The 139,642-nt window shown below is 47.2% G+C and overlaps 1 protein-coding gene across 1 annotated transcript; it reads right to left on the reverse strand.

Annotated features, from left to right (window-relative positions):
- Positions 1 to 6,435: 6,435 nt before the first annotated feature.
- Hey (Hairy/E(spl)-related with YRPW motif) lies at positions 6,436 to 118,351 on the reverse strand. The gene is made up of 5 exons (XM_050169847.2): positions 118,107 to 118,351; positions 26,028 to 26,368; positions 25,085 to 25,168; positions 23,470 to 23,542; positions 6,436 to 7,701 (listed from the first exon to the last, which is right to left on the reverse strand). Exons 2-5 carry the CDS (start codon positions 26,103 to 26,105, stop codon positions 7,100 to 7,102), a joined length of 837 nt encoding a protein of 278 aa, XP_050025804.1. The 5' UTR covers positions 26,106 to 26,368; positions 118,107 to 118,351; the 3' UTR covers positions 6,436 to 7,099.
- Between the last annotated feature and the right edge of the window lie 21,291 nt (positions 118,352 to 139,642).

Raw genomic sequence — 139,642 nt, forward strand, 5'->3', positions numbered from 1 at the left:
GCGAGCCAAAATGCTCAGTCGAAACACATTTCTCCGAGTCGCGCACATGTCACTTCGGCTGGCGACCGTTCGGTTCTTTGGCTGCGGTTTGGGGCCCTAAGATAGGCTGCGACAATTAAACATAAGGGACGTCCTCCGATATATATCCTAACTGTGATGTGGACTCCCTTTGCGTTCCCGGGGTTGGGCACGGTTGCTGGGTGGTGATTCGGGTATACCGCGAGCAGAAAGTATTCTGCGCGAACAACGTCGTTCGGCTGGTCGATTTTGACTGGCCGGAGGTTCCTCGGAGCATTGCGTGCCTAAAAATGACATCGGCGCCGCGGTACCGTTCTAATTGTGCAAACGAGCTGCCGCACTGCCGCGCTTCCTTCTTCGAGGCTTCGACGGGGCGGCGTCCGTGCGCGGAAGTTTGCCGCTCCGCTCGCATCGCGACCGTCTCCATTGTGGCCGCGCTTCATTGTCAGAGAGTGTGGGAAAGCCGAAATCACTGCCTGGCCATTATTTTGGAGGCGAGAGAGAACGCCCGAAAGAGCCTCCTCGGCGAACTGTCCCACGTCCCGGTAGAACGCGCCCTCAAACTCGTTGCGCTCATGCACCGCCAACGAGCGCGGCGTTCGCGCGAGGCTTGTCTAGCGCCAAGGCGCAGGCCCCGTTGTGCAGTCTGTGTTGGAGATCACTTCCCGGCTCATCGCAACGTCGTTTTAAACCTGGTATGCAGTCGAGCACGGATATAACGAACACCTTCTTTGAACGAAATATGTTCACTGTATAAGCAGTTTATAATGACTAGATCCTTCCAACCGACTGATCAATAATAAGATCACGCGCAGAAAAAAACATTTACTTTTGAAACCGCGCACTTTAAAACACTGCCTGAATATAACGTTTTCGAATCTGGCTTAATGAGTTATTAGCAATAGCTGTACTTCACCGACATACTTAACTTCCCATGTATATCAGCCATAATGTCTCCCCCTATTTTCATCGAATTTGATCTAAGTGGCTGTTGATGAAAGGAAAATGAGACATCCACCCAAACGTAGCTAAATGCTACAAAGCGCAGTGGCTGTTACACTTCTTGCGTTGCAGCTAGCTAAACTCTACGCCGTTCTTAAAACGCCATTACAAGACTCTGGAGCGCTTGCATGTAGCTATAGCTATTTGAAAAGTCCATATATTTACCTTTGAAGTCTGCCTACAATCGCTCACAATCTGCCCTCTATTTCCACGAAATATAAGCAAAGTGACTCGTTTAGTTCAGCAAGGGCACAACGGGCGTAACACACGAAAACAGAGGTTATTTTTGGAAAGCTCATAATCAGGCTAAAAGCATTAGTTTCGCGACACTTAACACTCGATGTCCATGAGGAAATCCCCCCTCCCCCGCTTCACCCGTTTATTGGGCCACGATTACTTTTAGCGCATAAAAGTGTTAAAACGACTGAAAATTAAGGGTCTCTCCGCTTATCTTGTTGCGCTGATCATCGAGACAATTACGCTATGGTATATCAATGAGCCCAAACCTAGACCCTTCGACACATTAAATTCCGTTGGACTGGTAGGGAATAGTCTTTTAAAACACAGTTTTCATCAATTGGCAGAAAAAAGAAAGGATTGTTTACTACAGTGAAAGAAAAAGTGGGTCAAATTTCTCTTTCGTTTTAATTTTTGGATACTTCAGCGCCTGCAGGTCACTCGCCGATTTTGGCGCTCACTTTCTTGTGTTCGAGCCGTCCTGGCGCAGATAGTTCTAGTGAAACCCGATTGGTTGAGTCTGGTTCACTAAGAACGCGCCTTCCTTGCCAAATAACAATTCCCTGGACCTGACCAGATGCTGTCAACATGCACTTCGGTGCGACGTCGCCGGGCGTCTCTCGTGTTTCCAGCCTCCGCTCGCAGTTTCGCTGCTGCGGACGCGTGATTTACTCGTGCACATAGGGTTTAACGCGTCGGCATCCCTTCCCCGGTGTCCTTTGAAATGATGCGAGCCTATGCCGCCGAATGGACGGCTATGCGGCAAACACCAATATAAATGGCAGCGAATAAGAGGCGCAAAAATAAAAGAACAAGCAGGTAGCGAGAATCGACCGAAGTAAAACACGTCATGTAATGCAAAAGCATAGTCAGTTGGGCGAGTTGGTACGGTAACAGGATTTTGGCTTCTAGCGCGAAGTGAAACACGGACACAGAAAGGAGCAGACAGGACGAGCGCTAACTCTCAACTAAACGTTTATTAAAACGAAGAACATATATATAGGTGATTGCAAAAACCGTAGCATAAGAACATGACAAGGTGAAAAGCATCAGTTAAACATATCAGGGGGTATGGAAGTCAAAGAACAAAAATTACTTCAGATTAGTACACGTATTGCGAAGGTACTGAAGTTCGCAATCTAACAGAGACAACGAAGCATGACTGACGCAAGTGTCTCCTAATCTTTGTATGTGGAATGCCTCGATAATTTCCCGCGTGGTTTGGCATCTGCGTCTAGAAAGAATTTTTTTTTTTTTAGTGCCTTGCAACACGGGTATAGTTTATCAGATTCCACTCGAGTGTGGGAAAGCTTACATTGGACAAAGTGGCAGGTGCTTTAACATTAGACTAAAAGAACATAAACATTCACTAAACAACCCTAATGCATCACATTTAGCGGCACATTGTTTCGATTGTGGTTGCAAACCTTTCTTTGAAGACACAAAACTTCTTTCTAGACACAGATGCCAAACCACGCGGGAAATTATCGAGGCATTCCACAAAAAAAGATTAGGAGACACTTGCGTCAGTCATGCTTCGTTGTCTCTGTTAGATTGCGAATTTCAGTACCTTCGCAATACGTGTACTAATCTGAAGTAATTTTTGTTCTTTGACTTCCATACCCCCTGATATGTTTAACTGATGCTTTTTACCTTGTCATGTTCTTATGCTACGGTTTTTGCAATACCCTATATATATGTTCTTCGTTTTAATAAAAATTTAGTTGAGAGTTAGCGCTCGTCCTGTCTGCTCCTTTCTGTGTCCGTGTTTCACTTCACGCTAGAAGCCAAAATCATAAAACACGTCACACGAGTCAAGCGCGGCAGCTGCAAAAGCGGGCACCATACTCTACACGTATACGCGCACGACTGCTGTCTATTCTTGCCTTGCCTTCGACCTCGCAATTCATAGGCTCACGAGTGTGTGTGAAGGCGCTACTGCGCTTTTTATTATTATTATTATTATTGTTATTATTATTATTATTGTTATTATTATTATATATTTTTGCGGACTTTGTGCGCCCATGCCTTCAGGGAGCTATTCTTCAGGGAGCTATGCCTTCAGGGAACTATTCTCCATCGGAGCCTTCTCCATTTCACACTTCTATCCCCTCCTCCTCCCTCTGCACCCTTAAAAGTGAACGACGGTGTAAAGACACACCCTTACACCCACGAAGAGTGTACGGGTTTGAGTTATTGACCAATTCACACCCTTATTCACTTCTAAGGTCGTAAATTATCTCGCGATGTGCGTAGCCAACCGTGTGGATGACTCTTGTTCCGGCTTACCTTCCGCTCTTCACATTCCCTCTTCCTCGTCTACTCTCCAACAGAACAGACTCTCGTGCGCGCGCGCGTTGCGCAGCGTCCATCCGGTCATGGTGCGCCGTGTACTGCGGGAACACGGCATGCCGAGCAGACGTCGGTGTGCTTGCGGCAAGGTCAAAGACAAACGACAGAGACAGGCGTGCATAGAAGAAGACTAGATTTGTTTATTCCTTTCGAACATGCGCAGTGTGTGCTTTATTTTATTTCAGAAAACATCCCTGCTTTGTTTCTTCAAAGCGCTTCAATGTTGAACACGCCGATGATAGGGTGCACGATGAAAACACGTCAGTGCAGCTTCGAGGAAGAAAGCATATTTTTGTTTTTTACAATTGGAATGCTCATTATTCGAGACATACGACGATTGCAGAGGTATTAAAACACATTTCTTCGGTGACTGCTCTTTTGGGGCAGAATTCACCAAATGCTTTTCGTTCGTTCGTGCCATCTGCTTGGCTGGCCACCTTCGCTAATAATATTTAGTACTAGGATTGGCTGCAATTTGCTCTAGGGAACGAGTGCAGCGCAAGAGAAAACTTCATCCAATCATGATGGTGGACATATTACTTAGCGAAGGCGGTCAACCATTGACAAAAAGCACTTACGAACGAAAATCTGAATTCGGCTACTGTTTCGTAAGTCGCACCACACTGTACAGACATACTGCATGTTTTCAAACAAATGAGCATGTATTTCAGGCAAGAACTGAAGAAGACTACGTTGGCACTTCCCTGTTCGCCACTTTGAACAATATTTGCGACGTACCTTCCGAAAACTTGGCCGCGTATTAACCTTGCATTCTGAGAAAGTTCGGGCCAGAAAAATTCATGCTTTTTTTTAACTGTGCTCAAAGAGACGGCAGCGCACCAACGCCTCTTCGTGACGTCGCGCTATGCAGCTTGTTTCGGTACAGGTACACGAAACAGCCAGGAAACACCCCTGCACGATTTCACTGAACTACAAGAGAAATTCGTATTCTATAGAGGCCACGCCGCGTACTGCATCAACCTCCCATTGCGCACCCCATCCATGTAAATGGCGACTCTCCACACGACGCCAACTGTGGCTGGAGGGGCCGGCGTGTCGCTTCGAGGAAAGGCTGGCGACACGGCTCCCGGGCGGTCTTCGGTGGGACAGGACGAGCCCCGGAAAGATGCGACGAACGAAGCTGCCAGGCGTCGCCATACAGTTGAGGCGCAACGTGTTAACCGCGGAGTTTAAGTCATGCCCTAACAAATTCGACACGCTAGCGCTGCATTTATGTAAAGCCGGTGAAACGAAGGATGATACCAGCTTGTTTTTCGTAACGTGCACTGATTGTCAGATGTTATACCATTTAGAGCATACATATATTGCATAGCCGTTTTCAGTGCGTTACTAATATCATGCCGGCCGACGGCGTACTCTACTCGGGATCGGCTCGAGCTCAGCAAGGGAGCGAGGAAACACGCGGGCGTGCAGGTTGCCACGTTCGCTTGCGGAGGTCCTGGAGAATGCAGTGGCGCTGCCATTCCGCCAGCTTCCGAAATTACATCGCCGCGAAAAGTGGTTTGCCGTTATCTCCACGCCATTCGAACCGCCTTTAAACCCCATTGTTCATATAAGCAAGACAAAACTTGTTGCGACTACAGCGACGGCATTAAAACACAAATGAAATCGCACCACGCCGGTTTCGACAGTTGCAGTGAAATCTGGCGCCATGGATTGTATAAGGGGTGTTACCAGTGTACGGCAGTTCAACCAGAATGCGTGAATTGTGCCGCAAGCGTACGTGGTTCGCATAACAGGGGTGCCTGGCCGTCCTTTTGGTTTCGCACGTTAACAATCTTGAAAATGACCTGCTGCTGAATGTTCTTTCTGTGTTAATCACTACGTACTTAAGTTTACCCTCTGCGAGCTAAATTATTTTTCAGAGCGTTACTCGAGATTTTTAGTTTAGAAGAGCGAAACTGCCAGCACGTACGTAGTGCCAATATTACAATATTACTCAGACTTAGCGACATACATACGCAAAACGGTTCTTATTCGAACAAGTGCTGCAAGCGTCGCGGTAAAATAAACCAGCACTGAAGACGGAGCACGCAGCGGCTGTGAATGAAAGCTGTGCAAGGAAGGCGACAGGCGGCCGTTTATGAAGGTCCCGCAAAAATGAGCCACAAGCACATGCTCAAACAAGTCTGTGATCGAATCAAGCATTACTGGCACACTTAATTCTCATGACAGGCTGAACAATTTTAGCATCACATCGCACACACTGCACGCGTTGTATAGCTTAGCATGACTGTTGGAATCACCAAACTCTTACCGCATTGCTACTTATGTTTCCTTAAATCTCGAATATATTATGCTGGAGAAAATATTGGCTTTAACGCAATGATCTTACGCTGCAGCTTGTACACATTTGACTAGCAAGTTGCAGCTCTGTATTACACCCTGAATACTCCCTTAAGACAAATATGTTTTTCAGCACGAGTTCGTGTCTTCTTGAACATAAATATATCACAGGTATTAGAAGGACAAAAAAAAAAAAAAAAAAACGCTTGCATAGAGCTCCCACAATTCTGCTTCTTCCATTGCTCGTGTCAAAGAATGTCACCATACCAAGATTTTCGCACGCACTGCTGAAACACAGTACGTTGCTTTTTTCAACCTCTTCGCGCCATGAATGCGTAAGCACTCGCGCGACAACAGCTCGCCTTACTGCCTTCCCTTATCTGGCGACATTCAAACATTTTGTTCTCTCTCTCTCTCTCTCTCTATACACACACACACATATATATATATATATATATATATATATATATATATATATATATATATATATATATATATATATATATATATGCTCTTTTTTTGTTGGGAGTGGCGGACACTTGCCTATGGAGCGTTGCTGCCGCAAGGCACGAGTTCACATACACATGACATTCTGTGGACTAGCAGAACACAACGAACGATTTTCGCACGCGTGACGAAGTTTTGAGTCCGCACATCTCGGTGCACGAACTGGAGGACATGACCAAAGCCCTTGCAGTGACCTCCGCCTTACACTTACGGCACATAAGCTAGGAGTGGAGTGGTCAATTTCGAGGCTCTCGCTCGCCGCTCAGACTGTTGTGCCATACTCGACATTTCCGTCCGGCTAAACAGGAATGTGAACAAAGTCGTTCTGATGACTCTGCTGTACGCCAACACTTGAACTGCGAGGTTGCCCATGATAGTAAGAGCACGATTATCAAGTCCGAGGGAAGCGGTGTCACTGGAGACGTTGCATGGTGGTTTCATGGCAACGTTCTGCACGGCTCTTGTTTAGTTTCCAACGTCTGTCGTCACGAATAGGACGGTGGAGACGGACGTCCTACGAGCTTGCATTTCTTGACGAAGGTGCACTCGTCTCGGGCCACTCGCGTAAAGCCAAGTCGAGAGCTCGGTGCTCTCGGAGGCGCCACAAGATCCTTCGTGGAAAGCAATCGTGACAGCGTTTCCAGTCCAGCCGGATAAGCCGCGGAACTGATCGCGTTCAGTAGGCGATCTCGCTGCCCCACGGCCTGTACGGCTTGACTCCGCCGGAACCGGAGGAGAGCGGAGACAGGTCCGAGCCGTACGAGGGCGTCGTGGACGACGTCGGTGGCGTCATGGGCGAGAAGTGGGCGGCGGCGACGCCGTGGAAGTACTGGTTTCCCGGCGGACCTTGGACGTGCGGTGTCGCCGCGGGCAGCATGGCGTTCGCGGCGGCCGACGGGTGCGGCATGTGCGTCGCCCTGGCAGCCACCGGGAAGTGCTGCCGGAAGCCTTTCGTCTCGAGCCGCGGGGGCTCGTTTCCCGAGGCGTATGGCTCCGCGGCAACTACCGCGTTTGCCGGAGACGGCTGGGGTGAGCCGGACGTAGGGTAGTGAGGTGCCGCGGGACTCGCCGGACTCCAGCAGGACGACTTGGCGGCCAGCTCTCGCTGGGCCGAGTAGCACTGCAGGTGACTCATGAGGCGCAGCCGGAGCGGGTCCTGCAGGTCGATGCCTTCGATGGCCACCAGGTAGCGTGCCACCTCGCTGGCGCATTCGCGGAAGCCCATGGTGTGGTAGTCCATGGCGAACTTGTGCGGGTCGAACGTGAACGCGTCCACGCCTGCGGCCGCGTAAGAAAAGAGGAGATAATCAATGTGTCGCCTGCAGGCGAGCATGCACTGATCAATTCGTAAACGCTGACGTTATCCCTGTGCAGAGTAGCCGCTTAATCTGGTTAATCTCTCTGCCTTTCACCTCTTGTTTTCCTTCCTTCCTAACGGGAGTAACTTTACTTTCATATCGAATAGATGTCGAACGCATTGACACAATATGGACAACAGCGCGGTGTCTTGAGTCAGCGAATGCCCGCCTCTGTAGCAGTGGCTTTGTGCTGGCTTGGGCTATAGTTAGGGTCCTTCGTGTTCGGGTGAGACCCGATAATGCCAATTTTTTTTTTTTTGCAGCCCGAAAAGGAAGTGTGAATATCGCGTTAAATCCGATTTCTCCCTGAGAGAGAGAGAGAGAAACTTTATTGTAATTGTAAAGATTTGAAGGAGGGGTGGTCGGAGCCTCTCAGTCCAGGGCCCCACTGGCCTCTGCCGCCTGCCTGACCTGGCTAATTAAGGACTTTTGTCCTGCCAGGTCGGAGCGGGCGAGCTGTGCCTCCCACTGCTCCATTGTCCTACTGGTATTTGGCCTATGAGGGTGCTTAGTGCACTTCCAGGTTATGTGTATTAGGGTAGGTATGCCACCGCACCAAGGACAGTTGGCCCTATAACGAGTGGGATACATGGCGTTTAGCAATTTTAAATGGGGGAACACCCCGGTCTGTATTTTACGCCAATCGGCGGCCTCTTCCCCGTTAAGTTGTGGGTGGGGCGGCGGGTATTTTCTGCGGACTCCACGCTGATGAGCAAGGATATCTTTGGCATTTAAATTGGTGGAATTTTGTGAGGGATAGTGCGGGTGGTTGGGGTTAGAAGAGGACGCCGTCGCTCGGTTAGTGAACCCTCGAGCTAACGCGTTAGCCTTTTCGTTCCCCTGTACCCCCGCGTGGCCCGGGCACCAGAGTAGGCGATGATGGTGGTTGAAGGATTTGGGAATTATCGCGAGGCTAGCCGCAGTCACGTGCCCCTTGAGAAACATGCGACATGTCTCCTGGGAGTCCGTGACCACGACCGAGTCCCTTTGCGAACGCTCCGCGTGGGCGAGTGCGATCGCCACTGCTAATATTTCAGCCGAGGTGGGAGATCCTGCCGTGGCCGACGCGGTAATTTGCTGTTGGCTGATAGCGTTCACGACTGCCAGGGCGTACCTCCTTTGGTAGCGCTGCCTCCCTGAAGATCTCCCTTTTGTTAAGGTTAGTAATAAATGACGGTGCTCCAAAACTAATAAAGGCGCCTATATCTTGTGAGCAAATGACCAACATATATCGTAAACATTTGTAGGACGCTTAAGCTTCGCCTTTAAGAGTGGAACGTGACAGCATTCAAAGATCCCCGAGTGCTTCTCGCGTTTCCCGGCAATTGCAGCTTATGTGGCCGCAATGTTTACCGGGAAACGCTGGCGGCGAACGCTATGCACGAAGCTGAGCTTTGTGGTTCTTTTTTTTTATGGTGTGCAAAGAACCGAGCGCCGTTCCTACTAAGACAGACCTCAAACGGCAGCTGGAGAACGCTACCGCGCGATTTGTGTTCGAGTTTGCGCGTAACAGAATTATGTTTTGCAATATATTCAAATTACAATCCGACGTTATCATGTTTGTATGTATAGTGCGTAAGTCGTGCCTTAGAATTTTTATGACGTGTTTTACTTAGAGAAATTAAATTAGTTCAGTAACTTTGCGCTGCGCGGAGTGGCTGCATTGGTTGGGAATGCGTGATTGGGAATGATTGCTCCCGACACGACGGTCGACGCCGGATGTCGGCGCTGGATTTTCTGCGACACGGGGCCTTTAACGCTATCGCGTTAATATATAAGTCAGCGTCTGCCGGCCTTGAGTGAACGAAAGCTTGTTGCTTCTTAGTAGCGGCGTTTGCATGACTACGGCAATGATGCATTGCATCGCATTTCCCGCACGCCGCACACATGTGAGCGACGGATGCGCCGGGAAGCGAATTAACGCGGCGCTGACGTTGCTCTGCACAGCGAGCGGTAGCCGTGGAGTTGAGAGGATGTTTACTCAACTACTTTACCGTCAAAGGGTGACTGATTCGTCCAGTTGGTATTGCATTAATTTTGTTGCAAGAGCGTATATTGGAAACCAGGAAAACAGGACGATCACGGACAAGAACGAAAGGCCCCATAGATCCGAAAGCTGCAACAGGATACAGTAATGCTCCCAATGCATAATGCACATCAACAAGGACTTGCAAGATAAGGAAAAGCATCACATCTCTGGCGAAGGATGCACGTGGGCAGTACATTTTTACTTTTTTCTTTTGTTAGAAAAGTGCAGAGAATAAAGTAGAGAAGGGATCACCAAACCCTTCTCCAGTTGTTTTTATTACTATTCTTTCTTTTTACTGTAATAATAATTACTCACAACGACGATTTGTAGAGACGTGTTCGTCACATGATCTGTGTGAACAGCTTTGTTTGCTATTACATGATCTGGCGAGTGATTTCGCTTTTTTAAATAGAACGTTTGTGTCCAAGAGAAGTTATTGCTCGTGTTAATTGTTTGTAACTTTTACCAGAAAAATAATAAACTTTGGGTTCCCAGATAACAAAACCTCCGATATCTACCCAGTTTTCCTTTCTAAAAATAACACCCGATGACGAGAGGATGTTGAATACGCGGGCAAGGAATAAGACCGGGATCAAAAAGAGATGATTAGCGGATGTCTTGTTTGCGAACATGCACCGATAAACACAATCTTTTCAATAGTGTTGTACTGGTTAACATCGTTTTGAAACATCCTTTGTGTCACTGAAGTGTTTGTGTAAAACGAATAGTGAGCATGGCTGACACAAGAGGAAGAAAATTCCAAGCGTGAGTTAACAACTGTGGAAAGAAGTAATAATTTAGAAACTAACAAGGTATGTTGCTGTTGAAAATGGGCAAATGGGCAATCCTTGAGCGGAGGCTCCTTAATCAGATCTAAACCTTGACGCAACCATTTATTAACCAATAACCTTATACGGCTTGGTCGTCAGCAAACTTCCTCAGCCCGTCTGTCTATTATTTTTTTGATAAATAAGTCTATACCTGTAAGCTCCACGACGAGTAATTCTGGATTACACAACCGAAGGAACCACGGACTTCGGGATAATCGACAATTCCAAATTTGCACCTAACACTGAACCTATATAAAAGACCAGGTCTATACTACTTCCATATACGCATATATTTGAAGCTCACGAGCTTTGCTCGCATCATATTCAAGCGATTCAGACCTGGAGTCACCCAAATGGGGAGAACCACATTGCACCACATTCCGCGATGTGCGAACGTTCATGCGTTTTCCATTCAAAGCCAAAGCTCGTGCGTGCGACAAGCCAGCAACTCTTTTTCGCCCGTGTTCAGGCACTTTACGAAAGACAGAAAAACAAGGAGAGATGCATATACAGTTAAAATTCGATCTAACAAAACCCCATTTACGAAGTTCCCGATCTAACGAAGAAATTTCCATTCCGCGGCAAGTACCCATAAGGCTCAATGTTGTCATCAACCCGAATTAACGAAACTAGCTTGCATTAAACCCGATCTAAGGAAGCTTTTGCAGAAATAAATGGTTAGAAAAAGCTGTGATTTCTTTCTAATTTGGCGCAGATGGGTTTTTCTTTGAGCGTGTGCTCTAACGCTATCGCGTTAAGACATCTAGGCACCCTAGTCACGGCCGCAGCTTCATTTTGACGAGGCTGCACGCCGCGCCCATGCACGGAACAACGGATTCGGCAGTCGCTAGCGTTCTTACGTACCAGATGGCGCCAGGGGCGGTGGTATTTGGCCCCCCTCGCGGTATTTTTACACGCGCAGGCCCGAGTTAGCAGTAAATACAATGCCGCAGTACCTTTTGGGTGCCACTACGTTACAATTTTAGATTTCGAAGGACCGAAATATCCCTTACTCGATTTGCCAAACTTCCCGATTTAACGAAATAATTGGAGCCTGGTCATCACTACGTTGAACCGAGTTTCAACTGTAGTATTTTTAGGATCCGGTGATTTACTTGGCAACGCAATCCTACATTCGCGCGCTACGCAATACTGCCGTTATGAACTACGACCAAATCGCCCAGGCTTGTACTTTAATAAAATTAAGCCAAACGGGCCACCCTTTTTGCGTTCTGCTACGGACATGTGGATGGAAGTTTCGCTTTCATAAGAACTCCTCCTCTTTGCGGATTTACGCAAAACGCATCTGGATAAAGATGCTGTAGCTAACAGAAAGAAAAGACAGACAGACAGACAGACGGACGGACAGACAGACAGACACACAAAGACAGACAAAGACAGGCAGACAGACAGAAAGAAAGAAAGAAAGAAAGAAAGAAAGAAAGAAAGGAAGAAAGAAAGGAGATACTGAGCAGAGTTGGATTCTTGTGGACTCATGGTGCCCGCCATCACCAGGCAGAGGATTTGTTTCATACGCAGAGTTCCCCATTTGTAACACCACCAGAGCGTCGTCTTGGATATTTGCAACGCCATCTTGTGATGAACTATCAGCCGTACTGGCAACACATTCTGCATCGTGGCGCAGGCATTCGCAGCGTTCATACGTTGCTAAACTGCAAACATGTGCAATGACCCTACAAATTCATATCTTTAACAATGCAACATGTCACACGGCGTGTGAAACGTACCAAATACCCCGCCTCTGGTCTACCCCGCCTTTGGTTTAGGTAATTTGTGGTCTGGCGACCAAAACCCTTTTGCATGCCATGACGTGCGACTTAACCTTCACAGGGCCCTCTGCTACACGTCAGCAACTTGGAACACTAAACACCAGGCAGGAGGGCATCTGCACTAATGGGAAAGTGATGCAACCCACTCCACCAGTATTGCCGTGAATGCCTTTATCAACACAGCGATGCTGTTTGTATTCACATGAGACATGACATGACTACAGTGATGTCTCATGTGAATACAAACAGCGGGTCGTTTTTTCTTGCTGAGTTGTTGCTTCCCTTCTGTCATTTGTTTAGTCCCTTTCTTTCACCAATTGTCGGTGTGCATCAGTGTTTGCACGAGATAGTGCGCTCTTCTGTTGCATGCCCTTAATTTTGCAGATGAATCGATCGTGAAAAGGAGCAGTCGAAAGCATGCGGCTTCCAACGTCTCAGCATGCAACCTACGCCTGTCTATCAAAACCGAACATCCCGCGATAGAACTTGTGAGCTTGCTTAGTTGGTGAACATCGTTCTGGTGGCACTGCTTTTCTGAAAACATAAAGTTACTGTGTCCTGCCCTGAAGTCTGCCACGTAATGCGGGTGCTGCTCCCCTAGGAAAACGCTGCGGCGTAGACCAACTCGTTGGGCAAGCACATTGCGACACCTGGGAAGCCTTCACCGTTAGTTGGATAATGTCAGGACAAAGCCGAGGCTAACGATGATGATAACTACGATTTCTAACGAATCGGGGCGGGGACAAATAGTCACCTAGCCCGTGTTGGCTACTTTATCCGCACGCCACGTCGTGTACAGCGAGGGACGACCAGAAGACCCAATTAGACGCCGCCGAAAGGAGTCGCATCGAAAGGCGCCTTTATCTGCGCGACGACTCTGCCGGCGCGGTTGTGGCGGCGCTCTCAAGGAAGTGGTCGAGCACGCACGTTCGACGCAACCCGAAACTCGCACGCTATACAGCCGCTGCTGCTCGACGGACCGAGCGTGGGAAAGCGCTCCGCCGCCCCGACGAGCGCGCGCCGCCGGTGGCTCGGTCTGCGCTCGCCGATAGTAGCGGGATGTGCGGGGTCGCGATTCGGAGATTGGCTGGCTGCGAGATCGCGTCAAAACAGAGGGGCAGCCCACATACTGTACCATCAGTATCTTTGGTGAAGTAAGCCTTTTTAGCAACAGCCACTCACAAAAGTTTGGAAGCTGTTAAGCGAGTGGCAGCAGCAGCCGGTCACTGCATGTGACTCCAGCATTCCACGTATTTTAAAGTGCGTCCCTGCCCATCTTCGTAGCCTTGGAGCACAGGAAATCCGACAAGCGAGGCGATATCATGTCGTCAGGCGACAGTTCCGGTCAAGCGCCTAGCAACTCCAGAACTTTTGAAGAAGCAGTAAAATTGAAAACATTTTAAATTTTGGAGTGGACCTCTACACGAATATTTAAAGGGGCCCTAAAGTAAAACATTCAGACGAGCTAGATCAATATAATATTCGTCTAGGAGTTCATTATCGCTTTCGGGGTGCCAATATGGCACTTTGTTGGGTCAAAAATTCCTGCCCAAGGTCCCACTGCTGCTCAATTAGAACCACCCGCACCAGAAAGACGAGATGACGTGATCCCCCCGTGACTTCCCTCCATGGCGTTCTCTGTGAATAAACCTTAAATCAACCAACCCCCACGTCACAGGGCAGATACGATAGTCTAAGACAGGTGGCGCCACTTCAATTTTGCATTTTCCCTATTTTTTCTCGCTAACAAAAGTTCTGTTCTAGCTACGAATGACGAATTCGTTATTACAGATGCCGAATATTTCAATCTAGCTCGGCGTAACCTTTTCCTTTAGTCACCCTCTAAATTTGCAGAATGTGCCGCGTACTTGTGAGTGTGGTAGTTTGTTGTTGGGGAATAATTAATAAGTCAACCATTAAGCCATATAAATTGCAAGAGAACGTACATATAGATAATTTATAAAACAGGGCTCCACGATGACACCAGCGTATGGCAGTACAGGTTACACAGCGGTCTCGATAATTTGCGTTATCTTTTTGTTTTCAAATGTCTGTGATCAGAATTATCAGGTTGCCTTTTCCATTGTTTCTGTTGTTCTTCAACGACACACTGAAAAAGCATACAGGCATACTGAACGCCCGCTGCCAGTTACTAGTAAACATGACGTGCTCACTACTTTAGAATCGCGCATAATATTTCAATATTCTGATTTAGTTTTCTTGTTTCAGTATCCCTCCAAATACTGAAGCGCGAAACTTGTGGTGACCATTCACGGTACTCTTACAAGGAGTCCTGACCGTCACATTGAGGTGGAAAGACCAGATTTTAGGCAGCATTTCGAGGGGGGCATTAAAGCGCACATAACGGATGCCATATTACGATAACACAAATCGGAGTCGTGGAGCCAGCATACTGCTGACGGAACCCGCCGATTTCACCGATAAAGGCGAACAGGATAGAAGGAATTACGAAAACTCTCAACGGCTCAACCACAATTTTCTTGACAAGGCCTACTCTCATTGATAGTTTCGCAAGTAATTCGAGGCAGACCATGTGCTAAAGGATTTTTATTATACTATACTATACTATACTATACTATACTACACGAACCTGGCTAACAGACTTGAGAGGAAACAGATAACACTACAAGGAGTGAGGTAAATGAACATTCTAGACGTTACTAAATAAAAAGTACGGATAGATCTGGCAAGGGCAAGTGATATGTAGAATAAATAAAGGGATATACATCACATTAGTTCCGAGTGAATTGAAGCATTGACAAGGGTAGAGAAGTGATCAGCAAGTGACGCAGAAATATCAGTGCGGAGAGGGCTTCGACCCGCCATGACCAAGTTCAGCTGACGATGACCGCCTCAACTTGGGCTGCCATGCTTGTGCTCTGTATAGGAAGCATTCACACGACGTCACGTACGCCATTTTGTTGTATTCAAAGCTTCCCCCCGGCTGATGGAGATAAGCGGATCGAGATAGAGAGCAGCTTTTCACTGTGCTGGCTGTGTACACGGACAACCTTGAAGCCTAGTCATAGTAAGGTTAGAGGACTGGGATGATGGGAAACAGGCCTTCACGCGATATACAAGCGGTAGATTTAGTTGGCTCGCTTTGGTTATGTCTGCCGCGGAGGTTTCGGAATATGCGCACATAGTAGGCGTGGCAAACGTACGCCGACGTTGGTGAAGGAATTCAAGCGTGTGAAGACATCGAGTCTGTGTTATGCCAGTCAGGTAACGCACCGAACCACCACACATTACGCTGACGCGGCTCGCTTGTGACAGGTGCCAATGCTGTAGCGAACGAATGCGTCGGGTAACCGGCATTGTGCCCAAAAACCCGCGAGGACCACCTCGAGCACGACTGGTCGCGTTTTGGGGCGGTTTAGGGGAAACGAGGAAACCTTTCACCCTGCAAGCAACCAAGCCACCAAGCAGGTGGCTTGGTTGTTTGCAGGGTGAAAGGTTTCAATGGCGTATTTCGCCCCCCCCCGCAAACATGTGCAGGCGATCAAGCGAGCGTCCAGGATCCGCAGCGACTGCTTTCCCGGCCGTGGGAAAAAAATTCATCCTTTCTTGTGCCCAAGAATGGACTGGCGAGCCGGGGACCTCGAAGATATTTAAGGTTGTGCCGGCCCATTTTTGAAGGGCCCTTCACAAGGTCTGGACATTTTGAGCTAACAAGCGCAGAGCATACAATGCGCGATAACGATCGTGTCTGTAAAGTATTGTATCGCTACGCACCGCGGAAAGATCTGAAATTTCAAACCGAACGCCATTTTCCCTTCTACTCGCAGCCGCCGCGCTCCAAGCCGGAGGATGACGTAAACGTACTAGGGCGCCTATGTACGGGTGTTTGTGCTGTGACGTCGTTCGTGGTGACACGTGCCTTCGATAATTATTCAAGGCCACATCTATTATTTGTGTAATACGTTGCTTGAATAGACGACTAAAACTTATAGAAATAATAAAACACACAAACCGAATGTCTGCGTGTTTTTGTTTTACTTCGCACCGCAGCAAGAGAGATGTACTGCCGTTTCGTCTTATTGTTCCCACGTCGTGCAGTCGCGTGCGCAGACACCGAAACTATGTCATTTTCTATCGTGTTTCAGCGCGGGACCATGCTCTGTGATCCGTTTGTGTCTGTCTCAGTATTCGTGTAGCACTGATTTATACCGCTAGTCAGGTGTCCTTGTGCACAACGCGCAAAATCATGCGCTGCGCGAAATGAGACAATCACAACAGCTCGTGCGCGACGCCGTCAGCGAAAATGCACCGCGCCGCAAAAAAAAAAAAAAAAAAAAAAGAGACGAGCAGAAAAAACAAATGAAGGCGGGACCCGTGACATATGCGTCACGCGATCCTCAAGGTCCCGTATGGGAGAACACAGGGAAGAAATCTCACTTGCGGAGGCTAGACAGGGCGAGTGGAGAGAGTGTCTCGCTTGGCAGGCGAGCTTGCCTCCTGAAATCATGGGTTTGCGGCACTGAAATATTTCTATCTCGGTTCTTAATGAGCCGATTTGAAAAATTTTTGCCGCCGAACGCTCCCTTACAACGTAACAACTTCCAGCATATAACCGAAGACGGTCACAGCCGAGAGAGAGAGAGAGAGAGCAAACTTTATACAAAAGAGCACATGAGCGTAGGTAGCTCTGCAGTGGGTGGTCCCCTCAGTCCAGGAGTCCAGCGGCCTTGGCTGCCCTTCTCTCTCGGTTGACCAGGTTGAGCTGGTTCGTCGAGTCTGAGCTGGACAGCGCCGCCTCCAATTGCCGTGTGGTGGGTGTGAGCTGTGGTGTGCTTGCGCAAGCCCTAACCATGCGGTGTAAAGCGTTGCGCATTGATCGCAGTGTGGGCATTTATAGGAGTACAAAGCAGGGTGCATGGCATTGTAGAGACTCAAGTGAGAATATGTGTTTGTTTGGAGTTTTCGCCATATTACGGCTTCATCTCGCGTCAGAGCATTATGAGGCGACGGTAGTGTTCTTCGTGAAAGGCGATAGTGTTGTAGGATGCGCGTGCAGGTTAACAGTATGGGCTCGGGGTGGAACTGCTCGGCGTTACCCTCTCGCGGCTCCCGGTGTGCATCGCTCGGGCGTAGGTGTGCGCCTGCTGATTGCCCCGGAGACCCCACGACTTGTATGTATGGCGGGAGCTGGTGCACCCCAATCAGAATGCGATGTGCGGCTCTGGAAATCTTGGCCCTGGAAAAATTTCTGCATGCCGTCTGAGAGTCCGTCAGAATTATGACGCACTCCCGGTGCGGTCTCGTCGTGATGGCTAACGCTATGGCTAGTTCCTTTGCCTCCGCAGCGCTCACTCTGGAAACCGACGACGCATTTATTTAGGCCCCCGTGATTGTCGACTAAGCTGCTGACAAATGCAGTCTTTTGTGATGTGATGGCCCCGTGTACGTATAGCACATTGGAGTGGTTCTCATACTTCCTCGCGAGCGTCTGTGCGTATAGCACATTGGAGTGGTTCTCATACTTCCTCGCGAGCGTCTGTGCTCGGGCATGTCTCCGTCCGATGTGGAAGGTCGGGTGCATGTTTCCGGGTATTGGTGAGACGTGCATAGTTTCTTGTATTCGTGTTGGGATTTTTGTCAGTGCGCTGGTCTGCCGAACGGAATATCCAAGACGTTTCAAGACGCAGTGTCCCGCTGCCGTGCGTTGTAGCCTTTCCTTCTGGTTCACCAGGTGGGCCTTTATAATTTTCCGTGCGTTGTTGTACACCCCTGTCTCATCGAGAAGAAAAGTAGCCGTCCCGGTTGGCAGTCCGAGCGCTTGCTTATACGCCTTGCGTATCAGCCGGTCAAGTACCCCCACTTCCACATTGCTGAAATTTAAATATTGTGCCGAGTGCGCAATGCGGCTCACAACCAGAGCCTGCACTAGTTGGATCAGGTCCTGTTCCTTGAGCCCCCCCTTCCTGCTGGTAATTCGTTTCATCATGCGCAAGACCTTCGTGGTCGTGTATTGTAACTTCTGTAAGGCGTATCCACCGCCCTCGTCCTTTTGTAAGGGTAAGCCGAGGATACGAAGTCTGTCCACCTTGGGGATTTCTCTAGGACCTAATCGCAGGGGGGTGATTAATGCATGGGTTGTTGATCGTCCTCTTGAGCGCTTCTCAATTATAAGAAGCCCCGCTTCTCCAGCGCGCATTGCAGTCTGCATGTCTCCGCGTGTCTTGCTACGACGTCCACTTCCTCCTGCAGTGCCTCTTATTGTTCTCCTATGAAACCTCCGACCGTCCATATCTTGATGTCCTCTGCATACAAGGCATGTCTGATGCCCGGTATTTTCTCGAGTTGGGCTGGGAGTTTGATCATGGCCACGTTTAAAAGTATCGGCAACAGCACTGCTCCTTGTGGCGCCCCTCTATTAGGCGTTTCTACTCGCTGTGACCTCATATTTCACAGTCCTATTGTAGCTGTACGATCTGTGAGGAAAGCCCTCAAGTAGTTGTAAGTTCTTCGCCCGCAATTCATGTGACTGAGATTTGCTAGTACGGCTTCGTGCCCCACATTGTTAAAGGCCCCCTTTAGGTCTAGTGCAAGAATTGCTTTCGGGCAGCACGGTGTTGCTGCATTCAGCGCTTCCTCTTTGAGCTGCAGAAGCACGTCTTGCGTAGACAAGTTGGGCTGAAAACCAAACATCGTGTTGGGCATCAGTTGATGTTCTTCGATATGCGTCTGTAGCTTGTCTAAGATCACGCATCCGATCAGTTTGCCGAGGCAAGACGTGAGCGAAATGGGTCTTAGGTTCTCCAGGCAGGGCGTTTTTCCCGGCTTTGGTATCAGCGTAATCTCAGCATGCTTATATTCCGGGGGCAAGGTCCCTCTGCTTCGGTGTATATTCAGTAGTTCAAGTATTGCCTGCACGGTTGCATCGTCCAGGTTACGTAGCAACATGTTGGTGATTGCGTCCTTGCCCGGAGTGGTGTTTCGAGTGAGTCTTGCGATCGCTCGCGTCAGCTCGGAACGTGTCACGTCCCAGTCGGGCTCGCTGTTTTTCAATCCGGAGCAGTCAGCCGCAGGCTGTGCACCGAATATTGGCTTGCCAATGTATCGGAGGCACACAATAGCTGATCGTGTGTGCTTCCGAAGCTGTGTATTACTCGGCTCACCGTGTGCTTGCTTTCTATCTTGCTCTAGGTTGGATCTAGTAGATGTCTGAGTATGGCCCACGCCCTCGCAGTGCCCAGCGTTCCTTGGAGGGAGTTACAGAACTGGTCCCAGTTCTGTCGTGCAAGTTGCTCTGCGTTAGCTTCGCGATGCGAATTTTCAGCTTACGGTTGTCCCGCTGCCTTCGCCATCTTTGCAGCAGACTGTGGCGCGCTTCCCACATGTGTAAGAGGTCCACTGCCGGATTGTCCGCAGTAAGTGCAATCTCCCTGGAGTGTTTGGCCACCGATTCCTGCAGTTCTTTAGCTGTCGTTCTGCTCAATGTATTCGGCCTCTCTGCAGACCGGTGAGAACAGGAGCGCCTCAACAGCGCAACGGGGCCGCACCACACAATCTTACAAAATAGTGCACGTAAATCGGAAGGAAAGGCGACGACTTCGGCGTTAAGAGTGCAGGCTAATGCTATTTATTTCTCTCACAACGTAAGACGCACAGCAGAACCTTTTACTAAGCGGAAACAAGACAAAAAATATCCCTCAACACATCTCGTCTCTTCCTAGGTGCAAGAGAGCGGGACAAAAGTTGGCAAGAAAATACGCACCGCAGTTTAAGGTGCACAACAGCTGATTTGACGAAACAATAGACCACGCTCGGCCATTGTGTACGGGTTTCGAGGCGAGAGCGCTGGCAACTCCACTAACCGCCCTGGTAAGCGCAAGTGACGTTTTGATAATTCTGCCATAATGGGCCATGCACCCAAGTCTTTCTCCACGTTTCAAGGCAACGCATTTGAAGCAAACAGCGACATGCGCGGTAGCAGAAAACCACCACTTCCTACGTGCCTCCATACCTGTGACTGCAGGCGCCACTAATAGTTACCACGTACCAAACTATCTCGAATGGTCCGGCAACCATGTCGGCCAATTCCTACCCAAAAGGCACCGCGCACAAGGCCCCGGAGAGCGGGAGGGTCGGCGTCAGAGGAGGTTGGCTTGCCGAGGCTAGTAGAATTACGTGACGCTCCCTCCTAGTATTTTTTTTTCTCCATGTGGTTGCACAACAATATGGCAGCCTCAATGACGTCCGTGCATAACCAGTGTCGCGTACGGTGTCTTGAAGCAAGGACATGTTGTGTTGGTCTGTATGACAGTAGTGACATCGTACCGTCAGCAGGCCGCGCTTAAGGCAAGCTCGCGAACGATAGAAATGGATGGACACATCTGACATAGCAGAATGTATTCCGCTGACGCTGCCCCGTGATGCGTAAAAAAGCAAGAATTAATGAACACCTAACCGTTCATTTAGTGTATTCAGTTAAGAAATAATGCGATAGTTTAATTTATTGTTCCCACCTGTCTAAAGGTTGGTTTCATGCGTCTAAATTCTGCTTGCCATGTGACAGGGGGCCCAGACCTCTTCAAGCCTCTGTTGCTGTTTGCGTACGCCTCGAAGTCTCTCATACAAGAAAACCATGGAGATCCAATGCACATCTTGGAACCTATGTGCAGCAAATATTTCGTGAAGAGCTTAGTGAAATGTTATAAATATGCCCATTTCATTCCTGCGTCTCATGACGATATTGGAAATCATTATTATCACCAACACGCGACGATCACTTCAAAGAGCTACTTGGCGTTGGCACAGTACGCACCGTCCCTTTCTTGGCCAATCCCCCGTTGTGGGCATGTGCCATAGTATGAAGATCATCATCATGATCAACACGCAGACGTACTTCTTGGCCGACCCCCACTGTGGGTATACGTATGGCAATCATAATCGTCAACACGTAGCGATCATCTCCAAGCGCTACTTGGCGTTGGCACGATATGTACCGTCCGTTTCTTGGCTAATCCCCCTGCTGTGGGCATGTGCATAGTATGAAAATCCTCATCATAATCAACACGAGACGACGATCCGAAAGCACTAATTGGTGTTGGCAAGTGAGAAGTGCACATGCTGTTGTGGCCTAATGGTTGGAGCATCGGCGCTATGCGCACGGGAGCGGAGGTTCCAATCCTTTACCGGGCGCGCTTTATTTTTTTTTTTAGAGTGAATGCGAATTTACTCGGCGAGAACTCAACCAGTGACTGACAGATAGAGAGAACGACTGACCGACGCCCGCGAAACCATGAAATGATACGCAAAGAAAGGCTTGCTTTAAAATAAGCTTGAAACGTGACGCACAGAGAAGAACAAAATATGTTCCTGTGAAGCAAAAACCCGGTGCGCTCATGGTGGCATTAATGAAAACCAATATGTTTGGACGTTGCCTATACCCTAAGGATGAAAATAAAGACCCCTTAGATTCTACAAGACGACGCGGCTCATGGTATAATAGCCAAGAGCAGGAATACTTCTTTATTCGGTTAATGAATTAATGCTAAGCCATGCTGAGTCAGCGGAGAACATAAAAACTGGTCCGCGTGTTCTGTCGCCCCGTAAACATTGAACAGCGAAGTTAAAAGAGCATCGAAGTGTGTCGGCAAGTGTTTGGGACCTTCAATGCGGTGTGCATTAATGTAATTGCACTTGCTTGCATGCGAGATGATCGTGGGAGCGTGGTCTCATGTTTCGTCAACTCAAAAAGCTGCAGAAGCTTTGCCAGAACCTTGAAATAAACGGACTTTAGTAACCGTCCACAGACTCACTCTGGGGCAAGTGCCTCTGCTTTCGACAATCCATTCTATGCACAGACCATCGTGATGGATATTAAATGAACTATAGCATCCTGTAATTTCCTGTGTTTACTTCCATAGCCTTGCGTGCCTTTGTATTTTCACAAGGTTCAGGCTGGAGACCCTAGATATGGCTTGTTCGAATTAAGTAACAGTAACTTTTCTAGCCTTACGCCATGACGTCACTAGCTGGTATAAATTAAATTATGGGGTTTTACGTGCCAAAACCACGATTTGATTATGAGGCACGCCGTAGTGGGAGACTCCGGAATAATTTGGGCCACCAAGGGTTCTTTAGTGTGCGCCTAAATCTAAGTACCACGGGTGCTTTCGCATTTCGTCCCCATCGAAATGCAGCCGCGGTGGCCAGGATTCGATCCCGCGACCTTGTGCTTAGCAGCCCAACACCATAGCCACTAAGCAACCACGGCGGGTGGCTGTTCTAAATTAAACCCAGAATTAGTAAAACCTCTGCGCTTCTCATTTTGGCGCTGCTATTGTATTCTAGCGTTTGTGGTCCTGTCATGTATACGACTGGTAACTTTAAATGAAAACTTACTTGATCACAGTGTATATTTTCCTTTTCTATTATTCCTTTCTTTTCCAAAATAGTTCCTAAATTTGCTGATTTCTGCATCATACGCCACGGAATTTTTCCACAATATTATTCCAAGCTACATTGTCGGTTTCGTTATCATTGGTGTAAATATTGTGCAACTAAATGTACTTTGTAAGGCCATGAAATTATATATATATATATATATATATATATATATATATATATATATATATATATATATATATATATATATATATATATATATATATATATATAATTTGTGTGTGTGTGTGTGTGTGTCTTTGGGCCACGTCAAGAAACAAAGCACGTTTTATACCAATTATTCATTATGTATTTCATATTTCCGGGAAAATAAACCACTTGCTTGCTTGATTGAACGTCTCAATGTAGATACGGTTACACTGTACGTGATTTGCGTTATCTGTGCTACTTGAGCGAAATTACAAGGGACTATTTGCCGTCAAACGCCATTCGGGTGCTTGACGTACCTGCTGCTGAAGATTGAGGGGCGTCTACATTATTTCAAGTGCAGCATGCAGTTATTCTTATAAAAAAGTGCAGTTTAGCCGTCTAATCTAAGCTTTCAAACATAATCCGAAGAAGAATGCGACGCATAGAACTGGCAAGCTGACGACGATCCTCACCTTTGGAGTGCAGCATCTTAAGGTGGTCCACCGTCATCTGGAGGATTTCGGCTTTCTCGAGCTTGGCGGATCCCTGCGAGATTGTTAAGTTCGTGATGTGTGCTCTTAGCGTACCGGTCATGTCACTTCGCCCCGCGTACGACTAGAGCGTAATATACGTAATATAAATAATTGCGTGTCAGAGATACGCTGACAAACTGATTTAGAAAATGCGAAGGTTTATCGCGCAAATGTAATCGACCGCATGGCCCGACGTCTTCTCACATTCGGCATCCTGCGCTACTTTGGTCATTCAAGCAAGATTTTAATACGCAGAACTCACCCAGTTTCTGCAGAAACCAGGATGACTCTTAGTGTGATGAGCACGTTCGCCATCGCGCATGCTGCAGTTGTCGGTCAAAAGCATCGAACCGTTACGTGCTTCGTTCCGCGCGCGACGGTTAGTGAAATGTTTTCCTCGAAGGGCATTACTACCCGAGTTTAACTAGCTGCCCAAGCAGGCTCCAAAGAGCGCTTGACGATTTCACCATCTGTTTTTCCGACGTCCGTGTAGCGAACGTTAAAGACGCTGGCAGAGAGTCACAGGGGAGAGGACGAAAGTGCCACTTGTTCGCCACTACGCTATCCAGCAAGAAGACACGGGCTTCTGCACAGCCTGCAGCTGCTGCAGGCTGTACAAAGACTACATATTATAATACGTGCTGTGTGTAGATAGAATCAGGTCGGCGTTATCCGCTGGGTCATTTACTCTTCATTTTATATTACTTAAGCACTCAGATTCTTTTTTTTACATGTTTACATTTACGGTATTCTGAATCCTTCTTCGTCAAATACTGCATGCTGTCGAAACCGGATGTAATCTAGCTGAAATTAAGTAATGTCATCTACCTGTCAAACATTCCGTGGAACGAAAACAAAAACGAACTAGGGTTAACACATACCTTGTATATGTTTACCACATGAAAAAGAAGTTCTAGGCAGAAGTTCTAGATATAAAAAAGTTCAAGGTTCACCACATAAAAAGAAGATATTATTGCAGTTCGAAGTAGTGCGCACGAAAGCTTCGTGTTCAATTCGCGGTATGTTACTGTTCGCCATTCGTGTACAGTCGGCGTCAATAGTTTATGGGACGCCGGTGTGGCGACGTAGCTGAACTCCAATAGAACGGCTGAATGTTGGTCGCAAATCCAGGCATCGAAAATATTCAGTGGTCGAATAGGCGAAGCCCTTTAGCGCACGTTCTGTCGTCTTTCATGTCCCTGTCAATCCATCGCTACGACTTCAATTGATGCAACGAACCAACTAGCCCAAAAATCTGCACTCCTTTGTTCGTCTTTGTAATTGGTCGACCCCCTTCGCTAATATGTCCAGCATCAGGATTGCTTAGCATTTGCTTTTACGAACACTCTTTGCGTAATAAATGTTTGGATACGGACCCAGGTTCTCCCGAGATGTCGCGTACTGTCAACATTTACGATTACGAGCTTTGCATTTACTTGATTAGTGTTCAGAGCCAACACAACAATTTACCTCGATAGAGGAAATTTCTCGTCGCCCCACCTCCACAGTGAATTGAAATAATACGTGCACCGAGAAACTGTATGAGAACTCTTACCTGTTTTTCGAATGCCGTGGGTACGAGTCGACGAAGTTCGGTCAGCGAGGTGTTAATCCGATCACGCCGCCTCTTCTCGATTATCTGCGGAGAAGAACACCTTGTCAGCTCGGCTTGACTGAGTGTCACTGTAATGAAGCCAAGCTGACAGCTGCTTGAAGAACTATAGTCGTGATCGTGTCTGACTGCACGTGAGTGTGTTGCGGCTGCGTGGGGCATGACGAGGAGCAAAGATACTGAAACGTACGACGCTATCGAAGGATTGTGGTCGCAATCATCCTCCGAACGAAGTTACATGTCTGTTGCAATGCGAAAGCTCCTGCCGTAGCAGTGTTCTCTCTTGTTGCCGATTTCCAGCGCAGACTCTATGAACTGCAACCCCAACCTACATTACTGCGAACTCTGATATCACCACATATTGTGATTCTCTGCCGCTCAGGGCTGTTTCCGTTCCTTGACATCTAACGATAGGCACCCCTAGTCCATCATGACACAAAGCTGGGAGCCGGTTTGTATTGCGTACTCGGTGGTCACATGGCTCACCCTGTAGATTATACAACGTCTGGTGAGAAATATGCCTGGTGACCTTGCATAATTCGTCGCCATATCACACAAGCTCCTCACGCTTACAACATGATCATACTCTCTAGATTAACCCACGTTCTTATTGTCTTCTAAGCAAAGTGGGCGCTACCAACGCAAAGTGTTTGGGGCGGGTCGCCGTTGTACAAATAAGTTAACTCGTTCTCACCACGTGGAACAGTCAAGAAATTGGCAGTCCAACGTAGTAAAGATGGCAGCGCCCATCGACCGAAACTGAAGGGTAAATGAACGCTATCAGTACATAGCTTCAAGTGTGGCTTCGTGTAGTACATGATGTAGCCAATGTTTAGCGTCGCGAAGGACGCTTGTCCCGGCCCGTTATTAGGAGGAAGGAACTCACGCCTCGTCTTTTCTTCCTGGTCAGCAGCTGGCAACTGCCGGAACCGGAGCTGGTCCCGGAATGGCCGAACGAAAACATGTCGTCGGCGGCGGCACACGCGCACCAACAACGTTCAGGCGGGCGTCCGACGGCGGAGGAGAGGCAAGGCGCGCGCGCTGCACGTCCGCTCGGTCGCGTGCGCGACTCCCGAATGCAGCCCGGTTGCGGGCACGTGTCCGGGCGCCGGTCGCCTCCTCCTCCTCGCCACTCCGCGCCGCTTACCCTCGGGACGGCGAGGCGTCGTAGTCCGAGTCCATCATGTCGGCCATGCGTCGTCGCATGGCGCGCGTGCTGCCTGCCGACTGCGGGGAGACACGCGTTGCAAGCGGCCGCTGCAGAACGCTGACGCCCCCCCCACACACACACACTGCAGCCGGGAGGAGCCGCTTTCCCACGCGGCCCGTGTGTGAGGGGAAGGGCCGCTCACCGTGGGAAGAGTTTTCGGTAGCCGCGGCATAATGGCCGGGAGCGTGGCAGGCCGCCGCTTGGCCCCGCACTTGCTGATTTGGGAGAGGAGGGAGAGCGCACCGTTAGCGAGCGTGCCCTACGGATTACGCGGGGGCAACGCAAAAGGAGAAAAACAGAAGGCAGAATCCCGGCGACGGCGGCTTAGAGAGCGCGGTGCGCGCAATTTCGGTTTCTCACGGGCGTTGCTAGCGCTGCTGATGGTATCGCGCGCAGTTGGAGCACGCGGCGATAATTTCTGGGGGAAGGAGGCGTAAGAACGCGAGGATGCTTCAGGGGAGGGCGCCGCATGGCGTGTGTAGTGCGTAGTAGCGCTAGTGATTGTGGCGATTGCATGCCACTTGCAAGGTGATGCCGAGGAGAGGATGACGCAAAATAGAGGAGTGATTAGATCCCTCTGTAGTTTTGAAGTTTGTTTTATCTCTACGGGCGAGCCAATCAAAGGAATTCGCACTGCGAATTTAGCCGAAACGGTACCGTTGTCCCTTGTCCCATATTGGAACTCTAATGACCGACGTTCAGTGTCCAAAATCCAACCAGGATGGAATGGAGAAAGGATGTGACTGCCTTAATCGTGTTGGGAATGGTTTCGTTGGCCATGGATGATGCTGACAAAGTTAGTCTTTTATGTATATATAAAAATCAGAAGACGAAAGAACAGAAGTAAGACTGGAGGTGATAGCAAGGAGGCTGGTCGCGTGCATTGTTAACTGCAGTCGTGGTGGCTGCCACAGGACCTTCGCTGCGGGCTGCAGTACCAAGCACGCATTTGAAGCAGTGTTCCTTCTGTATAAGGCTCACCAATCATGGCGAAGTCAGTTTTCGTATATTAGGCCCTTCATTTATAGTTTTCGCTACGCACTTTAAGTATACTAGTACAGCACATGGTGAACTTAATTACGGTGCCGGTTGCTGTGACTTACCATGACTTGTTAGGGCATGACATGGTGCGACAAGAGCCGAAGGTCGAGTTGGTATTTGGAAGATTAAGACTTGCTAAGAAATATAGCGAAAAAAAGGGAAAGAGTGATTCCCGTGCCAACGCTTGGGCAAGAGCGCTGTCGTCGTTCATGAATTAAGTGACAAGAATTTCGTCATAGCAGTCGCAAGGTGCCTAGAATGTGATGCAGGCGCAGTTTGCTTCACCCGAACTGCACAAAACCGGTACAGGTATGCCGTTTAAGTATGCCGCTCGTTTTCTCGACAGGTGTTTGGGAGCAGAAGAGTCAGTCGTCAGACTCGTCTTTTGAACGAGCCATGTCTGTTGACAAACGCAGCATCTGACATCCGCGGGGTCTCATTGATGACGGGCTCCGCAACTCGAAGAATTGAAATAGGTTTAATGCTTAGAAAGGTAGAACGGCTGCGGTATTCCCGAGAATGGGTGTAATATATAACTACCGAATGGGTAAGTGTGTCTTAAGTGGGTGGCTCACACAGAAATCATAAACTAGGAGCTTTATGAAAACAGCGGAAGAGCAGTGGACGACGGTGCATGGCCGTCACGTGTGGGGCGAATGTCTGTTCGAACCCGTTCCGCTGTGCCCACTCACAGATCGAAGCGACCCAAGTAACCTCGGCAGCGCTGCGCCGAAACCGTGCGAGCGAGCGCAGTAGCGGGACAAGGCAGCGCTCGACCGACAGCGGCGGCGGGACGCGTCGACCGCATGCGGCGACGGCACCTGTGGCGTCGAGCAACGACGACACCTCGGCGGCTGCGATCGCGTCCTCCTCGCACCGCGAGCACGCGCGGAGGCCTGGCCGCCGAATTTTTCCCACGGCCAGGCGCGACTCTACCCGGCCGCGTGATTTGCGGCGTCACTGGGCGGAGGAGAGAGAGGGGGTGTGTGCGCGCGCGCGTGTGCTGAAGCAGCCACTGACAGCCACGCTCCGCAGGGACCGCGTGGACACAGGGAGCAGCGGCACTCGGTAAGTTGTGCGCTTTAAGCTGCACCAGCATAAGGCGTGGAGTTCCCCTACAAAAACTACTCGAGAGAATTCTGGCGCTGCGATCGTCACGGAAATTATGGGTAGTACTCGGATATGACCAATTTACGTGATTGTGGCTTCAGACGTTATGTGATTACGCTTTATCTTTTTAAAATTCTAGGAATCACACCCTTCTAAACGCATGAAGGCAATAAGTTTCCGCACACATTCATATACATTGCGGTTTGCGAATAACGCAATATTTTGTTGAAAATGATCAATTTGCAAAGCCACCAAGCCGTTTCAAACCAGAATGACAAAGTTTAAGCAAATCCATGTGCAACGCATCATTCTCACCCGCACTGAACAGCCATACTAGTAGCCCCCGCAGACACTAGAGTTACTGTGTATATACATAGGCTCCCTATATAAGGTAGCTCCAGTAAACACTAACGACAGAGCTTCCTCTAGTAACACCTAGCAACTAAGCAGGCGCCACAGAAAACCGAAGCAGAAGAGGACCGTGAAGAATCGTGGGGGTGGTGGTGGTAGAAACATTTTATTCAAGAAGTTAATAGTGGGAGGCGTAGATCGCAGCCTGGACAATCAGCTGGTGAACCTGGCACGCGAAGCAGCGATCGCCAAGGCTCTCTGGCCTAAGGGAGCCGCCCACCTTGGACGAAGAAAGAACTCTTTCACGCTGATTCTCGTAATAAATGTTTACTCTCCCTCTCTCTCTCTCTCTCATCATATTTGTTATAAATTATGTCATAAGTTGCCTTTTGGGTCCTTCTCTGGTAGTTTATATTTAAGACTTGGACTCTCTCATCCAAGTGGGGAGGAAGCGGGTTCTTCTACTCTTTGTCCGAGGATTCAGGGGCATGTCAGCTCGCTTTCACAAGCAAAAATTGTTGACAACAAAGCCTACACTCGTCCTTTATTAGACTAAACATACGTTATTTTCTCAATCAAGAAAATGACGTTCCAATGAAGAACTTGCAAGTTTCTGTATTCTTTTTTTTTTAATCTGCGTTTAAGAGGCTTATTACCACAGGATTCAGGTCGCCACTTTGGCCTGGGTGCCATTTTCACAAAGCTACTTCGTCGTAGTTGCCTTAAAATGAAGACACGTCCGCAACAACATCAAAATGACTCTCATATTTATCGAACCAATTGGCTAAGGTCAATCTAAGATATGCTTAAAACGGCTACCATTTTCCGAATTTTGAGTCAGTTGTCTTTGTAAGAGGCATGTCACAATATATTACGGTACCGCCCGAAGAGGAATCATACATATATATATATATATATATATATACTTTCAGCACAGGTATCATGATGTCATATCATTCGTTGATCTACAGCAGCGACAAAAGTGAATCAACTCGGGCGTTATCGCTTTTAATCAGTTGCTCAATGCCGATGGTGGTGTCGCAGACATCGCAACTATCTCGCCCAAGATCGACACGAGGACTATTCCGTTTGAGAAAAGGATTTTAGTGAAGCAGCGCACTTGGAAAAAAAAAGAAAAGACATTCGCGCAAATATTAATCACGAAGACGTACACGAGCGCTGTCATACACAAGCATGTCAGCGCCTGTGTAAGTCATCATCATTCATGTTTGTGTGAACGTCTTTTTTTCTATGTGCACTGCTTCATCAAAATAATGGATCACCAACTAACCCGTCAGTTCATATTAAGTAAGTTCAGAAAAGGGACAACCGTTTATCCAGAATGTTTGTTCCTTCTGCGGAGGGAGGACGCTAGAAAAATGTGGGCCGGAATAGTGCAATATTTCTACTCCAATTCTCTTGCTTCGGTAGTTGCCCGAACGGAGGTCCGTCCACATTACCACCAGAGTTGACCGATCGTGGACAGCGCATAACAAGGAAGGAACGGAACCAGCCGAGTCGCTGCATCGCACTGGCCTTTTTAACTAACGCCATCGCTTTATCGTTTTGCCTCTGCTGGGCATGCCTCCCAGCAATCTCCAATTACCCGTGTCTTGCGTTAGCCGACTCCATCCTGCAGTGCCCGCAATATTTTCTGAGCAGATGCGGTGCGCACTTGGGAGCCGGACGCGCTAAGCACTGGGACGTCGCACGTCATTCGCGCTTAGTAACCCGTACCTACCAGGTTATGCTGACAGTGACGGTGTCTGTGCGAGCGTCTTGGAGGCGACAACAGACAATACTGTGCAGCGAACGACGTTGCGTGCGGTGGTCGCTTCCGACGAACGTGTCCGGCTGACATGCCTGCTGCTGTGGCAGTAAACGAGTGCTGAGCTCGCGCACGAACTTCAGTCGACAAATGAGCGCAGATTGTTATTTCTTTTGTTCCGGCGGAATACATTGCATTTTCTCCAAGACGAGTCGTAAATTTCTGCGAGGGCTAATCTTCAAGGCCACCTACAGGTGCCGTTCCGTAAAGCTAGGAAGGAGAAAACTTCGGCTGGACTCGGCTATCAGTCGGAACTGCTCTTGCTTCGTGCTTCCCTCGCTGGCTGTTACTGTGTGACGCTGTTACGGCCCCTGCAAACTGCTTAAGTTCTGCAAATGCACGCCACACTAAGACTCACACACATGCTTGTTGGGCCAATGTGGCGGTAAACGTATGGCAAACAGTTGCGGCAAACAAGTTCTGCGGAAACCCGCAAGGTGCAGAAAGGTTCGTGAAAGGGAGAATTGTCGTCCACTCGACCTCAGCATAAAGACACAAAGGAAACCCACACGGATTTCTCTGAAAGAAAGCTTCGTAGTTGAAGAAAAGCTCATCCAAGTCCGGGGTCACCGTCGTGTGCCAGATGCCGCGTTGGCGGTCTGCTGTAATGCGGAGACGTCCGCTCCGTGCGTGATTGCCGCCGCGGGTGGCAAATGCCGCAGGAGCGCGCACGCGATGGGCGGCATGCGGCAGCCGCACGCTTTCCGTGGGAAACGCGGGCCGCTATTGTGGCCACTCCCGCCCGTCTCTCACCGCGCGCGCTCAAACGCGTGCAGCGAGGCCGAAGCCACTACGACGGGCTGGACGAGCGTAGAGAAACGGCCTACCACGCCTTGCCCCACACGTCGTGCATTTTATTTCACCGAAGAAATAGCCAAACTGACCTAAGAATTTTCTGCGCAAGCGTTTGCAATAACCGCTCCTTTAAAGCTGTCTTCGCGCCGCACTGTGCTTTGTGAAAAAAAGTAGGATGACTTCTCTACACGCTCAGCGTTCACAAGTATGCACGAAACTGAGCGTGGAAAGCTGCTTCTGTCTCAGTGCTGGTGCAGAACGGCCGCTTATAGTGGGGCCTCGCTAATATCGTGCAGCATTGCGGAGCCCCACAGATAGCTCTTGTCAGCGGGCCCGAATTCGCGGAGCTCCCTGAACGCACCACCAACGCCAGTGTGCTGACCAATCACTATGATCAATGACTTGAATGGCCGGACATCCAGTCAATCGGGAACCGTAGGTGCCCGAGGATGAATTGACGTCCTGCTTAGCTGACGACAGTCGTCGCTTTTAACAGCAGTGCACGCTATTATTAAGGCTGAGTGAAGTGCATTCGCTTCCCGCTAGCCACGAGGCCCCATCGGTGGAGAGAAGGGGAGAGGGGTGCGTTCGCGTGCGGGACGGTGCCTTTCGAGGCGAAAAGCGCTTTTTTTTTACTGCTGCTCGCGCCACCTATCGTTGTTTCCTTGCCGGTGTGCATGCTTTCCAGTCTTCTTCTTCCATTTATTTAGCTCGCATGCAGATAGACAAACACAGCATTCTACGCCCACATCGTTTATACCGTACTAATCACGTAAAACCTCTTAAGGGCGAGAGAGAAAATGGGCGTCCACCTGAAAGCAGCATGAAGCTACAGAGAAAGCTCCTAAGGCTTTTGCAGAAAGAAACCTTTCTAGAAAAAAACGAAAAAACAAAAGAAGGTCTGATTTTTTTTCCCATTTGACGGGGCGAAATGCAATAACGCTCTTCTACTTAAATTTGGGTGCACGTTACAGACTCCAGGTGGTCAAAATTATTCCAGAGCAACAAACTAGGTGTCGCTCATAACCGACTGTATGATTAATTAGTTTTAATTTTAATTAAGCGTCTGGTTAATATCTGTGGACAGGAAGGCCACAATTTAGGTCTGAAATGTAGCCTTGAAAAAATCTGGTGTTATGGTATTCAATGAACACAGTGAACAGACAGTGTCAATTCAGGGCCAGGAAATACCTCGGGTAAAATAATGTGAATACCTTGGTATATGGATCAACGAAGGCGATATATACCTGGAAACACAGGAAAGAACAATAACAGCAAAGGGGAAGGGAAATGCGGCCATAATGAAACAGAGAGCGCTATGGGCAATACCAACTGCAATACGAACTCGCCCAATCCTCAACCCTAGCTATGGGGATACAATAGGTGCGAGGTGCTCCGGGCTATGTGGAAAGGTGTAATGGTTCCAGGACTTACTTTTGGAAATGCGGTTGTTTGCTTGGAATCAGGCGTACGATCAGAACTCGATGGGAACTAAAGGTCAGTGGGTCGCCTCGCATTGGGCGCTCACGGGAAGACTACAAATGAAGCTGTGCAGGGTGATATGGGCTGGACTAGTTTTGAAGTGAGGGAAGCTCGCAGTAAAATAGATTATGAAGAACGACTGAGGGATATGGAAGTAAATGGGCTGGGAAAGTGTTCAGGTACTTGTACAGGAAAAACATTGATTCACAGTGGAGGAAAACAACTAGGAGGCTTACGAGCAAGTATGCGACCTGTGTGGTGACTCGAGTATTATTGCGCAACAAAAAACACATGGACGCAAGAGAAGAAGAACACACACGAAGCGCTTGGTGTGTGTTCTTATTCTCTTACGCCCGTGCCTTTTCTGCTGCGCAATAATACTTGAGTAATGGATTACCAATTTGGCCCGGAATTCTGCTCTCAATAAGCTGTATGGTGAGCAACACAGCAACAAAGAACGTCAAGTGGAAAGTCAAAGACAATCTCAAAAGATAATCTCATTGGTGGCGGCAATGGAAAAGAAACCTGCTATTAGTAACTATCATCATCATCATCATCATCATCAGCCTGGTTACGCCAGGCTGATGAAGTATGGGAGAGGGCAAAGGCCTCTCCCATAGTTCTCCAACTACCCCGGTTATGTACTAATTGTGGCCATGTTGACCCTGCAAACTTCTTAATGTCATCCACCCACCTAACTTTCTGCCGCCCCCTGCTACGCTTCCGTTCCCTTGGAACCCTTAATGTCCGTAAGCCTTAAGGGTTCGTAAACCTTAATGACCTTCCGTTATCTTCCCTCCTCATTACATGTCCTGCCCATGCGCATTTCTTTTTCTTGATTTCAACTAAGATGCCATTAACTCACGTTTGTTCCCGCACCCAATCTGCTCTTTTCTTATCCCTTAATGTTACACCCATCATTCTTCTTTCCATAGCTCGTTGCGTCGTCCTCAATTTAAGCAGATCCCTTCCCTAAGCCTCCAGGTTTCTGCCCCATACGTGAGTACTGGTAAGACACAGCTGTTATATACTTTTCTCTTGAGGGATAGTGGCAACCTGCTGTTCGTGATTTGAGAATGCCTGCCAAACGCACCTCAGCCCATTCTTATTTTTCGGATTATTATAGTCTCATTGTTTGAATCCGTGGTCACTACCTGCCCTAAGTAAGTGTATTGCCTTACCACTTCCAGGGCCTCACTACCTATCGTAAACTGCTGTTCTCTTCCGAGACTGTTGAACATTACTCTAGTTTTCTGCAGATTAATTTTAGACCCACCCTTCTGCTTTGCCTCTCCAGGTCAGTGAGCATGCATTGCAATTGGTCTCCTGAGTTACTAAGCAAGGCAATATCATCAGCGAATCGCAAGTTACTAAGGTATTCTCCATTAACTTTTATCCCCAATTCTTCCCACTCCAGGTCTCTGAATACCTCCTGTAAACACGCTGTGAATAGCATTGGAGAGATCGTATCTCCCTGCCTGACGCCTTTCTTTATTGGGATTTTGTTGCTTTCTTTACGGAGGACTACGGTGGCTGTGGAGCCGCTATAGATACCTTTCAGTATTTTTACATATGGCTCGTCTACACCCTGATTCTGTAATGCCTCCATGACTGCTGAGGTTTCGACTGAATCAAACGCTTTTTCGTAATCAATGAAAGCTATATATAAGGGTTGGTTATATTCTGCACATTTCCCTGTCACCTGATTGATAGTGTGAGTATGGTCTATTGTTGAGTAGCCTTTACGGGATCCTGCCTGGTCCTTTGGTTGACAGAAGTCTGAGGTGTTCCTGATTCTATTTGCGATTACTCTAGTAAATACTTTGTAAGCAACAGACAGTAAGCTGATCGGTCTATACTTTTTCAAGTCTTTGGTGTCCCCTTTCTTATGGATTAGGATTATGTTAGCGTTCTTCCAAGATTCCGGTACGCTCGAGGTCACGAGGCATAGTGTATATAGGGTGGCCAGTTTTTCTAGAACAATGTGCCTACCATCCTTCAACAAATCTGCTGTTACCTGATCCTCCACAGCTGCCTTTCCCCTTTGCATAGCTCCCAAGGCGTTCTTTACTTCTTCCGGCGTTACTTGTGGGATTTCAAATTCCTCTAGACTATTCTCTCTCACATTATCGTCGTGGGTGCTACTGGTACTGTATAAATATCTATAGAACTCCTCAGCCACTTGAACTATCTCATCCATATTAGTAATGATATTGCCGGCTTCGTCTCTTAACGCATACATCTTATTCTTGCCTATTCCTAGTTTCTTCTTCACTGCTTTCAGGCTTCCTCCGTTCCTGAGAGCATGTTCAATTCTATCCATGTTATAGTTCCGTATGTCAGCTGTCTTACGCTTGTTGATTAATTTAGAAAGTTCTGCCACTTCTATTCTAGCTGCAGGGTTAGAGGCTTTCATACATTGGCGTTTCTTGATCAGATCTTTCGTCTCCTGCGATAGCTTACTGGTATCCTGTCTAACGGAGTTACCACCGACTTCTATTGCATACTCCTTAATGATGCCCATAAGATTGTCGTTCATTGCTTCAACACTAAGTTCCTCTTCCTGTGTTAAAGCTTAATACCTGTTTTGTAGCTTGATCCGGAATTCCTCTATTTTCCCTCTTACCGCTAACTCATTGAGCAGCTTCTTATGTACCAGTTTCTTCCGTTCCCTCCTGAAGTCTAGGCTAATTCGAGTTCTTACCATCCTATGGTCACTGCTCAGCCTAGGCTTGAGGAGGGAACGGAAGAAACTGGTACATAAGACGTTAGGATGGATAGTTGGGCGTATTGGTTAAGCATGATCAGAAGTGAAGGCGCTAAAAATAGATCAGATCATGCTGATCACTTCAGATCATGCTTAACCAACACGCCCAACTATCCATCCTAACGTCGTATAAAAGGCGCCCTGTGTGTGTGAGTGTTTCTTCTTTGTCCTCCGTCATTTTAGCGCCTTCACTTCAGATCATGGTACATAAGAAGCTGATCAATGAGTTAGCGGTAAGAGGGAAAATAGAAGAATTCCGGATCAAGCTACAGAACAGGTATTCGGCTTTAACAGAGGAAGAGGAACTTAGTGTTTAAGCAATGAACGATAATCTTGTGGGCATCATTAAGGAGTCTGCAATAGAAGTCGGTGGCAACTCCATTAGACAGGATATCAGTAAGCTATCGCAGGAGACGAAAGATCTGATCAAGAAACGCCAATGTATGAAAGCCTCTAACCCTACAGCTAGAATAGAACTGGCAGAACTTTCGAAGTTAATCAACAAGCGTAAGACAGCTGACATAAGGAAGTATAATATGGATAGAATTGAACATGCTCTCAGGAACGGAGGAAGCCTAAAAGTAGTGAAGAAGAAACTAGGAATAGGCAAGAATCAGATGTATGCGTTAAGAGACAAAGCCGGCAATATCATTACTAATATGGATGAGATCGTTGAAGTGGCTGAGGAGTTCTATAGAGATTTATACAGTACCAGTGACACCCACGACGATAATGGAAGAGAGAATACTCTAGAGGAATTTGAAATCGCAGAAGTAACGCCGGAAGAAGTAAAGAAAGCCTTGGGAGCTATGCAAGGGGGGAAGGCAGCTGGGGAGGATCAGGTAACAGCAGATTTGTTGAAGAATGCTGGGCAGATTGTTCTAGAAAAACTGGCCACCCTGTATACGCAATGCCTCATGACTTCGAGCGTACCGGAATCTTGGAAAAACGCTAACATAATCCTAATCCATAAGAAAGGGGACGCCAATGACTTGAAAAATTATAGACCGATCAGCATACTGTCCGTTGCCTACAAAGTATTTACTCAGGTAATTGCAAATAGAATCAGGAACACCTTAGACTTCCATCAACCAAAGGACCAGTCAGGATTCCGTAAAGGCTACTCAATAGACCATATTCACACTATCAATCAGGTGATAGAGAAATGTGCGGAATATAACCAACCCTTATATATAGCTTTCATTGATTACGAGAAAGCGTTTGATTCAGTCGAAACCTCAGCAGTCATGGAGGCATTGCGGAATCAGGGTAAAAATACTGAAAGATATCTATAGCGGCTCCACAGCCACCGTAGTCCTCAATATAGAAAGCAACAAAATCCCAATAAAGAAAGGCGTCAGGCAGGGAGATGCGATCTCTCCAATGCTATTCACAGCGTGTTTACAGGAGGTATTCAGAGACCTGGAGTGGGAAGAATTGGGGATAAAAGTTAATGGAGAATACCTTAGTAACTTGCGATTCGCTGATGATATTGCCTTGCTTAGTAACTCAGGAGACCAATTGCAATGCATGCTCACTGACCTGGAGAGGCAAAGCAGAAGGGTGGGTCTAAAATTAATCTGGATTCCAAGGGAAAGGAAGCGTAGCAGAGGGCGGCAGAAAGTTAGGTGGGCGGATGAGATTAAGAAGTTTGCAGGGACAACATGGCCACAATTAGTACATGACCGGGGTAGTTGGAGAAGTATGGGAGAGGCCTTTGCCCTGCAGTGGACGTAACTAGGCTGACGATGATGATGATGATGATGATGATGATGATATTTCAGAGAAAAAAACGAAATCAGGAAAGAAACAATTTATAACTCAAAGGGAAGCTCATTACTTTTCGAAGCGAGAACAGGATGCCTTAGAACACGCACTTATATGGCAATATATCAGAAGAAAGAAGAAGCATGTACTTGCTGCGGTAAAGCTAGGGAAACGATGGAGCATGTTTTATTAGTATGTAAAGATATCTGCCCAGCGGTCGATTTTGGCATCTCTGGCCTCCTTGAAACCCTTAGGTTCTGCGAAAGCAGGGGAAAAGTAAACATGTTCGCAGTGGAGATTAGTAAGCGGCGATCGGAAGATTGGTGCAAGAAAAGTAGGGAAACGACAAACAATGGAGGCGTGCAAAAACAAAGTTCACGATAGAGGTTCAGAAAGTTTCGTTATGGGAATTAATCCTGCGATTTTTTTCCCTTTTCCTTTTTTCTTTTATTCTTTTATCTACGTTAACATAAGTAGGACATTAGGCAATATAATAACAAAAGCTCAGAAAGCTTGGTTATTGGAATTCATCGTGTTTTTTTTCCTTTCCTTTTTTTCTTTCTTTTTTTTCTTCGTTAACGTAGGTATACATCAGGCAATATATTAAGAGCTTGGTGGCGCAACCCACCACCCCGTTCTAAAGGGGACGCTTACAGCATCCATCCATCCATTCATCCTACCATGATTCGGGACGTCAAACTTCACAAGTTAATTAAACATTTTAAGTTTCCTTAAATGAGCGCGCTTCTCGCATTTTTTTCGCAGAAGCAAGCAAGCAAGCAAGCAAGCAAGCAAGCAAGCAAAAAATAAATAGTCAAAGTTTCAGGCGTAGGCGTAGCGCTTTCATATGTTTGCAGCTTTTCTGAGCTCCTGATATAATGCGCCGCTAGCACCGTGTGTACACGTAGTGACGTAGTAGAGCAGCTGAGAACAAACAAAGAACTCGAGTGCAGAGGCGCAGTCCTTCCGACGGTGTGGCGTCGCCGCTGAGAGTCCTGCGAACTGCGATCTTTGTCCGAGGTGGCGCAGCGCCCCCGTAGTTTGTTTTCCGTTCGACTACGCAGTTCGACATTGAAGCTTCTCCCGGAATGATCGGAAAAAGGCGCCGGAAGGAAGACACCGATTAAGCCTGTTCCGGTGGCACGTTCAAGTGTGCGGCACAATGAAGGCGAAAAAAAAAAGATTGCAGACAAGTGAGCACCAGAGCTTGAAATTAACAGAGCGGCAGCAGCGAGTTCCGGGAAGCCGCGAAGGAAAGCGGCAGCTGTCATTTTTCACCTCTGGCACGCGCGCCCATGGCGCGTAGAGAACTCTTCGCCGGATGTGGGCCGCACGCGCAGCAGGACGAGGGTAGACCGACCAGCGGCGCTTCCGCGTCAAGTTCTCAGTTTGTTCACCTGGTACGCGTCGGCTGCGTGATGACTGCTCATGGAAAGATTCTGTTGCGCGTGTGAACACCGGCGAACAAGACATGTCATGTTGCGTGCTGTTATAAGGGCTCATGTACCTCCACAACATCAGTTGTACTGCGCCCCAAGAAAGAGCCTCCGTTCAAGCACAGCGTAAAATGAATGCTAGTTATGCCATATTGGACAGACCACGAGTTCTTGAGAAAAGTGCTCAGCGGTGGAATCAACTGAACTTGTTCTGCTCGAAGGCGCACAGTGTGTACACGAAAGAGACAACTCGATACCGACTGAATAAGGAAAGGTTTTATCGTGGCTAGAAAGTCATAGCAGAGACAAAAACAAAGAAAACACTTCATTTATTAAATCATATATATGGAGTAAAGCTCTGAGACGCCACGCTGTTACTGCGCGCGGTGTCGCGTTAAGAGCTGCGTTGATTCAAGAGACAGTTCTGTCGAGGTGGTAGCGTGAACTATCGAACCGCGTGCTGACCCTGTTGTATGTGCCTTCCTTTGTTTCAAATATATTTTTTTTTATTAGGTAGCATGTATTAGGCTCATAAGCACAGCTTCATTCCCCTATATTCAAAGGCAATACAAGCATGCGTCGTGTTGTGAAACTATTATCGGTGATCAATCGTTGATTCCCTTTTGAAACTTATTGTTTAATAAATTTTTTGCGTGACCTTCCTGTCAGTGCAGATATGTTATTACGAAACCTATATTATCTTGTTGCACGGTGGAATTATTCCTGCATAATGATGTTACTGTACAAGTTCCTGATATTCTTCTTCTTCCTGTGTACAAATGGCACTTGATACTAAAGGGGCCTAGTTAAGGAACCCATGTCGTCACCTTGCGCCTCAGCACCATGACAATAATATATTTATGTATTGTCAAATAAACGCATCGTCATAATTTCACTTTCCATTCTCTCAGCCCTTCGGGTAGCACGAAGCTGCTATCACGGGGATTCCACTCGGCGGTACGGCTGACAAGAAATGAATTAATTCTCAGAAAAAAGAAATCCTTACAAAGTACGGCTTCCAGCGTTCGTTGCTGCTGTTGAAGCCGAATTAGAAAAAAATTATAGGTGTACTGGCAGCGGGATTCGAACTGTGCATACCTGGTGGTCCCCACCGGGGCTACTCCAGCGAGTGCGGGCTGCTAACAAACGAGCCCACGTTGCAGTCATGCCCCGTTGTCGTTAGCTTGTTTCGGGCGTTGTTGAGCTCATGTATAACTATGCCACTTCCGAAAAAAAAAAAACAAGTAGACTTAACTCCAGTTGACACTTGCGTAATGCGAAGAATTACGTAAATATCACTACGTAAGCATTGTTTGTTTTTGCTGTGATATCCACTGACCGAAGTTGGCATCAAAGAGGTTCAGAAGAACTTCAGTTTGGCCTAGTTGGTGTTTACTGCATATCATATATAAGTTTCCTATCCGTTCTCTTCCGCTGTCCCCGTCTTTATTTGCGGTCAATATGATATGTCAAAGAGGTTCCCTGAAGGGAGGAACATGCCCAGTTGCAGTTGCATATGCCCAGTGGAGCATTAGCTAGTGGCGTAAGCGGCACATACGCAGGGGCACACATTTTTAGACTGCACTAACTTCGGGATCGTCCAACAAAAACGGCCAGATGCACGACAAAAACTGGGTCAACTCGGAATTTCGAATGCTTCGGTTAAACCTCACTTGAAAGTGCGCCGTCGTTGCCTGTCTGTATGTTGGCGTCGCTTAAGCGATCTCTGACTCCAGTACACGGGTGGCACACAGTACAGAGGATGAGTCCCCGAGGTGGATGCGCCAGTATGTTGCAAGGATGCTAGCATCATAATTCTAAGCGCATTTACAGTATAGCAATTTGGTATGTGGTCGGAAAACCTCCGTTTCCTTCTCATTTTTTTCTTGCTTAGCAGCGGTCCTTCTTCCTTTTCGATCGATGCTTGCTATATCGCATCAACCAAAACATTCTTTTGGTGACTCCGGAGATGCTTGTTAACTATATGAGGTGAAGCTTTATTTAGTTCTTTTGTTGGATAGCCGTCATACCAAACAGTGAGTGGACGTGCGCATGGAATAAAGAAAGTTATGCAGGTTCCACGCAGCTTGGAGATTAATGTTACGATGCATGTTGCTGGTTAATTATTTGTATAGCCTCGTTCGAGGTTCCTCAAAGTCTTAGCGGTGCAGCGTGTCCGTGTAGCGATCGCGTGTTTGCGCGATGACAACGGAGGATGCATAGAAGGAACAGGACACGGCCGCTGTGTGTGCACGTCTTGTTTCGTCTATGCGTCCTTGTGCTGATTGCGCTATGCACTGAAAAACTTTCAAGATGACGTACCAACAATCACAAATCTCTACACCGATCTTACTTCATGTAATATTCTGACTTGTTTCTCGTGTAGTGTTTCTCGTTCGCTTGCGTGAGATGCTGACCTGCCCCACGTCTGCCGGCCCCCAACGCAACGTTAAGAAGCGCCGTTTCGCTGCCCGCAAGTGAACAATGTAGGGACACATTGTATCGAAGGACGGTATGCTTCCGGACCCAGCCAAGCTTCGCGCGGTCGCAGAGTTTCCGATGCCCACCACTCTTAAAGCGCTCCGATGACTCTGCTCTTATTTTCGGCGCTTTGTGCGCAATTTTGCAACTATCATGGCACCACTGACCAATTCGCTTACCACTAGCAATTGACGGCATCTCCGCGTGGTCAACTTCGTGTGATGAAGCCTTCAAGCAACTACGCCGCCTACTTCACTACCGATTCTTCGACACTGCGATCACACAGCGCCTACAGAGGAACACACAGACGCCAGCGGCTTCAAACTTGGTACAGTCCTCGCACAATGGAAAGACGGCTACGACGAGTACGTCGTCGCGATTGTTGCGACACCTATTTCTCGAACCTCGACCGGCGTTACTACTCGGTAGCATGACGTTGTCGGCAGGCTGCAGGCGTCCTGTAGACCATGGCGATCAGCCAAGGACGAGACGATTTGTCGTGCGAAACTTGCACTGTTTATTCAATGGTTGGTGAAGGAAATAGAAGAAGAGAATGAATGAATTGTAAAAGTACATTGCGGGGCTGCTCAAGTAGGCCCACTAAAATCGTAGGCGGGATCTTGCTCACGTCAACGTCAAGTGACATCCCTTCGCTGCTTGGCGGCTGCTCCCACTTTCCTAGACGACGTTGCACTTGCTTGCCTCCGCTGGCGGCAACCCGCGGGTCGGGGATCGTAGGCCGCTGATGTTTTCTTCAAGGCGACGTTGCCCGGTTTTGCCTTCTCTGGTGGCAACCCGCAGGTCCGGGATGGACGGCTGATCCATTCTTCTACGCGACGTTGGTTCGCGGAAATGGCCTCCCCTAGAGTCGGACAGTTTGCGGAAAGAGTCTCTCCTAGAGTCCCACAGTTTCTGAAAACGGTTCTCCATTGGTCGCGCACACACAAAGGGGACTGTAAACACTGCGGGGCGCCCGCCAGACCGGCAAAAAACTTGGAAAGAAACCATTTATGATAACTCAAAGGGAAGCTCATTACTTTTCGAAGCGAGATCGGGATGCCTTAGAACACGCACCTATAAAGCGAGATATAAGAAGGAAGAAGAAGCATGTGCTTGCTGCGGTAAAGCTAGGGAAACGACGGAGCATACTTTATTAGAATGTGAGGACGTCTACCCCGCGGTCGATTTAGGCACCACTGGCCTCCTTGAAGCCCTTGCGTTCAGCGGGAGCAGTGGTAAAGCAAAGAGGTCCGCAATAGACATTAGTAAGAGGCGATTGGAGGATTGGTGGAAGAAAAGTAGGGAAACGACAAAAGACGGAGACGTACGAAAGCACAATTCGCAATAGGGGATCAGAAAGTTTGGACGCGGTAGTTCATAGTGTTTTTTTTTCTTTTTTCATTGGTTAACCTAGGTAGGATATTAGGCAGCATAGTAGCAAGAGCTTGGTGGCGCAACCCACCGCCCCGTTCCAAAGGGGACGCTCATAACATTCATCCATCCATCCACCACTCGAGACAACCATAACAAATTAGGAATCCATTCTCTATTTCGGTCGAGCAGGGTCTTTCGGGCGTCCTTTTTGCCCGGGGTGTTACACGCGAACCGTAACAGTATGCGAGCCGCACTTTAAAGAAGACAGAAGCCAACTACTCTGTAACAGAAAAGGAGTGCTTGGCCATTCTTTGGGCTCTCGTCCAATTTCGTCCATACCTATATGGTCGCCTTCTTGACATTGTCACCGAACACCCCGCCCTTTGCTGGCTGTCCTCGATGAAAGATCCGCCAGGTCGCCTAGGCCGATGGCTACTTCGCTTACAAGAGTACGAGATCCACGCTGTCTACCGATCGGGCAGGAAGCACTCTGGCGCCAATGCGCTTTCCGGATCGCCGATACCTTCCGATGTGGCTTCAGTGTCTGCGCATTTCGCATCGATATATGTCACCTATCGACGTCCCTGATATGCCGGACGAGCAGCGTAAGGATCCCCTGCTTTCAACTATGCTGAATTTCCTCCGCGATCCGTCACACCCTCTTCTCGAGCACTTCGTCGTCAAGTCGTTCACTTTGCTGTACGCGACAACGCCATCCTTTACCGCAGGAATTATTTGCCTGATTGTCGCAAATGGCTGCTTGTGATAACGCGACACATGCGTTCTGACATATGCGCTTATTTTCATGCTGCTCCTCATAACGGTCACGCCGGCGTTCTGAAAACGTATACTCGGCTGAGGCAGCATTTCTACTGTCACGGCATGTATCACTTCTTGCGCCAATACGTATGCGCTTGCACGGCGTGCCAACGGCGTAAAATTCAACAGCGCCCTCCTGGTGAGCTACAGCCACTGCCATGTCCAGCTCGGCCCTTCGATGGCGTCGGCATAGACCTATACGGACCCCTTCTCTGCAGCTCCTCGGGTAACCGATGGATAATTGTAGGTGTCGACCACCTGACGCGCTACGTCGAGACTGCCGCACTACCGGCAGCCTCTGCGCACGAAGTTGCGTTTTTTATCTTGCGGAACTTCGTTCTTCGATATGGCACACCATGCGAACTGCTCAGCGACAAAGGGCGTGTCTTCCTGTCCGAAGTAATGCAAGCCCTTCTCGCTGCACGCAGCATGTTCACTGCAAGTCTACACAGTCTATCCACCTGCAAACGAACGGCTTGACCGGAGAGGTTCAACCGCACATTCGGTGAATGTTGACTATGTACGCCGTCTCGGACCACAATAACCGGGACACTGTTTTGCCGTTCGTAAAGTATGCCCATAATACGGCCACACAAGATACCACTGGCTTTTCGCCATTTTTTTTCCTGCTGTATGGACGAGAGCCCTCGTGCACTACGGACACACTGCGCCATACCGACCCAACGCTTCTGAATGCACGCGTCTGAAGCCGCCATATACGCAGAGGACTGTAGGCAGCTCGCTCGTGCCCTTACGACCGCCGCTCAAGGTCGCCAAAAGCTCCGGCATGACAGTGGCGTGCCTACACCACGTTTTCCGACTGGTTCCGTTGTTTGATTCTAGGTCCCACCTCACAGCCCTGGCCTTTCAACCAAACTTCTTGCACGCTACGATGGCCCCTACTGCGTCATAGACCGTGCCTCCGCTGTCAACTACGTTGTCGAACCTGTGACACCATCACACGACCTTATAGATCGTGGGCATGCACGGTTCATGTGAGCCGACTTAAGCCATACTATGACCCCCCTGGTCCTACCTGCGCCGTAAGTCGCCAGGATGGCTCACTCCCAGGGGCCACTGTAGTGAAGGACTAAGCAAACGTCCTTGCGCCTGTCGCTGCGCGCGTGATCAGCGTTCGTGTACTGCCTGTGCGTCCTCGATTGTGCGAGGTGTTAGCGTCTTATAATAGTCATACTATACTCGCGGGTAACTTTCTGTGGCGATGAAGGGAAAGCTATGGGCGCGTGGCTGCTGCACACGTTTTACGGCGCCAGGTAGTCCGCCAGCATTTGACAGTGCTTTTGGTTGCTCGGAACAGACGCTGAATCGACGCAACTTCACGTGCGACGGTTTCGCGTTTGCCCCGACGCGAAAGGGAAAAGCCGCAAAATAAACTTTCACATTCAGTGGTGTGTTTTGTGGTGGCGGAACGGTGCGATATCATGGGCCTGATATTGCGACCGACTCGACGACTGATTGGCCGCGAACAGTCATCAGATTCCTTAGTCTAGTCGCCTTGGAAAGACGACGGTATTAAACGCGGAGATCTTTCGTGCAGCGAAGAGGTGCTGACGTGTCCTGATGGGAACTCGGGCGTTTAATACACTCCTGCATGGAGTGGGCTTCCGTATCTTAAGCCAGTATAAATAATGTAAAACAAAACCTTTTTCCTTCATTCCTACTACCGGACGTACTCGTCGATGGGCTTGATGGATTCCTCGTCCATACGTCACCTCGAGCCGCAACATTACTTATATCGTTACAAAACCCTTACCAATTTATTGTAAGTGGGATAACATACACAAGCAAGAATGCTTGTAGAGTGCTGCGGCTGCTCTTCATTTAACTCGCAGAGCTCGTCGCTGCCCAGACCAAGTAGCGGGCAAAGGGCACGGCGGACAGGTCGCTCTGGCAGAGGTGTCCGCCCAACCCGGACGGGTAGTGCGAAGTGAGGGGGTCGCTGTTTGCGCACATCCAGGAGGGATGAAGAGCAGTTGTAGTCGTGCACCCCACTGCGCCGAGACGGGGGTGCGAGGAGGGTAGGCTGTACCGCTCCTTCCCTCTCCCACACCTCTGCACGACACACAGACGCACGTCCGCCTAGCACGTGCCCGATATATTTCTGCGAGAAGAGCGGCGAGGAGGAGAGCAGAGCTCCGTTTCGCGGTGCCCTGGACGAGCAGTGGTTGCGTGGTCCGAAAGGGCCGGAGAGGAGGCAGCTCCTCTATTCCGCCCGAATAGAACGGTGCAGCTCTGTGGAATCTGGCGCTTGCATCACGCTGGGCCCTTTGCGATTATCACATCCGCTCTCCGACGGGACACTAGTTTCAGCAGGGTGGCGTTGCCCTCTTAATCTACTTGCTAGCCTACACGTTAATTTACGTGCTTCTGAGACCGCATCGAACAACTTGCTGGAACCAGTAATTTGCCGGAACAGAGCCTATCTAACCCCTCCGCCACAAAGTTTTCTTACAGCTATATATATGCACCCCTTCACTAACACCGTGAATCAGCAAAAGGCTTGACAACTATTTCATATCCTGGTGCCAATCTCATATACTTTTTTGCTGGTTACATTTAAAAAAAAAGTAGCTTGGCTTGTTATTGACGTGAGCAACATTCAAAAGAAATGACACGATTGTATGCGACTTTTCCTCGTTATCTTCATAGGCGATAGAGTGCAGCCGTTCAGCGAGAACGTCGGTGCGCACAGGCCACCGGGGAGAGTTAAAAGTGAACTGCATAAACAAGAATTGCGACTTGACAGCAATACCATGCCCCACGTCTTCAACGTCTGAAATGTTGGAGAAAATTATGTTATCGCGAGTATTTAGCCCATTACAGCTGGATAAGTACAGTGTATGAAAACTACGCCCAGCTTCAGGGGGGAAAAAAGTTGACACACCTTGTTTTGCGAACTTTGGGAAAACACCTCCCACACCACGCTCCAAGTTCGAAATACTCGATCAGCCCTGCCTGGAACTACGTGCCGCGTTGTTCGAGCACTAGTGATCGCCCGAGCGCGCCCCGCTGCACGGATTTAGCGCGACTAAATCCGGCTGGCCCCGCCGTCCGAGCTGGGCGAGAGCGGGCCCCGCGTGCTGCTCGGGTGCAAAAAAGCGCCGGTCCTGGGAACGCGCTGCGGCAGCCGTTCACACAGGCAGCTGCCGCACGCAGACCGCAGGAGGCGCTCGTGGCGCGTGGGCGATCTTTGCGCTACCGTGGCGGTCTTTGGTCTCCCCGCTTTCCTTATGCTGTTATTATTTCTATTTTGTTCTCGCTTCTCCGGTTGCCCCGTCCAGAGTTCTACGTTGCGTTTCTAGGGTTGGTAATATCGATGAATGGTTGATTGATTAAATGTATCCCGCAATACGATTAATCTTCACGAATGCCCACCTTTCATTTAATGGACTTGATCGATTAGGCCTGTTCGATTAACCGTTTTCGAGAGGTTGACAGGAGTGGCACGAAAAGTTTGAAATGGAATGGCAGAGCAGTGACTGTGCGGCGGTCGAAGGTTTTTCCTGGCGATGTTCTAACTGTGTTAACTGTGTTCTAACTGTGTTAGAACATTTTTTAGAAGTGTACGGCAAAATTTTTGATTAATCAATCATTCGATGAAAAACCCTGCATCGAAAGCAATTAATCGATTAGAGGCTAAAATGATGAATGGTTAAACGAATAAACGGATCAATCGACCATCCCTATGCGTTTCTTCCCTTCGCGATTTCTGAGCAGGGCTGCCGCTGGCGCATCACCGACGCGAACGATCTAAGTTCAGCGAAGGAGCACGCAACCAGTTTTTTAAGCGAAGCGTCCTTTGCGTTGTGCCACTGCTACCGAAACAGACATGTCACTGCGGCCCACAAAGAAAATGAAACAGGGATACAATGTCATTCTGACTGGACCGAAACACTGCGATCCCTTTCTATATTGATACGTGTTGACAATACGACTCGCATCTGAACACTTTTTACAGCGGCAAATCTGCCTGCACTCATTTGTTGGTGGAATGTTTGAGGGCACTGCTGCACGCAAGCGCTCACTCACGTGCTACTCTTTCAGATCTCGTGCGATTTCTTTGAAGCCGCGACATATTAAAACCACGAATTAAAACCTGAGCAGTCATTTATTTACAAAAGCTATGCAAGAAGCTCGAGCTGTACGAGTGTTCAAGGGTAGAAATAAAAAGTCATTAATAACTATCGTTTGATCTCGATCTTGGCAATATTATCAATATGTATTGAAAAAAAAAATCACCGCGCCTTGCAGTCCGTGAAGATGGTCGAACAGCGAAGCTCTGTTAGTTACACCGAGTGTTACACCATGCAAGTCAAGCTTCGCAGGCAGTCTGTATTGTATATCGTTTGTTTCGCCATTCTTTCAGATCCTTTTCGCTTTTGCGTGCTTCGCGTGGTGAGAATGCTTCAGGAGGGCTTTATTTCTTGTGGTTCTCGCAGTGGTATATATATATATATATATATAATATTGCGCGTGAGGTTTCTGTCTGTGTTTTGCCGTGCTTCTTTATCGCGTGCAAGTTGCTCCATCCTTTTTTGCGCGCCAGTAATGAGAGCAAGGTTTGGCGTGAAATGAAAACCATCTGATTGTTTTTTTATTCATTTTCTGTGTAATGTTGCATTTGCTTGGTCTCAAGTTGTCTCTTCTACCGCTTGATCTTGAGTTATCGTCCCTTCTGTCTGCGCTGCTTGGTGTGCCTCCTCCGCTCGCAGGGCTTTGTCTGGAGATGTTGAATCTTGCATTGCTTACTCTTGACGGCAGAGGACGGCGTTTACATTCACAGTCACAACCTTGTGCTTGGAAATTCTAACTCCAAGCAATGGCTCATGCCCCCGCAAACGCGGCTTCCACATTACGACTACAGAAGAGAAGTGAAATTCTACGCTGGAATAACGAGCAGCAACGGAGCCAGTGGTGGAAGAAGACAACGCTCGAGCCACTGCTGATGATGACAGTTTTAGCTAACTACGACAACGACGGCACAGGGTATGCATAAACAGCTTCGCTGTAAAACTAACGCACGCCAGCATTTCCACGTATCTTACTCGCCACAAAGTGCTCGATGACATTCAACATGGTTTCAAGAAACATGTCTACCAAAGCAGTACTTCTGGCTCGAAAATAAATGATAATACAAGCTTTCAGACCCGTCACGTCATGGGCATAAACGTTAATTTTTCTAAGGTCCTGACTCGATAAGCCATGCGTCCTTCTTTCCAAGCTTAATTCGGGCTCATGAACTGCTGGAATCGTACTTTGCGCAGGAAACTCAGTGCACTGTCATCGTACATGGCGCCAGGTCATCCGGACTGTCTGTATGCTGGTGTGCCGCAAGGCAGCATTTCGAGGCCGCTTCTCTATGCAATTTTTGTGAATGACAATGTGTTCTGCTGTGACGAAGTAAATTTTATTTCTGATGCTAATGATACGTGTTTTTGCTAAAGGTACGTCGGCAGCTGATATCGAACGTAAAGCTAACTGTACGCTTGCGAATACAAGAAAAGCGGGGAGACGCTAACTGACCGACCATTAATTAAAGCAAAACAAAAGTGGTCCCATATGCGCCCAAAGGAGGAAATAAACGTCTGAAGATTATTAGGTATAAGCAGGGGAAATGACAAAATAGAAGTTGTTGACAATGTTAAAATTCTGGGTGCTTTCATTTTGAGGGACTTAACGTGGAACAACCACGCCGAGTACCTCTGTTCCAATGTTTCTTCGGCTGTCGGCGTAATAGGCAGACTAAGGCATATACTCCTCGTAAAAGTCAAGGTTGCGTCCTAGAATTAGTTGGTACTTTTTCTGCTTTAGTATTGTTACCTTGTTTGAAGTACAAGTGGTATTAATAACATGTCCGAGTTACATCTGCTTCAAAAAAGAAAAACAAGAAAAAAGGGTGGTACGATGTATAGCTAATGTACCCTGTTATATATAACGATCCCCCTAGCGAGTTGCTTACAAAATATAATATTTATCTCGAGTAACAGTTATATAACAACAGACTATTAGTGTGCTATAGATCTGCTGTCAAGCAGAATGACAGTCTTAACACACATATGAAGGAAAGTATGCCACTCAGCAGGAATAAAGAATTATGAAAACTACAGGGTGCAGCAAATGATTTCCCACGCACTATAGTTAGCTCGTAGAGTTTTTCATGGTTGTAAAAAAAGCCAAATCGCCCAAGCGGAAGGAACTTGCCAATGTTCCGCTCGAAGAATTGTAAAAGAGAAATTCCACAAGTACAAGATTCAGAAAGCTCATAGACTCACCGAGCGCACGAAAGAGACCAGGATTATAGAGTAAGATGATAGGACCTGCGCTTCGGCAGCACGGCACGCCATCGCAACATTCTCTTCACAGATAAGACAGTGTTCAATATCAAGCAGTTATTAAACCATTAGGGTAATGACAGGAAGCCTCAAAAGAACTGGAAGGATTGTCTCGAGAATTTCTCACCCCTGATATGTGATGATCTTGCTGGCAGTCACTTCTGATGGTAAAATGCCGCTGGTTTTCTTGAGACAAGGAGCCAAAGTGGCCTGCGCAAATTATACATTTGATGTCCTCAAGAAGGAGGAGGGATCACACTTGGGAAACCGTCAGTGGACGTATCCGCAGGATTCCTCCTCAGTTCACATGACGACGCTCGGTTCACATGATGGCGCAAAAATGGTGCACAAAAATTTTCCTGATTTAATTTTCGTTTCAAAATGGCCCCCGAACAGCCCTGTTCTAAGCCCGCGCTCGACTATTCAGTCTGGTATGCGCATTAAAAAGCAGTCTACTATACTCTTCACCACTCCCTCGTCGGGCATTATTAAAAAAAAAAAAGCACGCACGGAGATAATTGTATGAAGACTACGCATCCGTGCCGCCATCAGTGCATTTCCAGAGCGACTCGAGGCTTGCATTCGCGCAGTATGTCGACTTTCTGAAAAGTAAACTTTGATTTGCGTATGTAGGACATAACACACTAAATTAACAAAAAGGTGATTTTATTACAGTGCACCACGATCATACTTGTGGTGTTTCATTTGAGTGCGAAATTTTTTGCCGCACCCTGTACTTCCAGCAGTCTTTATCATATGCCCTTCCGGAATTACTAAATAGTTTGCATCAAGAATCGTTTGAGCCCTTTTTCTCACTCTTACAAGGAAATCAAGTTGTTTTTATCGGATATGTGTAAGTGACTTGTATGTTTTCCCTGTATTTGTGCTAGTTCATACGCAGTAGTTCTTGAATTTACATAAGGATGCGCAATGCACTTGACAAGTTCCAATATATGTGTCATGTGCATAGCGTACATTTGATTTATGCTGAGCATATAGAACATACGTTATGTGTGCTATGTCATCTGCTCTTTTTAACAAACAAAGGAGGCCTCTGCCTCCTTTCTCACTTTTGTCAAGCTGTTCTCATGACTATTAGTCCCACCTGCTTTTACTGAAAATGAAATAAAGCATTGATTGATTGATCAACCATGCTGATGGAAAGAAATCATTTGGATATTTCTCAATAAACTCTACAACTTCACCATCGAAAATTTCGCGCTTATATCGATACTGTAAAAAGTAATTTTTGTTGACTGATGACTTCAGGTCGTACTAAAGAATGCTTTGAGTTGATCAAGAGGAGCGTGAAAAATACTGAGTTGGTTGAATTCTCGTTGCATGTGCCTGGATTTTGATGCCTTGACACAATATAGCCAATGTCTACGTGGGTGGCTGATGATTAGTTTTCTGAGGAGGAACAAATTTACGACTCGGCATAACACATAACGTTAAACAAAAAATTTGACGTTCTTGTTCTGTGACAGAAACTTGGTTCACTGTATAACTGCAAACAAGCTATTTATTTGATGTGCTGGCAGCAAGAAAACATTTTTCTGCCACTTGGAGCTATGCGCTACATTTTGCGACGCTTTCTTTTCCTGTTTGTAATTTCTAAACTGCTGCTGTGAATTGGTTGGCGCATTGAACGAACTGCGGCTGACGAAGACAACGCGTGTGTCCAGCGAGAACTGGCGTGTGTGTTCGCCAACTGCGGGAATTCAGCCAGTTTGTGGCCCACGCCTGCACACACGGTTCTGAGCGGTTACTCCTGGCTTAGCTGCACACTATCAGACGCTAGCTTTGAAATTATATACTTATATACCTTTTGTTGACAAGAAAAGAGCGGACAATGCGCAGCTCAATATGAACTCATTTCTCGCATTTCGCGCAGAAATTTCAAAAACAACGGACGACAGATGAGACATACACAAGCGTCTCCTCTGCTGTTCGTAGTTCTTGAACTTTATACGCTAAACACTAAAGAAAATATAAAGAAAAGCCGTAAATCACCGCTTGAAAAACCCATATGAACTGACAGCACGCAGTACACTTATGGTGTAAAGGCTATGTACTTATAAGTTTGCTCTTGAAGGAGCATCCTTGCAAAAATCGTGCGTTATATTCAGTTGCACCTCAACAAAAGGTCTACTGATGCGACAGAAGGTCAAGAGAAAAAAACAAGAAAGAACAGTTACTTCTATGGCAATATTTGTAAAGGACGATGTGGTGGAAAGTCCCGTCGCGCCAGCTTCCTTTTTTATTGTATTGTGTTTCATTGCGTGAAACATTCGAGTCGTCTTTACAGGATGTATATATTCTGAGGGCCACCACTATTTCATCTGTGTACCCACGTGGCACTTTATCGGTTATGCATACGAAAGGTGGGTGAGTCACGTGTTTGACGCCACGCTGCTTTGAACATCATCGCGCATCAGCAGGCTGGTAGGTACAGCCAGGCGACCCAACGTTGTTAGGGAAACTCTAACGAGTATGCAGTATCTCATGAGCTTCGAATTTTAGGTACTTGGTTTTAGGTACTGCCACTCGTTCATTTCCGTCATTTTCAGTTACCTACACTAACATACAAGCGTACTTACAAAACGTGATAAAATATAAAATCTTGTCTCATCATCCGAAAGTAACCTGTTCATACTTAGTCGAAACATGACTCACAGATAACGTTCCCAATACTTAAATATTAGAAGACCTACCAAACTTTGAATTAATACGCAAAGATCGACAAGGACACAGAGGTGGAGGCGTGTTTATAGCCAATAAAAAATAACTATCGTTTTCCACCAATGACATACGCTCGAATTTAGAAACATTCTGGATACTCTGTCGGGCTAAACCAGGACTACTACTTGTAGGTGTATCCTACCGGCCCCCTTACAGTTCTGCTGGTTTTCCCAGGAAACTGAATAACATCCTAAGCCAACTAGTGAAAAAGTATCCTAACGCGCACATTCTACTGTTCGGGGATTTCAATTATCCCAACAATGATTGGTCTAACACTCAAATAACCACCTGTAGCACTGAATACAAATACTTCGTTAATGTCTGTTTGAACTATAACCTTACACAATTGGTAACTAAACCAACGCGTGTCACGCATGATAATGCCAACATTTTAGATCTAATATTGTCTTCCAATCCTGAAACACTATCGTCTATTACTTACTGTCACGAAATAAGTGACCACAAAGTAATTCATGCCACATTCTCCCTAACCCCGTCCCCACGTCATTGTCATAAAATATAATCCGCCTTTAAGATAAAGGCAATTATTCGGCAATAAATAATGAATTAGAACAATTTTACGATGAATTTGAAGCGGCTCTTCAACATCGATCTGTTCAAGAAAACTGGTCTCTTTTTCAGAAAAGGTGGCACGCTTAATTAACTGAAATATATATACCAATGTTACTGATTTATGCTAACCGCCATAAACCATGGTTCACAAAAAATCTGAAAACACTAAAATAAGAAAGAGTGCCTTTTTCGTCAAGGTAAGCAAAACCCGAACGATCACTCGTGGAGCAAGTATTACGAAGCAGAACCTACAAACTGACGCAATTTTTCTTGATTTTGCGAAAACATTCGACAAAGTAGCTCATCAACGACTTCTCATAAAACTTTCACGGCTAAATCTACATCCTACAGTTTTAACATGGATCGAACAATTCCTTACAAATCGCATGTAGTCGGTGCACGTCAACGAAAATACTTCTGAGCCCCTACCTAGAACGTCAGGCGTACCACAGGGCACTGTATTAGGGTCCCTCCTATATTTAATATACATTAAGAGGAAGCTTTAGCTCGGGTTCTCTTATTTAAATACATGTAAAAGAAAAATTAATTTTTCTAGGCAACCAGTGCACCAAACTTGACGAGATTTGTTGCATTTAAAAGAAAGACTTAAAATCTAGTGACCATTGGTTTCGCATTTTAGATTTAGGTTCTCAATTTCTTATTGAAAATTGGCAGAAATCGCAAATTTTCAGAATATGATACTATCAAGCATACCATTGTGTAACTCAGCAAATAAAAATGGTACCACAATTCTGTAAATTGCATTTAATACTACATCTAAAGCGGACAAAATTATTTTTGTTACACATGAGCCTACAAAAATGTACTAATATGGAAATACGGCTTTAAATTTGCACAACCCTTGCACACAACGTAATGAATTCACGTAAGATATAAATTGACATTTCGGATTTGTACGCTGTGAATGATCTAATGGATGCCGTTTACAGAACCTGGATTTCAGTTCTTGATGCAGAGCTATTAATTTGTAAACTTCGTGCTTCTATTCTTTTCGAACTTTCAAATTTTCGAAAATTCTTTTAACAAAATTCAAGCCCTAAATCAAAATTCCGCTTCCAACAGCCACTAGAATTTATCCTTCTCTCTCAAATGCTGCAAATTTCATTAAAATCGGCCCCGGGGTTATCTCACAAGAACGTTTCTGCGTTTTACATGTATTTGAATAGACCACGTCGGAGTTGGCTTCGAGCTGAAGCTTCCTCTTAATGATCTACCATTATACGTGCCATGTAAAATCTGCATGTACGCTGATGACTGTGTTATTTGCCGTTCAGTTATTAACAATAATAACCAAATCTCTCTCCAGGAAGACTTAAACAACATTCAAAATTGGTGCCAACGTAGGTTAATGGTCCTAAACACTACTAAATGTAAAGCAGTGTCATTCTATCGCCGTTGTAACCCCTTGGTATTTCAATACGAAAGCACTAGCCAGCAAACTGAGACGAACTAATTATAAGTACTTGGGTGTTACCGTTTGAAATGATCTCGACTGGTGTGTGCATGTGACTAACGTGATCTCATCAGCTAACAAATCACTTGGGCTCTTACGAGTTCACTGAAAAAGCCCTTTACAGCATGTGAAGCTATTGAGACACTAATACGACCCAAACTAAAATAGACATTAGCCATTTGAAGCCCTCGCCAGAATTTCCTCATCAGCGTCCTTTTCAGAATCGTGCCATCCGTTTCATTCACTGCGCTTTTTCATACGATATCAGCGTAACTTCGTTAAAAGCAGAATCTGGTATGCAAATACTTTCCCATCGGCGTTTAGTTGCCAGCATATCAATATTTCATAAATTCTACCACAGCGTACTTAATCGTGCGCCACATGTCTTGCCACCATCACGCAAATCACATCGCATAGGACCTTCCTTAAACGTAGCTCGACCACACGCGCGTACTATCACCTTCGCATTCTTTCCCCCTCGAACAGCCAGACTGGAACGGCCTTACGCACAGCAGCGTATCTACGCCCAGCTCACCTGCCTTCATAGAAGCAATTTCCTCGCATTACGCCTAATAACAGTTTTTATTGGATATTCTTTGTATTTCATATTCTTTGCGACCCACCCCTTATGTAATACCCCCAAGTGGGGTCTTTAAGGAAATAAGTAAAAGTGAAAGGTTGGAACTTCTGGCTGCAATAAAAGGCAGTGATTTCCGCTGTGCCACAAAGTGACGGTGACTGGGAAGTGCGTAGTCACCGTGAATTCATTCACTCGTGTCACTTCTCCCTCGCGCGCAGGCATGAGCGCCCAGACTTGTGCGACTCGAGCTCACCTCGATGCGCAGAGGCGCCATCGTGACTTCGCGCCACAGGATCTGCATTGCAGGATAGCTTATTTCGTTTATTCATTTCATTTATGCACCATAAGGGCGCCGAATCGGGCATTGCGCACGTTTGAATGCAAACATATCGCGAACGCAATTTTTGTGTCTGACTTCATGCATGCGACATGGTGTATGAAAAAGTGTGGTGTGTTCATGTGCGTGCGTGCGTGTCAGAAGACTCGCGGGCGTGTGATGTAAACCTCAAGATAGGAATATGCCATGCATATAGGAATCGAACGCATCACTGACGTTCGCGAAAGCACCGATAACTGACGAGCTTTAATGTCGCACAACAGCGGGGCTCTGCAGCATGAACACGTGACCGCTTTTCTCGGGTGCAACGCTATCGGCGCTTCGTGATTAGCGCCGATTCGAACAGCGCTGGCGGGCCGCGGACTCTGCGTGCAGCGACGTGACTGCCTGCGCGCGGCCCCGTTCTCAGGACAACGCGGGGCGCCGACAAGCCTTCGTTTTGTTGCGCCTAAGTCAGCCTAGATTTTTCTCTTTTTTCTCCCGTTCCCAGGGCGGATTTCCTACTTCTCTCTTTGATAACGCGTGGTTATCAGCGTTAACGCACACATACACGGTACAAGCGCCCTGTAAAGCGATGTTTGCAACCTCGTCAAGTTCTCCGTTAACTTTTCAGCGCGAAAATCCACACAAGCATTCTGTGTCTGTCAAGTTCTGTATGACCGATTAAAAGAGTGGGCCAATAACTGCTTATCAAATGGCGGAAAGGAGAACTTGTTTAGGTAAGATCAATCGTGAGCAGAAGCGGCCGTATGCATTAAAGCTAAAATATGTACACGTCATGCATGCATGCATTGCCATGGTCATTGTAGACTTCTTCTTGTCCCAAGGAATTCTGTTGGCTGTTATAAATGGTCGTGGGTAATAAAGCATGGGGCGGTCGGTGACGTCGGCTTAATTCCTGCTCCCTCGCTTCTCTAGTGTGCGTCCGAAATACGTTAATTTGATGAACTTCTGGCTCACATTTCCGGAATTACGATTTTCGTAATTATGCGCTTTCTAGAAAAACTACACTGTCTGTAACATATAGAGAATCATGTAAAACAACTTCGCTTTTGTGTTTGAGCCTGTCGGTGACGAGAGCACAAAAACTACGATACCAGTCTTCTTTCTGCCTTATGTGTTATAGCGGATTGTTTAAGGGAGCAAGCTGTTCAGGTAAAAGAAAAAAAAAATGTATTGAAGAAAATATCGTAATGCTACTGCTTCTTGAATGCCTGTGAAAATTTTATGCGGTCCGGTTTCTCGGTTCTGAAAAGAGGGCAACATTCGTTTCAATGCGCGCGGTGATGCACTTTGATAATAAGGACCGTTGAAACAAACCCTGAACTCTGCACCCTATTCATCAAAAGAAAGGTTACCGCTGTGTCAAAAATATCCACGGAAATAATCGAGTAAGATTCAAGTACACTGTGACCGCGCATTTGATCGCCGGCAATGCGAAGAATCCTCATGTCTATCTACCGCTCGGGCCGGTTTCGATCCGTTTGCTGCCTTAATCTGACAGAAGAGCTGCCCTGTTGAAAAGTGCGAAGGATTTCTGGTCGCAGTAAGTGATGGCTGTACTTACCAATCACATTCAGGCAATAAGTATAACATGATGTTACGAATTTTTCTAAATGAAAATCCATGAACGGAAGCGGAAGCTTCTTGGAGTGTTAAGAAAATGACGTCAACATTCCACTGCAAATGTCATGTCGCAACTGCAAAGTGCAGCTAGAACGCGCGCTGCTGATCCTTGTATACTTGCGTGCTCTGCTCTTTCTAATGGCATGTTCGTCTGGTTGAAAGAGGGTGCGCGCCTCGCGTTCGACTGGTTCTTTTCGAATAAACACAGGAACAGCGCAACACAGGACGAGCGAATAAAGAGCACATCTTATCCTTCTATTTATGTTCTTTATGTCACATTCCTTTGTATGCTGCTTCTGCAAATAAAGCGTTTGGTCGCTAGTCAGCGCTCTGTCCTGTGCTCTTTACTCGCTCGTCCTGCGTCGCGCTGTTCCTGTTTTTATTCTAAAGATGGACCAACCAGCCCCATTGAACACACTGCTAATGGTTCTTTTAGATCGCTCTCCTCCATCTTCGAGCGCTCTGAGGCGCTGCGAGCCCTGTCGTCGGAGCAGTCGTCGAGATTGAAGCGTTTCCCGCAACGTCATCACAGCAAAGCGTCGCCGCTGGTGGTAACGGTCCTCCGTAAACTAGGCAACTTAGGCCATTGCGTGTTGTCGCCGGTGGAACGAATGCTCGTTCCACCGGCGCCCGTTTTCCCGGCAGCGCCGGCAGCTTTGGAGAGGCGAAACATCGGACGTTGGCAGTAGTCACGTGGCTATGCATCTGCCATTTCCTCCTCCGAGAGCGAGCCACACGTTCGGCTTGCGCGCTTGTCCTCTACCTCCGAGTTCGCCGGATGTGCCCGACTCTGCTTCGGGAGGTGGAGGCTACCAGTAGAAGATGCCGTAAGAGAACCACCACGCAAGGGTCAGGGACGTGAGCGTGTTCTAACGTCGGTCTGTCGACGGGATGCTCTACACAGCTTGTCCATCGTTGCCGGCCACACCCTGGCCAGCCGCCGCTGCCTCTGGAGGCACGTTCAGTAGCGTTTCCTAGAAGTCATTCCTATCCCCAGCGTCGCGTCGGCTTGACATCGTGGCTCTTCGTGGAGGTCTCGAGGAAAGTTGCCTCATTTTTGCCTTGCGGCGAAGTTTGCAGTAGAGTCGCTACAGGAGGTGGTCAAGAAAAATTTATTGCCCTCTCTCTTTCTTCATCTTTTACTCTCCCACCAGCTGAATACTAAAGCCCGATCGCTTTGCTATGAATGCTTATATCTAGTTAAAATCTGGAAGCTCGTGGTGTGATAGGATCGAGCGAATTTCAGCAATATCAGCTGCGGCAGTGGAACTTGTCAACGGACCAGATCCCCGTCAGGACTTGGCGCACGCGCTGCCGCTCCACCATCGTGCAGTTGACGCCGCGGCAGACGGCGTGGGCGCCTTCAGTGCGTGCGACCCCTGCCGAAATGCAGCCGCCGCGGTTGCTCAGTGGCTATGGTGTTGGGCTGCTGAGCACGAGGTCGCGGGATCGAATCCCGGCCACGGCGGCCGCATTTCGATGGGGGCGAAAACACCCGTGTACTTAGATTTAGGTGCACGTTAAAGACCCCCAGGCAGTCGAAATTTCCGGAGTCCTCCACTACGGCGTGCCTCATAATCAGAAAGTGGTTTTGCACGTAAAACCCAATAATTTAATTTAACCTGCCGAAATGCTGGACAGCAAGCTTCTGTCGCGCAACCGTCGAGCGGAGGTGGCTGAAATCTGTCAAACCCGTTGTTTGAAGGAGATGCAATCAGGGCAGACGTGATCAGGGTTAAAGAAAAACACGCGTTGCAGCTTCAGCAAAATTGAAGCCGATGCCATTCGATTTCGTAGAACGACAGAAAGCTGGAGCGAGTCGGTAACGTTTCATGCAGGTTTTTAAATAGCACACAAAAGACAGACGCAGGAGGAATGGAAAATGAGAGAGTCGACCAAGTGTCGACGGTAAAGAAAACAAGGTCGACGTATATGGTGGTTCAAATGACTCGATCATTAAATCAAGGAACACAGAAAGAAAGAATTCGATAGCTCTCTACTTTATAATTGTCTCTTTTTCGTGTTCATTATTCACTAATGTCTGGTCTTGTCCCTATGACCATTCACGTGCAAATACGTAGGCTTTGTCTTCTTTAGCGCCGACATTTGTCAGACCCCCCCCCCCCCCCCTGCTTTTTTTTTTGGCCAGGAGGCCAGGTGGGTTGACCCCGGAAATAGTGCACGGTGTAATGTGGTTAATTTTCGGCTATACTGGCACCAAATAAGCTCATACGGTTAGTTTTACATACTGTGCGTTAAATTCTCGCTTCATGCGGTCACCACCGAAGCCACCTTCAAGGTATCATTGTCTATCGTGACTCCTGCTTATCCAAGCGAACTCTATTCCTAAAGAAAAATATGCCGTACGACGGCTTTGTCGCAACATGTCCATATCTATGGCTGTGCACCCTTCACAGGCGTATAGTGTAATGAAGCTAATTTTCAATTATACTGGTGATAATTACGCCCTTAACATTCATTTTATCTACTCTACGGCTGATTACCGCTTCTTGTATCGTTGATACCTACATTTTGATACCTCTTGCGACTCGCCACGACGCTCGGGAGGCGTGGAAGGACCGTTTATTTTTTTCTGGAAATGTTTACGAGATACTCAGACACAAGATACGCCAAACTCGTATGTGAGAAGGCATTGTCTTCATGAAGAGAGAGAGTGGGAGGATATCGAAAAGGCGAGGAGGTTATAACCCGGACTGAGCCCCTTTGGCTACCCTGCACTGGGAGAAAGGAAAGAACGTAGACGCGCTGTTACAACCGCTTGTCGCATATTTCTGCGTCCGGACCTACGTATTCATTAGCCTTATTTATATAGAAGGACCTGAACGCATATACCCGACTTTGGGAGCCTTTTTCATTAATAGTTTCTTCAAATGGGAATATTTCAAAGATAGCTTCTCTCATGGGAAACGCAAAAAATAATGCCCGAAACTTGTCGATGTCACACCATAATTTAAGGTATTATGTAAATGATGGCGACCAGCTTCCGAACATATGTGGCCATTGATTTAAAGAAATAAAGCGATCTTCCGAAGGCATGAACAGGTACGCAGTATATATACGTTAACACGGTCATTAGCTCAAGTCGTAAGATGTGTTCAGCTTAATGCTAAGATTGTTTCGAGATATTTATGAACACGCAGCACAGAATATTTGGATCTTGTTATTTTATAAGGAGCTCACACGTTCCCAAAGAAAGCGGCCACTTGTTAGACACATTCACTGTGATGCACCCTGCCGCCGCCGAACCCGTTGAATCGAGGCCTATAGTGGCGATTCCGGCATTGAACAGATCTTTCTGTGGCGCTCGTTCGAGGAAGGACTGCGCGGCCAAAGACGCGCGTGCCTCGTGCGAGTCGCAGCCGCGCGGTGCACCGCGCGACGAGCGCCCGCGTGCGCACAGCTCGGGTTGCGCGGGCCAGCCGACACCCCTGGGAAGGGGCCTTGGCGAGGCCGTTCAGCGGCTCCGCAAGGACGCCGGAGGTGGCGCGATCGCGAGCGACCGCGGCTGCCCGAGAAACGTGAGCGCGACGTCCGACGCGAGCGGCGGGTTCCCCCGGCGCCGAATGCCGCGGGAGAGGGAGACTACGCGCGACCTTGAAGCGGCGTTCTAGCGTCGAAGCCACTGCGCATGCGCGAGACACAAACTGCGTTTGGGTTTTGCGTTGGGAACGCTATTTCACCGATTTAGCGAGAGCCCAAATAGCGGCCCCAAAAGCTTTGCGTCAGCAAACATGGCGGCACCCATCGAAGCGACGGCTCTAACCTAGCACCTAGCACCCGACTGGGTTCAATTCGTGGTAACGCGTCAAGTTCGCAACCTAGGAAAAGTGAATGCGGTTATCGCTTTCTCTCTACTGGCGTGTGTTATGAAGATTGGTTCATTAGACGCCGCTGATTCCGAATTCGACTGTGGATCTTATGGCTCGTAGGCCTAACACGGCTAAGCTTGGCTGATGAAGGCACGTAAAGTTGGTTTGCTCAAAAATAAGCGCAACTAATTGTTTTGCTGTTTACAGAATAACCTCTAAATTTTCATTAAACGCGAATACACGCAAGTCAAAATTACTATTCTTATCATAAAATGGCATATTTTATTTATTATTTCTAATAGCTTTTCTTTGGCGCCGTATATAGTGGCGCTGTCAGCGCAAGACGCTATCCGCAAACGCAAAGCCTTATTGTAAAACTCTTCACTCCTGCGTGCCCCAACGCTAACAACCGCAAAACTCTTTTAGGCCCGAAACTATTGGGGCCCCTATTCTAAAACTCTCTATTATGCCACAGTCTGGACCGCTTCACGGGCCGCGGATCGAAATTAGCAGGTGACACGAGCTCCGGCTGTCAAACGCAGTTAATTCTCTCGCATTTAATTAGTGTGCACAAACTGATATGCCATATAAATTGTATATATATATATATATATATATATATATATATATATATATATATATATATATATAATACAAGGAAAAGTTCCGTAGGTCCGGTGCATAGGTAGTTGAAGAAACGGAGCACACTTACGAAAACTGCATCTTTAATGGTTTAACGTTTCGGCCGTGGCACGGCCTTCGTCAGACGAAGGCCGTGCCACGGCCGAAACGTTAAACCATTAAAGATGCAGTTTTCGTAAGTGTGCTCCGTTTCTTCAACTATATATATATATATATATATATATATATATATATATATATATATATATATATATATAGCGAAGCATGATTTATCGGCGCTAAATTCAGACGGCACAGAGAAACAAACACGCGACGACTTATCTTTATCGTGCCACCATGTTCACAACACGTACAATCGCGGCGGCATGAGCACAGCAGCGAATCACTGTCGTTAAATGCTGCGTTTCTATTTGGCGATAGTTCAATTGTATCAACTGACGTGGATTGACGCGCGTGCATTAAGTGTTTAAGGGTGTGTGCAAACGGGAAACTTAATATGTCGATAGCATATTAAGGAATGTTAATTAAGACAGAAAGCAATGACAATTAAGATTACGGAGTTTCAAATTCATTGTTACTTGTGACGTAGAATGAGCTAATTCGCACTTTATGGGAACCATGCGTCAGCGCGTTCCGACTTTTATTTGCATTTTACTTTATTATTCAATCTAGCTCGTTTGTTTATATGTTTGTTTGAACCGGCCTATCATTACTATGTACCGTCGCCTAAGAGCGAAGGAGTAGCAGGCATTACTCCAGGCATTAACTCCCTTCAGCAGCATAATTGAGAACTGTAAACTATAACTGTACTGAGCTGTAAACTGAGAACTGAGAACTGACATGGTAATGTTTTAGTCTTTGGGCCTGTCAAATCTGCGGAACGTATCAGTGTCACACGCTGACAGTTCGTTCTAACAAGTTTCGCCCCCTCCCCTCCCCCCTGCTTAAAATACGCGCGTCCTTGTTGGCCGTATACGCTATAACGGTTGAGGTGTTGCGAGTTATTTCCCCCGCTTCCAAACCTGGTGACTATGTTGGCCTATTCAAGTTTTTCACTAAAGTTGATTGGTCTCTCGTGACTTGTTTACGCGACGTCGACGAACAGGTCCATCGGTTTACCGAGTTCGTTCTCTGCGGAGCTTCTCTAAAGCGTAAAGAGGGCGTGACCACCGAAAAGCCAGAAGCCTAACAAGTGGTTTGGAGAATTCCGCCCGCTCTTGGGGTCCCTCTGTAATTACCTGCACAAGTGGGATAACGAGTCTCGCACTGAGTCACTAGATAACAGCTCCTCTAACCACTTCCGTAGGAGCTCCAGCAAACATGGATGTCGTATCCCCCTGCTCGACTCTTGTGGCGGAGAAGTTCAAGCAGTTGATTATTTCCGCTGTTTATCTCTCCTTTGTGTATAGATAATCAGTCACTCGACAGCACCGTCCACCAGCCGCGCTCTTCTGCTGGAATTTCCAGCATGGTGCTCTTCGACGAGAATCTCATCAGCGAATGTCTCAGGCGTCTGAGGCCATCTTTGTCCTGTGACCCGGATGACATCCCAGCCGCTATTATTAACCTGCGGCAGTGTGTTTGTACCTCTGCTAACGTCAATGTAATAATTGTTTGAATCATTTCACTTTTCCACGCGCTTGCAAGACCACTCGCGTTTTCCCTGCCTTTAAACCCGGGGCCAAAATGGATGCCAAAAGCTATCGGCCGATTTCTCTCCTCTCTGACATTTCCAAGCTTTTCTAATTAGTCATTCACAGTGTATTACTGTTCTGTGTAAAAAAAAAAAAAATTCTCGTTCGAAACCAGCTCGTTTGAAATCAGATTTATTTCTGGCCATTCAATGATCACCAGCCTTGACAGCTTTATGATGCAGGTCTCCACGCTTGCCACGTTAACCAAGCAAGTTGATGGTGTGTGCTGCGACATCAGCAAAGCCTTTGACAGAGGAAGTGCGTCGTCAAAAAGTGCCGCAATTTCAGAAGTAAGTTTCTGGAAAAGTACTTTTTGTAAAAGTATAGACTAAACTATAGCTACAGGAAAGAACAGTAAAAGATATTGTGGCGGAAACATTAACAATATTTGTGTAAACGAATTCTTAGAACACGGAGTCTTTGCGTTTTTACTGCGCCAATTGAACGCAAAACATTCATAAGCGTGTTCACCTATGATGTCACAAGACAGACCCACGTCAGTAGAATATTATGAAATAAGATTTATCAATGTGCCTACTTTCACACTTGATTTTAATAAAATTACCTCCACACAACATTTGCTTCTTCGCGGAAACTTCAAAGAGCGCTTACGACATCGAACATTTTTTTTTTCGAGAAAAGTACTTTGGTGAAACCTCATTTGCAAAATTATCAATCAAGCCCATTTTATTCCAAGAGAATTAGCGATTGTCGCTTTTGGGGTCTGGGACGTTTCACGTGGAATGACCCAGCGGCCTTCTCTCCTGGCTTCTCGTAGTTACTCTCTTCTGTATATGCCTCTCAATTGTGCGCTATTGCTGTATTGTTCTTCATTATGTAGCCGTTTATCCAGTTTTTTCCCTTCTATTTCCTTTATCCCACAACTTTTAGTCGTAATTGTTTTACATTTCTACTTTCTTGTTTTTGTTTCTCTGTGCACAAGCACTCAGACCTCAGTGTGCAAACAATTACTGATTGATTATTAGCGTAGTTATTAAACGCTTCGTCACAAAAGAAAAACAATTGCGCGTTGAAATAATCTGTGTCGGCGAACGCTTCCTTGCTTAGCTTAGCAATTCCTTACCAAAAAATGGATTATTTTTAGTTTTCGGCAAACTAATCCACCAGGAATATCCGGCATATCATTTCGCACTCTGCTAAGAAACTTTGCCGTATTTTCATACATTTAGACTTTCTTGCTAAATGTTTTTTTAAGAAACCACCATTATTTCAGAGAAAGTGAAAGCTGTTATCTGAAGCCACTGCATGAACTTTGCCGTTACTTTCCCAGATATTCGAAATTTTTATGTAAGAATGCACGACTTCGTTTTTAAAGAAGTTTTCGATTTGATCGTACAGACCGTAGCATTAATTTAGAATTTAGACTTTGAGGTACCGTAGCATTAATTTAAGAATTCGCAGGTGAAGTATATTCTACACTTAACAATAGCTTAATCATTTGTGCAATATTTCTAGATGTAGAAAAATTAATTTACGCAGTGAACCATAGTATTTTACTGGCGAAAAAGTTTTTGATGGGATTCAGATGATCGTTTCACAACATACTGCTGCTAATCTACTTGTGTGGAATGTCGCAGATAGTTATCACCGACAAAACCATGAGATAACGGCTTAGAGCTGGTGTTCCACAGGGATCTACGCTATTACCTTTGTGTATATATCCATGAATGATATTTTACTAGTATTTACTAAAGACACTGGCTATCAGTATAAGACGATAAGGCAATTTTAACAAAAAATTTAAGTTATGAAAATGATGTGAGCGCCCTGCAAAATACATTATACGGTGGAATGCACCGGTTTGCGAAGTATTAACGCAAATATCAATAATCGTCGACACAGTCAGTATGTTTTCGAACACGTTTAAAGAGAGCACACCAATAAAAGATCCCAGTATTGTTGCAGGATCAGCGCTGTTTCATGTACATGTATAGGACTGTGCGCGGTATCCTGGGTTTATTTTTGGCATGTCTCTGGGATCTTCGTGGCATGTCTTCTGGCACCTGGCGTGTCTGCGTGGTGAACTTGGGAGTGTCGCTTAATTTCTCTTCATTGTCGGAGGTTTCACGCCATTACCAGCAAAGCAAACCATGGTGCATGCTCCGGCTGCAGCGTAAGTCGAATGCCTTCATACAACGAAGTGCTTGATGCCTCTGAAATAATTCGTTATACAGGTCACTTCATTTTGAAGTCACGCACGGCGCAGTTCACAACAAGCCGGGGCAGAATTATTACTTCGTTTACAGGTCATTTTCTTGTAGAGGCGCTCGAATGTATTACGATACGGAATCTCTGCATTCGCTTTCAGTTCAATGCGATGACAAACACGACAATCTATTAAATAAAGTCTTGTAAAGTCTTGCGTGTGGCTGTGGCAAAGTGTCAGATGGCCGTATTCTTTTTCGGAATTGGCCTTTTCTTCATTGAAGTCTTTATTCAATCAAAAACAGTGGTTCTTCCTAATTTCTGGAATTAACAATACAAAGAGACGTACATATATCCCCACAACTTTTGAGGGACATCAAGCATTTCGAAATTCCTCGTTTATTAATTAGATATGGTGATGCACAGCGATGTGTCTATGTCCCAAAAATATTCAATTATCTGCTTGATGAGTTCTTTTTTTGCTTCAGTCAAAGCTGAAATTCTCGTCTTCTAACGAAGTTTTTTTTTGTCTATTGCATGGGTATTTGTTGATTTGATGTAATTTAGTTGTCTTCAACATTATGTTCTCTTGCCAGGCTATAGAAAATTACTTTAGCTTTCCGTGTATTAATTTTGAAACATAATCATGGATTTTGTCGGCTATAGTCATTTGTCGCAATAATCTCCATCCCTACTGAACAAGACAGTTTTACCTGCAAACTGCACGCTTCTGAGACAGTCCCCGTTATTCTTCACTCCGAATACTTCTCAGTCTAATAGCTTGAACACTTTTTCTAAGCATACAGTTAATAATATTGGAGATCTCCTTGCCTGATCTTTTTTTTAAGTTTCCACTTTGCTCGTGAAGAATTAAGATTACTGTGGAAGTTTTATGGATATCTGTTAAATATTCACGTATGCTTTCTCTACTCCTTCACTACTCAATGCCTCCATGACTGCTCGAACCTCTACTGAATCGAGCGCATTTTTGCAATCTGATGATATGTAGTGTTTATTGGTGCAAGGGCCAAGTGTGGCCAGAGCGCCAAGGCAGGGATGATGAGACTCAATGGACTAATGGCACATGTGACGTGGCTGTATAGAGGCCTAAAACTGAGAGCTGTAAATTGCTTAAAATATATAAGGAATAAAAATATGAGAATGGCTGAAGTGGGGTACGCTATAAGTATAGGATGTGCAACAAGGGTGTAATAGCGTTACATGCATAAAAATGGACATTGTTGATGACGAGTAGCACAACAGCCTCAGCGGGTCCCTTGAGTGCAAGGTCCCGGAGGCATGTGCTATAACAAAGGTTGACATCACAACCGTGACCTCTCGCAAGAGGCCGTGTTACGAATTTCTTGGACAGAAAACGTGGAGCGTGTCAACGTCGTTTAAAAAGGCTAAAATATATTTCATGTCAAATAGCGGTCCTCCGCCTAGAAACAGTGCCAGGTGAAGTGGTATACAATAAATATATGCTAAGGAGAAGTGTCTTTTCCTCTCGACTTGTTTTGCAACATTCTAGGAAGACATGCTGAACAATGAGTATCTCCCAACATCTACTACACATTGGACGTTCACCACCAGTCAACAAAAAACTATGTGTACCATAAATGTGCCCTATTCTGAGATTACATAATAGGACATCACTTCGTCTGGACTTGGTCAGTGATGGCCAGTATCCTAAATGTGGCTTAACTATGTGGAGTTTATTAAGGATTTCAGCGTCCGACTTATGCTGCCATAAGGTTCTCAGTTTTTTCCGTAAGTATGGCTTTAGATCTGAGACCGGAACGGCTAAGGGCATGTTGCAAGCTTTCCTGTCTAAAGAGGTAGCAATTCGGTCTGCCAGGATGTTACCCTCAATACATCTGTGTCCAGGCACCCATCATACCGTTACATGTTGGCCAGAGGCGTAAATAGTACAGAGGAGAGAGAAAAGGTCTGAAATTACTGGATTTCTGTGGTTGCAGCATGACATCAATGTTTTTACAACGCTTAATGAGTCTGTGTATATGGCCACCTTATGTAGTTTTATCTGTTTGATGTGTTTCGCAGACGACCATAGTGCCTACGCCTCTGCTGTAAAGATGCTTGTGTGAAGGTGAAGAACATTGGACTCCGAAAACAATGGGCCGACGGCTGCATACGACACGCCAGCATGCGATTTATACGAATCTGTGTAATATTCTGGACACGAGTATTTAAATTGCAATTCTAGAAAAGGCATATGAATGTGGGCCTCTGGAGCGTGCTTTGTTACCTCCACAAATGACGTGTCGCAGTCAATGACGTGCCACAACCACGGCGGAAATGGCTTGGCAGAAGCCATTAGACGATTTTCATGAATAGGAACATCCATATTCTCGCTCAGCTTTCTCACACGGATTGCAATGACTCTCTGGCTGTAGGTTTGTTATGAAAGAGCGTTGCAGAGGTCATATCATTTATGGTGGGATAACAAGGATGGTTTTCGTTAGCATGTACTTTCAGAAAATAATTAAAAGTAGAATATGAACGCTGCAGATCAAGGGACCATTCATTCGATTCGACAAAGACGCTTTCAATCGGACTCATCCTAAAGGCGCCGGTGACGAGGCGGATACCAAGATGATGCACAGGGTCCAGCATCTTGAGAGCACTGGGTGTAGCCGAGTAATACACTACGGCTCCGTAGTCTAACCATGATTGTACAAGGCTCCTGCAGAACTTCATGAGGCATTTCCTGTCGCTTCCTCATGTTGTGTGTGACAGTATTTTCACGATGTTCAGTGTTTTCAAGCATTCAGCTTTCAGATACTTGATATGAGGAATGAAGTTTAGTTTTGAGTCGAGTATTACGCCTAAAAATTTATGTTCAGTGTGGAGTGGTATGTGTTGTCCATGCAGCATAATATCGGGATCTTGTATAAAGCTCCTCTTTCTAGAAAAAAATACGCAGGAGCTTTTGAGGGGGTTTAGCTTGAAGACATTTTCATTTGACCATCTTGAGATTTTCTTCAGTCCGAGTTGGACTTGGCGCTCGCAGATTGCAAGGTTAGAAGACTTAAATCCTAGTTGCACATCACCCACATATATTGAATAAAACATTAAGAATGGAATGGCTTTGTGAAGGGAATTTATTTTCACAATGAAGAGGGTGCAACTAAGCACGCCCCCTTGTGGCACACCAGTTTCTTGAGTGAAACGGCTGGACAGGGCATTGCCCACTCTAACACGGACCATGCGGTTAGACAAGTAGTTTGCTATCACGGTTAACATATTGCCGCGTACGCCCATCGCAGAGAGGTCTCGGAAGATTCCGAGTCGCCATGTTGTGTCATAGGCTTTCTCCAAGTCGAGAAATACAGAGAGAAAGAATTGTTTGTGTATATAAGCATCTCTAATGCTTGCATCAATGCGAACAAGGTGGTCTATTGTTGACCTACCTTCCCTGGAACCACATTGAAGGGGATCAAGCAGACGGTTGCTTTCCAGGAAATAGATTAGACGCCGATTTACCATTTTTTTCACATAACTTACACATACAGCTTGTTAGTGCTATTGGCGTATAACTGCTGGCTAATGCGGGGTCATTGCGTTGCTTATAAATTGGGATGACAATGGCTTCTTTCCATGAGAATGGAATATGCCCAGATACCAGCATGCTGTTGTAAAGTGACAAGTGTGTTCAATGTTTCTGGGTGCATATTCTTGACCATTGCGTACATCATGCGGTCACCACCTGGAGCTGAGTTGCTGCAGGACCTGAGAGAAGCCTTCAGTTCAACGAGACTAAACGGACGGTTGTAAGGCTCATTATCTGCGCACTTTTGTTCAAGGCGCTCTCGCTCTATGCGTTCCTTCAACTTTCGGAAAGTTGGCGCATAGTGTGATGCACTAAAAATATTTTGAAAATGCTTGCCCAGGAAATCTGCCTGATCTTTCATGGTGTCGCTTTGACATGGTGGTGGTGGTGGCGGTAAACTTTATTGAAAGGGGGAAGGGTAAAGTGGGACGTGGCTGAGGGATCGGGCTCAAGTAAGGCCCTGGGCCTGCTTGGCCTTCTCTGCCCAGTCCACCAGTTCAAAATGTCTGTCGACGTCCCCGGAACTGAGCCCGGCTGTCCAGTCAGTCTCGCTGCTGACGGGGGGATGAGAAAACGGGAGCGAGCTGCATTCCCACATTATGTGTGTGAGTGTTCCTGTTTGTGAACAGAGCCTACATTGGTCGCTTTCCTTGCCCCCTGTGATTTTGTTAATGTGGGTATGTGTTTGTCTGGAGTCGCCTAAATGCGACTGCTTGCCTTTTATCGAGTTGCTTGGCCGGTGGTGGGAGCGCGCGACGCCTCAAGCGATACCTATGGGCTATTTCATGATAAGTCTCGCAGGGTTCCTCGTGTCTCTGCTCCTCATTCACGCCGTCCGCATCCGCGGACGAGGCTCGGCGCGCGAGATCTCGAGCCAAACTGTGAGCCGACGCGTTGCCGGGCACAGCCACGTGAGCGGGGGTCTACACGAGGGTTTCCAAGCTGCTTAGGGGGTGCCGCGTGAGGACATGGGACGCCTGTTTGTAAATTATACCGCGGACGAAACGAACGTTTACTAAAGGAAGCGGTTGTCTTTCCCTGTCCTTTAGTCTGTTCACCATGCTTCACACCTTACGGTCATCCGTGTACGAATTGATACTACATATCTACCTTTCCCAACTTTCTTGCTTAGCTCGTCAACGTGTTCTCCTGCCCTGTGATTTTGCCTTCTGGAAATTAATGAGGTTCTCCGCAGTTGGAGAGTGACGAAGCACGCCTCAAGCTTTATTTAGTTTTTTCCGTGCTCCTTTGAATTCACCGTTCCACCAAGGTAAACGACGCTTATTAGCAAGTCCGTTAGTTTGCTTTATGCGTTTTCAGCGGCGTCAATAATAAAACGTGTCAAATATGCCACAGAATCATCTATGTTTAAGGAAACCAAATCATCGCACTGTAAACACGTAATCTTCTGAAACAGTTCCCAATTCGACGAGTCGGTTTTCCATCGGGGAATCTGTGGAGGGCAATCAGCTCGTTTTGTTAAATTTAAGAGAATAGGGAAGTGGCCACTTCCGTAAGGGTTTTTTACGACCTTCCAATCAAGGTACGGCATCAGAGATGGAGAGGCTATGGTTAAGTCTATTGAAGAATATGACTTAGGTGTGGTGCTATAAAATGTGGGTTCTTTTTTATTCAGCAGAACCGCACCGGTACATAAAAGAAAGTCTTCTACAGTACGCCCTCTTGTATCGCAGCGCGAGTCGCCCCACAGCGTATTATGGGCGTTCACATCACCGGTTAAAATGAATGGCTCAGTGAGCTGATTGACAAGCGCTTCAAGTTCCCTACGTTGCAATCGATATTCGGGTGTTACGTAGAGTGAACAGACCGTAACCAGCCGGTCGAATAGAATTGCCCTAATTGCTACTGCCTCTAAATTAGTTTGAAGGTGGAGGTGTTGGCAAGGAACTGAACTCTGAGCTATAATAGCCACGCCACCAGACGCGGCATGGCCATTATCGGGATCCTTGCGGAATAATGTGTATTGTGTCAGGAAATTTACATTTGATGTTATCAAGTGTGTTTCCTGAACGCAGAATAGCCTAGGGTGAAACTCTTGTACTGTTTCCTTGATGTCATCTGAGTTGTTTAGAATGCCACGGGCATTCCAATGAATAATTTGTACAGCCATTTTGTTAGAATGAGAAATGTTCTGTGTTCAGGTGTGTAGTTGTGTATTTTAGGTAACAGGACCGTCGTCTGGCCCCGTTATGGTTTTTTTTTTGTTTTGCGGGCTCAAGAGAGCCACGCCGGTTTTTCGGCACCAAACGTGCTGGTGTTGTGTCCAAGCCACAGCCGGCGGCTCGCTGTGCGCGGGCAGGGCAGATGGCGCAGGCCGGTGTGGCGCTGCCCCCTGACGCGTCGCATCGGCATACATTGTGGTATGGAATGGTGAGCACCTTTTACGTGCTTCCTCGAAAGAGACGTTCTCGTGTACTTTTAGAGTGATAATTTCCTTTTCTTTTTTCCAGTTGGGACAAGATCCGGAGTATGCTAGATGTTCACCATCACAGTTTACACAGCGAGGTGTCGCTTCACACTTGTCTGAGGCGTGGCCTTGGACTCCAAATTTGGCACATGTGAATCCACCACGGCAGCTCTGAGATCCGTGGCCAAATCTTTTACATTGGAAGCATCTTCTTGGATTAGGGATGCGTGGTCTTCTTTGTGTATCTTCGTGCATCCAGTTTCTATAGTTTGTGGCAGATTACAAGTGGCAAAGGTCAGGATAAGGTGCTTTATAGGAAGTACCCGCCGTGGTTGCTCAGTGGCTATGGTGTTGGGATGCCGAGCACGAGGTGGCGGGATCGAATCCCGGCCACGGCGGCTGCATCTCGATGGAGGCGAAGTGCGAAAACACCCGTATACTTAGATTTAGGTGCACGAAATTTCCGGAGTCAGAAAGTGGTTTTGGCACGTAAAACCCCTAATTTTTTTTTTCAGGAATTTTCTTATTTTTTTGTCTGATGCTGATGCGCTTTACGTTGGTTACATTTTGCTCTTTCGAGCCCTCTAATAGTTCTGTCTCGGACAAGTCGGTCAGATCTACATCAGACACTACTCCGCCTGCTGTATTCATAGACCGATGAGGTGAAACGGTAACAGGAATGTCTACGAATGCCACAAGTTTGTTTAGTTTATTGTGCTGTTCTTTATCGCGGATCTCAAGCAGGAGGTCGCCGCTCGCCATTTTGGAGACCTTATAACCTGGACCAAGGGCATCAATCAAGCCTTTTGCAACAAGAAATAGGGATATGGTTCTACCTGGTTTTTCAGTTTTTTTCGATGTGTAAAACTTGAAATCGATGGTCGTTGAAATCGATGGTCGGAAATCGATGGAAGATAACCGATAGTCATTAAGGGTTACGGACTGGATTCCAAGGGAAGGGAAGCGTAGCAGGGGGCGGCAGAAAGTTAGGTGGGCGGATGAGATTAAGAAGTTTGCAGGGACGGCATAGCCACAATTAGTACATGACCGGGGCTGTTGGAGAAGTATGGGGGAGGCCTTTGCCCTGCAGTGGGCGTAACCAGGCTGCTGCTGCTGATGATGATGATGATGATGACAACTTGAAATCGGGGGAAAATTTATTTCGGTTATAAGAGGCTTAGAATTCCATCGTTGCGTCGCCTATTTTGAGGGTGACGATCAAGTAAACGTGGAAAGGCAGGTGTTCCCATAATACTTCGGTCATTTTCGGCGGCAATGGCGGCCACCCACAACGGAGCCAAACTAGGGGACGCTGTATCACGTAACCTGTAAGGCTGCAGACGCCAGCCATGCATTGCTGCTATAATCCAATATAACATACACAAGAGAGGGCATACACACAAGGTTAACCCCAGCCACCTACGAAAATGTAGAAGTAACAGAAGATAAGAGAAGACAAAACAGCGGAGAAAGTATACGGGAAAGAAAAAGTTCGTAGAGGGGGACAGGAAAGGGCAACCAGCCTATTTACCCTGGGTGGGTCAGCCCAGGGGTACCGTATACGTGAAGCGGAGGCCAAAGAGGTATGTTGCCTCCGTCGAGGGGCCTTAAAGGTCCTAACACTTAGCATCGGCTCAACTCCCGGGATCCCCTTTTCCCCAGACACAGCTAAGCAGCGCACGGCAACACGCGGGAGGGTCCAACCCTCGTGTGCACGGGTACATGGTGTCGCAACACACCAAACGCCTGCTGGAGCAGACGACCCTGCGGGGATTTTTTTTTTGCAATCTATGAAAGCAGTATAGAGAGGCTGGTTAATTTCTGAAGATTTCTCAATTACATTATTGAGGGCATGATGTGATCCATTGTTGGGTATCCTTTCCTAGAGCCAGCTTGTTCTCCGTGTTGAATAAATTACAGCGTCGTCCCAACTTTGTTGCAAATTGCCTCACAGATTTGACGTCATGACGTCACGAAATTTGAGTGGCTGCTCGGGACCAGTTAATTGCAGAGTCGCAAAAAAATAAGAAAAAAAACTGCATTGTATTTCAAAGCAACCATGGAAAATCTAGCTTTTCTCGGTATCTTTTTTTTTTTAACCAACGTGGCCTGAATACGCATAACTACAGCGAACCAATGCCGTCGCTCCGATTTATCGATACTGTGCTGTGGGCGGCAAATACAAAGTAGAGAACAGTGAACCAATGCCGTCGCTCCGATTTATCAATGCTGTGGGCGAGATATACAAAATAGAGAAGTTTCACCTTGATATTACCTACTGTTGGTCAATTTTCCCCCCTCTGAATTAATTAAAAAATGATCCTGACATAATTTTCAATCTCAACTCATATTGTGTGGATCTTCATATAGGTCATTTGAAAGTAGAGTGACACAAATTTTCGATTTTGTAGACCCTCTCTACCAAACGCTTCTCACACATGAAACGGTCACACTTAGCAAGCGTGATCATTGGAAATCACTCTTAACATATTTTTTATTTGACAATAAAGTTACTTTCGATACTGTGGGTCGGGTGTCAATTCTTAGAACGCGGAATTTGTGCGCTGTCATATAAAGCAGGTTCTGTATGATACATGCTCATGTGCCCGGGAGATCTTCTTCGCCCTTTCCGTAAAAGCGCAAGCATCTTCTGCTTGCGATTCTCTGCAGGTCTATCAGTTGCAGACTTGCAGTGGGTACGAAACGCAAGAAATCCAACACAATTTCATGTGAACAAGCGGACCCGGACTTATGCTGAGAATTAGTCAAGAAGTGACAAGACGGCTGCCTGATGTTCTTGCAGATTGGTTGGTGTCGTTCTTCTGACACCAACCGCAGTCACATCGCATGCCATCCGCGATTGTAAGCGATTCTCAAGCCTAAGACAGACTTTTGCATAATCTGCCAAGGACACGACACCAGCCCGCGAAGAACCTCTTCAGTCCAAACATTAAATATTTTTAGGTTAGGGGACGTAAGCGTTGGGGGGGGGGGGTGCAAACTGCCGGGCGTACAACAAAACCCAAAGCGGGCACAAAAGAGCGCAAATGGTCCGCAATGGAGTTTGCGGCCCTCAAGGCATGGGTGCGGCTTGCGTCCCCTAAGCTAAAGCTCTCTCACTGGCGCCTTGACTTTTTCGGTGCTCGTCCGCCGAGAAGCAATGAGACCGTACGTCGTCAGAATTAATGGACAGTCAATCACCTACGAGCATACGCACCGCTTTTTCGGAGTGATAATAGATCGATACCTCTCCTGGAGTCCTCATGTGTCCTACTTAGAAAAGAAGCTAGCCATGAAAACCCATGCCCTCAGCATCCTCGGGGTAAAGTCTGTGAGGGCGAGGCTCCAACTCTATAACGCACTGTCCCTGTTTCTCCTACGCTACAGCTTACCTGTACAGGGTGAGACCGGTAGAACCAACCTCCGTGCCCTACAATCTGTGCAAGCTCAAACTCTGCGAATATGCCTTGGCCTTCCCAGGTGCGCCTCCACGGCAGCAACAATAGCCATCGCGCAGGACCACTCCACGAATACGTACATTCAATTCGACGCTCATCAGTTGGCACATCGCTTGACTCCCATCGCATCATTTCGCCTTCCTTTCTGCCGCTCGACCTCGTTCAGCGTTTAGCAGGGGTATCGCCGCTAACCGTGGAACAGTCAAACTTCACGCCTGGAGCTCGACAACCTCTACCACTGTGGTGCCCGCATCCAATCCAAGTCCTTTTCATTCCCGGCATCAAAAAGAAAACAGATGTCATCTTTCGCTTTCGAACAAACAGTACTTTCATTCCTACAAGAGAAGCACAGAGAACGTATCCACGTTTGCATGTACGTACGGTTCCGTCTCCTCCAAAAGTTCAGCTGGAGATGTGATAATTCCTGCGAAATCTATCATCATCCAATTCAATATGTCTCACATTACATCATCGACGGCTGCAGAACTCGCAGCTATCCGTGCTGCTCTGGAGTTTATTGGTCACGAATCATCACAGTCATGGTCCATTGTTTGTGACTCAAAGGCAGTTCTCCAGTGTCTGCTGTGCCCTCTCAGCCACAGACCTAACGTGCAATTAGTCGCAGACATTCGGCTACTTCACGATCGCGCAATCGACAAGGGGCACAACATCATCTACCAGTGACTGCGGAATTTCTGGAAAATCACAGCGCAGATGACGCCGCCCGATCGGCACACGACGGTGCCCATATTATATCAAAACCATTGTCGAGAACAGATGCATCCACAAGGCGTCGCTCCCTCGCATGCGAGATTACACAGACTCTGCGGAACACCAGTGAATTCCCCAACGCACGTCTCCACAGATTGGATCCACGTCTCCAACTTCGTCTTCTACCAGGGATAACACGAGCGTAAGCAACACTTCTGTGCCGCCTGTGGCTTGGCGTGGTATTCTCGAACTTCTATTCCTTCCGCATCGGAATGACCGACAGCCCTGCTTGCGACAACTGTGGCTGCGAGGAGACGATCAAGCACCTCCTCTGTGGCTGTCCCCGCTGCAATGTGGCAAGAAAAGTACCTTCTATTCCTTTTACGCCCCTTTCCCCTGCATAGGGTAACCAGCCAGTACTTACACTGGCTAGCCTCCTTGTCTTTCCTTCCATTTTCTCTATCTCTCTCTCCCCATGCCATTTCAAGATTCTGGTGGAATTGAGCAGCGAGAACGCAGTTCATGTTGCAAATTTTGGGTGCTGCTGTTCTTGGCTTATTACCCGCCGCGACGGCTCAATGTCTATGCCGTTCTGCTGCTCAAAATGAGGATGCGGGTTCGATTCCCGGCCGACAAAATTGATGCGAATCCATCTACTCCGGCGTCTATCGTAGCCATGTGTTGCTTTGGGACGTCTAATTAAATCAATAATTCAATCAATCATATAGCATAACGACCATAGCGTAGCGACAGCTAAAAATTGCTACCTTAGGTAGTGAAATGTATTTTGTACTCTACCGTTATGTAAGTGTCGCATGGATCGAGCCTGTGTTTGTACCGACTGTTTCACAATTTTAATAAATTGTTCAGTCGTCCCCCTTTGGCATGCCACCTCCCTTTGTCCCAGGGGTGTTTCCTTATCCCCACTGGCGCATAGCCGCCATGAACAAATTAAAATTAAATTGTACTATAGTGTTAAATAGGGTTAGAGGCTTTCATACATTGGCGTTTTTTGATCAGATCTTTCGTCTCCTGCGATAGCTTACTGGTATCCTGTCTAACGGAGTTGCCACCGACTTCTTTTGCAGGCTCCTTAATGATGCCCACAAGACTGTCGTTCATTGCTTCAACACAAAGGTCCTCTTCCTGTGTTAAAGCCGAATACCTGTTCTGTAGCTTGATCCGGAATTCCTCTATTTTCCCTCTTACCGCTAACTCATTGATCAGCTTCTTATGAACCAATTTCTTCCGTTCCCTCCTGAAGTCTAGGCTAATTCGAGTTCTTACCATCCAATGGTCACTGCAGCGCACCTTGCCGAGCACGTCCACATCTTGTATGATGCCAGGGTTAGCGCAGAGTATAAAGTCTATTTCATTTCTAGTCTCGTCATTCGGGCTCCTCCACGTCCACTTTCAGCTATCCCGCTTGCGGAAGAAAGTATTCATTATCCGCATATTATTCTGTTCTGCAAAGTCTACTAATAACTCTCCCCTACTATTCCTAGTGCCTATGCCATATTCCCCCCCTACCTTGTCTCCAGCCTGCTTCTTGCCTACCTTGGAATTGAAGTCGCCCATCAGTACAGTGTATTTTGTTTTGACCTTACCCATCGCCGATTACACGTCTTCACAGAAGCTTTCGACTTCCTGGTCATCATGACTGCATGTAGGGGCGTACACCTGTACAACCTTCAATTTGTACATCTTATTAAGGTTCACAACAAGACCTGCCACTCTCTCGTTAATGCTATAGAATTCCTGTACGTTACCAGCTATATTCTTATTAATCAAAAACCCGACTCCTAGTTCTCGCCTCTCCGCTAAGCCCCGGTAGCACAGGACGTGCTCGCTTTTTAGCACTGTATATGCTTCATTTGTCCTCCTAACTTCACTGAGCCCTATTATATCCCATTTACTGCCCTCTAATTCCTCCAATAGCACTGCTAGACTCGCCTCACTAGATAACGTTCTAGCGTTAAACGTTGCCCGGTTCAGATTCCAATGGCGGCCTGGCAGAACTTGCAGAACTTTCCAAGTTAATCAACAAGCGTAAGACAGCTGACATAAGGAAGTATAATATGGATAGAATTGAACATGCTCTCAGGAACGGAGGAAGCCTAAAAGCAGTGAAGAAGAAACTAGGAATAGGCGAGAATCAGATGTATGCGTTAAGAGACAAAGCCGGCGATAACATTACTAATATGGATGAGATCTTTCAAGTGGCTGAGGAGTTCTATAGAGATTTATACAGTACCAGTGGCACCCATGACGAAAATGGAAGAGAGAATAGTCTGGAGGAATTTGAAATCCCACAAGTAACACCGGAAGAAGTAAAGAAAGCCTTGGGAGCTATGCAAAGGGGGAAGGCAGCTAGTGAGGATCAGGTAACAGCAGATTTGTTGAAGGATGTTGGGCAGATTGTTCTAGAAAAACTGGCCACCCTGTATACGCAATGCCTCATGACTTCGGGCGTACCGGAATCTTCGAAAAACGCTAACATAATCCTAATCCATAAGAAAGGGGACGCCAATGACTTGGAAAATTATAGACCGATCAGCTTACTGTCCGCTGCCTACAAAGTATTTACTAAGGTAATTGCAAATAGAATCAGGAACACCTTAAACTTCCGTCAACCAAAGGACCAGGCAGGATTCCTTAAAGGCTACTCAACAATAGACCATATTCAGACTATCAATCAGGTGATAGAGAAATGTGCGGAATATAACCAACCCTTATATATAGGTTTCATTGATTGCGAGAAATCATTTGATTCAGTCGAAACCTCAGCAGTCATGGAGGCGTTGCGGAATCAGGGTGTAGACGAGCCGTATGTAAAAATACTGAAAGATATCTATAGCGGCTCCACAGCTACCGTAGTCCTCCATAAAGAAAGCAACAAAATCCCAATAAAGAAAGGCGTCAGGCAGGGAGATACGATCTCTCCAATGATATTCACAGCGTGTTTACACGAGGTATTCAGAGACCTGGATTGGGAATAATTGGGGATAAGAGTTAATGGAGAATACCTTAGTAACTTGCGATTCGCTGATGATATTACCTTGTTTAGTAACTCAGGTGACCAACTGCAATGCATGCTCACTAACCTGGAGAGCCAAAGCAGAAGGGTGGGTCTAAAATTAATCTGCAGAAAACTAGAGTAATGTTCAACAGTCTCGGAAGAGAACAGCAGTTTACGATAGGTAGTGAGGCCCTGGAAGTGGTAAGGCAATACACTTACTTAGGGCAGGTAGTGACCACGGATTCAAACAATGAGACTATAATAATCCGAAAAATAAGAATGGGCTGGGGTGCGTTTGTCAGGCATTCTCAGATCATGAACAGCAGGTTGTCATTATCCCTCAAGAGAAAAGTATATAACAGCTGTGTTTTACCAGTACTCACGTACGGGGCAGAAACCTGGAGGCTTACGAAAAGGGTTCTGCTTAAATTGAGGACGACGCAACGAGCTATGGAAAGAAGAATGATGGGTGTAACGTTAAGGGATATTTCTAGAAAAGAGCAGATTGGGTGAGGGAACAAACGCGGGTTAATGACATGTTAGTTGAAATCAAGAAAAAGAAATGGGCATGGGCAGGACATGTAATGAGGAGGGAAGATAACCGATGGTCATTAAAGTTTACGGACTGGATTCCAAGGGAAGGGAAGCGTAGCAGAGGGTGGCATAAAGTTAGGTGGGTGGATGAGATTAAGAAGTTTGCAGGGACAACATGGCCACAATTAGTACATGACCGGGGTAGTTGGAGAAGTATGGGAGAGGCCTTTGCCCTGCAGTGGACGTAACCAGGCTGATGATGATGATGATGATGATAGGGTTAAATAACGTCTTACACATTAAATGTGTGCGCATTAAATTTTGCCAGCGCAGAAAAGGGAACCTGTTCCAGGGGGGCGAGGGGGGGAGTACGTGCTGAATCACTTATCCCCTCTTCCCTTCCTCCTCTCCCGCCTTCTTTCTTTCTTCTGGATCCGCCAGTGACTGCAGGTCAAGCGAGCGCCATGTCCTTGTTCAGACAGTAACGGCTGGCATTGCGCCCAGCGCACGCTGAATATATGCTACATCCGCGCAAAGGGCAGCGGAAGAGAATCCTGACAGGGGCGTCGGGCTCGAGCCTTTCCGTCTTCTGATCAGCGCAGCGGGAAGTGTCCTGTGATGGGACCAACAACGCCGTTCGCCGCATGAATCTGTTCGTCGACAGGCTGTGATGGATCTGACAGCACCCGTGGCAGCGGCCGACAGGCGCGCGAGACGTTGGTGCGAAAAGCGACCGGGCGGGGACCAGGCGGCGTGCATGCACGGTGAGCGAGAAAACATCATCATAAAAAAAGAGATAAAAGGTTTGAAACAAGGCATGCAGGTAGCTGTGAAAAATTTTGCAAGCAAAGACAAAAGCTATCTCATCAGGCAGGTCCGGATGGACGACAAGCCAGCAAGTGGGTCTCTCAAAGAAAGAAAGAAAGAAAGAAAGAGAAAGAAAGAAGGAAGCTCGGGACAAGTTTTCAGTGGGGAGAACAGGCGCAGGCTATCCATCTTCAGTTCTGAGCACAGCGGTTCGTTAATACGCGATTGAATCTGAGATGACGGATCAGAGACAGGCCTATACACGACCCCCCTCTACACCGCGGCAGAAGGCCCAAGAATGATGATGGTGGCGTCCACCGTTATGCTGACGTAAAAAAAAACGTGACCTGCACGTGCCACCGCATATGGGGAAATCGGGAAGCGGCACACGCCGTGGAAGGCGCCTTTGCCATTTTTCTAATCTGAATAACTTTTTAAAATTCTATATTGATTCTCCTTTTTTTCGTTTGGACGTTTGTCGCAAATAATCAGATTACATCCTCACAGCGCTGAGTCCCAGCGTTTGAAACAAAAATAAAATAAACGCTTTATGAGTTTGTTTACCGGGGGTAGGAGAATCACAGTGTGAATTTTATTACAAAAATATTGTACAGCTTCCTGTCGCGTTTGTGATGATGCGGAATGGCGTTAATGCTCCACTTGTTATTTTTATTTATTTCACTGTGGTGCGTGATTTTTAATGTTAAAGTTACATTAAAAGAATATGCGGCAGAAAAATATATATGTGATTAGAAGTTAGAAAGCTAGGTGTGTCTCAACGGTGCGTTATTTTAATTTATTTGCTTCAGTTTCACTCTTTACAGCGACTGTAAAGACGCAGAAGGGCATTTCCGCTGAGTGAAGTTCTCGCTGTCAGCCGTCAGCTACTTTCACAAGTGCTTGTTGGTCGGAGAACGCTGTTCGGAGGCACTCGGTTATTCGTGATGGGTGCTTGCCGCGGTGCGTCATTGCTGTGTCGATGTCGAAGAAGACATCAAGCGAGAAAAGCTCGCTGCTACATATACGGGCACACTGTGTGGCCAACGCGCCGGCCACTGCGGGCATGGCGCGGGGTTCTGTAGCTGCACGCCCCATTTCTCAGCCCGCTCCAGCGGTGGCGTCGAAAGCTTGGCCAAGCCCGACGGACGCTAAAGAACCACGATCCCGCCACCGTCAAGGCTATGTTGTGGTTACCTATTATTACATATTATTTACCACGGTTGAATTAAAGTCAAACTGGACATCAAAAAATTCATCAGCCCTTCCACACTGTGAGGAAGGACGAGCAGCGAAGCTGTGGTTTGTTTTATCTCAATCGACGCATCTATGTATATATACGTGTTATTATTATTATTATTATAGGCTTAGACCGGCCTGCTTATGTTGTTTTGTATTTTTGATGGCAATAAACATAATAATAATAATAATAATAATAATAATAATAATAATAATAATAATAATAATAATAATAATAATAATAATAATAATAATAATAATTATTATTATTATTATTATTATATTTTTTATGAAGTAGTGCCGTGTGAAAGTACCGCCGCATGGCAGACGGCAATTGCACAATATTTACGACTTCACTGTGAACTACGTAATTAAGAAACGTAGGCGAAACTCGGCGTGATGATAGCGTCGTCTCAGCGGCCAATTTCAGTATAACTTTTTCCAAGATATCTACATTAGCTTGAGAGCTACAGAGCATTCGCGAGAAACTGGAGACGAAAATTTTTTCGACGCGTACACGGACGGACATCGAACCCCCCTGGAGGGTAGCTATGTACAGCTTCGTATTATAAGCCTACAATATTCACAAAACACACACATAAGTTATCAGCAAGAACAACATTTGTCCAGTGACTAGGACATAAAACAAATATTCAGATTCATCAAACGAATCGTGGATGTGTCGCTCGAGGACTACTCCCCCATAACGTCCATGTCACGGGCTCGAGTCGGTCACTGTACGTGGCCCGACCCTCCCGACAAAAGAACAGTGGCCCGATCCCGGACCGGGCCCGAATCAAGATGACGTCGGGCAAAGGTCAACCGGAGCCCGCGCACAACTCTGTACACGTGGCAGCAACTCTGACGGCCGTCTGCGGTGCAACAGCCCTGATGTAGACGTCATTATAACGCTGGAACTGTGGGGCCTCAATTCTGCATGGACACGCAATTATTGCCTTGGCGCACTTCAACTCACGATGTCTGCACGGCTCTGGCGTTGCACGAACTCTGCTTCGCTCCAGTGCACTTCATTGAGAGGATGTCGTTGGTGAGGGAGGCAATGGGAGGTGTCTTCCACGAGGTACCGGGTTCGATTTCTGGTCGCGGCGGCCGCATTGCAACGGGGGCGCTACACGCAAGAACAATCCCGCATACGAGTACTGTGCCATTGTTGTTTACGCTTAAGAATTTCAAGTTTTCTTTCTGAGAAACCTATGCCGGGTTCGGGCTACAGTCGGGTTCATGACGACTTTCTCTTTCATGAACCTTCCTCCACTTTGCCGCTTCCGCAGAACTGATTGGCCATATTCAGTGTCGCTGTGCTTTGAGTTGTCAATTAATACGCCTTCGCGCTGCTTTCGGCTAGCCTCCTGGTAAGATAAGACGGCAGAGTGACCGCCCCGGAAAGATGTCTTATTTATTTATTTATTTATTTATTTATTTATTTATTTATTTGCAGTACCCTCAGGGAATACATTACAGAGAGGACGGGCATACGTAGCAAGAGAAAACAGAAGCAATACAGAAAAAGAAAAAGCTTAATACGGAATACGTTACACATTTCAATTAAAAAGGTAGACACAAAAAATAACTAATGGCACAGTATTTTTACAGTAAGCTTGATAGCGCATTCTTAAAGGCAGTTGGATCAGTTATGTTCGTTGTAGTGGCAGGTAACTGATTCCAGTTTCTTGCGATTCTGGCGACAAATGGCTGTGAACCTGCAGTGGTTGAAAAATATGATATGGTAACGTTATGGGGATGATCAAGCTGGCGAGAGAGAAATCGTGCTGGGTGTATTAACAAGACGTTAGTGCTGGGTTCGATTCCCAGCCAGGGCGATGTTTTTTTTAAATTCAAAGCATTCTTTCTGAGAAATCCTTATGGGTTTCCTTTCTAGCTTCAAGCTACAGTCAAGCAGACTACAATTTCCCTTATCATTTACTTTGGTTCATCTGCAAATGCAAACAAAGCATGGGGAACAAAGCTAAAGTGGCTATTCCCGCTAGATCAAGGCCTGGATTCTCAAGGTGGTCGAAATTAATCCGTAGCCCCCTGTACACTGCAACATCTCTCAGAGCCTGTGGGCTTCATCGACAGAAAACTGAATCCGTCGCACGCATGAATTTAATTCTGGCGCGCCTCCGAAATCCATATCAAGGCTGCGATAACGAATGGCGCAGGCATTACAGAATTAACGGGCCCCAATTAATGAATTCCCTTTTCTTCTGCCAGCCATATTATTTAGAAATAAGCTACAGCGGCCAGGCGCCCGTATCAACGTGAGAGCTCTTATCGCGATGCTCGAGAGGGGTGCAACAAGAGAGAGAGAGAGAGAGGACAGACAGGGAGGTTACCTATAGGCTCGTCTGGTTTGCTACCCTGCACTGGAGGAAGGGGTGTAGGGATAAAAAAGAAGAGAGAGACAAGAGACAGAGCACAATTTCACGCACACTTAAAGGTTCGCACCAAGCCTACACACGGTCGCGAAGACCTGTCGACTTGAGGTACTGCAACAACGCTTTCGTGGCTTTCTGTGCCATCAACGCGTATGACCTTGGTCCAAGGATCTTCATTTCCGAAAATGGTCTAGATTCCAGCTGGTTCAATGCTGTGCGGAGAGCTTCACGCTCGATGTCGTACTGGGGACAGAGACATAGGATGTGTTTAATCGTTTCTATAGTTCCACAAGTGTCGCACATGGGCGTATCCCCCATTCCAATCCGGAACGAGTAGACCTTCGTAAATGCCACCCCGAGCCACAGGCGGCACAATAATGTCGCCTCAGAGCGGGAAACATTTGATGGCACTTGAGTGATGGATCAAGTCTACGAAGAATACCAGTCATTGTGTGTCATAGTTTAAGCCATGATATGAAGCTTGCTTGCAGCGTCGGTTCTGGATAAGGGGATTGGAATTGGTTGGGCTTCCAGGGGGGGGGGCAGTCCGGGCGGCTTCGTCGGCGAGGCCATTACCAGCAATGCCGGTATGTCCAAGTAGCCACTGGAATATAATTTCATGCCCTTTAGCGATAGATTGTTGGTGGTCTTCTCTTGTTTCATATGTCAGCTGCTCACGAGCCCTGTGATATAGGTTAAATGCAGACTCTGAAGGGCTGCCTTAGAGTGACAAAAGATTATCCATATCTGAGGTGTCGTTTGCAGGAGGTATTTGACAGCAGCACGCAGGGCAGCAAACTCTGCCACCGTTGATGTTGTAGTCTGTGACAGTTTGAATTTCATTGTGGTTTTCGTAGCCGCAATGACAACCGCCCCTGAAGAGCTGGTAGATGAGACCGAACCATCGGTATAGATGTGTATTCGATCCCCGTATGTTTCATTGAGTAATAGCAGCTTCATCTGTTTCAGAGCTATTTTTGGGTGATTGGCCTTCTTCTTTAAACCCGGAATACTTAGGCGCACCTGAGGCTGCTGGAGACACCACAAGGGCAATGAGGGCCTTGCTGCTGGTGTGTGCCCTAATGGAAGATAATCTGTATGGGTGATGATAACATCAGAAAACGTTGCACGAGGTCTCTGCGAGGGCAAGAACGCCGAGCGATGATCAGGGACGCAGGAAAGATGACGGATATGCGTCCTGGGACAATACACAGAAACGTATGTTTGGATGGGGTGATCTTCGGCGAGCACGATTGACAGTGCGCAACAAAGTGGAATGTACACAACCTATTAATAATAATAATAATAATAATAATAATAATAATAATAATAATAATAATAATAATAATAATAATAATAACAACAACAACAATAATAATAATAATAATAATAATAATAATAATAATAATAATAATAATAATAAAAATAATAATAATATTATTATTATTATTATTATTATTATTATTATTATTATTATTATTATTATTATTCATGAGGTTTTTCAGTGAGCGTGCTTGAGGGCGTTGCTCTTTGCTGTGGATGCCGTGCGGATGGAAGTGTAATCACTCGTCATTTTTTATGCTTTGCGGGCTTCCTTCCTCAGCTAGAAAAATGAAACAGTAATTGTATCTTGTTGAAAAAATTCCAGTTCGATGTTTCAATAATATTTGATATTTTATAATTAATTAATATAACAATAATTAATTCATTATATAGTTACGTAAAATTAGCTAATTGAATGCCACCAACAAGGATTACTGGCGGCTTCTCAACTGAACTGTCTAAAACATCTACTTGGTCTTGCTCACGTAAAATGACACAATGTTTTGTTACTGTAGAAGTTTTTATTTTCGCGCGCCCCTAATTTACCCAAAATATAAGGGCGCGCGAAATTTTCAGGGAAGAAATGTGAACCCTATGGCTAAAACTAAAGATTGATTATGCCGGCTAGTCGCGCTGGCTATGTCCCCCAAAACGTGGAGCATTCGATTTACTTGGCCGCGTGTAAACTTGCGCCGTGACATTTTTCTAAAATCCTGCAACCTCTGGCCTCCCAAAGAGATGAGCCAGGCGGCGTCTCGGTAGCGTGCATGTTCGTGTTGGGCACGAGCGCCCTGACAGTGACATCTGTAACTCGATCTTTAGTGCTTGCTCCACCTGTTCAGATACATGTGACACACAGGCACGCTCTTCTTACTGGAAGAGATCCCTGGGGTAGTTGGTATATGTGTTGCGCAAGTTAGCTGGCATATGTTGTATAAGCTTCTCTTTGTCTTTTTGCCATGTATACTCTTTTTCGACGAGCGGAGAACAGATGCGAATTAATCTTGCTGCGCGTCAATTAAAAAATTGCCAGCTGTACTTAGCTATCGCCTAAAGGACGCGAAAGTGAAAGCCTTGTATAGCCTACTGCAATCCACTTTAATCCACCTTAACCCTCCTAATTCCACTTTCTTCCGCTATAACTTAATCGACCTTAATCATCCTTGATCCATCTTTATCGACCGTAATTCACCTTATTCGACCTTAATCCACCCGAACCAAACTTCAATCTCCTTAATTTACCTTAATCCACCCTAATCCACCTTGGTACAATCCCTAATCAATCATTAATTGACTTTGCTAATGATTAATCATCTCTTATACTTGGCTGGACATGATTTGCTTCACTTCTGGCCTTCCTTAGGTCACGTGACATTTTCTGTACCTCACAGCGCGACCACGAAGCATTTAGATTTAAGGCTCTCGCCTTAAAAATACATAATGATGACAGCTAGAAGCAGCCTCTACCACGACATGTGCAACAAAGTCATATACCGCACTTATAGAAACAACGTTGGTGTGTATACTTACGTTTACTTTATTTGCGCGCCTTAATCACTTTTAGTCGAGCAGGGAGGGCATGAATGTTTACTTCAGGGCACCAGGAACCACCTCTTCCCACTCCATTTACAGGCCCAGAGCTGCTCAAGGCGCCAATCTTGCATAAAACTATCGAAATATCTAGTGTTACAATACCTGCATCAACAGGTGACCAATATCGGTCTTAACACGTATAGAGCCCAAATTTTCTCTGCGTATACATGGTGACTTACGTCCGATGCATGACGCCACGATGATGACGAACGATTACTAAGGCTGGACGAGAAAACATAGAGATAGAAAGAGCCTCCGGTTGACTACGCTTCACAGGGAGAGGAAAATGAGGCAGAAAAGAAACATCTCCGGATGTCGTATAAAGAACCAGAAAACGCGACCAGTGTTGTTGCAGAGCTTCAAGAAGCCAGATCCTCAGCGTCGCTGCTTGACCGTTTAACCAGCGTCACTAGACAGCCGTACGGGTAATTAAAAATGAAGGTGACATTTATTGCCTTGGTTTTCGTAAACCGGGCGGCACAGCATTCTTATAGTCCACGCATGGTTTAAGAAAGTACAGAAAGGGGCAGTTATTGATTATTACGACTACTGTTATTCGAAGTAGCTGGAGCAGATACGAATATAGGGGATATATAGTGCGTCGGGTCTGGAAAAACTCAAGGAGAACAAAGAAACACAAAGCTTTCTCATTTTCTTTTTTTAGTTGATTTGAGAAGGCTATAAGGCTGAATGTTCGACTTATTTAATGAGGGGAGTTTCAGCTTTACTAAGATTTTACGCGATTTCTTCATATCTTTGACTTATTATTTGCGCATTTATATGTTAAATGTCAGTGCGTCTGCGCGAATTAACAGCGCCAACAGCTACTAAGCGCCAAATAATAATAATAATAATAATAATAATAATAATAATAATAATAATAATAACAACAACAACAACAATAACCGCCGTGGTTGCTCAGCGGCTATGGTGTTGGGCTGCTGAGCACGAGGTCGCGGGATCGAATCCCGGCCACGGTGGCCGCATTCCGATGGGGCGAAATGCGAAAACACCCGTGTGCTTAGATTTAGGTGCACGTTAAATATTTTAAGGCAGTTTGTCGTGTGCGTATCATGGCCACGCACGCTTATATCGCCTTCCGTTTCTCTACCACGGGTGCGCTTTAAAACCACGGCGCTGCAATTTTGCTTCAGAGACTTTCCTTTCCTTCCTTCTTCTCCTCCCTTAAACTGGCTCTCTTAACTACTACACGCAGAGACAAAGCAACAGCGCTCGCATTAGACCCTATAGATGAGATGAATATATATATATATATATATATATATATATATATATATATATATATAGTTATCAGTCATAGCTCTCGCAGTATAGACCTCTGGGCCGTTTCTTTTGTTTTCGAAAGTAGTCCTATTAGGGTTATTATAATTACACGAAGGTATTTCGCCCTTGTCAGCAGCAGTCCTTGAGATAGTTACTCTGGCGGCTAGCTTCCCACGCTATGCGTGCCGCCCTCGCGCCTTTTTAAGCTTTTCCTAGACACTAAAGTTATACTATGCCCGCGCAACCTAGAGCGATCGGAAAGCACGTGTTCTGCTCTTGGCCGGCGGAGAAGGGAGGCTTTGTTCCGGCCGCAAAGCCCTCCTCGTCTCAGTAAGGTGCCTGGTGGTGGTCTCGTGCGGACGCTTCCCTCTCGGTGAGCGCATATTCCCCCTCATCTTCTAAAAGGCTCATCTTTTAAAAGAAAGTATGCCTTCCAACCACTCACGCGGACAACATCAGTCCCTTTCCACGTAAGTATGAGGCTCGGAGCAGGAGCTATGGCGCTTGAAAGTAACCTGTGGCCTGACGAACCAACCGACTGAGCTATCTTTCCGGGCAGCATCCAAGGGTCACGAGTTCAAATCACCTGTTCTCTTCCTTTTTCCCCCCCTTTTTTCTTTTTTTAATGTCTTTTCTTTTATTTTATCACTGTACTGGAACCCTCCTAAAAAAATTATATATATCCTCAATTATGCATGGCCACACACGTGCAGGTCATAAATACCAGGTTCTCTAGCCGAGTGCCATCCGTGCGGTATAACCGAGCTCAGATTGGTCCACCTTGACTGATCAAATAAGGCACCACTGTAGGTTAAATGAGGCGTACAACTCCTGCGGGACCCGCCGTGGTTACTCAGTGGCTATGGTGTTAGACTGCTGAGCACGAGGTCGCGGGATCGTATCCCGGCCACGGCGGCCGCATTTCGATGGGGGCGAAATGCGAAAACACCCGTGTACTTAGATTTAGGTGCACGTTAAAGAACCCCGGGTGGTCGAAATCTCCGGAGTCCTCCACTACGGCGTGCCTCATAATCAGAAAGTGCTTTTGTCACGTAAAACCCCATAATTTCATTTTTAATTTAACTCCTGTGGGGACGGTAGAGTATCCGCCCAAGAGGACCGGGATTCAAATCCCGGTGCCGCGCAATTCTCCACAGGAAAATACCAAAAAAAGAAAAACCGTGTGTTGAGAAAATTGCACAAACAGGCCTGGAGTGCGGCCTGATTCCGGTGACCAGAACCGGTAACGCACTCTCTCACGAGAGCAGGATTGGCCACCCTGGTGCAGTACTTGGCCACAACCTCCTATATGAACACAACAATAAAACCCCGGCCCTCAGTCTCCAGCAGCCGCTAAGCAACTGACCACGGCGGCGGTCAGATCTGTGACGCAGCAGAGGGTGCTAAGAATACCTGGCTCCGGACAGGCCGCCATTGGAATCTGAACCTGGCAACGTTTAACGTTAGAACGTTATCTAGTGAGGCGAGTCTAGCAGTGTTATTGGAGGAATTAGAGGGTAGTAAATGGAATATAATAGGGCTCAGTGAGGTTAGGAGGACAAAAGAAGCATATACAGTGCTAAAAAGCGGGCCCGTACTGTGCTACCGGGGCTCAGCGGAGAGACGAGAACTAGGAGTCGGATTCCTGATTAATAAGGAAATAGCTGGTAACATACAGGAATTCTATAGCATTAACGAGAGGGTTGCAGGTCTTGTTGTGAAACTTAATAAGAGGTACAAATTGAAGGTAGTACAAGTCTACGCCCCTACATCCAGTCATGATGACCAGGAAGTCGAAAGCTTTTATGAAGACGCGGAATCGGCGATGGGTAAAGTCAAAACAAAATACACTATACTGATGGGCGACTTCAATGCCAGGGTAGGCAAGAAGCAGGCTGGAGACAAGTCAGTGGCATAGGCTCTAGGAATAGCAGAGGAGAGTTATTAGTAGAGTTTGCAGAACAGAATAATATGTGGATAATGAATACCTTTTTCCGCAAGCGGGTTAGCCGAAAGTGGACGTGGAGGAGCCCGAATGGTGAGACTAGAAATGAAATCGACTTCATACTCTGCGCGAACCCTGGCATCATACAAGATGTGGACGTGCTCGGCAAGGTGCGCTGCAGTGACCATAGAATGGTAAGAACTCGAATTAGCCTAGACTTGAGGAGGGAACGGAAGAAACTGGTACATCCACTACGGAGTCCTCCACTACGGAGTCCTCCACTACGGAGTCCTCCACTACGGCGTGCCTCATAATCAGAAAGTGGTTTTGGCACGTAAAACCCCATAAATAATAATAATAATTCAACCACATACATCTACTTTGAGCAAAAAAAAGAAAAAAAAGAACAGGAAGCCGAAAGGCAAACAACACGCTCTCGGCGCAATTAACTTCGTCCGAAATAACTATCTGCAATATTAATGCGCATAGCATACTAAAGAAAAGCATTGAAGCATTACTTCTTGGTCTCGAACCAGATTTTGTTGCTTTAACTGAGACTTTTCTAACAATCGATATCAGGGACGCTGAAATCACACCACCAAACTACGTAATCGTACGGAAGGACCGATTAACACGCGGCGGTGGCGTCGCCTTATTGATTGAAAAGGGAATCCCTTATATCGTGTTACCTGATGTCACAGGAGTTGAAGGAATTTTTCGTAAACTAACATTTTCTACATGCAATATTGCCGTCGGCTGTATTTATCGTAATCCCTCATGTGAGGTTGAAGTGATAGAAAGACTGTACTTATATGCGCAAAATAACGTCTTGGGGGCCAGACTAATACTTCTAGGGGATTTAAACCTGCCTGATGTAAACTGGCAAACATTTGAACACCACTCACCAAGTGCTGATATGCTTTTCGAACTCATGCTTTCATTGAATGTCAGCCAAATCGTAACAGAGCTAACACGTGTCTAAGGAACTGCTTCCAACATACTTGATTTAGTTTTTTTTCAGCCATCATTTCCTGTTAGAGCAAACGTATCTTGAATTCATTAATGGCATATCTGATCATAAGATTATTTTATGTGCTGTACCTGCTCAGAATACTACATTTTCTTCCCGACCACGCGTCACTTACCCGGACTTCAGTAGAGCAGACGATACGAGTATTATTGACTACTTATCTAAAGAATTTACCGCCTTTGAAGCACTTTCAATACGTCCCACTACAAACATCGAAACACTGTGGCATAGTTTCAAAAAAATGATGTTTCATTGTGTTTCCAAGTATGTACCTTCTAAAGTTAAAGAAACGAGGAAGCACAATCCCTGGATCTCACGTGACATAATTCATGCCAAACGTAAAGTCAAGCGTCTGAAAAAATAAATGAAAATAGAACCTGATACTTCATCTCGAAGTAATCTTACTCTACCTATCCAAGACGTGAAATCTAAAATAAAGACAGCGAAGTCAAACTTTTACTCAAACACACTTCAAGGATTCCTAAGAAATTCACCGCGGAAATTCTGGAACTACCTTAAGCCTAAGGTATCAAGTGATCCCCAAGTGTCGCCCGAAACTAACAAACAAAGCGCTAATTCACTAAATAACTATTTTTCTTCAATCTTCACAACTGACGATGGGAAAGTACCTCAGATTGACATCACCGTCAATAGCAGACTAAGCCCTCTTACCGTCACGGAGGCCGGAGTGCTGAACCTTTTCCTAAACCTGGACACGAAAAAAGGGCCAGGCCCGGATAAAATACCCAACGCTTTCTTGAAACGATACGCAGAATGGACGACGAAGTACCTTTGTACAATGTGTAACACATCATTATCATCATCTGTTCTTCCAAAGGATTGGAAATCTGCAAGAGTTGTCGCAATACATAAATCAGGCTGCAAAGACGACCCGATCAACTTTCGGCCGATTTCGCTTACGAGTACCGTGTGCAAACTTCTGGAACATATCTTACTAAAACATATAACCGTTTTCTTAGAAAAGGAGAATATCATATCACCATATCAACATGGCTTTCGCAGAGGCCTTTCTAGAATCCCTCAACTACTGGAACTAACCCACGACATATAATTTAATATCGACCAACACAGACAAACAGACCTTATCCTACTCGATTTATCGAAGGCATTTGATTGGGTACCACACAAAAATCTCGTAAGACTTGAGATTACGTTAGGTAGAGGCCCCATAATTGACTGGATTTGCGACTATCTTACTAACCGTATCCAATTTGTGAAAGTGAACGGACAGATTTCCCAGACAACCCGGGTAACATCGGGAGTCCCCCAAGGAAGTGTCCTAGCTCCCCTTTTATTTCTAATTTTTATTAATGACTTACCCGCAAAAATCACAGGAAACGTTTGGCTATTTGCAGACGACTGCATTCTTTATCGAAATATTAACTCACATGATGACGACATGACATTACACAACGTCTTGAAAGCTGTACCTAACTGGTGTGCCCACTGACAGATGACCATCAATACTGAGAAATCTGCTGTTCTTTCAATCACCAGAAAAAAAAAAGAACTAACTCGAGCTTTATGTATACCGTTAACGACGTGGCACTAATACAAGTTCATGAACATAAGTACCTAGGATTAACGTTAACGCATGACTTAAGATGGAACTCCCATATAAACAACCGTACAGCGACTGCAATGAAACGCCTTTTCTTTCTTGGAAGGCACCTCAGACTAGCACCACCCGATACAAAACTTGTGCCTTACAAAACTTTCGTCAGGTCAGTCCTTGAGTACGCAAATGTTATCTGGTTCCCATACACTAAACAACTAATTAAAAAAAACTAGAAGGTGTACAAAGGAAAGCTCTAGCTTTCCTTTAGCGATAAGAGAACGGAATAAACTGAGTGAGTCCATTAGTAACAGTTAGATACATTTGCTAATTCACTGCAAGAACATCTCCTCGCCTTACAGCTCTGATTTACATACTCCGGTTTGTTACCGATCTTCATAGCCTAACAATTTAATCTATGAGTTTTCTTTTTGTATAATCCATTATACGCATGAGTGCATTGTGTTTGTGATATTCATGAGGTGTTTTATATCACATGCGTTTCCAGGTGGTTTTTATTCTTTCTTGTTTGGTTTCTTATTCTCTCAGATTCTTTTTCGTTATAGTATATTGTACCCAAATATTGCATTTGTGACGAAGTAGTTAATTCTTTTGTTTAGCGAAGCCAAAACCTTTGCAATAACACACTCGTGATTATATCATGTATTTATATTCTTTGTTCGCAAATACTACCATGTGTACTTGCCCTTTCTGTTATAATCCCATGAGGGATTGACAGTATGTGAAATAAATAAATAAATAATAATAATAATAATAATAATAATAATAATAATAATAATAATAATAATAATAATTAAACGTTTATTATAGTGCCCAGGAACAGCTACAGCTGTTACTGAACAGCTAAAAGTAATACATGAGAAAGGCACAGAGAACACAAATGTGGTAGACAACAACGTGAGATAGAGAAACAGGAAAACAGAAAATGAGGACGCGGGCGTAAAAGAAGGTTAATCATACAGCATGGTTATATATATATATATATATATATATATATATATATATATATATATATATATATGTACAATACACAGGAAACTAACTCTGGAATATGTCAATGCAGGCAGAATACTTATCACATGTTGTTTGGAGTCAGCCATAGGACAGTACCTAATGCAACAACGCCTTGCAGAAAACGCGGAATGCTGGCTGGTACACTATTTTTGTAAGGAATATTGCACATAGTCAAAAAGTTCTGGACAATGTATAATGCCATGGACCACCTTATAGAGGAACACCATGTCGGATTTAATACGTCTTGATTTTATAGGTGTCAATTGAAGTATATTTGAGATGGCTGGACTATGTTCGCCAGAATGGCAAAGGCGGCCGTTTGAGTATAGATAAATTTATTCTGGACGTGTTCAGTAAGGTCAGAATTAGATTTGCTCGTTCCGCCCCAAATACAGAGGTATTCTCTAGTAGCGGAAGGCCCACAGTACAATACAATTTCATAAAAGCTAGAGGGGAGTGGAAGTCGTGAGATATACGATAAACAATACCAAGAGTACAAACGGCACGTTATTTGGCCAATTTAGCGTGGCAAGAGAAGCTTCGCGGTTTGTCGAAGTAGACGCCAAGATATTTCATTTCATCGACACTGGGCAATGGAGCATCCCGAAGGGTGTATAAAAATTGTACATGGTGTGTTTCTCGCGTATAACTTAGTACCATAGTTTTGGAAGCATTTACGAGTAACTTAATGCCTTTGCACCAGTTCGAAAATGAAAAAAAAAAAAAATTCGAAGTCAATGCTGTCGTGAACACTGCTGACAGTGTTAAATAGGTTTAAGTCGTCCGCATATAGAACGAATGAAGAGTGTTGAATTGCTGACGAAATGCCTTTTTCGAACAGTAGGAGGTATGCGTGGACCAGGAACGGATCCTTGAGGAACTCCGCTAGTGCACAGTGCAGTGCAGTGCACAGTGCAGATGGCCGAACCGCTGACCATTACACTTGCCGTGGCGTCCCTCAGGGTGGGGTTCTTAGATCCACTTTGTTCAACCTTGCAATCCTTGGACTTGCAGACGTTCTACCACATACAGTAAACCTTTCCATATATGCTGACGACATATGCATATGGGCCTCGGCAGTTACACGTCTCCAGGTGCGTGCACGGCTCCAAAAAGCAGTGACCCTAACATCATCGTACCTGCGTGCCCAAGGCCTCAACATTTCGACCGAGAAGTGCGCCTTAGTCGCTTTTACCCACAAGCCCATGACCTGGTACCCCATTTCTATTGACCACCAACCAATTTCCTACGCAAAAACTCACCGATTCCTAGGTGTTATTATAGACAGAGACCTTTCATGGAGCCCCCACATCTCATACTTGAAGAAGAGGCTTACTTCTATCTCCCATATACTAAGGTTTCTTGCCGGTAAAACCTGGGGCACATCCATGGCATCTATGCTTCAACTATACAGGACGCTCTTCCTAGGATACTTGCGATACAGCACACCAGTGCTGTCCAATGCTAACAAAACTAACATCCATGTCCTACAGAGCATTCAAGGCCAAGCCCTTCGAACATGTCTGGGGCTACCTCGAAATGCTTCAACCGTGGCAAGAATTGCCACCGCAAGAGACCACCCAATAATGACCTATATAGCTATCGACGCCCTCCGGGCGCATGTTCGCCATATATCCAGAGTCCCTGACCACCATCTCGCTCGCTTGCCTGAGAAAAGACCCAAGGCAGCGTTCTCCAGATCAATTGCGGCTAACCGGCACTCTTTGTCTTTGAGGCACTCACCCGCAACAAGAACGCCATCCCCTATGTGGTGCTTGAAGAAGCCTCCTGTGTACCTTGCTGTTCCAGGAATAGTGAAGAAAGCTAGCCTGACCACCGCGGCTCTCAAGCAGATCACATTGGAACTTCTGCATTGTTCATACGCTAACCGAATTCACGTTTACACGGATGGTTCCGTCTCGGAAAATTCTACGGGCGCCGTTGTTCTACCATCTCAATCGGTCGTCATCAAGTTTAAGACTTCACACGTAACGACATCTACAGCTCTGCCCATTAATGCCAAGCTTAGGTAATTAGATATTAGGGCAGTGATGGAAGAGGGTATGTCAATTTGCGTGAGCTCTGTAATGCGGAACTTATGGTAAACTGTATCGGATGCTTTACTTAGGTCAAGGTAAAGAGCGTCTGATTGGCCCCTAGTAGCTACCACACTGGAAGCACGGGTAATAAATGTGACCAAGTTCTGTATTGTGGAGCGCCCTGATACAAAGACATGCTGTTCCTCTATTAAAATGTTATTAGCACTAACGGAAAGCAAGGAATGCAATAGAGATTCAAACACTTTTGACGCAGTGCAAATCATAAATATAGACCGATAGTTAGTAACTGCACTTCTAGCACCCGATGTATGTATTGGCATTACGCGTGCTACCTTCCAAGCGCTAGGAAACGTACTAGACTTAGAGAACTGTTTAATATGCTTGTGAGAACAGGGAAAAGTATGCTTCCGTACGGCTTAAGCAGTCCAGGATGGATACCATGAGCACAACAAGAAAGGGAAGGCGACAAGGGAACCGATCGGTTTCCTTATCGACAGATGACAGATTGCATGAGCATCGATATAAGAAGGAAAACCAGCTCTCCGGTCATATAAGTGCGCATTGTAAGGCTCACAAGTGCATTCCAGATTTTGATAGAACCTGTGTTTTGAACAGAGCTGATGATCAACTGACAAGGGAGATATTGGAAGCGCTTGAGATCAAGAAGCGTGGTGATGATTGTATCAGTGAAGTCTCAGTTTCTCTTTCGACAAAGGAACTGGCGTATCTTGGGAGCGACACTTAGAAGTTATTCTGTATCGTGGCTTCCTTGTGCGATGTAGATGACGGCCCTGTTTCTTCTCCTTGTTTTGATCCTTGACAGCAGCTATATATTCCTACGTCAAGAAATAAAACACTCAGTCATTAGTGCGCCTACGTGGTTGTCTCTTGTCTCCTTCCTTCGTCTGTTGTTTTATTTGGCGCCTTCTTTGTAAACTACTTTGGTATTCTTAAACATCTCTCGGCTCAAAAGGGCAATCACAATATTTGCATCCTCCCTTCCCGACCGTGCAGCCTCTATTCTTGTGCACTGATATATTGCCACTTGGAAAGACAGTTTTCCTTACTCTTGTAGCCTTTTTCTTGAACTCGGCAAAATCCACGTGGACGACTTCAAACAGTATGCCAGAATGTTGAGGTAGGGCTATCTCGTCTGTTCTCTGAAGGTACTTTGCTTTGTGGACTTGACATCGAGGGCAAGACTGAACATATCGCTGGACGTCATCTTTCATTTGTTTCCACCGGAAACGCTGAAAAATCTTGCGATAAGTTCGCCAGAACCCGTCGTGCCCTCCAGAATCCGGAGACTCATGATGAAGTTCCAAGATTTCAGGCACCATGGTTTCCGGGACTACGAAATTTCCATTGTGGAACTCCAGTTCTTTAGTTCCCTGCCACAGCAGAGTTGCGCTAATATTTTCCTTACCACGGGTTACCGAAAGTCTCTAAAATGTGTCGGAATCCTTGAGGTGTTCACCACGTCTGTGATGGACAACGAACCCAAACTGCGTGAGCTCACTCACCTACCTCACGATTTTTCCTCTAGGGTCTGCGAGGTTAAGGATATAAGTTAAGGCTTGGTGATCGGTAATGAGCGTGAAGCTCCTGCCATCCAGGTAAGGTCTAAAATAGCGTACGGACTATAGGACTGCCAAAGCCTCTTTCTCAGTAGTCGTGTAATAGAGCTGTGCTTTCGAAAATGTATACGAACAATACCCCACGACCTTCTGTTGCCGGCTCCGTGGAGCTTCTGTATCCCTTTGGTAAAGCACTGCACCTGTGCCGTAATAAGAAGCGTCGGTGTTCAGCTCGAAGGGTAACTTGAAGTCTGGAAGCGTCAGAATCGGATCAGACGAAATGATGCTCACAAGGTTTTGATAAACGGAATCACGCTCTGTTCATGTAAATGGCTCACCACGTTGCTCGAGGCTTCACTCACTGAGCATCATCGGAGGAAGAGCCTCCGCGGGGTACTGCAAACGTCTGGGCGTGGGAGGATCATAAAATCAGGTTCCACGACATCACGACACACTACCAGTTACAAAGACGCGTATACCCATTCCCTCACGCTAGGTTAGACAGGACGCAAGCAGTACACTTCCGACAATTACAAACGAACTCTTACAGAAACGCCAGACTCATGCACGCCATGTATTCAGACGTGTACACTACAAACAGATGCACATCATGTGGCGAGGATGCCACACTTAATCACATGTTATGGAAGTGTCAGGACTTAACAAACAAGTCGGGCAGTGCCGACACCTCCGTCTCTTCCACCGCCAGCCTCCGCTCGCGCTGGAAGACCGAACTGCTCAGCTCGAACCTGAAAGCACAACTCTGGACCGTCCAGCAAGCCGAGGAAGCCGCTTCGAGACAAGGTCTTGGAACTGCGTCCGCGGCGGGTGCCCAGACCCACTAAAAAGACGCCGGACTCGAATCTCATTGATTTGAAAATAAAGTTTACGTTCTTCTTCTTCTTCTATGTTATTTCTGGAGGCAATTTGTCTTCGTCGCATAATCTCTAATGAATGGCCGAAAATGCCCCGCAAAACCGAGAAATACTCGCAAAGAATGTAGGTCATACGGCGTCTGCATTTTTGAGATTCGTTCAACTGATTCCTTCTTTGTTGTCTTGGTTTGGCCATCAAACACTTTACCTAGGAACACAACTTTTCTTTGGAAGAACTCACTTTTCTTGTCATTAATCTTGAGCTCCGCATCACTCAGTGCTTGAAGTACACTAGCTATATGCTCTGAGGGCTCCTCCGCATTCCGAGAGTAAATTATTATATCGTCGATGCATACGTTACAAAACTTCCCAAGGAACTGCCGCAAGACGCCGTTCATCATCTTCTCGAACCAAACGGGTGAGTTCTTCCATCCAAACGGGAGTCGATTATACTCATAGATGTCAAAGGGCATTATGAAGGCAGAATATTTCTTGTATTCTTCAGTAAGGGGAACTTACCAAATCCTTTAGATAAATTAATACGCGGAAACACTCTGCATTCACTCGTCTAGTCTATGATAGAGTCTACTCGTGGCATGGGAAAAGGAAAAAAAAGCTTTGTCTGCTTTAGTAGAGTAGTTTGCTGGGCCAGTTGGCGCATGGTGAGCATATAACGGTTACCAGCAAGTACGCACTCGAGCACAAGAAGTAGAAACGGACAGGACAACGATGGACCGAGACTTACGAGTTGAAACTGCTATGGCACTAACGCAAATGCTGGCGCGATCCGTAGAACAGGAAACATGTAGAAAGGAGCCCAAGGTAGAAGAAAAGTATTTTAGCAGAGTAGTTTGCTGGGCCAGTTGGTGCATGGTGAACATATTGTCTGCTTGTTAATTTGCATGTAGTCCGTGCAGAGTCGGAGGCTTCCATCTTCCTCAGGTGCAATAATGATGGGCGACGCGAATGTAGACGTGGATGGACGAGTGATCTGGGCATCCAACATCTTTTGAAGCTCGTTCTTCAGCTACATTCCCTTCTCCCGTGACATATTAAATGTTTTCCCCTCACCACTGTAGTATCTCCTAACTTAAATGGTACCTAAAACTTGGTAGTTGCCTTGGGATATCCCTTCAAGCATAGCGATTCCGGGTAAGGCATCTTAACATCTTCACCTGATGATGGCTTCCGCAGGCTCCTCGAATACGAAGCTGAAGAAGCGCTGAGAATGTGGCGCTTTTTTTCTATGGTTAATTCACCAGTCCAGTACATGTCAAAGTGAAGTGCACTGGTGGCTGAACGTGAAAGAAGTAATTCATAGGGTACTCTGTTGAGTACTAGCGCCTGCGCAGCCACACTGTTATCGAGACACGATATGGTTACCCAGGCCCATTTATCGTGAACATCTCGGCTCCCGTCATATCCGTGCACTTCTACAGGCCGTCTCTGTTATACTTTCTGACCCTCGGCAATAGTGGCATTTGTATTTCTGAAGCCTGCTCCGCTGTCAACTAACGAGCTCCTTTCCTTTCCATAAACAAAAACAGGCATGTACAAGAAGCTTGCATGCGACAAATAAACAATTTCTCTTGGTGTCGTTAGGCGGAGGCCGGAGCACTCTTTATTAAATTTTTGGTCACATCATCTGGTTCTTCACAGTGGCTTGAGCCTCCTTGGTCATTCGGAAATGACACGGGAGTAGCGGTAGACTTCCAGCTTGCAAAAGGGCGTCTTTCGTCAGCTCGTGCGGCAGTTGGACACCTTGCATCAGGCATCATGGGTTGCCGCTGGGGTCCCGAGTCTTGTAGGTAGAGGTTTCGCATTCACTGCAAAAGTTCTTCAACCGTTTTGAGCCCTCTCACTTGTATTTGCTTCTGAAGGCCCGCACTCAAACCATGAATGATAAGCGGAACCACGGATGAATCAGGCAAGGCTGAGTCAGCCAGCTGGAGTAATTTCCTTTTCTCATTAGAATAGCTGAGTGAAGGTACAGGTCTGTATACATGAATGCGATAGCTTTGTCCCATAAGAATACCTTGTTCTCGCCAAAAGAGCTGAGAAATCTTTCCATCCACTCCGTCCAGGGCTTGTTGGTGTGAGCGTTGACACGCAATTCGTACAAACCCTTCACTATTCCTGAAAGGAATAGTCGCATGTTTTTCACTTTATCCTCACCACTGTGCCAGTAGTTTTCATTACAAGCATATTCATAAAATGTTAGCCAGGGCTCGGGTCTACTGAACTCTCCATCATGTATGTCTGGCTTCAAGTGTTAAAGATTCAGTCTGTTTATTCCTCTTTCAGACACGTTTACAAGCAAACGCATTAATTCATTTTGCTATTTCTCTTGCACTTTAAGAAATTTATCAGGCTGACGCCACTGTCAGACGAAGTAACGGTGTCAGGCTTCGCGCAGTTTCGAATTGGAGTGGGAACACAATTCTCATAATCTTGAAGTTTCATATTCAGGTTCACTTTTTCTTTCGCAATTAAATCATCTGAAGTGAGCTTTGTTCTAGCGTTTATACAGGAGGCAAATGCGTCGGTGCTCACTGCTTCCAGAAGAGCTTGTTCCTCTTCATCGTGATGAGTTGCTGCCAAGATTCGGATGCCACCCCTTATTACGGGTCTTCGTACCCCCTTATTACAAATTGGCGCAGCTACAGCTGCGCCAAATTGTAACTTTTGCCTGAAGCAAAAGCAAGAGTTTGACTCTTGCAAACTCCTGCCTTTGCTTCAGAGTTCTTGATGTGTTCGACTTCGTCCTACCATCTGCTAGCCGCCTGGTTAGCTCAGATGGTAGAGCGGCTGCCCCGGGAAGGTGGTGGTCCCGGGTTCGAGTCCCAGAGCAGTACGAATTTTTCTTCAACTGCGAAGCTTTTCTTTCGAGGAGCCCGTACGCGTTTCCTTTGTGGCAATTGCTACGATTGGCTGGATGTCTCATTTCACTTTATTAATTACTTCCCTCCTCCTTGCGGGCCTCCGCAGAACTATTACGTCAAACGGAATTACTTGTACTTACTAACTGAAATTCAATTAGTAAGTACAAGTAATTTTCCCTATGTTTTCCTTGGTGTCATTGTTGTCTTCTCACTCTGATGCCGGTAATTTCATTCGGCACTAATCCTTCCAACAGCACCGAAACAGTTTGCCTGTTGAGGCGTTTTATGTTCCCGTCAGGCACAGCATAAGCGAAAAGGATGGTGTTGGTCACAGGCCTTCATTGTGGTCTTTCGTTCAACGTGCTCGACGACGAAAAGGTCCTGGTGTTACGTCTCTTTGTTTCACGGCTCACAACAAGTTTGAAGTCGTCGTCAGAGGGCTCCTCGCTGCTCAGTTAGTGGATACGGGTGTCCTCGCTGTTAGAATGGCTGTGAGGGCCCGTCCACTTTCTTGACGCGGTTACCGTCACCGAATCTAGTAGGCGTCCGAGGTAGTCCACGTCCATCGCCGAGGGATAAAGAAGCGACGCCTCAGAGGTACACGTATAATTCCACAAAAAAAAAAAAGCAAGAGATACGCAAACAACGTTCTACCATGCAACTCTTCCTGCTGCTTGAAAACGCTCAATGTTTGTAGTGCTCAGTGTTATAATAAAATGTGCAACGACAGCGCCTAAAATGAAGCTTCCGCTTATCTAGGCCTGTGTTACCCGCTTTTTGGTGTGCACGATCTTGCAGTTTTACTGCCATTATTTAGTTCTTTAGAAAACCAATTTGAGAGCTTTGACATATGGCGGTTCTGTAGGTATGAATATGTGCATGCCATCTTCAATGACTTTAGCAAACAAATTAACCTGTTCATAAAAATCAGCTGTCCCATCTTGGAATGACCCGTCATTTTTTTCAAGATAATGGTACAAGCCAACGCAAGAAAAAGTTGAAGGTGCGCTTCGTGTTATCATCGGAGTGGACGCTGCGTTTCTGTGCTGCCCGTACTAGTGAGACAATTAAAGGAAGGTGAAACTTGCTTGGCGCAATTAGATAAGCATTGCTACGCGTGACGGAAACAGTATCACGATTTGTGAGACAAAGATGTAGAACATTGTCACAGCAGTTCTCAATGAAGTTTAGCTGCTGCAGGGAATTAAGAGATAAAGTGAAGTAAGTAATAACATTTTTGATAAATGTAAACGGAATTCTATCAGACAGTATTATTGGTCCATGAAATTCTGGGTACATTAATGTTTCTGATAATTAGCGATTTGTGATTATCATTCGAAATTATAACGGTTTTATTTGGTGCCAGAGAGAAAGAGAAAAGGATGCATAGAAAGGCAGGGAGGTTAACCAGAGGCAGTTCCGGTTGGCTATCCTGCACGGGGGAAGGGTGAAGGGGGATAAAAAGAGAAAGAGAGCGGAAGGGGGAGATAGAAAGAAATAGAGACGAGCACGACCAAACCACGTACACTAAAGAGCGGTGGGGGGTGGCGTTCTTACAGTCTATCGTGAAGCCCCGCAGACCGCAGGAACCTTAATAACGCGAGTAAGGCCTTTAGCGTGGATAACACCAAACGCTGCAGGGGTTACGTCAGGTGCTACATAAAGTGCACCCAGCAACAACCATTCACCACTTGAACAGCTCATGTCTGTCCAGACAGCTGCGCAGACAACATGAAGAGTGCGCGCAAAGTAAAAAATTTTGAAGGCTTTCTGGCAGGTCATTGTCTGACTTTGAAGGACTGTTCGCCCGACCTTGCAAACACTTCAAATCAGGAGAAGGCGACGAGTTTTCCATAAATTGAAGAAAACTGGAAGCAGTGAGCACGCGAAAGAATTACAAGCATTAAAGGAGCAGTATAAAGCAAGTGTGGAAAAAGTAAAAGAGAGATATTTCGAGGGGCTCAATAATAAAATGAAAACTAATCCCAAGTCGTTCTGGTATTATATCAAGGAGTGCGAATCTGATAATGTTGGAGTCAGCGAACTGAATTTTAACGAGACAGTTATAGTCGATGAGGAAGCTAAAGCCACATGTTTAAATACGTATTTCCAATCCGTGTTTTTACCTAAGCGTGACGCTCCTTCCCAACCGCACCCAAGCACGTTTCCACTGATGCCGCCAGTGGAACTGAGTGTTTGAGGTATACGTTCTCTTCTTGAATCCAAAGCAGTTGGTCCTGATGGTATCTCTCCTCGTGTACTGAAGCGATGGGCTGCGCCCATTTCGCTTTACCTTTACATAATTTATACTAAGTCCCTTTCAACAGGCACTTTACCCGATGATTGGAAAATTTCCCATGTTGTTCCGGTTCATAAGGGTGGCTCAAAAAAGTATGTAACAAATTACCGACCCATTTCATTAACATCGATACCATGTAAAATTTTTGAAAATATCCTAGTTAAGCACATATTGACCCATCTTACAGATAATAATGTTCTGATAAATGAGCAGCACGGTTTTCGCAAAGCATTTTCTTGTACCACGCAACTTGTAGTTTTTTCATGAGTTGGCTTCCAACGTTGACGAGGGTGGGCAAACAGATTGTGTCTTTTCAGATTTTCGAAAGGCCTTCGACACCGTGTCGCACTCCCTTCTCCTCGTCAAACTGCAGATTCTAAATTTTGACCAGAATGTACTAACTTGGATAAACGATTACTTGTTCGACAGGCGCCAAAGCGTGCTTTTAAATGGGAGGTGTTCATCCTATGTTGGTGTATCGTCAGGTGTGCCACAAGGCTCCGTCCTTGGAGCGCTCTTATTCCTTATTTTTGTTAATGATATTTGTGTGGGTATTTCATCGCGCATGCGTTTATTTGCCGGCGATTGTGTTTTATATCGGCAGATTAGGAACGCAAGTGACGTAGTTTCTTTGCAGGACGATTTGGATCGTATTACAAGGTGGTGCCAGAAGTGGCAAATGACGTTGAGTCCAAAAAAAGTGTGTGCACATGCGTGTTTCCAAAAAAAAAAAGAAACAAATTGAAACAGCTTACAGCCTTAATACGAACTGAAGTACGAACTGACGCGAGTGGTCATGGCATCGGCGCTGTCCTCGCTCAGCGTCAACAGGGCCAAGATCGTGTCATCGCTTACGTTAGCCGCCTTCTTTCCGCGCCCGAGCGAAATTACTCCATTACAGAGAGAGAATGTCTCGCGCTCGTATGGGCAGTCGCGAAATTTCGGCCGTACCTTCTCGGTCGGAGCTTCTGCGTCGTAACTGATCATCACGCCCTCTGCTGGATCTCCTCTTTGAAGGACCCAACTGGACGACTTGCACTTTGGGCCTTGCGTCTCCAAGAATGTACATTTTCTGTTATGTATAAGTCGGGGCGTCTGCATAAAGACGCTGACTGCCTGTCCCGCAATCCCGTGGATCAACCGGACGATACCGATGCAGACTCTGACATCAGTGTTCTATCCCTCTCCGGCTTCCTCCATATCGGCGACGAACAGCGCAAAGATCCTGTTCTTCGAACACTTATGGAACGCCTCAGCTCCTCGCCCAATGACCCGTCCCTCCGAATGTTCACCTTGCGCGATGGAACTTTATACCGTCGTAGCGTTCGTCCTGACGGCCCGGAGCTCCTCCTAGTCGTTCCCAAGCACCTTCGACTAGCCGTGCTCCAGCAACTTCACGACGCTCCTACTGCTGGACATCTGGGCATCACTCGTACATACGACCGCCTGCGGCGACGCTTCTTCTGGCCCGGCATTTATCGCTCTGTGCGCCGTTATGTCGCTTCTTGCGACCTGTGTCAGCGCCGGAAGACCCTGCTATGCCTCCCGCTGGTTTGCTGCAACCAATTGATATCCCTACAGAGCCCTTCTTCCGCGTGGGCCTAGACCTCCTTGGCCCCTTTCCAATTTCCATCAAAGGAAACAAATGGATTGCTGTAGCAACCGATTATGCCACGAGATATGCCATCGCACGAGCGCTACCAACCAGCTGCGCTACAGATGTCACCGACTTCTTACTATACGACGTCATCCTGCACCACGGCGCCCCTCACCAGTTGCTGACGGATCGCGGCCGCTACTTTCTATCGAAGGTCGTCGATGATCTGCTCCGCACCCGCCGTGGTTGCTCAGTGGCTATGGTGTTGGGCTGCTGAGCACGAGGTCGCGGGATGGAATCCCGGCCACGGCGGCCGCATTTCGATGGGGCCGAAATGCGAAAACACCCGTGTACTTAGATTTAGGTGCACGTTAAAGAACCCCAGGTGGTCGAAATTTCCGGAGTCCTCCACTACGGCGTGCCTCATAATCAGAAAGTGGTTTTGGCACGTTAAACCCCATAATTTAATTTTTAATCTGCTCCGCTCCTGTTCTACAGAACACCAGATTGCTACCGCGTACCACCCTCAAACGAACGGCCTCACCGAGCGACTCAACCGCACGCTAACTGAAATGCTGGCCATGTACGTTTCCGACGATCACCGCGACTGGGACGTCGCTTTACCATACATCACTTTCGCATTCAAATCGTCCCGTCACGACACTGCCGAATTTTCACCATTTTACCTGTTGTATGGCCGCGACCCCACCTTGCCCTTTGACACGTTGCTACCTTCCGCAGTACAATCGCCCAGCACTGGTTACGCTCGCGATGCTATTGACTTAGCCGCCCAGGCCCGGGAAGTCGCCCGTCATCGCCTCACAGTCTCGCAAGCTTCTCAAAAGCGACGCCACGACCTTCGGCACCGAGACTCCCATTTTTCACCTGGTTCCCTTGTCCTTCTCTGGACGCCTTCACGTCGCGTCGGCTAGTCGGAAAAACTACTTTCCCGTTATTCTGGTCCGTACCAGATCTTACGCCAACTGTCCGACGTGACATACGAGATCGCCTCAGTCGGTCAGCCTTCAGTGCCTCCCAACGTCACCAGCGATGTTGTTCACGTCGCCAGGCTCAAGCCCTATGTCCCCGCATTAAGTGAGGATCTATAACTTGCACCGGGACGGAGCTACTCCGCCGGGAGGGTGATGTTACGGTGAAGGGAAGGAAGAAGTTGGATTGGACTGGAGGAAGACGAAGTCTGGCAGTTGCCTGAACGCCATTAACCTCAGTTTTAAATATACATTATTTTACACTCGTGGGCCTGCTTTCTTCCTGCAACAATATGTATGTGATTACTACTGAACTAACATGCAAATATCTTGGTGTTGTTTTATCGCATGATTGCTCATGGAATGCCAATATTGATTATGCTGTTGGTAAAGCAGCAAGGGCTCTTAATTTTATCCAACGGAACCTAAGATGGGCACCCCAGAATTTAAAGAACACAGCCTACCTCACCTGTATTAGGCCGATATTGGAGTACGCTTGCCCTGTATGGGACCCGATGCAGGTCAGGTCTATAGATAAACTTGAAAAAATTCAGAGTAGAGCTGCGCGGTTTGTTTTAGGGCGGTACAAGCGGACAGACAGCTGTACCGCTATGAAAACGGAATTGGGTTGGGAATCGCTTTCTTTGCGCAGAAAAATAGTGCCGTTGAAGTTTTTCTTTTGTATTTTTCATGGCAACACTGGAATTGCTTGTAATAACTACTTTTATCAACCCAATTACATATCCAGTAGAAATGATCACCGACACAAAGTGAAAGAGTACCGTGCAAGGACAACTATGTTTTACAATTCCTTCTTTGTGATGACTATCAGAGATTGGAACCGGCTGCAAGAGACGCAAGTGTGCTGTATAGATGAAGAAGCGTTTTAATTAAGTCTGTAACCCCCCTGCTGTAACGCCTCTCTGGCAAAGCGGGGCACTCACTGAATAAAGAATAAAGAACTTCCGTTAGCAAGAAGAGTAAAACGCGTATGACACGGGAAATCGCAGAATCTGAACGGGTTTCTAGACTTGGGGAGAGATGTGTCGGCACGGCCTCCATCACGCTTTCAGACAAAGAGCTTGCATGCTTACGCATGCATAGGTGATAACGCCTGGCTTGGACAGCACGTATATATTCGTGAGTCATTCACAATAATGTTTTTGGGAGTTCAGTGTTCGCCCTTGTCGTCTCGTCTGCGTCCATGTATTTTTGCGCTGCCACCTCTTCATACGCCAACAAGTGTAACTCGCCACATTAATCCAAACAACCTCATGATCGCACTCTATAGATACAAGCGACGGACACATGCTATCGCGCTATCAACAGCGATAAGGACGCCGCCACCTTACTACTTCCGGAGGAATAAGGAGGAAAATACACAGTTGTTGCTATTTCAGGTAAAAGCCAGGTTTCACTTAAAACTATTACAGAAAGAGCAGAAGAAACTGTATTTGAAAAAAAAGAAAAAAAACTTATTGACTTTGGTGCGTAGGCTTCGAACATTTTGATAGAAGATGCATACGTGTACTGCGTCGCCGAAACGTTACTTTCCTATTGTTCGATCTTTCAGTGCCTCCTCTACTTGCTGCTCCTCGCACAAGATCGTGCTGTCGTGGAGCGTACCATGAAACGGCTTGAACAAGCAAGACCTTGGCCACAAAGAAGAATCACTGAGGCGGTTGAAAGTGTCGTTGGAGACCGCGACATGGAATGTTGTACACTCATCGTATTTCGTCTTCAGCCACTTAACGCACAATGGTGTCGAGTCTACAGAATATAGATGGGCAGCGAGTTGCGAACTTGTCGTGCATGATGAGAATTTCGATACGAAAAGAGATTTCGGTGTTGGGTGACCTTCCGCGGGCGACGAGAGACGTGGTGAGCTGACGTTCATCGCCCCTGCAGTCGCCTATTTGCCGTTTCGTTGGAGTCCGGTGCACCAGCAGTCAGCGACTTACGCGAAGTTGGCTAACGGCGAGCAGAGTGCACACTCGATGCAGGCTGAGACGCGCTCGCTGCTCCCGCGGCGCACACGCTCGTTAAGAGGCGCTCTGCGCTGCGACTCCGCGCGCAGAGAAGCTTCAGGATGGCGAGCATAGGCGAGTCGGTCACGGAGAGCGGCGACAGCCTCGGTGTGGCAGGCATGGTCGACGACCACTATCCCACCGAAGTCGGTCATTGTCCTCACGTAGAGCGGCCATGACGTCGTCACTTAGGACACCCTTCAGAGTGTCGAGGAGAAGGCGGTAGTTGTAATAATAATAATAATAATAATAATAATAATAATAATAATAATAATAATAAACAAAAGTTGCGCAGATAAGATAGACCCTTTACTATCGCTACTACGGCTGTCGCAGCATTTCTTGAACGCCGCTGTCGTGAGTGCAGTTCCGCCTGCCGATGAAACCCGCGCAGAACGAATACGAGTGCAAAAGACTACACCGTCAGCCAAATGGCACGAACACCACAATGAGAGCAAACGGCTCAAAGCGTGCGCAAGCGCACCTAGCCCCTTTTTATTTACGACCTGCACGTGTGTACCTAATTCTATGCAGGAAGCAGACACACGCGCAAGCCCTCAGGAACCGAGTCATTTCTCGGTGGTCCCCATCCAAACAGCCACGCCCACAAACAGGGGCAACCCTTTGGCTCCTAAAAAGAAGGCAGCCGCCGCCAACGGACCTGCCGCGGCCCCCAAATAAAGTAACCGCTGCGCGCCCCGCACCCATCTGTCCGGCCCGTTCTTGAACCCGCGATCATCAATCATCACGCGATGGAGACATCACAGGGCGGCGGCGTCGCGTGGCTGCCATTGTGGTCAGGCGGAAACCCAATTTACGAGCCATTCAGGGCAAAAGCGGTCCCGCCAAAGAGGCAGCCATTTTTACGCTCGCTTGTGTAAAAAAAAAAGGCGCGCCACCGTCGTTTAAACTCCGCCGCAGATGGCGGCAAGAGTTGCGCAATGAACGCCGCTGGACGGAGCCGTTCGCCGATATGTTTATGATGGCCGGCCGCACTGAAACACGCACGCGCTGAACCGCAGTCGAGGAAGGAAAGCGGGGATGAGCGGACAATGAGAAAGCTGAGAAAGGAAAAAAGAAAAACGTATGAGGGAGCGCGGCTTGTTACGTGTGTGGCCAGTTTTTCAAACGCTTCGAGAGCAGTCGCGACTGCCCACGCTTTTCGATGTGATGCATGGCCAAAGACATGACCGTACATGACCGCGAGGGAAAGTCACCGATTAATAATGTGGACAGGAGCGAGGGCGCGAAGTAACAGAAACCGCTAAACTTCTCTCGACGACGTGTTCACGCAGACCACTGCTAAACCAAAAATCACGCCCGCTATAACTGTACAGAGAGCAGAGTGCCGGAGGGAGGGGAGTGACGCACAACCTGAATCGAATATGAGCTCGGAAACGAAACCGTAGCATAGCGGTGCGCTTAAGAGGCGGAGCGTTGGCAATCTCGCCCCCCCCCCCCCCCCTTCCCTCCCGGCTTACCCTTTCTGCCGCGGTGACACAAAAAGCAGGGACGGGGTGCTTTAGGTAAGATGTTCACTCAATCCCTCTCCCAAAGAGCAGGCCATGTCTGAGGCACTTGCAACAAAATAAAATATACGTAACAAATGAAAGCAAGGAAATCTAAGAACAACATTCTCATTCTGGTGCAACGCAGGAACATTACATTCACCGCATTGAAGATTTTTTTTTTGTTTTCGTCTGGCTCGTTTTGGTTACTCCCCGCTATTCACTCGAAACGGCAAGGAATAAAAGGGTTGGGTGCCAAGCGCTCTAGCACCTACAGCGGGTTGCCGCAATTCTGGCTTCCCTTCCTACGCTACCAACCCCCCCCCCCCCCCTGCCCCCAGAAAAAAAGAAAAGAAATGAACGCGCCCTAACTCGTGCCCCTCTCATCCATCGCCGATGTGCCTCTTGTTTGCCGCCAATAAACTTCAGCATTATTTGCGCTCTCTAGATGCGGATACGTATCGCATGCGCGTTGGCGCCTGCGGGAAATGCAGCGTCCCGTTTGTTCCGCAGTTACGTACTTTCTTCTTCATCTTGTTTGTTTTTGAATAGCAGAGTTACTGCGGCTGAAATGACGGCCTATGTATGCTTTCTGGTTTCGCTTTCTGGTGTGATCCTGTGCCCATGCTTCTAGCCATTTCTGTTTCGTCCTTATTCGGTTTATCTGACGTCACTTCATACTATATTAACTTGTTTCCAAGGCCAACTTCAGCGTCTGCAATATGTAGTTTCTTGTACTTCTCGTTGGCTATTTTGCGGGGACCACGTCTTCAGCTCATAGGTGCTCGTGAACCTGGAAATATAGCCAGGGCGAGAAATACACCGGCCCACAGCGCATGAAACCGGTTGAATTTCGAAATAAATAAAAAAGACTTGCCGCGGCGGTTAACGGCCATGGCGTCGTGTTGCTAAGCACCAGGTCGCGGGATCGATACCCAGCAGCGGCGGCCGCATTTCGACGGGGGCGCAAATGCAGAAAGCGCCCCTGCATTGGGGTGCTCGGTAAAGAACCCCAGGTTGACAAAGATCCACCCGTAGTTTGGGCCCCCATGCACTGCGGTGAGCCTCATAACCATATCGTGCTTACAGCTCGTAAAGCACTATAATAAGTTTTCAATAAAATAAATATGTTAAGGAGCGCTAAGGTGTACCGATGATTCGGGTATATTAATACTAAATAAATAAGCGGCTCCATACGTGAAAAGGCCGAAAACGCATCGTCGGCACTCACAAAACACCGCATCAAATTACAGCCGCAAGTAACATGATTCTGGCAAAGTTATGTCCTCACAAAAAATTTTCATAATGAATTTCAAAAGCAGATTGGCCACTCTGTTTCAGTTTAAGCATTTTCTTTGCATATCCTTTAAACGCTTGTTTAGTTAAAAGAAGCTTGTAAGCTACCCTCGCTCTAAAAAGAGGGAGTGACACTTGCTCTATTTACGGAGAAACCGTTACGTCCGGTATGTTTGACACTAACCGTAATAATTTTCTAATTTATTTATTCAATTTTGCTTAACAATACATGATTGTCATGATGCTTGAGGTAAAAAGTGTCATTATATAGTCACACGAATAGGCGTCTAGCACCATATTAGCATTCATGGCACAAAATATTCACATACAGGACTGAAATTAACTACAGCACGTAGGTGCACAACTGCAAAAAATAACAAGCGGATTTTGCCTGTTAGCGTGGGCACTGAGAAGTAACAGTACCAGAATTTACAGAGAAGAAGAAGAGGTGCCGAGCAGTGCGGACGTATCCACGTCGGCTCCCGCTTTCTTAACTGTTTTTGGGCGTCTTTCCAAGAAGAACCCTGGATATATATACCTCACCGGAACCGCTAAGTTTCAAGCAATCCGCCGATGCCAGAGTTTTATCGGTGGGTGGACTTTTCGGCATATTCTGAGGCTTTTGCTCTACGATCACGCCGTCGAGGGAGCTAGCCTTAACGGGCACAGCCTGCTCTCGGCGCGGCGGTGCAGGCAGGCCTGCCTGTAGAGGCAGTCCCACGCTTGCGTTTTGCCGTCTCTGTGCGCGACTGAAGCGACGACACGTGCGTTCATCGAAAGCGACGCCATGCCTGAAGTCGTAACTGTGGAAGGCATGGACGTAACCCAGGAAGATCTGAACGGTGCTGGGTGGATCACCGCCCTCAACAACCGTAAAAAGCAGGAGACGAACAGGCCGCCATTACGAGATGGCCAACGTGGTACCGTGAACAAGCCGGCTGGCTGCCGCACTGCCAAGGGACCGGTTAAAAGTCTGTTGTCGCAAGTAACGGCAGCTTCGCGACTTCCGAAGCTCCCGAAGGAACAGATCAAGATTATCGTGCGCCCCAAGGGAGGCCTAGACATATCAAAAGCCGACGTAGTACTGCTCGCTCAAGCCCTGGCCATGGCGGCGGCCCTGCCTGAGCATCAAACGAAGGAAGACACCGTGTGCCCAAACAAGGTACAGAATATTTTAATCATCGCCACTCCGCACGCCTCTAATGCGAGGGCCTATGCGAGACTAAATAAAATCCATACTAAGTACGGCGCCTACGAAGTCGCGGCGTACGTCGCCGCCCCCGAAGATACGTGCAAAGGCGTCATAAGGCACATCGACCCCTGTCACGATGAAGGCACGCTTAGAAACATGATTGTGAACGAAAGAAATCCCACGGCACTAGAAGCCAGACGAATCAAGAACTCGCATGTAGTCGTGATTCTATTCAGAGGCATGCGTGTGCCCAACCACGTGATCTGCGGCACGGCCTTGTTGCCATGTTCTTTATACCGACGCCAAGTCGACGTTTGCCATGCTTGCGGCCACGTAGGCCACCGTGCGGATGTTTGCATCAGCAGCGAGGAAGATAGAAGCAAATGCCGCGGTTGCGGAAAAGCAAAAGCGTACGACGAAGAAGAACATCAATGCACCCCCAAGTGCGAAGCGTGCGGCGGGCCCCACGTCACCGGAGACCGAACGTGCAAAAAGCGCTATCAAATTCCCTACATCGTACGACGCCGACGCCGAAGACGCCGACAAAGAGCAAGGAAGGCACAACTTGACGAAGAATCTGACGTCACCGACGCAAATGGCGACATCTCGTTGGCTGCACCAGCTGCGCGGAGCGGTTCCATCCTAGATACCCGATCTCTATCCGGAGGGCGCTCACGCTCGAGAAGGAGAGAATCCAAACCGAGGCAAGGAGAACGCTCCTCAAGATCGAGATCCCGGTCTCGCTCCCAGTCCGTCAAGCGGGCCACGGGGACCGACAAGGTCAAGGGAGCGACACAGCCGTCTGGGAAGAAGAACGCATCAAGCAAAGAAACGACAGGTGAGGCACAGCCAGAGCATATGATCGATCCCCGTATCCAAGCGCTCGAAGCGGAAAATAGGGAACTTAGACGCGAGCTCGCAGAGCTTAAGGAATCCTTTAACAACATTAAAGGAAAACTCATAAACTGGCATGAGGTTAGCAACAGTAAACCAGGCCCGTTAGCCGGGCAGTCGAAACGCAAGGCGCTCAACCCGGAACCTTTTAGCGACACAGAGGAGGAAGAAGAGGGCGACATAACCGAGGTCAACGAGACCCCGTCCGCCGCCTCGGCTTCCCCCGTCAAAAACGAGGGTAAACTGGAAAAGACCCTGAGTTGGATTATGGAAATGCTCTCCGCAATAGAGTTCAGAGTAACGCTATTAGAAAAACCTAGGGCTCAGCCCAAAAGTAGACAAACAACACATACTGAACCGCTCCCGACGGGATTAAATCCCGACGGGGGCGCCACAGGTTTCCAAAGTTTCATAGTAAACAAGATGGCTAACACAAATAACAATACCGTTAAAATTTGGCAGTCGAACTGCGCTAGCTTCCAGAGGCGCAAGGCTCCGTTAGGTCAGCTCATCAGATCGGTGACAGACAAGCCACAAGTCATTTTACTGCAGGAGACGCTCGCGGAGAAAGAGATTACTCTGTCGGGGTATCGCGCAGTAGCGTAAAAAGGCGAAGCGGGGAGAGGCATCGCCGCCTTAGTTAAAAAGAGTGTCTCCTTTGTGGAGCACACCGTTCCAAAATATCGTAGCGGACTAGATCGAAGCACAACTGATCGAGCTCGTGCCCAGTAGATCGAGCAACACGAATGTCTTTATTCTTAACGTCTACAGTTCGCCTGCAGATAAGAACAGAGACTTCAATGCACTATTCCATTCCGCAATTAGGGCAGCCATAAACGCGCCCCTCTTAATTGCGGGGGACTTCAACGCTCCGAACACGGAATGGGGATACGGCTTTAACAACAAGAAGGGCACAAACTTAGCCGGATGTGCAGCCGATTTTAACCTCACGCTTGTTACAGATCCTAGGTTTCCCACTAGAAGGGGTAATTCGGTCAGTCGAGACACAACGCCAGACCTCACATTCTTCCGAAATATCGAGGGCACGTGGGATAATCTGCATGAGGACTTGGGTAGTGACCACTACGTTCTCGAAATCGCGGTGCAGGTCAAACCCAAACCTCCGGTCAAATACGAATACGTCGATTGGGATCTTTTCCGGAAAATTCGAGCCGAAACCGCCCCCTCAAGCGAATCCTTCAAAGAACTGATTACCAATATTAAACAGGCCGTCAAAAACGCGACCAAAGAAATCAGCACAAATCTTGAAGTCCCCAAAATGGACTCTCGGTTAGCGCATCTCCTGGAGGCTGAACACGCTCTTGGAGAGAGGTGGAAAATACAGAAATTAAATTGCCGACTACGAGCAAAACTAACGTCACTAAACAAGGAAATAGAGTGCTATTCCAAGCAACTGGCCCTGCAACAGTGGGACGAAACGTGCAACGAAACGGACGGTAGCATGAGAAGAGGTAGTAAGTGGAATCTGCTTAAAAGCCTCCTAAACGATAAACAGTCCCGGAATGCGCTAAATCTCACCGTCGATAGGCTCATCCATAAGCAGGTCACCTCGGGCCTCACAAACGATGTAATTGTCAACGACCTGGCGCGAACTTACCTACCCGTCAAGGAAGGAGATTCGCAAGGCATAAGCGCGAGAGCGGCTTACACGGGGCTGGACAGGCCAAAATTAGACGAACCTTTTACGATTTCAGAAATCAGAGACGTACTCTTCAACCTAAATGGAAGATCGGCCCCGGGGCCAGACGGGGTCACCAACAAGCTCCTCCGGAACCTGGACGACAAGGCCATCGAAATCCTAACGGCAGAGATAAACGAGGTGTGGAGCTCGGGGCAGGTCCCATCGGAATGGCGCACCGCCAAGGTGGTGCTCATTCACAAACCGGGGAAACCTCCGCACATAAATAACCTGCGTCCCATCTCTCTAACATCGTGCATTTGCAAAGTGGCAGAACATGCAGTACACAATCGAATCGTCGAACACGTAGAAAACCACGAACTATTTAGGCATAATCTAATAGGTTTTAGAAAGGGACTCTCCACACAGGACGCAATGCTCCTCCTGAAAAGATCTATATTCGATAACGAGACGCGGGACGTACGAGGTATCATTGTACTCGACCTCGCTAAGGCCTTTGACAAGGTGGCTCACGAACACATCTTGAACGAAATTTCCCATCTCAACCTAGGGCGGAAATTCTTTAATTTCACTCTCTCGTTCCTATCGGAAAGGAAAGCGTTCCTTCGACTGGGCACGATCTCGGGCGGTCCGTACGAACTGGGAAACTGCGGAACCCCTCAGGGCTCGGTCCTATCCCCGCTACTATTTAATATCACCATGCATAAACTCTCTGAAAGGCTGGCCGCACTCCCAAAAATAGGCCACGCAATCTATGCAGACGATATCACAATCTGGTCCCCGGGGGGATCTTTGGCCGATCTAGAGCAATCTCTCCAGGCGGCCATAGATGTAACGGAAGACTTTCTTACATGCACGGGTCTGAAGCTGTCACCGACCAAATCCGAACTCCTCCTCTACAGAGAGTCGAGGCAGGGCGTTAGGAACCTCGAGCCTCTGGAAACGCTACCAGCCGAAATTACAACACGAGAAGGGCACCCCATTCCGAGGGTGAACTCCATCAAAATTTTAGGACTTTTAATCAACGCCAAAGGCTGTAATGCAGAAGCTCTAAACAAGCTGGGCGCGCAGGCGAAAAATATACTAGGACTCATAACTAGAATCGCAAGCAAAAGGGGGGGACTCAAGGAGGACAACCTACTCAGGGTCTTCCAAGCTTTCTTCATCAGTCACATTACTTACACGGCACCTTACCTCAAATGGAGCAAAATTGAAAAGAACAAACTCGACACGCTCATCAGGTCCGGCGTTAAAAGAATGCTCGGTATTCCACAATCCGCTAGCACATTAAAACTACTTGAACTCGGAATTCACAATACCACAGACGAATTAATTGAAGCACAGTTTATTGCACAGATCTCCAGGCTTTCGTCAACTAAGCCGGGAATCAAGATTCTTGATGAAGCTGGTCAGCTCCCTAACAGGCACCGCTCAACCGACACCGCCTGTCTAAATTAGCCCGTGAAGGTATAAAGGTTGAGCCCGTGCCGAGGAACATCCACCCAATATATAACGAAGGTCGCAGAAGAGCGCGGGCTAGAGCCATCCTTCGGCGAATCGATCCTTACGGGGCAGATGCATTCTTCGTTGACGCCGCCAAATATGGCAGCGAAGACAGGTTTGCAATCACGGTCGTTGACGCGTGCGGAACACTTATCAGCGCCGCGTCAATCTACGCTAAACACGCGAACGAGGCGGAGGAAACCGCGATAGCCTTGGCTCTTCAAGCCGCAAAAGGCCCGGCGTCCATTTTCTCCGACTCGCGCACGGCGGTCTGGGCTTTCTCGTCCGCTCTAGTTTGTAAACACGCAGCCGACACAGTTAACAGATGCTTTCCTATTAATACGCGAGAAGAAACCGCAGGTCATACCATAGCATGGTTCCCGGCCCACATGGACGATGCAACTAACCGAGCGGGTTGCAACCCTAACGAGCGGGCCAACTGCCTGGCGCGTGAATTCACGAACCGCGCCCGAGCTAGCGGTCCGGCTCTCCCGCAGGATTGCCCCTTCAAAGATAAACTTACAATCTTTCACGAAATTACGTCACATTACAGACACAGCAGGAGAAACTTCCCTCCCCCCAGCCCGAAACTGAACAGGGCTCAGGCTGTTACTTTCAGGCTTTTACAGACGAGATCGTACCTCACCCCGAGAGCACTTAGTTGGATAGACCCGAACTTTCCGCAAACGTGCTCCAAATGCGGTCACGCGTGCTGCTCCTTCGACCACATGCTCTGGCTGTGCCCGTACAACGTCGGCTCCGACTTTCATAACCAGTCCAAGTGGGACGCCTTGCTGAAGAGCTCGGATTTTCCAAACCGACTACAGGCCGTCCAGAGGGCCCGCGACGTCGCGGAGAGTCACCATCTCCCTGTCCCGTCGTGGGCGGAGCCACCAACTTGATCGGGGAACCTTCGGTTCCCCCAATCAAGTTCCTCAGGACACTCTAATAAAGTTCTTGTCACTGTCACTGTCACCAGAATTTACAACCAGTATACTACTACAATAAACAAGTAGTCCTGCTACAAAAGTTCAAGTACAATTTCAGAGTCAAGAAAATATACCTTCGATTGCTTGCTAAATGATACTAATGAAGGAGAACGGGTAATTAAAGACAGTAATTGCAGGTGGGTATATAATAGATTCGCAATTTACAAATTTTATCATTGCATTCCATAATTAGTTCGTATCAAATGCCTGAACTCATATTTTGGGGAAGTGTTAGTGCAACGGATGTCACTTAAAAAAAAATAGAAAGAAGAAAAAATTTGGCAGAGCTTTTTTTTTAGATTTACACTATGAGGTGACCCCGAATCACAATAATACCTGGTAACTGTCATTGCCTCGGGTTGCAATATCACTTTTACGCACAATCAAATATTAAGAAAAAGGAGCATGCAGATTCACGTACAGACATTGCTCGCGCTGCCTATACCCGAAGACCTTTTCAACCGACTTATAAAGGCATGGTGTTTCAAACTACAATATGGTGCTAGTACGGGAGTCTCTGTTCTACGCAATTAAAGAATAAATCCTTACAGCCCACTTGTACGTTTAGATTAATTTAATAGGCAACTCAACACAACACAATCCTGTTAATAAACACCTTTCGAGTGTGGCTCAATTGACGCTTTCTTACCTTTTGTCAATTAAGTTCGTATTTATTGTCAGTCAATTCACGAGTTCCAAAGTTTAGTCAATGAAATCTTAATGAGCGTACTCATTACAAATTGACGTTGAATTGATTATTTGAAGACACCCGCCGTGGTTGCTCAGTGGCTATGGTGTTGGGCTGCTGAGCACGAGGTCGCGGGATCGAATCCCGGCCACGGCGGCCGCATTTCGATGGGGGCGAAATGCGAAAACACCCGTGTACTTAGATTCAGGTGCACGTTAAAGATCCCCAGGTGGTCGAAATTTCCGGAGTCCTCCACTACGGCGTGCCTCATAATCAGAAAGTGGTTTTGGCACGTTAAACCCCATAATTTAATTTTAAATTTAATTATTTGAAGACTCAAGATGAACTTGATACATAGTCAATTGAAGCTCAAAGTGCAACTTTACACGGGTGTAAAGCAATATGATACGTGAAGAAACAACGTTGGCACCTAACCGGCTCGCGGCCAAAACATAATTGCAAAAGAAAGGAAACGACGAGGTCTCGCGACACGGCTCACCACGGCTGGTTCGACCGAGAGGCAGCGCATCGCGACCGCTGTCGGCTCGCCCGGAGCGACGTCCCTGCAGCGCCGAAGTCGAGCGGCTAGATCCGCCCCGTCGCGTCCGTCGTGGAACGGCGCGGTGTCACGGCGAAGCGTGGCAGCACAGCCACGACGACGTCGGTGGACCTGCGGCTTACAGTCCCGCCGGGCGCAGCCTATAGGCGCTCACTCGCTAGTCACACCCGGCACTCGTATGCGTGCTCTGCAAGCGCCTGCCTGGCTTGCGCTGCTGCAACGTTCGGCCTGTTCGGCTGAACTTGGATTGCGCACGCGCATTTATCGCCTTCGCTGCGCCGGTGGCATGCTGCCCCAGCGTGCTCACTTTTTATATTGCTCCTTTCTTGAATAGACCTTAAATTTTACTGCCTTGCGCTATCATGAGTTACGTATCGGGGTTTCCTTGTAACACGACGATTACTTGTAACATCACCTTCGAAGCCCCGGAAACGAATATAAAATAAGAAGAAAGCTCACGAAATTGCGTGTGATTCGAAGCCAGAACCCCACGGCTCTGAAGCAGGTGCTCTACCACGACACCACAACGCCATTGCATTGTGTTAGTGCGTGTGTCAACTCTCTGAGTTCAGAAAATGACTTTAGTGGGCAACATTAAAGAGTACATCTGAATATATAAAGTTCCTTCTTTCGTGGTTGTAATTAGGCACTCGATGTCCCACAAGAACAAGAAACACTCCTCCTGGTCTTCTCTCACCTTGCAAACAGAAAAAAAAAAGATAGTGAACTTTTATAACCTTACTGAGCTCTACAGTATGCTTATAACGGGTCACATTACTGTAAGCATAAAAATATAAATTTGCTTCTTGATTTATTTATACTCACCTTGAAAGTACGCAAGAAGGGATAAGACAGTGAACAGCGCGCCTCGTCGTCTTCTCTCGTCCAGTGGTCCCTCGCCCACGTTCGCGTTACTGCCAGATCGATGAGGAAGATTTTGAAAGGCGCACCAAACATGCAAGTGGATCTTTGCCAAAGTTGCTCATTGCATTCGAAGTAATTTTATACCTGCAAACTTACGTAAGCAATCCTGAAAGTCATTTTTCGCTTGCCAATCCACATTAGTTGAATTTCAAGGAATAAATGTATGGCTGCGATATTCAAACACCGATTATATTGCACGGAAATAAATAAATAAATATGATGAAGATCAAGTGAACTTGGCCTTGGGCGCTCGCACAGCGAACGCAAACAGAGTAAAACAGGCGTTCTGGCGGACGGCCGGCTGTCCGGTTCTTTACAATGGCGCAGGCAACAGGACGAGCAACCTAAGGCATACCAGTCTTCAGGACAGTCCTCGTGAGACCATGCCGTCCTGGGTGTTTCCTGCGGCCAGGAAAAGCCGTTCACGCTTGCCTTGCTATGGATCTCTTCCACAGGACGTCATCGACTTCTGAGCCGCCAACGCGTGCCTTTCACGCTTCCCTGGCCATGATTTCGGCTACAGCGAGTACTGCGGCCACCACTCCTTCCTCACAATGGGGGCGGCAGCTTAACGGGTGGCTCAACCGGCACCTCGACGAAGCTCATGCGAGCCATATCGCTGTTATCCCAGCAGGTGGACTTGGTCGTTTCGGCCACCTCAAGTTTGCCGCCTGCAACTTTACCATCGCCGGCTGCCTCGGAGCTACCAGAGTTTCATGGATGCCAGAATGATGCCATTATGTGGGTTCAAGCAGCCAACGCGCGCGGCGCTCGCCATGCCTGACCAGACAACGCGACGTGGCTGGTTGCAGCTGGCGCCGAGGCACAGCTCGAGCATACGAACTCCCGGGCCGAAGGGAGCCTTTGCGGATGTGTCCCGCCCCCTAGCGTGTGCCTGCAGCGAGTCCGACCAGCACTGCTCCGCGGATGGGGCTCGTGAGATGCGCCACTTTGACGCGCCCCTCGTGCCCAGCAACTCGTATCCATAGAGTGGCCTGCTGGTCGCCGAAGACGCCGGCTCCTCGGATGTCGTCGTCGGCCCCAGTCCAGGCGGTGGGAAGCGCACGGCGACTGTTGCTCCCGCTTGGGGCCACAACAAACCGACACCATCGGTTCCACCACAACCCGTAAACGCGCAGCAGACCACCGCGGCTGCTTCGACCGGAGCAGCACCATCTCGCCGCTGCGGCTGCGCCCGGCCAGCTTTTTGCAAGATGTGCTCGCAGCCTGCTGCATTGTAGACCGCGGATGCGAGCTATTGTTTCCGCCGCTGATCTGGAACTCTGCGTCGGTATCCGACACCACCCCATCGCTTCCAAAGACCGCGACCATTTTCCGTCCTCGGCAGTCGGTGAAGCGGCTCCCAAATTTATCAAAGCCGGGCACCTAGAGACACCGGCACTTTAGTACTTGAAGCGTTAGCACTCCAGAAACCCGATATGTCCACGGATCACAGCAGGCAGATGAGCCCGTCAGATGCTGGGATTTCAACACCGTCATTGGGCGAATGCGTGGCTGCTCGCCCCACGCTGAGGGAGGCCTCGCTGAAGGAAACGAAGGCAAGTAGCACGGCTTAGGTCGTCCTCATCGAAGAGCTGCCCGTACGCGAAAGACACTCAATACCTCAATACGCTCAAGCGACCATCGCAAGATACCATCACAAGAGACCGAAAGAAACGCGAAAGAAACCTGGGCCCATATTCACAAAAATAGTTGTTACGCTAAAAGCGTTCGTGGCAACCAATAGCGTTCCAATAGCGAACCAATCAAAAACATCAGTTACGAACGAAAAGCTTTGTGAATTCGGCCCCAGATGTGCAAGAAACCATCGGTTTCAAAGCGGACGACCCTTGTTCTACCGTCGGATAAGGACGAACCAGCGGCAGCCGCTCGAACTTGGCGTATATCGAGCACGTCGGCGAGACTCGATCCGGCAACGCGGAAAAGACGCGCGCGACCGCTGAGCTGCTCATCGTGCGGGGTCTCCCGCCGCATACGTCAGAGAAGCTGGTCAGAGAAGCCCGCCAGAGAAGCTGGTCGCGCAGGGAACGGCTCACCAGCGACACGACCGCCCTTGCTGGACAAGTTGCGTCGATATTAAGTGGCGTGGTTGTAAGCGTGCCTGAAACTCGCACAGGTGAGCCCGAGAAGAGAGGAAGCAGACTCAAACGCGTTCTGGCGGACGGCCGGCTGTCTGGTTCTTTACAATATATACGTAGGGTGTCCCAACTATCATTTAAAGATATGCAAATGCTACGCAGCTAGACAGAGCCAAGGTAATGTTGTTTACCGTCGCTTGGAGATACTCGGTTAACTTTTGCATTCCGCCTAATTACCAATTAGTCCTAATTAATTAATAAACTTCTCAAATATTATAATTAGATTAAAAAAGTTAATGTGTACATTGTAGAGCTAAATAAAAAGCTCCCGATGCAGCTTTCTGGTGCTCGATACGTGCTACATAAAAGTGTCTTCCCGAGCTTGAAGGAAGCCCGCGAATACACGCGAAGTGCCTCGATCGAGCGGGCAGTCGCGCGGCAATTTATATATATATATATATATATATATATATATATATATATATATATATATATATAGAGAGAGAGAGAGAGAGAGAGAGAGAGTAGAAGTATAGCTTCTCTAGATTACAAAATGGTTTTAACCGAAAACTTTTCAGGAAACATCAAAAGTATGAAATAGATTATGCGACTCAATTTAAGCCTAAAAAGTATTGTCAAATGAACAAAGCTGTCACGCCGTAAAGAGGAGAATGCATGACGAGTATTAGCCGAATACATGGTTTCAGAGATTTACTACAGCACGATATAGTTTACCTCAATAATAGCCTTCGAGCTGACACGTACATGAAGCGTGAACACATAGTACGCTTCTGTACAAACCGAAGCTTCCACAAAAAATACACGGCCATCAGAATCTCCCCTACATATGTTCCATTGTTAGGGTGTACGTCCATGGAGTTATTTCTGACGGACAAGCGAACTGCGAATTTCACAATGTCACCGATAACCCAAATCGCCACTTAAGATGAATTTACCTACTTTGCAGGGTCACCAAGAATTTGCGTGCTACCGGGAAACTATAGTTGAACGAACACATTTTGCAACGAACTTCACGAAATTTTAAGTGGTTCTACAGGGCAGTTGCTTTCATGGTGTATATTAATACTAAGCAAACTTAATTTTCCGGTGGTTGACTGGAACGCCTTATTCCCAACCCTAGAAGCAGGTTTGTCTAAGTGGCTCGTATTTAACCTCTGTCTTGGTTTTGTTCTCACGCAACTCCTGCCTAGTCTGATGAGAAGGTGGAATTAATCCGCCAGCGTTCCGAATCTTATTTTAACCAGAACGCCTCACTTTGTTCATTTGCCTGGCGGAAGTGTCTTCGATTGCCCTTTTTTCAGAGCATATCTCATTTTAGGCAGGCCTGTAAAGACGAGGTGCTCTGTCAGTCATCGTACTGATAATTCCGTACTGACCAATCCCAAAAGAGCTGGCGTACTCCTTTGTCGCACCAGTGTTTATTCGGATTCATTTGTACCAAGTCCCACAGAAAAGGCAGCACCACCTCCATCACTGCAATTTCGTAGACAGTGGCTAATACTCATACATTCTCTTGTCCCTCCTTCCTGCAAAGCCTTGGGACTATTGAGAGCTGGAAAGTGAATGGCAGCGTGGACAGCGAACAAACTACTCGACAGAACTCGGTGCCGAGAGCAGCGATGCCCTGACAGCACGTAACCACTATACAGCGGCGCGTTGCCCGCGCGAGAAGGAAGTTCGCCACCCAGCTTACAAACTACCTCGTCCCCAATTTAAGAATGCTAAATTGATTCATACAGGTAGAGCATACTTTCAAAATGTATTTGGATTGATTCTGCTGGACACTCTTGGATACTACAGGAAGAAAATGGAAGAGAAGCTTTCCTTTCTTCAATCGCGCCCGAACCGCAGCCCCTTTACGTCAATGGGTCATCACGGATGCAGACGTAATTTCTCATTCTCATGTCTCATTGGTCTCGTTGAACATCTGCCAGCAGCGATCAAAATATCAATGCACGCAGACGACATATGTATATAGACTTCAGGTGTGACACGTCCTCATATACGTGCAAGACTTCAAAAAGCAGCTATACTCTGACAGCTCCGCAACCAAGGTCTTGAAATTTCGTCAGACAAATGTGCACTGATGGCATCCACTAGGAAACAATGACACCCTACGCCATCTCAATCAATCGCCAGATAATTGCTTATGAGAAGACTCACAGATTTTTTGGCATAATCATTGATAGAGATCTCTCATGGAGCCCGCACATGACCTACTTGAAACAGCGTCTTATAGCAATCTTCCAGCTTTTCAAGGCGGAAAGACTTAGGGAATGTCAGTTCATGCAATGTTGGAATTGTACAGGGCTCTTTTTTTTCTGTGCTTCTTGAGATACAGTTTGACCGTACTGACCATCACTTGCCAGACAAATCTTCGTGCTCTACAGACTATTCAAGCTCGGGCTCTCATGGTTCGTCTTGGTTTGCCAAAATGCACATCGACAGTGGCGATTATTGCGATCGCCCGGGACTAGCCCATACAAACACACATGGTGGTGGCAGTGTTGAGAGTGCACATTAGGCCCCTTGCCCGTGCCCGTTCCCATAATCTGGCAACACTACTGTCAGAAAGGCCCCAGGCATCATTTTGTACTTCGATTTCGAGTTATTACACCCGCCTTCCATAAAGCTTCACCCCCGCAACTAAGCCATCGATTCCTCCATGGTGTTTGGTTCGACCTGCAGTGCACCTCACCGTACCAATCAGGAAAAAAATCTGAGCTGTCATCACCTGCTCTTAAACAACCAACTCTGCTCCTTTTGCACGAGAGGTACGCCGACCACGAACATATTTATACTGATGGATCGGCAACTCCCCAGTATTCCTCTGGAGCCGTGGTTTTTCCTTCCCAGTGAAAGCCACCACCATCAGTTTCAAGACATGTCACCCAACGACACCGACGGCTGCGGAACTTGCAGCTCTTCGCGCTACACTTCGTCTCGTCAGCCAAGAACAATCTCGAAGATGGTCAATATTCAGTGACTCGAAGGCAGCCCTGCAGTCTTTGCTATCAGCCCTGTGGCGTGTACCACACGACGAACTGGTATTCGAGATTAGAGAACTAATCCATACCTTGACTGAGAAAGGACACCACGTGACATTTCAGTGGCTTCCAAGTCACTGCGGTGTCATAGGGAACGAACACGCCGCTAATGCTGCTCTGTTGGCTCTTCAAGGCGATGAAGAGGAGCCGATACCGTTATCAAGGACAGATAATGCTAAAAAAGTTCGAATGCTCACCCGTGATATCACGTTCTCCTTGTGGAAGGCAGGAAGTTGTCAAAACATCCGGCTGCACAACCTAGACTCCTCTCTACGCCTTTGCATTCCAGCTGGACTGGGTAGCTTCGCGACTCTGCCGTCGCGAAGCTACCCTGCTTTGTCGAATATGGCTAGGGGTGGCCTTCACCAAGTCTTTTGCTTTCCGAATCGGATGGGCCGACGACGCCTCGTGTGATGACTGTGGTAACGAGGAGACTCTTCAGCACCTTCTCTGTGACTGCCCTCACTACAATTTACAGAGACGATCGCTCGAAAACGCGATAGCCCGATTTGACCAAAGACGTCTAGCAGAGGAACGTATTTTAGAATGCCGACATCACAAGCCATCGCAGCAGAGAGCGACGAGGGTACTGTTGCAGTTTTTAAGGGCAACATAATTGTACAAGCGGCTGTAGCCTGAACAGATGTTTATAGTGCTGCAAGTGCTACTCTGTTGTGTGGTGACGCTATGCGGTGACAGTGTTTGACTGTAATTGTATGTCTGTGCTCCTTTCTTTCTTTATCTCTACTTTGCTATCACTTTACCTCCCCCTCGCCTCTCTCCCCAGCATAGGGTAGCAAACCGGATCTACCCATCTGGTTAATCTCCCTGCCTTTCCCCCTTTTTTTTCTCTCTCTCTCTTTCTCTCTCTCTCTCTCTCTCTCTCTCTCATACTTATAAGGCAAAAATCATGAAAGCTTTGGTACCTCTGCAATGCAACGTAATCCTCCGTTTTCAATAAATGATTAAGTAGTTCCAAGTGAGCGATGTCAAAGACCGTGACCTCACGAAATCAGGTGGCATCGCCAACAGCTTTTGCCTATAAGCCTCCGCTAACACTAAGGGGAACCTTTTTTGTTAGTTCTCCAATCTAGGTTAGCTTGATATTTTCTTTCATGCTCACTCGACCGCAATGTATCCTGTTCTCAAATGTAATAAAGCTAGCTATCCCGTCAAGCAGTTGGCCTCGATAACGGTTGCGTAGTCATTTTTGCAATCGATGGACACGAGCACAGTTTACCAGTCTACACAGAAAATGTAGGTGCATGTCGCGTGATGACACAATCCGGCTTGTCTAGTACTTGGTTTGAACCGCGACTAGTACCGCCAATCGGGTGGAATATGTGCAATGCAAAGAAGCGCACTTGCTCCTGAGGGCAGTTGAGTGACCGCTCCCCAGGGATTGCAACGCGGGGCATGTAATGCTATCAAGTGACAACGGCGAAGAGCGCGACGCGACTGGCAAAGAGAGGCGCAAGCGACGCCATGTTTTACGTGTGAATGGGCACCGCTCTCGTCTCCCCACAACTCGTTCACGTTCGGACAGTGTGACGTCGGTGGTTGAGCCGGCGTCCTTGAACAGCCTCCCTCGACAGCACTTACGTGCTCGTTGTGTTGGCGTCTACTTCCTTGCCGAAGGAGAGAGAGATGCAAATGAGAGAAAGGCAGGGAGGTTAACCAGACTTAAAACCTCCGGTTTGCTACCCTGCACTAGGGGAAGGGAAAGGGGAAGACGGAAAGAAGAGCATGACAAAAATAAAAGCGTGAAAAAAATTATGAAAAGGGACGGAATGGGGTCATTATAGTCTTTCTAATAGGCCACTGTCACGTAATAACGTCAACAAAGCCTTGACCGACTTTTGCTGCGACGACAGTTCACGTCGGCATTCTAAAGCTGACTGTTCTGAAAGTGGCCTGTCGTCAAGGCGTGCCAACGCGGTGGCTAGTGACAGCCGGTGCGCGCTGTATTGAGGACAGTGGCAAAGTACGTGTTCGATAGTCTCCTCGCCGCCGCAATGACTGCAAGCCGTGCTTTCGTCCATACCGACTTGGAAGGCGAAAGATCTTGTGTAGGCGACACTAAGCCACAGTCGGCGAAGTACTGCTGTTTCGAGTCGAGAGAGTCCAGATGGGGATCGAAGTCGAAGGGATGGGTCCAGTTGGTGTAGACGTGTATGCTTCGAGCTTGGTGTGTTCCATAAAGTTTTGATGGCTTCATTTGCAAGCACACGAAATTTTATTGCCGCGTCTGTTCTTGAGAATGGAGTCTTGCAAGCCCTTCTCATGTGCAGATCGTGCTGCTGCGTCGGCATGTTCATTGCCCATTATGCCACAGTGGCTTGGAATCCACTGTAACGTCATGTCGTGTCCTTGCTCGGCGAGGTGGTGAAGCAGCAGTCTGATTTCTAGAACTAGTTGTTCGTGGGGTCCTCGGCGTAAGGCAGAAACCAAACAATGAAGAGCAGCCTTGGAGTCAGTGAACACGCTCCATTTCTTGGGCAGTTCTTTAGAAACTACACGAAGTGCACAACGAATAGCAGCAAGCTCCGCGGCAGTCGATGTAGTCTGGCGAGATAGTCGAATCTTTATGGTGGAAGGTTTTGCAGGAAAGATCATCGATCCTGCAGACCCATTCACCGTGGTTGAAGCGTCAGTATATAGATGATGATGCTCTTTGTACGTCTCGTACAGGAAGAGCAGTGAAAGCTGCTTGAGTGCTGGAGACGAGAGTTGGCCTTTTGTTCGTATTCCTGGTACCATTAGTCGAACCATTACCAGTACCATTAGCACCATAGTGGAAACGGAACTTTCGCTGGAGCTGTATAAGCTGATGGAAGGTATGCACGATAGGGCAGGACTGTTTCACAAAAGGAAGCACGTGGTCGATCCTCTGGCAGTGAGGCAAGATGATGGGCAGGGGCTCGAGCAAGGTGTCCTACATGTGCTCTGAGCGCTTCCACGACTATATGAGTCTTGGCTGGGAAATCGTGTGCAATGGCAATTGTTTCAGCCGTTGACGAGCACCGCGGCAATCCAAGAGACACTCTAAGTGCCTGGGCCTGGACGCTTTCGAGTGTACGGATATTACTTCTGCAGGTTTTGGTCAGCACAGACAAGCTGTATCGCAAATACCCAAGAAAGAGCGTCCTGTACAGTTGCATCATTGCATGTACTGAAGTACCCCAGATATTTTCTCCGAGAAACTTAAACACATTAGAGATATCCGTCAGGCGCTTCTTTAGGTAGGCCACATGAGGACGCCAGCAGAGGTCACGATCAATGATTACGCCTAAGAATCGGTGCGTCCTGACATAAGGTATGCTTTGACCGTCGATAGAGACATAGTATGCTCTCATAGGCTTTCGGCTAAACGCGACCAATTGCGCATTTTTCTGGCGAGATCTTGAGGCCTTGTTCATTTAAGTACGCCGATGTTGACGTGGCAGCGTTTTGAAGCCTGGCGCATACTTGCGGCGGTGTCACACCAGATGCCCAGACGTAGATGTCGTTGGCATACATTGATATTTTAACTGTGTTCGGTGTGTGTCCGTAGTACGTAGTCACCGCTGTGTATGTCTTTTCTATGTTCGTCTTTCGCTTTACGAGCTGTTATTAGATGATCAAAAGCAACCAACCATCGCGAATTTGCACTGTAGTTAGGCCACAAGCAAAACGAGAACAGGGTAAAAGCGGGAGCCAACGTTTTGACAAGTAGATTTGTCGAAACGTTGGCTCCAGCGGCAGCAGCAGCAGCGGCGGCGGTGGCGGCGGCGGCGGCGAACGCTGCACGAGATTACACGCTACATTGGATTAACACAAACACAACTGCATGCATCGTATTAAGTTATGTAGCATTATAATAATCGCTTCACAAACCCTTTGCTTCACATGGTTCCAACATGTGCGTTGGATCTGCATAATTCTTTTCTCGGTTTTCTGGGCACCAAATTCGGCCAATAAAGCATTTGTTTCGGCTTTGCCTCTTTTGACCGAGGCATCTCAGAGATAAGCTTGCCATTGCCAATAAAGTTAACGGTACGAAAATATTCCCCCTGTCTATCGTGTGGAATATTCAGCAAGCAAGCAATATAAAACGGTATTGTGACAATCGCACGCAGCTCGATGTTAAACATTCGAAACGCACATTGCCATCTATACACATTGCATTACTCAAACCTTGCATCTGTTTTGCGGCGATCACAATATATTTCTTTCAAGGAAGCTGAGCGCAGCGTAACTCTTGTTTTGCCATGCATGCGAGTGGGCTTTCCTGCAAGAAGAACAATGGTGCAGGAAAGCCATGCTCCTGTCACCACGTGGCTCTTCAAACGCCGGTAATCTGCGTCTCGATACCTTGCTGCACGTCCGTTTGACACAAGCTGCCCGTTACGTCGGCGATATGTTCAAACGAAAATAAACCAATATCTTGCTGCCAGAAACGAAACTGGGTTCTTCTTTTCTATGCATTATTTACCGATTTGCAGCCACAGTTGGTTTCGTCGAGTTCTGACATGTGAAAATACAAATGTCCTACAAATGTCCTCAACGAGCTACTCGGTGGAGCTGTTGTAAATCTGCTGCCGCGCACAACAGCTGAGGCAAAGAGTCATGGGCACTCTGCGCGACCACAAACGATCGGCGTCGTTGAATAGCCCCGCCTTCCGCGGAGCATTCGATTGAGCCGCTTTATGGGCCGCAACGTGCACTTATCGCACCCGGTGAGTGCGCGTACGGGGTCCCGTAGAATGGCCCTATTATTCTGCCCTTTGCCCCAAAAATTGGACGCGGAATTGGCTTCTTGTTGGGACCAACAGCCGAATCTGAGGGCGTGCGTTTTCCGCGCGTTTGTCGCGCCCTCTTCCGGAGACAAATGGCAAGCTGGTCCCGCCCAAGTCGGAACGCTGTGTTGGGCGCACGCGCGCCCATGGAGCGGCAGTATAGCGGTCGCCACACTTTGTACAAACGTGTTTAATTGGCCCTTGACGTGGACTGAACGTGTGCCCTGCTTTTGCATTAACCTATATCAGTGACAACAGTGATTTGTGCAGCGCAGTGGCATCAGAGATAATTAATTATGACATCATGTGCAGTGATTGGCTTTAGATAATAGAGTGCAACGTAGAATGTGCGGCCATTACGATTGGTCCACGGGTGCTTGTTCGCGGGGCAGTCAGTTGCCCGTCGCGTGCATTCTCGTCACCCATGGTGTGCGCTTACGACGTCACTGAAAGGTGTGCAGCGTCGCTTTAGAGGCCTGCTGCCTGTAGAACTACTTCGTTATTATTATAACGGCTCCTTTTATCCTAACGATAATCGCACTGCGAGCATAAAAGTCACGAAAGCCACCCTTTCTTTTTCCGTCCTTAGAAGCTCGACCAAAATGTTGCCGCCTGAATTTATTTAATAAAGAACATCACCACAATGCTCTTCACAGCGAATTTATTCTATCACCGTATTACATGTCGTATCGCATTAATCATCGGCATAACGTATGCATTCCGTCCTGTAAAACAAAAACATGTACCGGTTCTCCTCTACCGCGCACGTCAACTCATCAGTGGGAGAATCTTCCCGTTGACATATTTGCGATGGTCAACACCCGCCGTGGTTGCTTAGTGGCTATGGTGTTGGGCTGCTAAGCCCGAGGTCGCGGGATCGAATCCCGGCCACGGCGGCCGCATTTCGATAGAAGTGAAATGCGAAAACACCCGTGTACTTAGATTTAGGTGCACGTTACACAACACCAGGTGGTCGAAATTTCCGGAGTCCTCCACTACGGCGTGTCTCATAACCAGAGGTTGGTTTTGGTGCGCAAAAAAAAAAAAAAAAAAAAAATATGGCCACCGTTTTCGCGATGCACTAGGCAGCACTGTACGCATTACTCGAATGTTCCATTGTTATTATTGATCATGGCGATTTGTTCTATTTGTATTACTTCTTACCCACTTCTCTCTATAATGCCTTTGGCTAGAGGGTAACATACACAAAATTATTACAAGCTATCTCTTCGCCTACTGTCTGCGTTTCCCTTCCTCTTATACTTATCCAGCTATTGCTAATAGACCACTGGTTATCTGTTCTACGCGCTTGATTTCATTCCGCTGCAGGAAAGAAGGAATGACAGCGTGTGGCTGGGGCGTCACGTGACATGTAGCAAGGAGTCCGACCACCTACATCGGCTTAATCTTCGCGGCACTAGCCTCGTTTTCTTCCTTGTCGTATGGCGTCAGGCTCCAGTACAAACATCATCAGAGGCAAAACATACCGAAAGAGCCCATCCTTGGTGAATGTTGTGTTTAAGTTTACTCTGCATTATGATGCCTTGCGCGATGTAAGCAACGTGAAACAGATGCAGAAGACGAACTGAGAGTGCGATTAAAAAGCGACGGCACTTATATTCTCTAACGCTCTGTAAAGCCTGCCTATCAAAGATTTGTATTGGTCAATTTGAGATCCTTAGAGTATCAAAGAACAAGCTGCGATGGAACGTTTCATATGAGAAAGGGAATGGTTCGATTGCGTTAGTGATGCGTCTATCACGTTGCACACTTCGTAAGTGTGAATTTTTAAAGGCATTGTCATGACAAACTCCGTCACTATGTTAGAGGGCTGTGCATCTTTCTCTGTCCACGTCGCACCGTGTACACGGATGCACAGCATTTCCTCCACGCATTGCGACTAGCGATGTCCGCCCGCTCCTCGCCCGTGCGCGCCGCCCCTACGACCTGGCTCCGGCGAATGTGCCGCTCCTGCTTCCCTAGCGCGCCACCTCTCTCTGGTCAAGTGAACCATTGGCCCACCGTATAAATCACGGGGTTTTGACCCTAGCCCAAATGGGGCGTGCTTTGATGCCGGGAATCGCGGCTCGTTTCGGCGCGGTTATTTTCTGTCAGAGGCGCCCGGTCTCCTGGCAGAGACTCGCGGAACAGCTGTCGGAAGGCGCGGGCCCGCGCTGCGTCGATCTCCGCGCAGCGCTGCGTGACCGATTTTCCGACAGTCGTAGCGACAATTAATGCACCGCATACCATCTTACGGACGCTTCCCTTATACATACATTGCAACGTGTGCGTTGGATCTGCATATATATAAAATATATATATTTATTGAATACAAGCAGCACCACAAACTGAGAGAGCCGTAAATTTGTTTAATTAGGTTCATTAAAAATTACGCTAAGCTTTGGGAGGCATACTACTACTGAATTCTATAAATCCAAGTGCAATTTTTTTGGCTATGCTGATGTTTGAGACTTATAAGTCTTAAACCGCGTTTGTAGACGCAATATAAATGAAGTGATAATTTTATTACTTGTTAAGCTTTTTTGTGGGTGTCCGTTTCATGTTTTCTCATGGTTTTCGGGTAAAAGAACTTACAGCGTGTTTTATAACATGTTACAAACGACGTCGTGAAATGTATCTGACGTCGTGATCCGTATTTAATTTCCACTATGCGACGGAGTATAATAAGGGTACACACCTGCGACGTTGGTGCGCTTTTCCCGCGTCCGTTGAAGCGCAAGCTTTTCCAGACGCGCCATTAGCTATGTTCACGGCTTGCCTCGTAAGTTGGAAGAGTTAGACTTCGGCGAAGCGTTAGCCCTGCTATTTCCAGCGAGGAGGAAGACCAGCATGGCAGCTGTGCACCTCGGCTTGCAACAGGCTTTGTTCACTCAGATAACAATGCGCAATCGCACCCTTCTGGCAGGCCGTCGTAACAGGCTTGGGAAACGCGGCTACAGCTTTTACGTACAGGACAATGTCATTTCACGATTGGTGCTGCGTCTGTTCCATATGCGAATGCTTTTTCTAAATTCTGAACAAAACGAAATTATTTCTGTCGGCCCGTTTTGATTAACGGGATGGTGCTGACACGGCATCGTTCTGGCGTATACTGAGCTTATGCTCGAACATCAACTGGCCGTAAGCTCAAATTTGAAGTGCAACAAAAAGTGCGAGCACCTCTTCTTCTTATATCACGCTACGGGGCAAATAAACAAGGAAGGTCGCCAAACAATTACGCATCGTCTTCATTTGACATGCTGAAGCAAGATGGGAAATATGAATGTTTCAGGCCATATACAAACGCGTCGTCGCACATCAAAGTGACTAATAACTATCCTATAACACCAGCAAAAATTGAAGACAACAAAACCAGGAGAAACGGACTAGCTTTCTTTAAACAAGTTCTATCAATTCTTGGAAAAGGTACTTTTTTTTTCTCTGTGTTTATTAAGGGAAAATGAGACAGGCATAGGTGCCTTGTTCCCGGATGACCGCTTGGGTCATTGGAAGAATGTGTGGATGGTAAGCACACAGAGAACGACGCTCTTATGACTCGAACAATGAAGCACGCATGATAACGGGGGCAAAAGTTAAAGAGAAGAAAAACACCGCAATCGAGGATTGAACAAACGCACTCACGTTATTCATGGTGTCAAATGTGCTCAATGCAGCAGGTGGTTTCGACAGAGTTGTCACTTCCGTCATGCTATCACTCTCGCGCAAAACGCGCTTGCTGGATTGGAAACTTCGTGAACGATGCCACCAATTCCACAGTTAGGCAGGCCTGTCTAGTATGACATTGACCCGTGTGCTTGTTTGTCTTTTTCGTGTGACCGCCTTTAACCGTCTAACAAATGTTATCGCTCAGCGCTGGACGCGCCCGCACGTATTGGAAGTTTCTCGAAGGTTATCGATGGTTCTTTTTGCTGTCTGTTGTCACCGAACCTTGTGTAATCTGGTTTCATGTATGCGCGACGAGAATGGCGTAGAACATTCTGGAAGACGCGCGGGCACCAGCAATAACTCTGGAACCTTCGATGACTGATGAATAAAAGCCGACGCACTTGACTCGTTGATGAGATTTTCGACGATCGCCGACTGTGTTCGCCGCTATCGCCGTTCTTTAAGTGTGGCCTGTTTTTGAGGGCACAAGTTCGCCCACTGAAACGCTAGTTTCGCCATTCCCAGTTTTGCTGCTTTCTTCACCGTCACTCCTACGTGACAATATTAAAGGGCCCCAGACCTGGTCTTCATGTTGCAAACAGATAATTGCGGTTCGTAGATTGTGTAGTGACGATAGTGTCTGCAATGTACCCAAAAGTTTGAAAACAAATGAAATTTCAAGCGAAAGCTCGAACACGCTTCCTCTCGAGGGAGTCCACTTTCTTGCCGGGGAATCAGGGCCACACGGAAAACGCCTCTACGTGCCAAACGCTCTGCCTGCAACGTCACCGATTATGGCGCACGACTTCTATAGACCGTTTCATCGGGCGAGGAGGATAGAGCGCACGGAGAGCCTTTCCTCCTCTCTGGCTTGGGCGATCCGGCGTGGCGCTGCTTGAATGTATTGCTGTCGCGTGCTGCGGAACGATTTCGAGATGTTTTAGATGGTACTTTGTGAAATTTACGCCATGTCCGTTCATATAAGGTCGTCAGAGAAGCCTTTCTGTGCATCGGTAACTACAGTAGGCGGAAATATCTCTTGGGGGCGCAAAAATGTGACGCGTTTTATCAGCCGCGGTGTACGCACATTATCAGTCGCGGTGTGTGTATGTGTTGTGAACTATTTTGTTTATATCGGTTTTAATTTAACAAAGAAAACCGGTGTCTCTGTATTAGCAGCATGAAATGGTAAATCTGCTCGCTATCTGATCGCTTGGCGTAGGGAGTAAAACAAACATAAGAGCGCATGCTCATGCACGGCCAACCTAAGGCAACCACGAAACATCTAAGCGGCAGGCGCTATCAAATATTTGTGATGCACCGGCATCGTTCTCGCGCATTTCAAGTCTAGTAGGCTTCAAATTACCATATGTCTACGCTAGCCTTCCTGCATGAGGCCGATGGCGCTGCTCAACACAGTGACCACAGTGGTTGGTGAACTAGCACGATACATATGTAAGCTGTGCGCTTCGTCATTGCCTTTTTGGCCTGCATACAGCATAATATATGAGAGGGATCGCATAAAAAGAATGCGATGGCTATTTTTGAGGACAAGATTTCTGTAATACGTGTGAGTGCGCCGTAGAGAACGGAACGAACACAACCGAAAAAAAAAAATTCGGTTATCATCATCTTTCTCGAAAAAGCAAGAGAAAACGGGCTAACGCCGCAATAGGACCTCGCATAGTCACGCCGCACAACGTTTATAAATATATAACCGCTAATGAAGTATGCTTGGACCATGCGCTATATAGAACAAAGATATATGTAATCCAGCACCTACTACTGCTTAGGACGCTCGCGCAGTTCGTAAACAGTCCCTTTGCTGGACAAGCTTAATTCAGGCTGTAAGGTATGCTGCTATTACTTGCCAAAACTATTTTATTCAAGGGTGGAAAGCTCATCCATCGAACGAAGTAGTCACGCAATGTAACCTGCAGCGAATAGTTTGAACGCTTGTCAAAGTAAAACATCACAGCTCCTATCGTAGCAGAACGGTACCCACGCTGTACGATCGTCGCGTATGTTTCATGGCTCCTAATCCACAGCTTAGAAATAGAGGATAATACTGCAATAAGGCCACATTAATGATTGGAACATTCAGAAATACACAATTGATCTCCGAGGCTGATTGTAGGGTCAAATATGCGCGCGCACATCGCGCTGCATGTTCCGTCCACCTCAACGCCAGCAGAAATTCCGGCCATGACGCCTTAAACCACTTCAGCACGTCTCACAGGACCGTTTACCACGTAGAATACGCACGTCATACTAAACAGACCGCACGACCGCGAAAACAAACGCCAGAACGTACCGCCGATAGGGTGGCTAGAAGGGCTAGCCACCCTACCGCCGAGCGCACACCTGCCATGCAAAAGACCGCTTTCACCCAAGCCAGTATGGCGCTGCTCATAGGCGGCGCCACTGCGTTCACAATATGGGTCAATATGGGTCCACTGCGTCCAATGCGGAACTCGCAAAACTGTCACTGAAAGTACACCGCGCTACAAAAACGTAAGAGAGAGAGAGAGAGAGAGAGAGAGAAATTCAGGGACACTCAGCTCCAGTTGACATGTACATAAGAATCTTGGTGTGATCGACTCATGAACCACATGCGTGTATATGAAGCGTGGTTTTCGAGATATAAATATTAGTATTAAAGAGCAGCATATTATACAAAGAAATGAGTTTACTTGCGGAGAATTATAGACAGGCTGGATATTATATACGCATATTTACATGCAGTATATCATATACAGGGTGTCCAAACAATCATGCAGCAAAATTTTAATATATGCAAATGTAACGTGACTGGTAATATTGTTTGTTATCGATTGTGGATACTCAGATTATTTTCTGCATTCAGCCTAACTACATAGTCTTCATTGGGTAATAAACTTCATAAATATTATAATTAGTTGAAAGGTGCCGTTGTCAGGTGGCAAGAGGACTTGGTACCCGGAGGTGCCGCGTGCCAGAGCTTCCATGTACTCATCAACCCAACATCATTCGGTACATTGGTCCCGGAATTCCCCCTCTACCCGGGCTGACTGGGCGGGGGGCTTTGGTTCGGGCCAACAGTCCTTCCCGGACAAGGGGGCTGCTGTGGTGCAGAGCTACTGAACTACTGCACTCAACACACAAACAGCCATGTCGGTCTTACAGGACACGAACCTGACAGACCCTCAGATTTCTTTAACACAAAAGAGGTCAAGGCATACAACCATGGCGACCACCAAAGCTATCCGCGAAGCAGCGCTACCACATGGGGGTGCGCCACGACCGGTTCCGGCTCTGGGTTCCACTGAACCAAACAAAACCCCGTAGATCGAATGCCACAAAAGGCCAAGTGGAGCGACCTAGAAGCACGCATCAACATTTAATTGAGAGCTTTCCACTTGACTCATCAAAAATCACGGCAGGACGAGCCCACACCTCGAGAAACTTCTTGTCGCCCAAGTGATGCTGCTCCCGGGTGAGGTGGAACCAGACCTCCTTCCGTACTTTGCAAGCCCTTCGCGAAGGCCCGGCGCGCGCCCCCCGAAAACCACTTCACAGCGTGCCAACAAAACTTGGTGTGAGCACTCGGCGAGAAGAAGCACCAACTGGTTGATCGCCTGCTTAGGCAAAGGGTGCAAGAATTGAACAGTCTGATATGGAACACCTGGGAGACTAACTACTAGCAATCCGTGGGAGAAGAGCTGCGGGAAGCAAACACTGCGTACAGATATGAACCGAATCCTCACGACCGCCACAAAAAGGGCACACTCCATGGGCAGGGATGGCTGTTAAGGGCCTGTAATTCAATGGCAGGCACCCTCGCGCCAGGCTGTACAAGAACGTAGCTTGCCTGGCTTCGACGAAACTGGCCGTAATGAGCTTCCAGTTTGGCCTGTGGATGAACAGATCCTACCTTAGGCAATGTGGGGGAGACCTGGGGTGAGGATATCGACTAGTTCTTGGATTGGAGTTTAAAACTACGTCGATGCCGGGGAGAACCTTGCGGACGCATACCAGAGAGTTGGCAGCCGCCGCATAAATGGTGGACGCCCTGCCTGAGCGAGGCACACAGTGGGAAAATGTAGTTTGCGAAAACAAACGGAGTCGGTTACTAAGAAAAAAGGAAGTAAAGCTTCGAGTCAGGAGCATATCCGAGTTCAGAGCGACCTGGGTCCATCTGACGTCTAGTGCAGTAGCCACGACGCCCAGGTCGGGAATTCCGAGTCCTCCCTTATCCTTGGGCAACTTAGGCGCCTGTCGCGCTACACAACGAGTTGTCCCTTTCCAGAGGAACCGAAAGAGGACCCTCTCCAAGATAAGCTTGGTTCGGGTTGGAACAGGAGACAGACACGCCACGTACGTACGGAAGGAAAACAGAAGTGAGCGAAGAATTGTCGCTCGAGCCGTCAATGGACATGACAACGCGCTGAATTCCTGGATCCTCGTTTCAAGCTCCTCCTTAGCTTGCTGCCGCTTGTCAGGAGACAGAACATCTGGATCAAATTGGAAACCTAGAATGCGCAACCGCGGTTTTACGGGGAGACCCTGAACGGGCTGCGAACTGGACGGAGTGGAGTTCAAGTACACGGCTGCACTTTTCGGAATATTCAACCTTGCACCACTCGCCGCGCACTAACTGTACAGGACATCCAAAACGGTGCAAGCATAGACAATCCGCATAGACAAAGAGTGCGACCGGAGGGGAACCGGGAAGAAGTAGGAACCTGCCAACTCTACTGTCAAAGGACAACCTGTGCAGAAGCGGTTCAAAAGCGGGCATGTAGAGGGCAGGCGAGAGAGGATCTCCCTGCCGTACACCATGTCCCACAATGAATGCCTCTGAGACGCGATCTTGTATGACAACAGCAGAAGTCGGTCGAGAATACAAAGCTTGGACCATCTGCCGAAAACCCATGCTAAAGCCAGCCTCTTCCAAACCCGGAACAGTACCTAAGGCTAATGATATCGAAAGCATTCTCCTGATCGATGGAGCACAGAACACCTGGAAGTTTCCTGGCATTTGCCCCGACTGCTAAACTGTGAAGTTAAGTGGAACACTCCTCGACACAACATGCCTGGGCCCACTGGAGCACTGGAATGAGCTGCATACACTGACACTCTGCTATGAGCTTGTAGTCACAGTTCAGAAGTGTGATTGGACGCCATGCTCTTATATCGGTGCTTATCGACTCATTCTTACAAAGGAGAGTGATTAGCCCCTCTCTTTGAGACGCTGACAGAGTTCCTTCACTGAGTAGCCTGTTCACCAATGATGTGAACGGCTTCCCTAACAGTGTCCAAAACTTCATATGAAATTCTACTGTTAGACCATCGGATCCTGGACTGCGATTATGCTTCATAGACTTCAAAGCCGAAAATAGCTCGTCCTCAATTATGGTTGAGTCACAGACTTCCCGCGGCTCCGCTGGTGAAACGAATGGAAATACAGCTGGAGTGGCAGCTGGTTCAGCATACAAGTTCGTATAAAACTGCCTCGCGAGTGCAAGAACTCCGTCTGGTAAATCGACTATGCTTACATCACTTGGATCTACTAGGGAAGAGAAAGTTGTGCTCTTCCTTTAAAGACGTCTACGTAGGGCATTTCTACTGCACCACACTTCCATTTCCCACTGCTCTGCTCGGGTTGTGGCTCTCAAGCCATCCTAGCGTGGCTGCAGGAGGTTCCCAAGTTTCTTTCGAAGGCCAGCGCCGGAGCAACACCAGGCCCGCAGGACAGTGGCTTCGAGAGCAAGAGGATCGCGCCGGAGACAATTTTAATCTCCTCGCACGCTCGACGCTTGCCCCAAGACCTGAAGAACTCGCGCACACGGGCCTTCACGTCATCCCATTCTGTGCCATCTAAATTATATCTGTTGTGCAGCGATCGAAAGAGAATGGATGATACCTCTGCGGTTGCCTGCTTGTCCTTTAGGAGCCGTGCATTTAGACGCCATGGCCCTTTCCCTTGAGAGACTATGTTCGAATCGGCACACCGTAGAATTAGGAAGCAGTGGTCACTAAGAGCAGAAGGAACCAACCATGAAGAATGCATACTGGAAGCCAGTGACGATGACACGTAAGAACGATCGGTGCGGATCTGCAAGCCCCTTCCAGTCCAAGTCATTTCTGACTGTCCAGGGCGAAGCACGCGCCAAGCATCGACCAGTCCCGGCCCATCGACGAGCTCTCGCAGTACTAGCATGTCCAGCCTTATCTTTGAATTTTGGATTTCCTCTACGGGAGGCGCGATCGACCTGTTCTAACACACAGTTGAAATCTCCCACAAGAATAAGCCGAGAGTTGCCTACCAAGTATGAATCTTATGCAGCGAAAAACTTTCTCTGACCTCCAGCCTTGTTTGGAGCGTAGATATTAACAATTCGAATGCCACAATTCCGGTGTCATTAAGAAAATTGTAGAGCAGCATGAAAACCTGCCGATAAAGCTATCTGTTGTTCAATACTTGCTACATAAAAGTGTTCTTCCGGTGAAAGTAGCCCGCGAATACACGCAAATTGCCTCTAGCGGCCTGTCGCACAGCAATCTGGTGACTGTACCGCGGCCAATCGCAATCGTCAAATCGGTCTCAATGTGCCGCCCATGATATCGCAGCCTTCCGCCGAACTCCGCCTCCGATGTTGCACCTTCGCCCCCGCATATTTAGCAAGCGCGTAGCAATCTAGGAATTTAAGGTCGAAGCCGTTCCCTCGGTAGCATTCGACGTTGTCCCTTTTCATCATTAGTTCAGGCTGTCAGGTGCAGGTAGAGGGGTCTTTTGTTGACCCGTCAACCGTCGGCGTCAAAGCTGCGTTGACTTCTGGATAGGCGTTGATGAATTAAAGGGGGGGGGGGGTTACCTTGTGGTAAACGTCTAATTAATGCCCTCTAGTGTGTTGAGGCGTATCAGCAACCTGTATGTAAAAGTTAAAAAAATGAACGCC

This window comes from Dermacentor andersoni, chromosome 6 (genome assembly GCF_023375885.2).
Source record: "Dermacentor andersoni chromosome 6, qqDerAnde1_hic_scaffold, whole genome shotgun sequence".
In the NCBI taxonomy this organism is placed as follows: Eukaryota; Metazoa; Arthropoda; class Arachnida; order Ixodida; family Ixodidae; genus Dermacentor; species Dermacentor andersoni.

Excerpts from the sequence above, each read along its gene's own strand:
- Hey (XM_050169847.2), bottom strand. The coding sequence starts at position 26,105 with ATGTTTTCGTTCGGCCATTCCGGGACCAGCTCCGGTTCCGGCAGTTGC. Across the intron at positions 25,169-26,027 it reads CCAGGAAGAAAAGACGAGGC|ATAATCGAGAAGAGGCGGCG; the intron begins GTGAGTTCCTTC and ends TCTTCTCCGCAG. Across the intron at positions 23,543-25,084 it reads CCACGGCATTCGAAAAACAG|GGATCCGCCAAGCTCGAGAA; the intron begins GTAAGAGTTCTC and ends ACAATCTCGCAG.